This window comes from Melopsittacus undulatus, chromosome 1 (genome assembly GCF_012275295.1).
Source record: "Melopsittacus undulatus isolate bMelUnd1 chromosome 1, bMelUnd1.mat.Z, whole genome shotgun sequence".
Taxonomy (NCBI): Eukaryota; Metazoa; Chordata; class Aves; order Psittaciformes; family Psittaculidae; genus Melopsittacus; species Melopsittacus undulatus.
In genome coordinates, this window is record NC_047527.1 from 141,074,979 (window position 1) to 141,208,868 (window position 133,890).

The 133,890-nt window shown below is 40.6% G+C and overlaps 4 protein-coding genes across 7 annotated transcripts; 1 reads left to right on the top strand and 3 right to left on the bottom strand.

Moving 5' to 3' along the window:
• Positions 1-9,291: 9,291 nt before the first annotated feature.
• On the bottom strand, positions 9,292-42,796 carry STK31 (serine/threonine kinase 31). The gene is given in 24 exon segments (XM_034060656.1): positions 9,292-9,513; positions 14,026-14,094; positions 16,054-16,179; positions 17,880-18,029; positions 18,915-19,001; positions 19,241-19,366; positions 20,174-20,299; positions 20,622-20,702; positions 21,546-21,647; positions 22,629-22,760; positions 23,215-23,334; positions 24,373-24,489; positions 27,144-27,320; positions 30,694-30,816; positions 32,050-32,209; positions 32,913-33,028; positions 34,671-34,851; positions 36,773-37,128; positions 38,008-38,166; positions 38,785-38,859; positions 40,459-40,557; positions 41,947-42,002; positions 42,097-42,135; positions 42,364-42,796. Coding segments are annotated over 24 exon segments (3,432 nt in total).
• Positions 42,797-46,447: 3,651 nt separating this feature from the next.
• On the bottom strand, positions 46,448-56,295 carry FAM221A (family with sequence similarity 221 member A). Its single transcript, XM_034066368.1, has 7 exons — positions 56,240-56,295; positions 53,195-53,368; positions 52,520-52,710; positions 49,880-50,086; positions 48,953-49,063; positions 48,198-48,286; positions 46,448-46,510 (listed from the first exon to the last, which is right to left on the bottom strand). The coding sequence occupies exons 1-7, from the start codon at positions 56,293-56,295 to the stop codon at positions 46,448-46,450; spliced, it is 891 nt and encodes a 296-aa protein (XP_033922259.1).
• Positions 56,296-62,828: 6,533 nt separating this feature from the next.
• On the bottom strand, positions 62,829-83,736 carry CCDC126 (coiled-coil domain containing 126). 2 transcript variants are annotated; one of them, XM_005154154.3, is made up of 4 exons: positions 83,671-83,736; positions 74,093-74,231; positions 66,761-67,165; positions 62,829-64,389 (listed from the first exon to the last, which is right to left on the bottom strand). In XM_005154154.3, exons 3-4 carry the CDS (start codon positions 66,996-66,998, stop codon positions 64,208-64,210), a joined length of 420 nt encoding a protein of 139 aa, XP_005154211.1. In that variant the 5' UTR covers positions 66,999-67,165; positions 74,093-74,231; positions 83,671-83,736; the 3' UTR covers positions 62,829-64,207. The 2 variants fall into 2 exon arrangements, with proteins under 2 accessions (XP_005154211.1, XP_030909400.1); XM_031053540.2 differs by having other exon boundaries at positions 74,093-74,226; positions 83,671-83,709.
• A 2,982-nt stretch (positions 83,737-86,718) lies between these two features.
• TRA2A (transformer 2 alpha homolog) lies at positions 86,719-113,743 on the top strand. Of its 3 annotated transcripts, none has more exons than XM_031053525.2 (8): positions 86,719-86,946; positions 96,414-96,547; positions 98,862-99,033; positions 102,606-102,794; positions 111,041-111,156; positions 111,666-111,788; positions 112,507-112,574; positions 112,740-113,743. In XM_031053525.2, exons 1-8 carry the CDS (start codon positions 86,911-86,913, stop codon positions 112,748-112,750), a joined length of 849 nt encoding a protein of 282 aa, XP_030909385.1. In that variant the 5' UTR covers positions 86,719-86,910; the 3' UTR covers positions 112,751-113,743. The 3 variants fall into 3 exon arrangements, with proteins under 3 accessions (XP_030909385.1, XP_005154212.1, XP_030909387.1); XM_005154155.3 differs by having other exon boundaries at positions 111,681-111,788; XM_031053527.2 differs by having other exon boundaries at positions 98,934-99,033.
• The last annotated feature ends 20,147 nt before the right edge of the window (positions 113,744-133,890 follow it).

A 133,890-nucleotide genomic window follows, 5' to 3' on the forward strand; every position in this document is an offset into this window, starting at 1 on the left:
TTTATGCTTGGGATTGCCCCAACCCAGGTGTAGAAACTTACACTTCAAACCCCTGGTCATACTCAAAACCCGGCTGGGCATTGTTCTGAGCAACCTGCTTCAGCTGATCCTGCTTTCTGCAGGAGGCAGGACTAGACAATCTCCAGCTGCCCCTTCCAACCTCATCCACTCTGTGATTCTGCAATATGTTGGTTCTAAGTGCCTGTTGTTAGCCTAATATTCAAACAAGCCAGCAGCACTCAAGTGAAGGAGAATAAGCATAAAGGAATATGCAAGCTTAATCCATTTATCACAAACTTTTTTTCTTCATTTTTTCTTTTCATAGCATGTGTACATCACAGCTCTGTCTACCCACGCACTTGTGACAGTTGTGAGTTCTGCTTTGGCATGCCCCGAGTTGCTCACATCATCTTGGGGATTATTAAATTAAAATGTCAGCTTTCAGATTAGATACATTTGAGTGCCTTTCTGTATCATTGTCAGCAACAGAATCAGGAGACAAAGATCTTTGATGCAAACAAGGCTCTGCCGTAACATTAACTGACTCCTGGAGAAGACTGAGTTGAGTCACAGCGCAAAGAAGTGGATGCAAGCGTATATGCATACACACATACACACACACACACAGTTTTTAATCATCACCCCCAGAAGGCTGCACTGATTTCACACAGCAACACTTTGAGAACGTATGAGGATGTAAACCCCTTCTCCTGCACAAAAATACAATTTCCAACAGGCATTTTACACACTTGTGATACTAGAAAAAAGAATTTTAAAGGCTTCAGCATCTGGAGAAATTGAATCACTAACTATGGTTTGATCTCTGCCAAATGATGCAGATAGATCGAGGTGGGAGGTAAAGGCCTGATGTTGTGATGAGAATGGTCTACATCCTTTAGTGACCTGCTAAAGAAAGTAAAGTTTAAGTAGACACGCGAACAGGGATGTCTCCTGTGCCACTAGCCAGCATACGAAGTTATATAGCCCTGTAAGGTCACACTCAAAGGAAAAATACCCAAAGACATGCAATGGAGGAAGACACAGACGAAGATGCACAAATTGCAGACTAAAAATGAGATTGGAGATAAATCATTACATTAATGGAAGTGGAACAACTCCTTTTCCACCCTAGTCCTGCAGAGGGCAGAATGTCCCTTAGCACGGAAGAAACTGCACGCTGATGTGATCTGATCCATTGACTTCATCTGAAGAAGACACTGAAAGTCATCCAAAATTTGTCCATGCCAACACCACCTCCTTTTGCAGACATAGGTGGTCATGGGACACACATCAAATCAAAGTAGTGTTAATGAACTAAACCTAATCCGTAGATAAAGCTGACACATATCTCTAGATGATCATCTTCTATGGCATTACAGAAAGACAAGCTTCAAAACGATAAAGGTGTCAGTAATAGAAAGGAAACTCACTCCAAACAAACCAATTCCAACATATTTGGATGTTTTTTCATGGTACTAAGGTATTAAACTTAATATCTTGCTCTGGAATTCAGACAAATTCTTTCTGCACTTCCACATCTAAATGAGCCCAGAAAAAGAATATGGTAAGTGTTCAAAAACCAAAACATCATCATTAACAACAAAAACACGCAAAAAAAAAAGGAAAATGAACAAACAAACCCATACCAAAGCCAACCCACTGTTAAAACATCAGCAGCTTGCAACTTTTTACAGCATTTTAAGTGATTAAAAATGAGATATTTTTTAACTGTTTCTTTCTTTTTCCTCAGAATTATCTGGAACATGAGATGTAAACCTCAAGGTGAGATCTCACCCCAGTGCTGGAGAACGCCATAAGGAATATATGGTTGATACAGAAATTATTTAACAGAACACTGAATTTTTTACTAATCTGTAGCTGTAAGAGAGCTTTTCAAATATGTTTTTAGTTGACAGATTTTCATCAGATCTTTTAATAACAATTTCACAAGTCAACATTCCTATTTTCTTATCTTTCCTTAGCCACATAAAGCGATGAATATTAAACGTTTCAAAGTAGTTTCAGCTGATCAGATTAACAATGAACTTTAGAAAATAAACTCCAAAACCCACAAGTATTACCTTGCTTCTTTAAAGAAAGTCTGCATTTAAGTAAGTCTATCATGAAGTTTTCACAACTCTAAATGAAAACAAAACAATAAACTGAATCTCTTCTGGAACTTTCGGCACATTGTTCTCTTTGAGAAAACAAGCCTGCTTGCATCACACCCCATGTATTATTACTTATTATTAGCCCTACCAGGGACAGGTGAACAAAAACAGGAGGTGCATTTCTCAGAAGTTCACTTCATTCTGCTGCTTATTTTCTCTGCCTGAAGGCAACTGTGACTAGATCATTATAACTACCTCTGCAGCAGGTATGCCAGACAGGCACAGCAGATGGGGAATCAACTTCAGATGATCACCTGTGTAAGAAGCAAGCCTGTTTTCATCATCAGGTACCATCTGTAAAAAAAAGAAGAGATATAAAAACAGTGGGTAGGATTTTGGTAACCTCTCTCAAGGGACAAAGTCCTCTTTGAAGTAGGTATCTGGGAGGCATTGGGGTCCATGTGAATACTGATGTGCATGCAGTTTCATACCCAGCCCAATGACAATTTACTGGCAGGCAGTGTGTTATCCAGTAATTCTTCCCCCCATGGCACATTAGACATATATGGAGCATACTCTAAATAGAATGTTTCCCAACAGGATGAGACTTCCAAACAAAGCTCAGTATCTTATACTGATGACATTCTGGCCACAGAAGACATTATTGCTCACAGCAATACATTTGACAACAAGCTAAGGACAACAGGCCTTTGGATAAAATAAATCCAAATGCTTTAAAACTGAATTAGAGATGTACTGAACAATATTTCACAATTGATAAAGCCTTTGCTGAAGTCATCCTTATGGGCAGAGCCCTGCTTTGAGTGCTGCAGGTCTCTGGAAGTGTCAAGTTGCCTTTGGTACAAAGTCATGCGTGCAGCTTCCAATAAAGAGAAAAGGCCAGCCACTTTTTGAGCTTCCTAGGGCCGGAACTGCAGACCCTGCATGCAGTTTAACTAGGTATCCTTTCCCTACTACCTGCAAAAGAAAGATTCTGACCCAGGTTTCTACCTTTTAATTTACCCAATTCACGGTACTCCAAGTTAACACTTTTTTCTTCTTGATGAAACCAACCTATCTAATGGTGGTGGCTTAAGGCAAAGTAATACATAAAAAAAAAATAAGTTATAAAAGGCAGAGACAACTGGAAGTGAGAAATAGTTATCTAGCCCAGTTTCCACTCCATAGAAGTTATACAAACCTATGTCATTCCTGACAGACAGTTGCTTTATCTCACTACTGCACAGAAGGGTTCAAGCCTCCCTAAGACATACATTCCAGTGCTCAACTATGCTGAACTCAAGTTTCTTTTCCTAACATTTACCCTTAACTTTCTGTGCCTTAAAAATCAACCCATTAATCCCCAAAGGGCAGAAGTAGTAATAACTCCATTTTGCTCATCTCTGTTCTAAGCTTTTACCTCGTTGAAGACTTAAAATCCACCCTCTCTTTACCCAAATCTTTTCCTTTTCTAGCTCATTGAACCGGGTTTCTAGACCTTTGACTTTCTCATATTCTTCCCTGATGAAGTTTTTATTCTTCCTTGAAGTATGAAGTCCAAGTTGCAAAAAGTATCCTGGCCAAGAAAAAGGGTATTTTACTGAAAAAATGGATAGTAGCATCAAGATCACTGTAGATTTAAGTCTCAAAAATCCTGTCTTCTCCAATTGATTTACTCTGAAGTTGCCTGGTATTCAACTTGCTAAAACTAATTTAACCTGGTTTTGAGATTACTAGGATAATAAGTGTATGGTCAAAAGAGGTGATTCTGCATATTCATTATAAGTGACCCAATCTTGCTCAGCAACTTACACAAATGAAAGTGAGTTACTGGTTCCTGAAAAAGCAATAAACATTACTCGAGCAAATTCATTCTCCTGAATAATGTAAGTTCTGATTTAGTACTGTATTTCTACCTACCCATCTATCTAAAGGTTGATCATTCCTGCAGAGATTTTCAAATTTCAAAATGAAGTTGCCAAGTGGCAGGTACTGTTGCTGGCACAGCACCTAAAAAGAGGAGACATTCCAAACCAAATCACACCACTTCAGCATTTTAACCTGAAAGTGAACCCACAGGCAGTAATAAGTATATTACATCTCTCTAATCACAGAATCCCAAGAGTTGGAAGGGACCTCAAAAGATCATCTAGTTCAACCCCCCTGCAAGAGCAGGGTAACCTAGAGTACATCACACAGGAACTTGTCCAGGCAGGCCTTGAATATCTCCAACGTAGGAGACTCCACAACCCCTCTGGGCAACCTGTTCCAGTGCTCTGTCACTCTCACAGTAAAGAAGTTCTTCCTGATGTTAACGTGGAACCTCCTATGCTCTAATTTGAGACATCAACCATTCAGTGGCCTGACAGTACTCCTTTAGTAGCACTGACTTAACATTAAGCAAATGCCAAATGACTCCTCCTTAAGCCAGCCCAGGATCATTCTGTAAGTGCCTGTGCACTGATCTATGGTGTAGCCCACCTTCAGCAAATGAATAAATGCACTGCAAAACAATTTTAACAAAGTACAGATTTTAGGTTGAGGTCATTGGATAATCTGAATGACTTAATCAGCAAGTGCTCCACTGAAGATGGGAAGTTGTTTTGCAGATTGAAGAGGTCAGAGGGACAGATTTACTACATATATGTAGGAACAGTCAAAAATCATTCTCTGCTATGACTGCACTAATACAGGACAATTCTGCCACCTTATATTGAGCTATTTATCTGGTGACACACTAAAAAGAGAAACTAATAGGCTTATGAATCATAAAATGATATTAACTGCAGAAGATGATAAAATTCATGACTCAAGCTACTAAGATTATCACGTTCCAAATTACGATACTTGCATTTCTTTTATTTATTGCTTTGCAGCTACTGTAATTTGTAGTTACCATCAATTAAATGACAGTCACAAATGGGACTTCTAAAAGATAAAATATGAATCGTGATGCTGAGCCGAAAAGCAAATGAAAATGTCAAAAGATTAACTTTATAAATGCCATGAGGCCTAGTATTAAGACTAGCACAAAATGTTGGTCTATCAGTATGCTCAGACTAGAAAACGTTTATGTTTTTAGTAAACCAAGTTCAGCATTTTGGTCCATCTAACAGCACTAACAGGTTGCTTCCTACCACTGTAGTCTTGCAATGGACTAAAGTAGTAACTTCTTGTGGAATCAGAACCAACAGGAAATAATACTGCTACCTGTGCTTTGAAATTGTGTATGGGTACTAAGAACAAGTTACAGAGCACACTTAAGCTTCCTATCAAAACCTGTCCTTTTTTAGAGAGATTTTCACTGAAACAGAAATACTCAGCAACTAAAAAGTAGTGTTCAAAAACTAAGTCACTGGTATCCAGTTATCTCCCCAGTTTCCCCACACCATTTTTGTCTCCAGCAGTGGGAGCAGATTAAGTAAGAGTGAGGGGTTTGATCCTATCTTTAATGACTAACTGCTTCCCTAATAAAATAGTGAGACAAGATGCAGCACACATCCAGACACGGCTGGAAGTCTATTATTAAGTCAGAGGAAAAAAGGCTGCTCCATAACAAATCACTACAGCATACCCAAATGATCTGCCTCAGTTCGTTCATACACACTAGCAGTCACATTAGTGAAAACAGGAACGCGAAGTAAGTGTCATCTCCAAGAGAACATCAGCACCAAATCATTCTACAGTACCAGTGTTTGTAGAGATAATGTAAGGGATTAAGTAGTGAAATGGAAACTAGATGTAAAGACATCTTTTTATAATGAGGATGGTGACACACTGGAACAGGTTGCCCCATGTCTACCTGAAGATAGCTCGGCTCATTGCAGAAGAGCTGGACTAGATGACTTTCAAAGGTTCTTTCCAACCCAAATCATTATATTATAACTTGAAGTGTACCCAGATGCTACAAAATTCAATATGGAAGAATTAACCATTTAAAAAAAATTGACACAAATGTGCAGAGAAAACAAGTAGCCACAGCAGCCAATCTGAGTCAATGGAGAGAGTTAAACCAGACAAACAAAAGGTTCCAACTAGGTTAAAAAAATAAAAAAGGAAAATAACTTTATAGGAGAAAGGTGACATCGGGAAGAACAAATGAACAACAGCTCCATCTCCTGTTGGCAAGGACAGAGGATAAAAATTTACAGGTAGATCAATGAGTACAACTGCACACTTGCAACACACGAACACGGCCAACAACCAGCCTTCAAAAGAGGTTTGCATTGTTTTTGTGGAATCATCATTCTGACATTTATCTTAAGTTAGGACACAAAAGAAAAGTTGCTATGGAACAGATCTGAATTCCCCAATAGGAGACTTCAACTTAAAACTAAGTCCTTTGTGTGGAGGGGGAGCAGAGGGGTGGAAATGTGTTTCAAATAAAACCACTTCTAATTCCAGCAGCCTCCACCTGCACCTCCTGATACTGAGGTCAGCAGGCTTTACTTTGGAGTATGCACTCAGCTTTCATCACAGTAGCTGGACTGTAAGGAGAAAATTCTTTACTGTGAGGGTGCTGAGGCGCTGGCACAGGGTGCCCAGAGAAGCTGTGGCTGCCCCATCCCTGGCAGTGTTCAAGGCCAGGTTGGACAGGGCTTGGAGCAACCTGCTCTAGTGGAAGGTGTCCCAACCCGTGACAGGGGATTGGAACTGGATGAGCTTTAAGGTGCCTTCCAACCCAAGCCATTCAATGACTATAATGACCAATGCATCTTCAATCTATTGGCTCCAAAGGAATCCTCCTGGTTATTCCCCTGGTTTTTCTCCTGAGGCAGACAGTCAAACTTGTAAAGTGAATGTGAGATACATGCAACAAAAGAAATCCTCCGAGTTGCAGTGGCTATACACATTTGCACTGTATGTGACTTACACTGCATATGGCTTCTCACATATTTGTTCAGTGTTTCAGCTTGTAGGACTTCCACAGCTTGCAATTTATCGCAGTTGATGCAAACACAGCATAAAAATTTGAAGTGTGCTAATTACTACTTAAAATCCTTCCACTGAACCTCAACACACTCAAAAGACCATCTACTGGGTACATAACTCTTATACTCTCCTTCAAGTCTTGCCCCTGTGTCTGCTCTTCTCCTGCCTTGGCAGGGCAAGGCAAAAGAGCAGGCAGCAACTTAACCCACCACAGGGTACATAAGGCAACACTATTAAGAACTTGCGTTTCACAGATTTTCATATGCCAGTAATACTCTCAAGAGCAGCCTGTGGTGGTAACAGAGAAACCTTATAACCAGTGAGGATTTGGAACAGAAGAAAACCTCTCAAGAAGCTAGTTAGAAAGAGAAGCTGCAGCAATGCATAGAGGACTTAGAATTCAGCTTTGGCTGATAACTCTGCAACACGACTCTGAACCAACCTATTTTCTTAAGGCCTCTGGCAAGCAGCAAACAAAAACAAAGCCAGAGCTACCATAGAAAAGGTCAAAGTACAAACAGAACTGGTTACACTAAGACTGCAATCAACATTTAATTCAAATGGAAAAGCTGTCTTGTACCCTGACACTCATATGTACCAAAAGTTTTCAAAAGTCTCATTGCTGGGTTCCACATGTAAAATTGTATTCCTTAAGGCTGAAGAGACGGCAGTTTTTTTAAAATCAAGCACACAGACTTCTGGTTTCAGAAAACCAAGAATGTTACCAATTTGGGGATTTAAGAAGTACACTTTAGGTTGCAGGAAAACTGGGTGAAAATTTATTCCAATACATATGACACAGCACAACACAAACCATCATGTTAGTCTTCTAACCTCTACTCGGTGTTTAACATTCATTAAAACCAAAGCTAGCCTTTTATTAACAGTGAAAGACTGCAATCAGTTAGCTAGAAAGCATCACAAAACTGCTAAACTGTTTCTTTTCATTGACAAAATCCAAGGTACTACTCTTCTGTGATTTCTGTAATGAAAATATTTATCATGCTAACCAGAAATTCTACATAAAAGAATACTTTTAACAAAGGTTATGCTAGCATTGGTTATTACAGAAATTAAAAAATCATTATAATTTAATGAAAAAAAGATTAAGTATCTCACATGCTATCACATATAAAAAACCTAACTGACTTAAGGGTAGAAAACCTAGTCTAATATCAGAGATGGACTCGGCAAGGTGTTATCTTCTATCCACAGTGGTTTGTATTATCATACCTGAGGGCTCCTCAATTCCCCTGGTGCTGCTTCCTGCTCATTACATACTGCATTTTTGCAGTCTTCAGCTGACAAAATGCAGCTTCAAACATTCCTCTGCAAAATACTATGTCTGCAAATAGTGTTGTCCAAGAGCAACACCCAGAGGCTAAGAAGACTGCTACAGCAACTCTGCAAGTTTTGACCTGCTTGTTTCTGAGAAGAAATTAAAACCTTCACAAAGATAAGAAACAATTTCCTGTAAAAATAAAGAGATGACAAAACTATTCCAATGGTAACATTAACAGCAAAGTGTTGCAGGCAAACAAACACCCTCATGACAATCACACCTTTACAGCTATTGCAAACAACATTTAAGTACAGATAACATATACACCCAATTATGTAGAGCAAATAAGCAGTAGTTCTTGCAAAGGTATGCGTATAGTATTTTGGTTGGCAGCAGCATTGCAAAGGAACAACTGGAATGATGCCTGCTCTCTAGAAAGTCAGCTGCATTTTTCAAATACAGAAAGATCAAAAAGAGGCAGGCTGCTCACCATTTCCTCTACCAGTTGTCAGAGCAGTACTTTTTTTTTTCCTTAAATATTGATGGCAGTTGCTGCAGGAACAACTTGTCCATGCAGTACTAAAAAAACTTGCAACAAACAGATAGTTCTCTAGAGCACGTTTAAGAGGAACAGGTTATCTGGAATCACAGCAGGAAGAGTCACTAAAGCTTCATCTTAAAGACCTCTGGCATCTAACAAGACTATTCTCTGTAAACTTAAAGCCTAACCTAACAAAGAAAAAGGCTGAATATTAAGAATACAATCAATAACACCATACTTATACTCCTGAACACTTATTTAGAATAAAACACACTTAAAGAAAATACAGTGAAGATTGTGTAATCACAAAACATGACTGCATCCACCAAGCCTTTTGTCTTTTCAGATTACAGATGAAGACAATGATTTCAAAACTAAACAAAGCCAGAAGTCTCAATCAAACACCTGATGGAAAAGATCCTCATCTATTCAGTAGGGTTTGCTCCATTCTCCTCAGTTAATCAATGCTTTTTTTTTTAATGTGTCTTCTCAGAACCATGTTCTTCATGTGGTTCATGCTCTTCATGTGCTTGTGGTGAAACCGGAATCTCATCAACTACAAGGAAGCAATCATTCCTCAGCACCTGTTCAGCTGTCAGTCTGTTACAGCAGAACAAATTCAGGAGCAGAGATTTAACCTTATCATCCTACAAACAGAGAGAAGGATGCAATCAGTAAGCAAATCAAACTTGATTACAAATAACAACCAATTATTTGATGAACACATCTTTTTAGTTCTTGGGGCCAAAAGCCCGCACAAAATGTCCATTCCAAATGGTCAGCAACACTTGACATTCATAGTGTTAACTAAATAACAACAAAAAAAAAGCAAGTGTTCAGCACCAGGTCTGTCAGCCTGGTGCCAAAAGATTTCATGGAAGAGCATGAGTTACTGTTTTAAAATACCGATGGACTGAAACAATATACATTAGAAAAATACTGAAGTTTGTCTTGCAACTGAGAAGGAACAAAACAGGTACCACTTGCCTTCTACAACTTAATTTTTTAACTTTTGTCATATTGCTTTCTCTCTCTACAAGCGCACAGCAGGGGGAAGTAAACTAAACTATGTGAACTAAAGTAATGGGCTCTAAGTCAACAGTAGCTATTTTGCTATTAACCCATCACTAACATAAAGGCTCTCTGGATTTATCAGAAGGGATTATGTGCCTGCATGCTTAGCACATTAACAGTGCTTGACTCCATACACAAAACATAACACAGCTGCTACACATATACATAAACATCAGCTGCTGAGGAAAGAAGAGTGCACTCTGGATTTGGACAAGGGGACTACAAGAAAGACAATCTCCAATGCTGCTCTAGAGATTTAGATTACCAAACTCCTGGGTACAGAAGCTTCCCATAAGAAAGCTTTCCTGTCCACAGTCTCCAAACCAGTAACACTTCTGACCAGGGTCAATAAAGCACAAGATGCATGTACACCTCTCATCTATCCAAGTTTCACCCAGATGGAAGATTCACTGTGATGCAAACGAATGTACCCAAGTAGTCAAAAACTTGAAGAAACATGCTGACTATTTCCAACTCTTCCGTTAATTATCAGTGACTCTGGAGAATTAGCCACTTCCCAAATAATGTTAAGTCTGGGTAAAAAGGTAAGGTTTCAAAACTGTTGATCTTACAGGCATAAGGATTGGTAAATACTTATAAAATATTTTAAATGCTTGAAAAAAAAAAAATCTCTAGTTAAGAAGACCCAAACATGTGTGATGAAATACAGGAGTAAACCATGGCTATACCCTTCCTCTACAAAATTTAAACTGAAGAAAAGTCTGGGCATGTGGAAAGCTTGAAAAATCTTTGCCTTTCACGATACTATCAAATGCCTGTCAGCAACAAATATCCCCTTCATGGCATTTTCTCTCACAAAGGAAACCAAAATGAGATTCCACAAGGAACACTGCTGCCAGACAACATTTCATACTGTTTATTCCATTTCATTGTGTTTGCTCTTCATTTACTTTATTTTTTTCCCCTAAATACACAAAACTGGATGCTGAAAAACACCGAACACTGAAGCTTGGCACAGCTGCACAAGCAGCTACAAGATCTTATCTCTAAACTCTGCTGTCTTAACAGTTACCTTACATTAACATCCCTTTCTCCAAGCTTACTGTTATTTTCCTATGGTAATTTTACATTTGCTGGAAACGACAAAAATTTTACTAGTTGCAATTGTGCTGTTCCTCTGGGCAGGAGACTGATATGGAAGGGAAATTACCAGCCTGTCAAGAGCCTGCAGATGGGCATGGAGATTAAGTCTGAATAAGCTGATTATAGATAAAGCACTTAAAAGCAAAATAGATTTTCCCCAAGAAGTGGGACAAGGATTAACAGCCAGGGGTCTAAAGCATTTCTCAAGAAACAGCTGAAAGATATTTACTAGTATCACATTTCTTAGTAAGACTCTCATGTGTGTTCCTGTGCACAGCAGGCAGCAGATTGCTTTCCAGTAGACTTTGGTGGTTGGTGTACATGCAAATACATGCGCCAGAATGAATCCTTAAAAACTGCCAACAATGATATATTGATTATGATTGTATCACCTGACAAGGTCAAAATCAAATGCTGCTTCTTTTCATCAGGGGAAAAAAGTCAAAGTAACTTGCTCTTATTAAAAGCTGTAAAATTAATTAATCTCTGCAAAGAACAATTATGGCTAAATTCATTAATTGTCCTTGGGATAAAGTAGCTCTTTGAACTTCAAAAGATACCTACTACAGGAGAACACAGAAGCACAATACCCTGAAACTGGCCATTTAAGCTTTGATTTGCATATTTCAGACCTTATTTGTAGAACATTATCATAGCAGAAATTTCATGGAAATGGAAGTTAACCAACTCCTAGTTTTAACATCCCAACACATCTTTTCAACTTCCTTGAATAATTAAGTTTTCCTTATGCTTGAGAGAAAGTTAGGGGTTTCAGTATCTAATGATTACTGTGCATTATCCAGATTGATGCACTGAACAGACAATTCTGTACAAATTTTGTGGAATACATTTAAAACCCCCTAGTTAACCCTAATGGTGAATGACAAAGTACTGGATCCTCTTTCCTACAGTATTATGTGCTTCATGAGATTCATTTAATTTCTAACGAGAAACCAACCAACTATAATGAGCAATAAAAAACACTATTCAGAGGATCACCTCCCTGCTCAAAATGTGTTTTATTTTCCACGGCAGTGTCACATTGGAAATAATTTTGCAGAGGGATTTGGTAGACAGTCCTGTGCTTTATCAGTAATGTTTTCATCTCTGGATAACACTGCTGAAAAGAAGTTATTACAACACATACTGTAGAGGATAAGAGTAATCTAATAAAACAACATATTTACAGTACTGTATTACGTAGTAATACACAAGCTACCCTGCCTGGACACTGGAACCCCTACAAGTTGTGTTAGTCCAGCCCTGTATCATCGCAGTTTCTTACCCAAAATACAGTTAAGCAGGATACATTATGCTTATAATGAACACAAATAGAGTAATTTAGCCCCATGCTTCAATAGTTATCCCTGCAAAGCAGGCAAGTAATTAATACAGAAGTATAAGCAATAAAGGAGGATTTATTATTTGGGTTTCCTTTTCCCTTGACACAACTCAAACTTATCTGATCAACAGCAACTCCACTGTTTTGTTTTCTACTTTTCCATTTAAAGTATTTTTCTACTTTTCTGGAAAACATGGGATTAACCTCTAACTCTTCTCTATGTTCCTTAGAAAATTCTAACCATAACTTAAGGCTTCACTTAAAAGCTGAACAGTCACCTGCTTGCAGGTTACCTAGTAAAAGAATAAAGCTTAATTTAAGGAGTTTCATGGCCTTCTCAAATCTAGATAAAGCAGCGCCCATTTAAAGTAAGATCAGAGTAAGTATGATATGAGAAGCAGTCCATACAGATTAAAGGAAAAAAACCCCAAGGGCAATCTTCTCAAAGGAGATGGGAGATAAAGAAAAAAAACAAAGTGGTCAATAACTAGACAGCAGAAGTACAGCAAAAAGTATGAAGTGGAAACTAGTCTAGGAAGCTAATGATCTGGAAGAGGTCCATAAATCTCCCAGTAAATGTCTTTAAACTAGATATGGTGGCATGTCTTTTGTTATTCCAACTTTTTATGAAGAGGAAAAGGAATCATTTGTAGCAAAGACAGAAGAGGTTGAAAGCAGGCAAGAAGAAAGGTTTTAACTCCTGGCCAGAAGGCTGAAAACTTATGGGAAAGAGAGTTACACAAGAAAATAAACCCAAGGAGAAATGAGCGCTTAGGTAACTAAGACACACAGAGGGAAAGCCATTAAATTATCTGCTTAACATCCATGAGATAGGCAAGTGAAGAATCTACTTCAAAGTTGGAGACCCAAGTTGGGAAGCATGAAGGCACACAAGCTCTCCTCATTCTTGAGGACTAAATGAGACAGTGGGCAAGGATAACCTTCAAAAAAGGGACTGAAAATAGTGTTCAAGGTGACAACAGCAGCTAGCATACAGTAGACAGAAAACAACAGTTGAGAGTAGAGGAATGAATGAACCAACACAAATTCGTTATCATGCAGAGTCCGCTTACACCTGTGCATTTGTTTCAGGGGCACAGGAAAGTTTGTTTCACAGGAAAAAAAAAAAAAACAAACAAAAACCCCAACAACACAAAACCAAAACCAAACTAAGAATTGGGATAATACACTTTCACAATTGCATTTATGTGATCTAAAGTGAAATGTGGCTGGTTTATTAATGCTCAAGCATTGCACAACCATTATGACAAAGGCAGGTGAACAAAGACAACTTCCCTAACTTCAGAAAAGACAGGTTCCTAACTGAAATACCTCATTTGAGACTGACTCATAATCACTTATTCCCCAAGTCTGTAACTTGGTGTCATTCATTTAATAGTTATCTGTGAAGAAGTTGCTCCTCCTGAGTTCAGAGCCCAGTATTGAGAAAACTCTGGGGTTTTCTATCTTCCCAAACACCTTTTTATTTTTGCATGCTATTTAGAATTATCCAGACAGTCCATTAACAACATTTGCTCAACCCAGCACTTACAATGAAATGTTTGATGTTTTAAAAATTATCGATTAACCACCTCTGAACAAGAGCAGCCTAATCTTCCTTATCTAACAATTAACATACCATGACAACCACTTCCACCTCAGGTGTTCCATCTTCTTTTACCCCAAACTCCTGGTTTTGAATGCAGAGCTGTAAATGAAAAGATACATACAGCTTAATACCAGTGGGATTTTTCTCCCAGGTAATTTAACAAAATCAAATATCACTCAAGGAGATTCCAGGTTTCAAGTGACAATGTACTGTTATGGGGAAATGGCAGGAAAAGGCTTTTTTCCTAATTTCACAGTAGGGTAAAACATGAAAGGATATTAAGTTTGCCTTACACAGAAACAAGTGGAAAACAAATTTGTTTCAGAAGAAACTTTTAGAGCTCAAAAGAAATAGACTTTTAAATGCATGACTCAAAAGTCCATGCTCAAGTTGGATTAATTATATAATCCTCTTTAAGAAATGCTATGGGGTAAGTGCACTCCAACAGACAAATGTGAACCCTGTACCTATCAACAAAGCAAGATTTCCCCAGTCTTTACTATTGCTAAGAACCATGCCAGAGTACAGCACTTTTCAAAACCCTGCCTCCAGGTTAAGCTGAAAATTCCTCTATTCTGAACAATTACAAAGGCAGCAAAAGGAAGCACATATTTGGTCAGTGCTGGGATCTTGTGACACAGATCAGCAGAGAACTCTGAAAACCACCATCTCCATTTTAGAAGCAGCACTTCTGTTTAATGAGAATACAATTTCAGACACCCAACATGACACTGGCAACTGCTGAACTAACTAATACTAACTAATACTAACACTTGAGCTAGAACCTTCCATCAAATAATCAATACAATGACAAGTCTGAGCTGAAAATTAGTTACATGTGGACTAATTGAAGTTCAGCTGGCAAACTTGGATGAGGTTTCAAAAGAATGACAATTGTGCAGCACCCCAGATATTCTCTTCAAAAAGAACCAGACATTTGTAAAATTTTGGTTTTTCTTTTTATTATTCACTTCTACTTGTAAAAACCTTTTTTTTGACCAGATGAAAATCTGAATAGTACTGAAATTGTCCAACTAAACCATACCACATAAATAAATTATAAATATCTATGATATTAAGCTACATTTTAGTTTATTCATTTCAGTACAAAAATACTCAATTATAAGCAACTGCTTTGTAAATCAGGAATAAAACAATGAAGAGTGACTTTTATATGAACCAGCTTTGTCTTGTTGGCTCAGGTATATGACAGTGCCTGCCTACCAACTTGCAGTTTACACCTCTGTCAGGAAGTGTTTTTAAGATGCTAGGACACAGAAGGGATTACTAAAGCCATCACTGTGGAGCTAATGGAACTGCCAATGTTTCCCAGGAAGACCCCTATCTACCTGGAGCTCCAACTCACTCAGTGAGCCAGTTCCAACATATCAAGTGCTCATGCAAAAATCACTGCCTGGGAACATCAGCACTTGCTGGGCAACTTACGGCTTTTCAAGTCCAGGAGACTGGAAGTTTTCCTATTCAGAACAGATGGTACTGACACCCTGAGTTGGGGAGGTAGCAATACAGCACCAGAAGACAAAAAGATATGGAGGAGATACTGTTCCACATGCCAGCTAACACAGGAAAGTAGATTGCTTTCTCCTCCCTGGCATAACATGCACTAAGAAACAAAGCAGCTATCTAAGCACTGTTGCTAGCAACAAAACATACAGCAGCCCATCCTTACCTTCATCTTCTGTCTCTTTTGATTTGGGTAATTCCTCAGGAGCAAGGTCACAAAAAAAAAGAAAAGGCTCACAAGGAATAGACAGGAAGCGCAGTAAGAACTAGCAATCCACAGCATAAGGTACAAAACCATAATTTTGGTTCTTATTTATACTGCTATATAAATTACATTTATATTTACAGAAAACACACTTCTTCTGCCCATTATCATAACTCCCATTCATTCCACACTTACTACTCAGTTGAAAACTTGAATGCTTATTTCGCCAAAATAGTTCCAAGCTGAAGTTGGAGACAACATTTACTGTTCTTTATAAGCCCACTATGGTTTCACAATATTACTAGAAACTCCCAAAAGCTATCACATACCCAGAACAGAAGGCAACCATAAGCATACATGTCAGAGGCTGGAGAAGCTGGCTGTCCCATTTTCAGTTCAGGAGAAATTAAGCTCAAGGTACTGACAATCATAGTGTTTGCAGCAGCACGCTGTTCCTATGGGGAAAATAACTGTAGCTGTAATTTCAAGCAAGACTGACAGCACATTGAAGATGTATAACCCTCTCCTTTTTCATGTGTCAGATAACTTTACCATAGTTCTATGCTAACCCAGACTGAACTGATAAAAAGCGGTACATAAAGATAATGTCAATTTATAGTATCTATAAATCTGTAATAGAACAGGCATGGCAGATTTTACTCCGTACTAGAACTATTAAAGCTCATAAGGTGGTAAGGAACACAAATTAGAAAACTTCTTAAATGAGGAAAAAACCACCAATGAGTATTAAAAAGCATTCAGTTCTGAAGTTCAATTCTGCCAGCTTTCCTACTTTTTCTTCTCTGGCCTTCTGGTCTTTACCTGAGACTAACTGCTTCCTTCCTCCTGGTTTTTAGCACATTTTAGAACTATCTACTGTTAAAATAAAAAGCTAGACACTGAGTTTCTATCCCCTCTGTGACAGCAGCAGCACCAGCTGCAACCAGACTGGAGAAGACTAGTCTCAGATTGCCAAGAGTACTTGTGACACATCAGCTACCAGCTCCACTCCTGCATTTGTGATCATGCAGGAAGTACCAGCACTAAGCAATACTGACATCCCTATAGAGAAGGGACAAACTGGATCCAGGTTGTGAACCATAGGTCCTTGTTCTATCACACTTGAACTGCTCTTTTCAGCACAGCCCATTCCTGCAGGGAAGAGTAAAGAGAGGGAGTCTTCCTCAGCTCCTGCAATATTCACAGTGACACCATCTGTACTGAGTATGACCTTGCAGAAAACTCAGCTGTCAAATAATTTTTAAGCACCTCTCTTTAGCATGTTGAAAACTGAAATTCATTTCCACAGGAAGCACACCCTCCTGTCCAAACATTTGACACTTCATGGGTTTAACAGATAATACATCTCCAAAGCAGAGATAAGGGTTCTCAATGAAACTGTTATTTATAATAATATGTCATATTAACATAATAAGTATATTATATATTACCATTTAAAGAATTAAATAAGCATGAAGCATACCCCAGCAGAAAAATGTCTTAGCTCAACCAACTCCAGTTTAGAAAGTCAAAAGGTGACTACAGAACAGATACCATTCTTGGAGACTTTGTTATGTAAACACAATGAATAGTAAGAAAACAGCTTGTATTCTTAGAGAATATTAGATTTTCCCTAAGAACTGCTACGAAACTCTTTACTACAGAAACTGAGGACTAAACCACAAGTACATATAAATACAGGTACACGTAGGCAATATGTAAAATCCTGTTCATTACTAAATACTGCAACAGATTAAAACACACACTAGAACCTCATTACCTACCAAACACAAAAGCAAACATTTCACTTGAGCTTGACTAGCCCTTCTCAAGAGAAGAGTTCTTACTCTCACCTCTGGTAATAACGATTATGATTAAATAAACAAGACAGCAACAAACAGCTACTGCAACTTCTTTTTATTCCACTGTTTTATTTAACCAGTGCCCACTCAGTAATTCTTTTTCCCCCTCCAAGATTAGATTGTGTTTACAAAAAATTTCAACAAGAGTCCAACTGCACAACCTTATTAAGATTATGAAACAGGACTCTCACTGCAAAGCACAAAGTTTATCAAGAAATTTTTCAAATTGCAGACACAGTTATCTGGTTTTATACATAATTCTGATTAAAAGTCACTAAAGGATTTTTTTTTACCTCTGATTTTGTGAAATCAAAGTCTCCAACAATTCCTTGTTTTCGATCCACAGCAAAAACATTATTTCCATTCAGAGATCCATGTACTATATTAGCTCCATGCAATGTCTGTAGACCTTTGGCCACTCCTTTCATCACTTTTAATGACTCCTAATGATTTGAGTGTTTATTGCAAAGAGAGAGAGATAGTTAGATAGAAAAAAACAAAGTACAGTAATAAGTAAGTTTCTATCCAGAATTAAACTTTTCTTTTTTTAAAAAAAAGGTTTGTACACAGAGTTCATTCCAATTCCATCTTATGAAGTATGGATTAATTCCCTGTAAGACTATTATGACTTGCAGAGCCAAGCAGGGTGCAAACATGACACCACTAAAAAAAACTATGCAACTTGGATCTTTGCAAGTAGGTTCAAGTCAGCAAACAGAACTAGCAAAAAGACTGTACTGGCTTCTAGCTACTGCTTCCTTGAGAAGTGATGACTATCAAACTACCTAAAGGCTGTGTAGGGAGGAGGTAAAGGAAAGGAAGGGGAATGAAGGCAGGGGGATGATTTACACACACAGGAGTCCTCTAAAGCTTCCATATAGAAATGCCTGCCCCTGAACACAGAATCACAAATTATCTCAAGTTGGAAGGGACCCACAAGTATCACCAAGCCCAACTTCCTGCTCCTCACAGGACCACCTAACACAATGACTACGACTGTCATCCAGATGCTCCTTGAACTCTGACAAGCTTGGTGCTGTAGGGAGCCTGTTCAATTTTGGTACTTGTAAAATGTACTAGTAACACAGCTAAGGCAGTCAGTTAAATAAAACAAAAAAGCATATCCAAGCAAAATCTCTTTGAGAAAGTTATAAATTACTGCCTGACCAGATGCTAAGAATGCCAGTCAAGCTATCCTGTACAACTTTCAGCTACCAAAAAATGCCCTAGTAAAACATCATCAGTATCATAAGATAAAGCACAGCAAGAAGAGATCAGTTCAAAAACATACAAAATAAAACACTGATAGCTTAAGCAGTTATACTTACTTCTAAAGTTAAAGGTGTATCAGCCTGTACAGCTCCCAGACTTGCTCCTGGGTAATACGGGACCATTAAATACATCAAAGGATCAGACTTTAACAACAAAAAAGAAAAAGAAAAATAAATTGCTTCAAATTATCAGGTATATTGGGAAGTTTCACGTCCACTAGATGTGTGGTAAATCAATTCATTATGTTTACAAAGTAAACAGTTTATCTATACTCAGAAAGGAAATACTTTTCTGATTCCATGCCCAAACAATAAAGTTTTAAGGTTCAACTGCAAGTCTTCCAGCTTAAATCAGAAATCAAGATCACTGATTTGAATCTTGCCTTGCTGGAAAGAAGGAATAACAGTTGTAATAATCCAGATTTTTCTTTCTGTTGATTCCAAGCTCTGTGATACTTGGCAACATTTTCTATGACTTTGGCTTCCGAGCTTACATCTACAGAGTAGCCCTTAAAAGCAAAAGAAGATACCAAACTGTTACTTTTAATGCCCATGACATTATTACATTTATCCCTTTTTTAGTTAAAGACATGCATGTTGTTAGGTGCCATCAAATAACTTCCTCTTCTACTTGACACAAAACTCAATTCTGACTGTCACAAGCTATTCCTGTATTTTCTTGTTAATTTCTTAGAAATTCTGTACCCACAAAACAGGGATCATGTCTTTAAGATTTAAATAAGTCAAAATGAAGAATATTTACAATTATGCCTCTTGCATCCCCTGGTTTCCCAATTGCTAGCACACTAGCAAAAAGGTAGAGCAAATGAAAAGTAGCAGTGACTGAAATTTCTCAGTGAAATCATCAGAAAGACAAACCAGCATCTGCCAAAAGGGACAGAAGTAATGAAGAGGATAAAAGGTCCAGATACTGGAAAGACAGTAGAGGGGACACTACAGCAGTCCTGAAAAGAAGGCAAGTGGGGAAAGAATCAGTAAGCAATATGGAAGTAATCCAGAAGAAAAAACAGTTCATGTTCTACATGTCCCAGCATGAAAATACACCATCAGAAAAGGCAGACAAGGCCATGTAGATGAGGACCTCAGTGATATGGTTTAGTTGTAGTCTTGACCATACTGGGCTAACAATTGAACTTGATGATCTTAAAGGTCGTTTCCAGCCTAGTTGATTCTATGATTCTAAGGGCTGTTAAATAAAAGAACATGACAGGAACAGCAGAGTTCATTCAGAATCATCATGTTAATAAGACAAGGCCTCACCTACAGCACCAACTGAAAGCCCATGCCAACATTACCTTTAAAAGAACCTTCTGGCCCCAAATTTCTGAACACACTAACGGTCGCTTTTTGCTCAGTGCCTTCATGGGCTCAGCATCCAAAAGATCTCGCTCCAGGCTGCATGTCAGGAGTCCACTAGAGTTCTGAAGCACATGCACACATAGATATTCAAGGTAACAGCTGGTAAGATTCAGAGGCTTCATCTACCTCTCCTCTTCCTCAATCAAATTAACAAAACAGCTGGGATACATTAACAAGTTACAAGATCTATTACCAAAAGATTGACCATGATGAGGCAGCTAATGAAATACATTCCTTGAACATCTCCCAGAAGACAAGGAGAAGGAGGAAGACTACAACAAACAATGCTCAGGGTATTTGTCCCACAAATGGACAGAGACTATGCAGAGCCTTGATTATGCCCAAAACAGTCACTGACAGTGCATTCAAACAATTTCTGCTTACCATATAGTTTAGAATTCCTGCTTCTGGATAAAGAAGTGGTAACTCAGGGAACCATTTCTGTACCAAACATGTAAGCTTCTCCTAAATGAAGGAAACAAGGCCACAGCTCCTGGTCACTAGTTTCTGACATATATAAATATATATGTATATATACACTGACATCTGCCATGTATACCCAGCACATTCAAATGTACATTGACCATGACTATACCTCCTTCAGCAACACCAAGATATCAGATTTTTTAAATCTCTGAGGATGGATACTATTAAGGCCCCAAACAGCTCATGCACTATCACAGAAAATGTGTCCTCTTTCCTACAGGAGGTCTTAGCAGGCCTAAACAAAGGAAAACAACTTCCCTACAGGTAAGTGGAGGAAGACAGAAATAAAGTAGTAACACAAACCAGGCCAGCATCTCATGCATCGCCAGATCCCACACAGCTGTAATGCTGCAAGGTAACTATTACACATAAACATTATATCTGCAGAGGTAAGTATACTGCGACCACAGATTATGGTGCCCTTCTACTTGCTCACAAGGCAATGGTTTATGATTCTTCCCTCCATATAGAGGACTTAGAGTAAAATTGGTCTCCTTCACTTTTTCAACCTAGTCATAAGGAAACAGTTCCCTTCTTCAGCAACTGAGCTTACACATTAATCTGCTGCTCTTCTGGACTGGGAACTACTGCTCACACTTTTTTCTCAGCTTAACCCATTATGGAGGAAAGAAAGGGGAGAAGGCCTGAAAAAAAATTATATTTAAATAGAGATAAAACTTATCAGCCTCCATGCTTTCTACCATAGGTCTCACCAAAAAAGGGCCATCTTAACATTCAACACTATAAAAAATCACATGTTAAACCAACACATGCAGGTGTGTCTCATATAGCTTTTAGTTGCCTCAGTAATTCAATACTTACATATTCTTCTTGTTCCTTGGCTATTTCCTGAAGAACCCTATTTCGAAGTTCAGCAATTTCCTCTTTTATTCGTGTCATTTCACACTCACTGTAATCATCAGACTGCATTAGGAATAACAAAGTTAGTTTCATTTTGCTATTATACAAGAGCAGCCTCCTATATCAGGATTAAAAGACAGCTTCCACATCACATTTCTGGAGTGGAACGCATTGTCAAATGCGTATTTGCTCAACCTACTTCCTGGAAACAAGAGAGAATCTCTTAAAATCCAATCATTGAGAAAGGTGTTCCCTTTATTTGAAAGACCAAATGTTCTACCCTTTTGCTTACTTGTTTCCTAAGTCAAAGAGCTTATTTTTTTAAGCAACTGACCACATACAATCACAACAGCAACACCATCTACCAGGAATGTCAAGTTACAACATTCATTCATTTTTTCCTCCCGTAAGCAGGCATTTTCCTGATGTCAGCTCACTATTCAAGAATCCTTTTCCTATCCATTCTGTAGTGTGCCTTATTTTAAATCCCCCTTGGAAGCTTATTGCCCCTTTACAATGCTTATAGAGAGACACAGACAGGTTCTTTTTCTCCTTAAGTATCACCAGAATAATCAAGGTGCAATCAAACAGCACTGAAGCTGGAGTAATATTTACATTCTTTGGACTTCCCTGAGGGGTAGTGGGGAACCCTGAAAACTAGAACAGACTTTGACTTCTGTCACCAAAGAGGAGGTACACACATTATTAACAAGCAAAATTTTAAATTAATTCCCAATCAACACAAAAAGATCTGAACAAACCTCCTCATGCTGTGGGCAACAACTGTCACCAGAGGGACTTTGTTAAAAGCACAGTGCCATGATTGGAGAATGAAAGAGAAAAATGGCCATGTACTGAATGCATTTTATTTCTTTTTTAGCCATTTGGGCTTCATCTCAGGGACCTGTGAAACTTCCACAGTTAATAGCAAAATTGGGGTCAGAAAATATAAAGTGTTCTTAAAAGTTACACTTAGTTGGAATAGACAAAATTAAAGTTTCTAAACCAATCTGAAAACAGATGATAACACTGTAAGTTTCATACTTCCTCGAAGTTGTTCTTTTCAACCAGCTTCCATCTTAACTGGGCCTTTAAGGCTTTCACATTTTTCTTAATTGACAGTAAGCTGTTGATATTGGGTCTTTTATTCATCCATTCCTCTGCCTGGTTTTTGAACTAGGAGGGAAAAAAAATAGATGGGAAAGTGTTCAAGCATTTTATTTTACTATGCTTTAGTCCAATTCATTAGAGAAACTGCTTGAAGCCTATTTGAATCCAGCTTTTCACAATATTTCTCCACAGAAAAGAGGTTTTATTGTGTTTCATTGTAATTACATTAACAGATTTCTGAAAAAACAATATTCTATTTAAAGCTCAATTCCTTAAGTTACGCACTCACCAATCCACACTGAATCCAGAGATTCCAGCTTCTGCTGCTTTTTTTAAAAAGCATCTTTGTGTTTAACTGAAATTAACAACTGGCTAAGGTAATACACAGCTGCAATTATCAAGCTTTAACCCAACCAATCTCTCCTTACCAATATACTCCTAGAATTTCCTTGTATCAAAAAGAAGTTATATCAGAAAGGGTTACTACTATAAATAAGAAATAACGAAGGCATAAATTCACCTCAACACTGGCCAAGTATCTGTTCTGTATGACAGAGATCATACTTTGCTCCTGACGAACTTTATGCATAACTTCACTGTAAGCACTTATAATTATTCTCTTCTCTGCTTCATCACGCTCCTAGGATTGAATTAGAGGGAGATTAAAGATTAAGAATTGTTCTTTGTTTATACACACCGATGTTTGAGTTGCAAAACCTTTACTGAGAAATCCTACTATTAATGGGAAATTTTAAAAAAAAAATCATTTATCACATTTTTCTCTTCTTAAAGGGAAGTTCGCAAGTGGAAGAATTCATCCAGTAGTTTCAATAGAATACAACTGATTGACACTTCCATGCAGAAGACCAGTTTCATATTCCACATGCTATGAAAGCATTTGTTTAATTTTTTAGTGGTTAATTAGATACGATACAGTAAAACATGCAACTCTTCTTCTGAGTGACAGTCATTGGTTCTACCAGAGAGCAGTCACAAGCAGACTAAGCTACTGGTTTGTTGTTAATATGATGCTTCATCAAAGGGTAAGTTCAACTCTTGCTGACATGACCATTCTCTGGCACAGCGGGGACTTTCATTGCAGAAACAATGCAAGTGTCTCCAAGAGTCAGTGAAACAGAATGGAGGAAATGCTTATCAGAAAAGGTAAATAACTGGAGGAAAGGCTAAACAGAAGCATAGAAAAACATCAGTAAGGCAAGAACAACTGTCCTGTGCAAAATTAAAGTGATGGAAAACTTAAGACTGGAAAAAGTATATGTATCCATACACATCCACTCAGAGGCAATCTCTCTGATTTTAAACAGAAACTTACTTTCCTGTATTTTCAACAAGCACCAAGACTCAGTACAGCTCAAAGAGAGCTTCTCTGCACACAGAGAGGGAGGAACCAGTTTTCCCAGTATTTCTTAGTTAAGCCAGTCATATGTACAGCTAAGCTCCTGTAACCCAAAGATGTCCTCTGCCCTTGCTTGGAAAACACATTCTCTTCTCTCTGGGGAGCAATCTGAGTGACTTCTATCACATTTCCACAAAAAAAAATATTATGGCTTGCAGCAAATAAACTCATCTGATATATTAAGAAAAGCTTTAAGCTGAAATTAAAGATGCATAAAATACATAGAAGTCATCACAGTAGACATGATCAGAACTTACTTACATTTAAGTCAGCATCCAGTTCTTCACAAATAGCCAACTCAACCTTTTTCAGAATTTCATCTGCCTTGCCAACCACTTCGTCTAGCTCTGAAGATGCTTCTGACGTCAGGTCAAAACACTTCGGGGGGGGGGGGGGGGAGGGGGGGGGAAGGAAGGGGGGAAACAATCAGCCTTGCAATTGGAAGTAAGGCCTTAGCAACCATATAGGAAAACCAAGCAAGAAATACAAAGTTAGTGCTACTGGAAATCTAATCAGGATTTGTCAGATCTCACCTTTAACGGCCTCACACTTGAGTGATACAACCATTTCTAGAACTAACACAGTTAAGATTCATCAGGCAAGAAGAAAGTTGATTCTTGCCTTGACTGGGTTTTATTTTCTAATCTCATTTTGATTTTTGCCAAAATGAAACAGTAGAAGAATCCTAATCTTCTCTTACTGAGTTTCATGGCAAAAGTCAACATGTGTGCCGCTCACACAGTGATACACAAGATGCACAATACGGCAGTTTCACTCTCAAGTGCAGTTTCCATTCCCATATAGTACTACCTGAGATAAAGAAACATCCTGCAATCTATTTCACAGTTTATCAAGTGTGAAATAAGGTTTAAGATTTCACCAGGAAACCCTAACCATTTTCACAGAAGTCAGAAATAACTTAAGCTTCAAGATATGACACAGGAGGTGTCAGAGAAAAAACAGTAAGATCAGCTTATAATTACGTCAAATGTTCTTTTCAGCAGTTTTGTTACTCCTATCTGCACAAGGAAAGACACTTCACTGGCAAACAGAACTAAAATGAAAATATGCTCCTGTAGTTACCATGCAAGATACAGAGTCATGACAGGAATCTGTGAACTCCAAACCCACTTTGCTCATTTACCTATCACTAAAGACTGTAACAATATTTTGCTACCTTAACCTTAAAGGAACTTCAAATAAAAATGTTAACACTGCCAGTTCAAACAGGATGGTGCTCCCCAAAGCCCAGAGCTACTGGAAATGAGCCATCCAGTCTCTGAAAATTCCCTTGTCTGCAACTGACCCATTTCCTATTATAGATTCCAATCAATGCTACACAAGATTAATACAGATTCAGGAAGAGAGGAAAAGGAGTTAGTCTGTTTAAAAATAAAGGGAAACACTTCAAAGAAATGTCTCCTTTACACAACTGCTCACACTTTTATTAAAAAGGAGGTAGAAATTACATTGCAACAGCATAATTGCATGTCAAAAGCTGATGTGATTAAGACAGATAAAAAAAAATTGTTCCTTGTTCTACCTACAAGGGCTTTACTAACTCATGTTAAAAGTCTGTGTGCTTCCTGTGTCTCTGAACTGTTTCCAGAGTTCAGATTTGGAATCTGAATGGGAAGGTCATTACTACACTAACAAAGTTTAGTCACTTTCATACATGCAGAACAGCACTCTGAATTGCATCCAGCAATCACAGAAACCCACCTGCAGGTTTGTTTGCCCACTCTAATAACTGACATGATTATTAAAAAATATAATTACTTGCAGATGTTTATGTTCGACTGCACATGACATGCACCAGCTGATGCTGCTGCTACTGCTGCTGAACTGCATTTATCATCAGATTAAGGAACAGTGTCATTAGTAACAGCATCTGACCACAGTAAATGCTCTGAGTACAATGACATGCAAGGGCAGAAAACCTGTTCAGTATGAAAGGGCATGACCCTGGTGGATTATGTACAATTCACATGGGCAGGAAGGTTATGCTGACATAAACTGACAACATTTGCACGAGAAGCACAAGGAGATGAAGTAAGCTGGGCCTGCAGGAACAGAGAGAGAAAGAGCAGCTTACAGTCTTCCCACAGAGTCACAGACTTGTTACAGTTGGAAGGGACCTCTCAGATAATTTAGTCCAACCCCCCTGCCAAACAAAGTCAAAATATCAAAGCTTAGCCCAATCCTGGCTTTTGGCTGAGGAAAGATTTCTTTTTTTCAGTGTCACGAGTCCTAAACTGAGCAAGAACATAGATATTAAGCACAGAGGCAGGAAAGCCATGAAGCTACCTCCCTGCTTTGCACTTTCTTTACAATGAGAACTCAATGGATGGTAACCCACTTCCACCTTCCATCTCCTGTTAAGACAAACAGAATGCAGTTCCAACTTTAATGTTCCAAATCTCCTACAACTCGGAGAGACACAGAGCACCAGAATGGTATTCCAGAAAATACTGCAGGACATGCAAATAGAAGTGGACAGTTTATGTGCATAAATTCTCCACACTCTGCATTTCAACAAGGAAAAATAGATCTATTATATATTTTTCTGCAACCTGTACCTAGATCATGCCAAGTCAGACTGGCTTCTGCTTTGCACTACATCACCTCTTCCAGCAGCATTTATGAGCTTATTAATCTTTTAAAACCTTAAGTTTTTCTATCCAAAGGCCACCTGAAAGGACTAATTAAAGCATTTCAGTCACACAATGAACAGATAGAACACACCCCTACAAAAGTTATACTTGCATAGAAAACCTGATCTTGATACAGAAGATGCTCTTTCATAAGCAAGCCTAAACTCTGGCTCACCAAGAAGGTACACTAAGAATAAAGGTAAATTAATACTCCATTCCTCAACATATTCCCTTTCCCTCTGTATTAAGGCACTTCCATTTAGAGCTGCTGTTCATGGCACAATTTCCCTGCCGCAGGTAGCTGTCCCTGTTAATACCTCCATTAGTGTCATACTTCGTATTTTTCACCAACAGGAAAAATTGACTGTACATTCTTACCTTTAAGACACCACTGAACCAGTCAGCAAGAATTCGCAGAGCTGTGTCTGTATCATTTCTGACACAAATTAATTTCTCTGTTTTAATATTCTTCCATTTAAAGAACTCTTGAAATACCTTCTCAGAGTCACCTGCTTCAGAACCTTGATCATACATTTCCAGAGAAGCAGACAGTTCCTGTGCACAAAATGAATCAAAGAAAAAAACAGGTCTGCAAACAAGAAGAACTTTATGACCACACACTATCTATAAAAGGACATTTAACACAGCAAAAGTTAGCACTACCTGCTGGCATACCATTATTTCTACTACAACAGCCTCTTTCTATATCCAGTGAAGCATATTTTATTTACCCTTTCCTCTCAGTTCTAGTGCCAGTACATCAACCAAAAAATTTGATGCAGGAAAGGATCCCACAGAGATCGCAGTCTGATTTTCCCCTTTAACACACAAAAGGAAAAGACACCCCAAAGGTTTAACAGCTCTTAAGAAGTTACTTGCCTTCTAGTCATCTTACCCTATGGATTTAAAGTCATACTCATCAGGATAAAAAGAAAAATGGGGTTCACAGAATCACAGAATAGTTTGGGTTGGAAGATCACCTGGTTCCACCCCCCCTGCCGTGGGCAGGGACACCTTCCAATAGACCAGGAGGCTCAAAGCCTTGTCCAACCTGGCCTTACTTTATAATGGTCCTCATAGAACTGCTCAAATTCAGAAAACAAAGTTAACTTGTACTGAGAAACAACGCAAGCAGAAAGACACTCAAGGAGTGCTTCTGGACTGATCTCTCCCTTCAAAAGTCTCTAGGCAAACCTCTTCAGAAGTACCATCATCACACCGATTCGTAGATGGAATAGCAATTACCTAGGTGCCAGGATACCCATAGGCAGTCTGAAACTAGTTTTACAGTCTGGAAACTTCCATTTCCATATAAAAGTCAAGTATTCTACGAGTATATGAAGCACACAGGGTCCACCTTTTGAACTGAAGTGCTACACTATGCACAAGGGAACAGCACTGAGGCTAAAGTTCAGGGCAAACAGAAATCACTTTTAAACAAAGGGCAATTTGTCAAATGACATGAAGCAACAGCAGGGTCAGGGAGAAATGTACCAGTCAATTACCAGTGGAGACAACATCCTAACAGAAAGCAGCCTTCCTGGCACCTGGGTAAAAAGTCCCATGATAAAAGAAAAATTCTCAAGAGCTACATTGGTGTTTGCAGGCTATTTGCTATAATTCAAAAGAGAAAATTCTCCTGAACAGTTGGATTTGACTGGGTGAACCTGTGCATTTGTAAAGCTTTCAAAATCCATCATTTTACTTATCCACATCCCACCTGACAACATGACTAAAGAAACCCTGGGAAAGGCCGCTGGCAGTTTGCTTACATGCAGTGTTTCACTTTCTCTCCCTTTTATCACATCCTGGAACATTTGAGTTAAATGTCACAGACCTTCCCAAACAGCTGGGTCATACTGATGAAGAAAAACACCAAAAGAGCTCTCCAGCTTGACAGAGGTTTCCATCTTTGCATCTCCTCAGCCTCAATGGTCAATACAATGGAAAAAGCAGTATGGCAGATCTTAAAGTCATTTGTCAGGAGCCTTTTAGACATTTGAAATCCAATGGTCATATAAGCAACAAAACATAACTTAAACAGACTGACAGTATCACCACAGGCCTGAATGCAGCAGCAACAGCCTTCCCCTTGCTGGGGATTGCAGATACTGTTGCAGTGAGGAAGTGAGTTTGACATGATGATGCCACAACCAGGACCCAGCTCTACACACAAAAGTTTGCAGTAACAGTTCAGACTGGATACAAACGCCTAAGATTTTCTTCACATTATAACTAAATATATTGATACACACATAAAAATTCCCAAATAAAAAAACCACCACACCAGCAAACAGTGTTTTATAAGAATTATAAATGCACCTTCATTACAATAGCTGCTACAATGAACAGCATCCATTCAGTACAACGGACTGTTTAAAACAGCAATTTCCAACTGAGCCAAGTGATATGAGCTTTGAACAAATACAAGAATGAGGTTTAGTGCTAACTTTACACAGACTGTTTAAGTTACTCAGGTGCACAACATTTTTCTCACATTCTTGTTTTGAACACCTGGAATTTAATACACCAAGATACACATGGTCAGAAAATGTCATAGCAAGGTAGAACCCATGTTCAAATGGAAGAGCCCAAAGGCGGCAGAAAAAAAACATCCCATTTAACAGCAACCCTGCTGTGGCTGAAGCTGTTTGAATTTGTCTGCAGTTTAGGCCAACAACAATTGTCATCAAAAGGCATAAAACAAGCCAGAAGAGATGTGTGATGCAGAAGAGAGGTTTGCAATATGCAGCCTCAGTGAGAGGAGCATCAGTCCCCAAACTCCTGTTCTTCTGAAAGACACTGGAAAAGCACTCATTTCTCTAGGACAGCACAGCATGACTCCTCCGCCTCAGTAAAACTGCAACCAAGGTTCTCACTGACATTTGGTAAATACTTATTTCTGTTTCCTTACTTAGGAGCTAGAAGATCAAAATAGTTCCCCTGTATAAGGGACAGGATCATCAACACAGTTAAGCTGAAGACCAAAATTCACTTAACATACCTGGCAGCTTTTCAGTACCCCTTCAGGTATTTGCAAAGCACTGTTACAATTTCACTGCAGTACGATTATCTAGAAGATGCTTAATGCCTACCACCTAGTGGATTAGCATAGCATAACCTTTAAACACACACCAAAACCAACCAAAACCACCCCAAAACAGAAAAACAAACATCAGACCACAACTTTCCATGAAATGACATGAAATCCTTACCCTTTCAGTTTCTTTTGCAATTAAACACCAATTTGTATATCAGACTAGGACCAAAAAGTAAGTATTGAAACTTTTTTTCCTAAATGACATTGAAAAATAATTCCATTAGAAATTAAGTAATTCAGTGAAAATTTGAATGCTTGCATTTACTAATGCTGCTCCAACCTTACACTAACTTATGCACAGACTGTAACCTTGGTGATTTTTCAAGTTAGAAAGAAAAATTATTTCTAGCAGCAAAGACCAGTAACACCAGCTTGGTAGCATTTCAATTGGTGAAGTCCTCTGCAACTGTTCTTACTGCCTCTACAGAGTCTATTTCCCCATCTACTTCCCCACCTTCTGTTGTTGGGTTGGCTGAGAGGGCCAGAAATTCTTGGCATAAACATGTGCTTCAGTAGAGCTTAACTCTCACACTGAAAAAAAGGCTTTAAACTTTTTATACTTTGCTATGCTAGTCCAAACTACACAGACACCTTAACAAAAGGGCTAGGAAAGCATATAATCAAACCACAAAATCCACTGCCATAATTCACAGGATAACTGCATTGATTTTTCCATTGCAGGTGTCAGATGTACCACCTGGAAGTGTCATCTAATGCTTCACCTGCTGCTGTCGAGGTCTCCAGCTATAAAACTTTTAACATGTAAGAAGCACCTTCCACAGGTTCTCAGCCTTTCAGAACCAACACTGATAAGAGTAGCCTCCTTACCTGTAATGTTCCTGAGCGCTCCGAGAGAGGCAGTTGATCCACTTCCAAAATTAATTCTTTCACTGCTGAATACAAGTCCTGCTGCACCTCATCTCTCTCGCTGATCAATTCATCTCTTTCATCCTGTGCAAAAGGAAAAACACATCAGGAACTCGTATCCAAATGCCATATGCACAGTGTGGACACTGACATTATTCCTTGCAAAGTCTGAATAGCACAAGAAACACCCGACTTCAGATGGGTAAAAAGGCAAAGTTTGGTTTTAACCTCCTATGGCAGGGTAGTTGGAACTAGATGATTTTAAGGTCTTTTCCAGCCCTAACTATTCTATGATTCTATGACACAACCACATTGCATAAACACAGCATCCTTTACAGCGTAAAGATATGACATTATCAGACAACTAAAACAGTTTCTGCATGACTGTTGATCACAGTAGAAGTCCTAACAGCAACTGTAAACTTGAAATGCCCTACTTGTGCTACAGTTTTTGACTGTATCACACAAATTAGAATTTGTGTTTTCCACAAAGTCAGACTGCATAAGATTTATTGCTGGAGAAGAGTGCTTTAGAGTAATAATAATTAAAAAAAAATCCTTTTACTATTTTTTCCCTTGCCGTCCAGCAGGAAGGCCAGGTGATCTGTAAACTTCCCATTCATTATCTACAGTAAGAGCATTAACCTAAAGGTAATTTTCTACAAACAAAAAGGAAGTTTCTCTTGGGTGACTGGCAGGATTAGTTCTGCTCATGAGAGAGAAACCCCACATTCATACCAGCCAAGGTACCTAAATGACTTGCTAAAACCTTTCAAAATGAATGAAGTGCAATACAGCAATACTACTTCAGCAAACACGTTAAAAATGTTTTAGGTTATACCTGAAGATAGTCACAACACACTGCTTTAATTCTCCCAAACACACAACTACCATCCCTTCCCTGCCTTAGCACAATGCCTGCCACAGACCAGGAAACCCTCTTGTTCCTACAGCAGCATCCCCGCACATGAGAGATGCAGCACATAACCATCCTTTCCAACACATAACCATCCTTACCAACACAGCTATGCCTGCACACCCAGGCAGGCTTTCCAGATCTGTGCTTACAGAGAAGTTACACTAGGTGGCAGTTTTCCCCTGTATAAGACCATCCTTCTACACAACTGCATTTGCACACCGAGCTATCCCTCCCCATGCCAGGGAAGCCTATACTAAGGAGCTGCACGCTGCTTTAACAGAAGGTTTTGAAGACAGATACTGCAGCTGCACAGCTGTCTAGCTACACTTACAAGACTAAAATACCCTGTCAGTAGCTGTTAAATTTCAGCTCTTGAGAAAAAAATAATTCTAACCTACCATATTTGTGCATAACTGAATCCTCTCTTGAGCCAAGTCATACTCTGTCCAAATATTCTTCAGTTTTTCCAAGGAACATGGAACAGTGAGACATCCTTCTGTAACCACCTTTATGGCTTCCAAGAGCTGCTCCCCAAAATGACTGCTCTTATTTGCATGCCTAAGTTTTTAAGGAGGAAATAACATTTTGTCATGTTAATAACTCAATTTCTTTCAAAAGGTAGCAGCAGCAATTTGTCTCATTTAGCTGTTAAATCTATTTTTTTCCAGGAAGAAGAAAGGACCAAGAATGCATTCTTTACACTTCAAAATTGGCAAGGCTTTAAATGGAAATTCCCTCCTGCTCTTAATTTCCCTTTTGTCCTATTCATCTTCCATGCACACATATACCAATACATTACATTCCTTCTTAAAGGATCTGATGGTCATTTCTATTTCAAGTCTTTGTCTCACTGCCGTTTTGTCTCTTCTTTTAAATCTAGAAGGATAAGTTGTGCTACTCCGATATACACCTCTCCCATACAGACACCCAAGGAACTCTGACTACACAGTTACTTTTAACACCTAGCTGCATTTACTAATTAGCATCTTCCTTGAAGAGGTAATTGAAAGCTCTTCTTGAAACAGCTATAGTGAACCGAAGTCATCTGATAAACACTGAGAAGCAGGCAACACAAATCCAATGTGAGCTTCCAAAAAGCTCAGATTTCAGCCTTGCTTCTGGGAAATACACCCCTTTGCAGAAAACACTACATTCTTCTTAGAAAATTAAGAAATCAAATGATTTCAAGAGATTAGCAGGGCAATGAGAAATAGTACTGGGGGGGCAGGGGAAGGCAGAAAACAGAAATGAAACAATATACCTGACTTCCTTCAGTGCCTTCACCTTAGTAGCCAAACTTTTCATTTTTGTTCCTAGGTAAGTATGCAGGGTCTTCTCAAAACTTTCAGTAGTTTTCCTAGACAGCTCCTTTTCTTTCTGAATTATCATTTTCAACAGAGAGGTAAAAACAGATCAACAGTCAAAACAGTCAGTCAGAGGTACTAACATGCAGATCAAAATTTAGACTTCTGAAAAATAGAGATAAACACCTAAATGCAAGCACATACACATGCAGAATTGGCCCTCTTCAGAACACTAACAAAATGCCTAGAAGGACATGAAAACCAATAAAAATAATTTTATTTTAGAAGCTTCTTAAAAGTTAATGGTTCATTTCCTTTCATTTCAGTAGTGATGTGCTCAAGTACGTTTCCTCAATTACCCCCCATTTGCTAGCAAGTCTTCAGGTAACATGGAATTTTTTTGTCCCTTGGTGAAAAATTCCTACCCACTAGTTGGAGGAAATTAAACCCAGGACCTCGTTAATCTCCTTATTGCCATCACTACCAAGCATCAAATTGGAGCAGCAAAGTATTGCTGCTCTACAATGCTGTATGTACAACCATCCTGACCTTCCTACAAGGAATATTCTTAAAACAAAATAAGGAATATTTTTGACCCAGAAAAAGCCCACACACCACATCAGGCTATACTCCTTAAGGGGCAAAGGGTCAACCTAAAGTTAAAAGCTTTTGCTCTCATACCACAGAGATGCTTTTATAAACTCCCTTTAAAGCAATGAAACAGCCTTTACATGCTGTTAGCCTTTCGGACTCACTACATATCCTTGCATTCAAGTACTTTTTCTTAGATTTCTTTTTAAAAATCAAACATGTATTCTGTTGCTTGTTAATTTATTTTGCACAAAAGTGCACAAACATCATATCTTCAGTGGATGGAGAACCCGTGCAATGACAGGTTAGCATATTTAGAAACAGAGGTGTCCTAGGTAGAGGTAATCAAGTACCAAAGCTGGTTTTAAGTAGTTTTATTCCACAAGAAAGAAGAAGGAAACAGCTGTGTGCAAGTTCAGGTTTGGGGGGATCAAAGGGATTTACACAATGGCAGATTTCCCTTTCATCTCTGTAAGGATCAGAGTTTGTACAACATTTTTTCTGAATTCATGCAAATGTAACACCTTTTGCACAATCTCTTCTTATTACTGCTGTTAATCACATTTAAAACCATTCACAACATTTGTAAGCCTAACAGTAACTATTACCAAGGACTGTGCTTCTCAGATAGTGCTAGGAAATTCACCTGAAAAGAAATATAAACATCTTCTGTATCACAGAGCAATTAAGGAAATACTTCCAGGTCTAGGATTTCACAGCTGCTGTGATTCTGTGATGCTTAGGCATTTCCAGCCCAACACACAGAAAGCTCTTTTTCCCTTCTAGTGAAAAGCGGCAAGGATTACATCCACATGCAAACATGTTTTTAATCACAAACCTCCATGTTTAAACTGAACCCCTACATCCAAAGCAGCACTTGCATCAAGCACAGTAATAAACCAGTACATACACCAAGGGGAGCGAGGGTCCAGCCTGGACTATAAAACACACGCTAACACACACTGACAGCCTCTCCTCCCTGCACCAGGGCAAGTCTTCACTCAACAGGTTTAATCCTCTTGCATTCCAAACAAGAGTGCCCAGCTGAACTGTAGTATAATGAAACCGTAAGACAGAATCATTGTCAAGAACACTTGCAACTAGGAGAGGAGCATCCTCTTCACACTTCCACATACCTGAAGCTCACATTTCAGCTGTTGAACCTTCAGTTCTAGCTCCTTCTGCCTCCGCAAGAGATCCAGATTCTGCCTTCTCAGTACTTCATTCTCTTCAGGCAGCTTCTGATCTGGTCTTACTTGTGCCAAGCTGGTGGCTGGCACTGAGCTGAAACCTAGCACCTTTTCCCTTTTAAAAATGAATTAAGAGGAATTAAATAACTAAAAGAAAGAAAATAAAGAAACCCACAATATGCTCATTCATTCTTGCTGTTGTAATTTCAGTAACAAACACAGAACACCACATCAAAAAGACTACAGAAGCACCTATACGATCATCCTTTACTTCCTTAGAATTTGTATCCCCACAGAGTAAAAATATACATCATCTGAAGACAACTCTTCACATAATCATCACAGTCACTAACTCAAGTCTTTCCCATCCAGAAGAACCATCTTATGATACCACACAGCAGACCCAGAAAAGTCAAGGTCAATTGTAATTCAAGTCTTCTATCTACCAAATAAGCCAAAGCACTTCAACATTAGTGGTCTGGATCTGTGCCCTAAAAATATAACAAAGAGCAATGTGAAGCCATCTGTGTCCAAGCACTGTAATAGTACTGTACAGTACCAAAGCTCCACTAGACCTTCCATCAACTTCATCATCACCTGAATAGCTCTGGTGGCATCCTAGCTGCTTGCTTTCTCCATTTCCCTCACTGCCATACCAACCCAAAAATGCATGCATGTGCAAAATTTAAAGGACACCAGAATATACAAAAATGGAAATGAGAATCCAGCTACTCAGGCTGGCCAGGGCAGCCTTATACACAGAAGGATCTCAACACTGGAGGGGGGGGGGCAAAGAGGGGTGCGCAAAGGAATGCTCTCTCTTTTTAAAAATTAGATTCAGCATCTACCTGTAACTCAGAAAACAGGCCAGAGCACAGCATCAAACTCAGATTAAGGCACTTTACTATAAATTCAGACTCTTTTGAAGGGCACCTCATTTCATATTAGACTTGCCTAAATCATAGAATTAACTAGGTTAAAAAAGCCTAGGACTGCCAAGACCACCACTAAACTATATCACCGAGGATGATCTAATTGCACACCAGATTTGGATACCATTCTGGGATGTGGAAGGACATGCCCTCAGGTGGCTCATTAACATGTTCCAGAAGCTCAAATTAGGGAACGATAGCATATTCTAAACAAGTTTTTTTGGAGAACATTACTTCTTACACCCTCTCAACTTTCTGAATGCCAAGTACCATCTTTCCCACCCACAAACATTTCTCTCAGCAGCCTGTTGTCATGGCAATGCTAGCAACTGTAGGATAAGTCTCTTTAAAAAGACTTCTGACAACAACTGTAACTGCCAACTTACCACCACCTCTTGTCAATGTAATTACAAGGTACAGAGAAACCACTATCCACTAAAGCTGACTTCAAACTGTGATAGCTGGCTTTATTTCTTGTAAGCACACACTGTCACATTCCTACACAAATCACCAAAATACATCTGTCTGCTCAGTAAGTGTACTTTTGCATTCCACATTTGTTTATACACCAATATTTTAATAGAGGTAAATAAATACAGGGGAGCTACAAAAAGTCTCAAGGACAAGCATATGGAAATTACACAGATGCTAAACCAAACATCAATCCATTGCCTATCACTGCAAAAAACCTGCTAGAGGCCTCATGTCCTGCAATCTTCACTTTCAGCTAAACTTTCCAGTGTCATCTCTGCTTACTCACTGCCACCCCTTCCTTCTTTTTCAAAATCTTGCATTAAGATACATACAAATAGTCAGTCTCTGGAAAATAAATGAGGAAGAACAAGCTATCCAACCAGCAACAACACTAATGAACAGTTTCCTACAGATTTATATCCTAATTCATACCACCACAGTGTGCACACACACACACACTCACATATTGCCTTTCATTGAGTACCACTATTACCTGATGCTGGAAAGACAGAAATTGAACTTTGTATTTTAGATAGCACTCCCCCCCCCCCCCCCATGTAACCACATGCCAGCAAATAATCTGGATCAGGTCACTTATACAAAGTCTTCCATGACATTTCATTGTCTTACTTTGGGGCAAACATCCGGTTTACAGGAAAATTCCAGTTCCTGGTGCCAGTAGGTCCTTGCTCAACACGCCCTCTTTGGGAGCTGTGCATCGTGTGATCAGACCTGTTTAACCACAGTGGAACAGAAATCTTCATCTTCCGATTGTGTATTTGCATGACATCTGCTTTTTTCTCTTCTGCCTCTTTAGTGTACCCTGGAGATGTGCATCTTTGAGCAAACCCTGCCTTGGCCACCTCTTCTCCAATATCTATCTTTTCATATTCTGCCTGGGCAATGATGGTACCATCTTCGAGCTTGGCTTTGTGATGTATTTTTATTTCTTTTTCAAAAACTAGGCTGCTCAAGAACTTCTTCCCCTATAAGAAAATACAACGGAGTTGTGTACTAGACACTCTGAATATTTCCAGCTGAAGCCAGCGATTCTTAGAAAAACATGAGTTTAAGACCAAAACCCAAAAAGCTGCACAGGCAAAGCTTATGTTTAGCGCATTTACTCTGAAACAATGCTGCACCTCATCTAGTCACTGTCAATTCCAGACAGAACTTCAACACCAATAGCTCTCCCTCAATGCTCAGCTTTGAAGAATTCAGATTCACAAGTGACACAAGTCCGAAGTCCCATCAACCCTCAGCAGATGCTGTCAATCATGTTATCCAATTCTTATAGAGGATACTGGACCAACTATGGAACAGTATTACACGAATAATATGAAAATAACTGAATTACTACATTGTTTAACAGCCTTGTAATAGTCCAGAAGTTGAAATGGAATATAGCAACAAAATTATGTGTATCTGCCTTACTGAAACTACTCATTTAGAAATTAGGATACGCCACTGCATTCAAGCAGTTCACAGATGCAAGTGAATTTAGCACAAGTTCTGTGACCAATGGAAGTATTTCTGCCTCTGAAGGGAAAGGAACAGAGGTACTTTGTTTCCTCAGCACCAGAAAGAACTCAGGTCAGTCAGAAATAGACATGAGGCTCTGAAGATGGCACAAGTGTACTCTAAAAAAAATCACCTCCCAGCACAACTTGAAACATTTTTTGATTAAACCATTTTAGTTTCTAGAGTACGTTCAGGGCAACAGGTCAAGACCGTCCTTCTCAGCATGCCCTGCCTTCACAATTAAACATCCAGCTTTCAGAAGATTCCTCTGGTCACACTGTGCTGGTATTTGGCAGCATCTGTTATAGATCCATCATCGACATTCTTCAAAATCTGTTACTCACCTCATCAAACATGTTTACATTCTGATCAGCCAGTATCTGCAGTCCCTGGAGTCTGTACTTCTTGGCAATGCTCGGACACTGCAAGTCAGGCGGAATTTCCACTATGTCTGATCTATTCAGAACCTCAGAATTTCCATAGTCTATGTACAACACCTGACACTGCAACAGTAACCCAAAATACAAAGCAGCAGAGGTTACACAAATGTCCTACAGAAATATGCACTAACAACTATTGGAGCATAAGCATTTTAACTTGTGTGAATGTTGCAGAGGTCAGAATCTTTCTTGCTAAGCCTTCAGAGGAAGGAATCAAGTAAAATTATAGAACCATTATAGAAGACTTTCTCCAATGGACAGATCCAAGCCAATCAGCCTGTCCAGATATTGTAATTTTAAATAGGAACTGTTAGCCTTCTGTATCAATCACCTAATGCTGATTAACAACTCTTTCAGGTTATCAGTGCTAACATGTCACAAGAAGGCTGCCATTCTCACCACTCAGAAGTTTTGTAATTAAATTACACTGCTTAACTACCACTCATGAACCTCCTTATCAGGAGATACAAACAGCCCCTTACAAGTATATCATGTTTTGCAGTCTTTTTATCAGCATTTGTCAAAACTACAGGTCACGTGAATTTGTGTCACATGTGTATATTCACTGTTTGTATATGCATTCACGCAGCAAGTTTCAAAAAGAGAAGGTGCTGTATTTATTGCTATCATCCTGCAGGTAGAACTGATACATGACTGAAGTCTTAAAAAAAAAGTTCCTACTTTTTTATCGTTGATCACTTGCTGTACCATACACCTGTACCAACATCTGTCTTCAGAAAAACAGCCACCATAAATCTGGAAATTAGGGAAAAAAGATCATGAGTAGCATTCTGAAAATATAACCATACCTCAAAATGGTATTTGCAATACATTACGCATCTTATTTCCGCACTCTCCAGTAATTATTCCAACAGAAGTATGAAAACAAAGTAATGCATTTGATATCCTATCTCTCATAACAACCATAGAATCACAGACTGGCTCAGGTTAAAAAGGACTTTAAAGCTCATCCAGTTCCAACCCTTCTGCCATGGGCAGGGACACATTCTACTAGACAAGGCTGCTTCAAGCCTGGACCAACCTGGCCTTGAACACTGTCAGGGATGGGGCAGCCACAGCCTCTCTGGGCACCCTGTGCCAGCACCTCAGCACCCTCACAGGGAAGAACTTCTTCCTAATATCTAATCTCAACCTCCCTCTGTCAGTTTAAAACCATTCCCTGTTGTCCTGTCACTACATGCCCATGCATCATCATAGACTGGCTTGGGATGGAAGGGACCTTAAAGCTCATCCAGCTCCAACCCCCCTGCCACAGGCAGGGACACCTTCCACTAGACCAGGTTGCTCTAAGCCCCTGTGTCCAACCTGGCCTTGGAACACAGACAGGGATGGGGCAGTCACAGCTTCTCTGGGCATGCTATGCCAGCGCCTCAGCACCCTCACAGGGTGCTTCTGCCTAATGTCTAACATAAACCTACCCTCTGTAAGTTTAAAGCCATTGCCCTTTGTCCTGTCACTACATGCCCTTGTAAAAGCCCCTCTCCAGCTCTCTTGTAGGCCCCATTTAGGTATCAGAAGACTGCTCTAAGGTCTCCCCTGAGCCTTCTCCAAAAACAATAGCTCAAAGAAAATTTCACAAGTAGAAAACACCAACATTTTACACAGCAGACTCCTGGGGTTTTTCTGTTAATGTGTGGCTACATTTTATGGACACTGACAGCTTAGTAAGCCCAACAAAGGAACAGGCCAGTCACACCACAAACATGCTGCATTTACTGTTGGTGTGTTTTCTTCCTTTCCAACAGGAATGTATGTCATTTACCTGCACACACCAGACAAATCACTTTATTTAAACCTTACTTTGCAACCCTTACTTTAGCCATTAGTACTTCACACAGAAAACCAAAAGCTGCCATCACTCTTTGTATGCTTGTCATAGAACTGCTATTAAATGTCCTTCTTCTTAATAGTACATTGTCCAACACATTTAACATTACGGGTTACTGTAAGATATTCCAGAGCTTGAGATGGAGTAAAGAATCACTTCTCTGCCAAAGCACCGCTGTCTTGTTAAAGATAACCCATACATTTGACAACAAAAGAGAATTCAGCATTCTGTATATTATCTTCTTGTATTATCCCCCCAGTGTTTAAAGAAAAAAAAAAAAAAAACTATGGTCACATAATTTAACTGAAGTCTAAAGTACAAAAAGATTGAAATCACACTAATAAGCATTTTCTTTCTTTAGGAAAGCCAGCAGTTCTTAAAGAAATCTTAAGAGAATATATCCCACAGCATAATCAAAGATCAAGAAAATACCTAAGAAAGTAGTGGCACAGAATTAAAGCTCCTAGATCCAGGTGAAAAACTAGACATATACACAACCTACTTACCTTACCAACATCAGGTTTGCCAAAAACTGCATTAGCCTTGGGACAAGCATCTGCCAGCTCACAACTTAATTCCAAGAGGTCATTACATCTACTGACACTCTAAGAAGTGTGAGAGAGAGTGTTACAAGTTATTAACTGTCACTTTTAATAGATGCTTGATGGCTCATAACAGCCTAAAATTAAATCAAAACAGTTGCACTGCTGTTGAGACAAGTAATACCCCAACTTAAGCTTTCTATCTTCATGATTTAAAGTTGTGTTTGTAAGCCTGCTCTCATTTTCTTCCAAAAATTAATGGAACAGTTCAGGGCAGGTAAGGTACCTCAGAGAAACAGTTTGCAATGAGTGTTTTTAACAGTTTAATTACCAGGTTCTGCAAGCAGTACACAGATCTTACTTATCAATCCTTCCTCACAGATTTTAGTACCTATTTGGTGTTCTTCCTTCTCTCCCTTAATACAAGGAGACAACAGCTCTGGCACACCCCGCATACTCCTTACATGTATGACTTGGGTTTTGGTTTGCCTGAGAGCAAGCAGTCTCTTTCCAGGTACAACTTAGTATCTGGAACACTGTAAAACTGGGTCAATTCCAGTTACACAGCATTTACTAAACATCCTACATGTTTCAGAGCAGGAAAAAAAGCCATCAGTGCAACTGAACATTTTGTTAACACTAAAAGTACACTGCTAACTTTTGTACTTTACAAAACTAAACAAAGCCCTGTGATTGAGTCTCAGAATGCCAGGATAAGAAACTAAAGGAGAATTACCTATGGCTACACCACCTAAAACCCCCTTTATTAGAATACAGTATTCCATTAACAGAACCAGTAAAGCTTGGCCCCCCTTCCCCAAGTTTCTGTTAGGGCTGTAACAAGCAACATTACACCTCCAGCTGGCTCAAAGGCACAGAGTGTTGACTAACAGCCTCCAATAAGCCAGCAGCCCAAATAGGAAAGGCAAACTTTGGTACTCTGAATTTCGCCCCCATCCCTGCTGCACCCCCACATTAATAAAAAACACTGGTTTGGGTTTCTTCCTTTCCCTCACTCCCCTCATCCAACATCCTCCCACCCATCCACATAAAACTTTAAAGAACCTAGCACCTCCGAGCCACCACCTCATCAGGCTCCACCGAAACCGTCGGGAATGCTCAGCTGGAACAAGGGGTTGTCTACACCCAGCACGGCTCCAGCTGCCTCCTACAGCATTCCTAATGACAGCAGATAGCTTAACCCTACACTTGTACTTTTGTCCCTAACCAACATTCATGAAAACCATTCAAATGGATGGATGGGCAATTCTTTTTGACATTTCACAAAAGAAAACTTGTTTCAGCTTAAAAGGGAACAATAACACTAAACATTCTGAAATCTAAATTAAGTGTTTTCCAACATGAAATGGTATCACTCGATTTAGAACTTCCAGGGAAAGGGAGGGGGTAATTAAACACCTCAGTTAAAATTAAACAGTTCTTTGAATTCACCTGTGCCCAAAACGTTACAGCATCTTCAACGTGGGTGCCCACAACATGTTCCACAACTGCAGGGCAGGGAAACAAAAAAACACAACAAAATAAATTATTCTCCAGTGGAAGATCATTCATGTGTTTGTCTCAAACACCACCTCGCAGTACCTTTGTCACGGTCCTTGTCTCCGTCCATAACAACGGATCCTGAAACAGGACAAGGTATTTGTAGTTAAAGAGAGAAGCTAAGGCGTTCCCCCCGAGGGCCACGGAGGGACAAGCACCCACACGGCCCCACCTCAGCACACCATGGGTCCACGGCTTCGCAAGCTCCTACCACCCCACGTTGATCCTCACCCGTTTCTTTAGCTAAAAACGCGTTTTAACTCACGGCGGCCCCGGCCCCGGCGCCCTCCCCACGCGGCCCGGTGCTACCTGAGGCGGCACCGGAGGCTCGCGCCGACAGGCCCTGCCGCCGCCGCCGCACGTGCTCCCACCAGAGCCCGCCGCCGGCTCTGCGCATGCGGCCTGCCCGCCCGCGAGGCGCCTCAGCGATGCCGCGCGGCCCGGCTCGCGGCTGCCAGGCGTGGGGCGGGCAGTGGCAGCGCTGCGAGCCCCGTCCGCGTCCGCGCATGCCTGCGGGGTGGGAGATCCACCGTGGACCGGTGGGCGCGGAGCGGCCCTTGCCGTTTGGGTTTTGTAGGCACGGGGGCTTGTCCGCCCTTCCGTAAGTGTGGGCCCGCATGCATACTTCACCACACTGTGTGCTGTTCTGACGCAGGAAGGAGGTTCTTGTGTCCTCGACACCCTCTGCTCTGGCTTCCATGTACCCTTTGCACGTGCTCAGCCTGTTCCTTTTGCTTGACATGTCCGTGCTCAGATTTTGGTCTCACATACAGCGTGAATGAAAACTGCTGAAGCACCATTGAGTTTCAGGTGCTGGTGTTCCACAGGTGATGTGTTATGGTTGAGTGCCTCAGGAGGTACCTGAAGTAGCACATGGGCTTCCTGCCCAGCTGGGGTTGACCAGCGAATGTAAAATCAGTGCTAAAACCAGTGTAAAGCAAATAATTATCAACTCCACCTGAAGACAAATGCCAAGGGCTCCAAAGCAAGAGTAGGCCTCTGGGGGAAAAAAACCAGTATCTTTTATTATGGAAAAAACCAAACAGGTACACCTGTGCAAGGCCTTTTAGACTGGTAAACTTGTGTTGAGACATTCATGCTAAGAAAAAAACACTATTGCTACCTGCAAAGTGATCTCTTCTCTCAGGCCACATGGCTACAGCAAAACCACGGCTAGAAACCCCAGGGACACACAGACATGAGACCTGCAAACCATTTAATATGCACAGCATGCATAAAGACACTGACAACTTGACAAAGTAATTCTGCATGGATGCCATTGCTGGATGTGAATTCACGCATCACATTCCCCTTCCTCCCAAACCTGAGACAGGCAGACACGTTCTGGACTGAGTATCAGAAAAGCACAGAATGGGAAGGAGCCGCTTGCCCTCCACTTGGGATCACTGACCAGTCTATGCTATCATAAATAGCCAAGGTACATCAAAGCCATTTCATAGGACAAGTAATGAAAAGATGCTGTTCCGCACTCTAGGAGTGTTACAGCAATGGCAAAATGTCAATTTGCAGGCCAGCTATTTAAAACGTGAGAAGTGCTTAGCGTTGCCTGAGACCTACACTATTAGGCTTTAACAGCTCAGAGCACTACTGTTGTATGACAATAAACCATTTCCCCTGTGCCAGATTCCTTGGATTAGGGTCAGAAACGGTTAATGTGCCTAGCTGAACGACAGATACACACCCACCAATAAATCATACAGATAAACCAGTAACTCATCTGTCCCATGATACCATGTTTAAAGTTCATGACTGATCTCAGGAAAACAAACCCAATGTTAATAGCAAGCATAAAAACATGTGGTCTCTGCTTTTACCTTTACAGAAATATTCATCTTTAGAAAACAGAGAGAGCTTTCTGAATAGAACTGAAGGTTGCAATTTTGATCCTACAAAACTGTGATTTTTATTTTTTTTAGGCTAAAAAGTAACAGTAAGTCCAGGTAAATGCAAGTTTCACTTAAGACATGACAATTTGTGTCCAGTTTTCGCAGCCAGCAACATTATGAGATAAATTGTACCTGGTTTTCATGTATATATAACAAATCTGGGAAAAAGTCTTACATGAATATGAAGAAGTCAAAAGTGTGCCTTTTAGTAAGGAAAGTGAGTTTCTTTTACTTGGACATCAACATGGGTGAAAAGTTGTCAGAACTCCTAAGCAACAGTTAATGCAGTTGATAGTTTTATGATTCCACCTGTTTTCCAACTGAAAAGAAATATAATGAAATAAATGTAGTAACTTTCTCATATCATTAAAGTGGAAATGTTAGTTAAGTTTGAGCACAGAATAATATCTTTGAAAATTTGAAAATAAAACCAAAATACAGTTTAGTATAGAAGTACTTAAGATTGAATTTGGTAGAGTGGTCATTTAAAACCATCAAGTGTGTTTAACTTAAAATGTCAATAAAAGCACAATACATTATTTCTTAAAAGAAGTTATATTATCAGTATAGAAAGAAACACAAAATACAATGTTTTTGTAACTATTAAAACCTCTGTCTATCGCAATATTTTGCTGTGAGAAACCTCATCTCTGAAATACACACATTTCTGGAACTGCATTCCCTAGTGGGTACAGCCACAGAGATAAATACTAAAGTAGAATAAACTTCTGCTATTAAGTTTGTACTAATCTCTCTGATGACTGAAATAGTTTTTCTATACATTTATTTACCATTTGTTTACCAATTGTTTTTACATTTGTTATTTCTTGTAATTCTACTGTGAAATCCCCATTTACTTATGAGATCAAGTAGAGGATCTGTAGAAATTATTGCTTATTGGGACCAGAAGAGGGAGCTCAAATTAACGTTTTTATTTATTACGGCAAAGCAGCATCGAACAGTGTAGAATGTAAAGGTGAAGGTACTTCTAAAACCTTCATTAGTCACTCTGATATATTATGCATTTAAATTGAACTAACGGATTAACCTCTCTGATCGGCATCTGGAGTAATAGCAGCATAGGTCAGAGTTACAGTAAATGGCATTTTTTCATCTATCATTTTGGGCAACTGAGTCTTCCATTCCCTCTTCACTGGAACTCCAGCCATCTCCATCAGTCACTTTGTGACCTGCATGCACTCCTAAAAACTCTCTTTCCCTACCACAGGTGGTGTCTGAACAAAAAGCAAGCTGCCCTGCACCACATGCCTCCCATCTCACCTCTTTTCTACTGCCCATCAAGCACATACAGGCATCAGGCACACAGAAACATTCTCTCTGATAGGTATCAGAGCTTTGTAAAGCTGCTCCCAGCTCCAGCTATAATGTCTCAGTACACACATACTGCCTGTAAAGTCTTCAGTCCAAGAGACATCTTGAAGTATTTTTAATGACAAACTGACTTACAGCTCTCTTTTCAAAGGAGACTAGCAAAGTGATTTCAAGCTCTGCTTTTACCTCCTAAAGTGCAGCCTCTTCAGTTACTCTGTACCAAGTTCTTGCTGTACTGCTTCAGATTTAAACCACCAATGTTACCAAATATTATATTGTCCTCTGCACTACCTTTAATACAACATATGCTGCCACAGCTGAGAATATAGACCAAAAGAAAAAACCCAACAAAACAAGCTGATCTCCCTTCTTGGTATCTTTTATCTGTTGGATAAATGTGTGTATCGAACACTATATAATTATTTGTTTACAGGCAATAAATAGCATATCCATTTCCATTTAATATTTTCAGAAGTTTAGTGTAATAGAATCATTGTTAGGGACGGCATGCTCCAGAAATCTGGGATAAAGTATACAAGCAGGATCCCTTCAAGTAGCTACTAAGCACATGTGTGGAAATGGGTTTACAAGCATACAGAACTTCACATGTAAAAAAAATATATATATTGGCAAGAAAAGAGCCTAGAGAAGCCTGAGAAAAGAAGGCTATGTTTGAATTTTATGTGAAGGCAATGGAACCAATAGGAAAAAAAGTATTTAAATAAAATTAAAATATCAACAGAACAAATTCCACCAAATAAAAATTCATGAATGAGATGAGTTCTAAGGACTCTACAAATAAAGTGTGTCATAGAAGTTTAAGAATAAGATATATTTTCTTCGCCCTACTACAACATTATACTTAAATACACAATTACTCTCTCAGATCTTCAATAACAGTTCTGTAAATCACTAAATATGATTTTCCATTCTCAAAGGAATATCTATGTAATAATTCTTGAGATTAGAAGGGTATTGATTAAAGTACCGATTTTACTGCAACATGATAATTAAAAATTCATTTCAGCAAACAGAACAAACCAACAGAATAAAGAAATTAAGAAATACAAGTATGCAGGTAGGCAATAGTAAAAAAATAATCTTCAATGCAATGATTAATACTGTGGTATATAATAAATAGTTCTTTATTAAACTTATGGCTTCTTTGATGGCACTGCGCTTCTCTCTTTCTGTTTAGCAGCCCTCTCCTTTTTCAGCTGTAACAAAGAAAGAAACCAACATTGGTTCAAGTACTAATTTGCAAGTCAGCTAGTAATGCAATATTAAATCTCTACCTCCAGTCACAACTTTAAGAGTGATATATGCAGTGGAGAGAGCTACAGATTCTTGTTAGCCCAGCCTAGCATTGCTTACTTTTGTACTGTAGGACAATGCAGCACTGCCAATAGTTACACATCTCCTCCCCTATTCAAAACAAGACTGCCTTTATCTCTGATAATGGCAATCTAGGCATTTATGTATCCCTCAAGGCCAATGTGCCTCATAAATGCTCATGGGTTTATCTTTATGTCAATGAAAGGTAAAGAAGCTTTATTACAGGTGTGCAACAGACACATTTAGACCAATCAGCATGCACAAAATCACAGGGGAAGTCCTCACTGACCCAAAAGGTCATGTCTTCCTCTCATAAGGTTTTTCCTATACAGTAGGCTCTTAACACATGGTCTGATTTACATATACATTTATTTAATCTGCCATTTTGTAGTAAGACTATTAATACAAATATTTCTGTTGGTTTTAGAAGCAACAGTTCCCAAGTTTTGTTAGATTAGTGAATGACATCCTATTTAGAAGAATTATGTAAAATGCATGCATGGACTTTTTCATCTCATGTAAGATACCTTGTTGCTATAAAAAATGAAAGAAAATACAAAATAGTATTTTTTAAATGCCTTTTTTTTTTCTGATACAATAGTGTCTAGAGGAAGAAAGCCCCAGTCGTGATTTTGATGTCTACAGATGAGCTCATTGCTAAGCAATTCTTTTGTTGGTCTACACAGGAACTCATTTTAAAACATTTTTCCATATTTGGAGGCTTGAGCTTGGTTCTGAAATTCCTACTACCTTTTGCAAAGAAAGTAAAATCTTGGGGGTCAAAGAAACATAGCAATCTGAATTTGTAATAACTTGTTTTCTCCTATAAACTGATAGTGCATTTTTAACATCCTACCATATTTTGTGATGATCTCCAAAATAAAGTATTTAAAACTTCACAGAGCTAGATCAGCTTTTTCATTAACAAATGTCATGTTGCAAGCAGCAAGTATAACAGCAGTCAAGGTTTTAGAAGTTAACTATGCAATATTGCCTTACAAAAAAAAATCATAAACAGTCAAGACACACTTTCAGCTGGGATGGGGTAGCTACGGAGACAATGCAGGGAAAGAACAGATATTCAAGCATCTAAGTAACCAACACTGCAGAGCATTTAAATTTAAGATAGTGGGGTGGAGGAGGCACCTCTAAGGGGTGATTCTGATCATCTATGAAAGACACACCAGATTTAGCCCAAATACACAGATATTCTTAAGGAAAAGAACATCATAAAGTTTAATAAATGAAGCAGCAAACATGCATTCCTAAATGTCACAGGGGATTTTCTGTGAGTCTGCTTTCCTGTTTCTTTTTGTCACATAATAATGGGGAGCTACCTGAACAAACACCTGTCCAGTTAAGGTAAATGCCATCCCAGACATGACTGACATCTGAAATCCTGCAGCCACTCATAATTGTATTTAAAACTTTAAGTGGCTAGTGTTTTCTCAAGAAGAGAACAAATGATAGAATGCATTTATATGCCACTTAAATCATGCATTGATCTTTTTTTTTAGATATCCTCTTGTGCAAACATGCTTGAATTAAGCAATAAATGTAGTAACTTGCCCGTTCTTGATAACGCTTCTCAAAGTAAGCCATGTCATCTTGTTCTGAATACTTTCCAGGAGAAACTTGCCTTGTGCCACTAGAACCACCTGAAAAACAAAACCCCACCTTTTTTCATTAATTATACTTGCTATTCCATTAGTCATGTTTTACATTTGGCAAAACAGATTTAAAATGAGAACTCACCTCTATAGGCAAATAAAAAACCCCTGCAATTGGGACCACAGAGTAATCTCTTTAGTCTAGGCTAGCAGCTATTATAAATGGTCTTGGAGAAGTTCAGCAGTTTTAGTGCTAAATTCTTAAGCTAAATAAAATAAGCATAACCAATCTGTAATTCCATGCAGAAAAGACTTTCTGGCAGAAGGCAATTTCAGAGGATTGTGCTGAATATGGACAATCCATTCAGATCTGATGAACTTCTAGCAAGAATGAAAAATTTAAGAAAACTGATCAATGAATAAGTGACACCATTAACGGGGAAGATACCAAATTCCAAGGGAAAAAAAATCATTAAAGGTTAAAAAATTAATCATGGGCAAAAATAGCAAGCAGTAACAGAAGTTATTCTAAGCAATTCATGAATGTTCATTACATGTACATTACATGAATGTTCTACAACTTTTCACATAACAAGGCATCAATACTCAATTTCAACTTTGATTTTACCCCTAAGCATCCTTCAACTCTTAAATAAAACCAATTAATTCTATATTAAATACTTTTTGTAAAACAGTATTATCCTAATATAGCACCTGCTATCTGTGGGATGGTTTGAGCAGAACTAGAAGGTCCCTGAAATGCTCTGAGAAATGGATGATCCGTGCTGGTAACAGGGGATTCTAAAAGTTCAGCAGAAGGAGCCCCTGTCAGAAAACAAGTTGAATGAAAGCAACAATGAAATTCACAAGAACATGACAGGCCAAAACAAGACTACAGATTCAGATCTACAACACTCAGTGCACAACCCATAAGCTTCAGTTAACAAAAGCATAACAGAGGATGGCTTCAGAAGAAATGAAAACGCCTGTTTCTTTAATTACTACTGCTACACTGCTTTAGTTTCTAAACTTCAGGCAAACCTAGGAAAACAGACCAGAATTTAAAAAAGAAATAATCAGTACATGTCAATAATTAGTAAAACGGCATTTTCGGACAAAATGTGAGATGACACAAAATCACAGAGCAGCACACATACTGAGGCCAACTAATATGCCTGTCAAAAAGTTCTATCTTTTCTATGTGAACAACTATTAACCTTTGAGTTTGTGAGAAAAAAAATCCTGTAACTGTATAATCAAGGGCACAAACTGTATAACTGTATAACCAAGAGCACAACTGTATAACTGATACCTGGGCAGTATCAAGCTAAAGGACTAACATAACATGGAAGTATTAACAGAAAAACAGAAGTGGCAGAGATCTTTCTAAAAGATATGTCTCATCTTAACCAGAAACTATTGGGCTGGATGCCAGGCTTGTTGATAAAGAGTTTTTTTATCAAATCCCTCCAGGAAGTTGGACAAGATGGCCACAGTGATCTCTTCACACTTAAGGACTGTTAGGGAAGAATTAAAATGTCTCTTAAGTCCTACTCCTATTGATGCAGTTTGCTTCTGAACTTTGAAAAACTATGTTGAATTACTACTTTTCAAACAATTTAGCTGGTCAATTGCACTTACCTATACCACTGTCGTCAAGTCTCATGTAGCCTTCTGCTAGTGAACTAAAACCCGTCAGTCCTCCCATGGCAGCATAAGGAACATCCTGGCCCACCGGCCTTCCTTGGGCTAAGCGCTCTTCTTTAGTTTCCACAACTGTTTCATGAGCATATGTTGGCTGACCACATGCACAGGTAAAGCAACTATGAAAGCCCGAACACTTGGAACCTGATTAACAAAAATACAACTCTAATGAGATAATAATGCAATTTATACCTCACTGCAGACAAAATAATGTTTCCCTAAACCGATCTTGTAAAAAAATAGAATTCTTTCACTGCAAAAGCCTCCAGCTATAGGAAAATGCTGTATAAAACAGAAGAAAGGATGAATGTGGGGATTACATCATAGGGTTTGCCCAGTCTCAGGGTCTCATTCAGTCAAGTTTTCAGTATCTCTGAGGATGCAGATTCCACCTCTCAGAGCAGCTTGAATCAACACTGTTTTTCTCTTGAAGCAGCCATTTATTTCCTAATATCTAATTGGCTTTCCCATGCTCTGACTTATGTCCATTGCCATCAGTAACACCCTTCTCTGTCCCTCCCCTGACAAAAGATGAAAAGAACAAAATTTCTGTCACTGAGTGAAGCAGCCAACCTGCCAGCGTTCTGACAGTCTAATTTCCAAAGGTGTATGGCACGTGTCAATGTTGCATGGCCAGAGAACTTCAAATCACAATTTCTGATACAAATCACAGTTTAAATGCCTTTTACAATTAGCAAAATCATCTTGGTAGTAAACAGAGGCTGAGGCAGCAGCAAAATGCTTTCTAAGGAAGAGTATCATTAGACTGACTTTCAGGGTCTTTTTAAGCCACAGGATGTAACTAAAATAGCTGTACAAGTCACATGTGTCATTCAGAAACATAGAGTGAAGTGAGGTATCTACCCTAGCTACAGCTAAGACTGTGATAAAAGGCCTGCTGAAGCAATGATGTGAACAAGAAATTGATGAACTGATCTTTGCACGTTTCATTATACAAATTACCCTGCTTCCAGCTCCAAGTTACAGCTCATTTTGCAGAGCACCAACTACGATTTTTTAAGTCTTGTGTAGTATGTTCAAGGATCACATTTTGGAATGTTGAAAAGCTTTTTCACATAATTTTGGGCACTCCTCAGTAAGAGAGCTCTTACTCTGTGTTTAGATACATAATAAAATATATGAAGGGCAACAGCAGTAATTTTCGTTTCATGTTAGATTTATACAACACTGAGCTAGACTAATACCAGTACATTAAATCAACACAAGTCCAAAATGGAAGTTTTGACACTTCTCTGTGAAGGGCTCAGTGAAGCCCCTAGAAGTACGCAGTATTTTTGAGAAACAGTAGGAAAAGTGCATAATGTCAATCACAGAAATCACAGAATTACTGAGGTTGGAAGGAAAAACCAAGGGTCATCTAGTCCAGCCCTCCTGCTCCAGCAGGGTCACCTACAGCACAGTGCTCAGGATCGTGTCCAAATGGCTCTTGACTATCTACAGAGAAGGAGACTCCAGAGCCTCTCTGGGTAACCCATTCCAATGCTTAGTCACCCTCACAGGAAAGAAGTTCTTCCTCATGCAGTGATTTAATTATTATTAGAAACACTGTGTTTACGGATTCAGTCTGAATCATCCAACTGCGCATTTAAGACTTTCACATTACTTAGAGCAAATTTCTGAAAGGCTGTCATATAAATATTTAATGTTTTAATTCTGTGGGATGTGATTCTCATCCAGCAGAAGCTGTTTACAATCTTTCCTGTACAAATTAGACACACTTCATGAAATAAATTTACTACTAGTATGGAAGGCTAAGCTGAACGGGGCTTTGAGCAACCTGGCCTAGTGGAAGGTGTCCCTACCCATGGCAGGGGGTGGAACTGGATGAGCTTTAGGGTGTCTTCCAACCCAAACTATTCTTAGATTCTATGAATTATAGCAAAAAATCATCCATTTACATAATTTGAGGTTTCAAACTAAAACATCTTTATGCATTATTTTCTACAGTTAATAATTACTGCTGTTTCATTATAACAGCTTGAACAACTGAGGCAAAAAGTTTCCTCTTAATGCCTTCTCAAACCTTTTTCTTGAAACTCCATTCCAATTTACATTTCTAGACACAAATTATGCTCAGAAACTGCTTTGTTAGAGTGCTAACAATAGTACCATTTGAGAACAGAGCACTGCTTCCTATTGGGTTGAGAAAAGGCATAAAAATACATTAACATTATATTCAACCAGGCAACAGAGGAATGGGAATCAACACTTCCCTCTCTCAAACTACCAAGTTCAAGTAAAAAAACGTCATGTGTGTGCAGCAGTGGAAGTGATAAACTGCAAATGGGGTGCTTTCATACTGCCTAATTTTAGGTGGCTGTCTCCATCTGTACCTAACTGAATCATTCAGACACACTCCTTCACAGGACTTAGGAGAGCTAAGGATGTTGTTCTAAACCCTCCTGTACAAAAGGTGATGTCTTCCTTCCCACCTCACATCCTTTCATCACTGACAAGTGCAATGCATACTTAATACTCTGAGCAGAACACAGATCCCTCATGCTGTTCCTGTTAAGCTTCCTCACAAAGAACACTGCGAGCACATCAGTAACTTACAAGAGTTACATGAATGTCCAGGTGCTGCGCTGTGCTGGTCAGCAAAGTGTTTGCATCTGCAACGGATGGGCTGTGTGCCATTTAGAGGGACATAGTGATAGGACTGGCATGGACAGCGGCTCACTCTACAAGGCACACAAATAGGACGGTCTTTGGGAATCACTTCATAGTCCGTTTTGTGTTGTTTATACCTGAAACAGGTAAAAATAACATGTATAATTGTGTTAGTATTTAGCAGAAAACTAACTGACAGGCTTATAATTTGTCTTGTGAGTTCTGTTTTGAAGTATCTTGATTTTTACTAATTACTGTTAGTTGTTACTTTTCATTTAAAGGTATAATATCAGGTGATTTTAATCCATTCATTATATAAATAGCACAGATCCTTATGTTTCATTTTGATAGATCAGAATTCTGCTATTGATCAGAATCAATCTGATCTATAAAAACTCATGCCTTAAAGTTGAATTTATTGAAGAGTAAACCAATCATTTTGGTCTCAAAAAACTGTAGCGAGATTTATATTTAAGAACAGTTCTTATGATTTAAAACCTAATTTTCTCAACCCTTAGAGCTTAAATTAGCTTCCCTATACAGCATTGCAGTGCACCTGGACATTTACATTTTCCTGATTTTTAAAACTACAACAATGCAAAAAGCAGAAGAGATACACACCGGTGAGTACAAAAGCACAGTGTCTCTGGCCCCACAAGCTTACAGTCCATGCCAGTTGGTGATCTCCAGCTCACGTACAGCCTGTTCCGTAACCGAATCGGCACTACTTTTCTTTTGTACTCCTCATATTCCTCAGGAGTAAAGAGCTTTCCTCCATCATCATCACCTACAATTCTTTAAGCATGCATTAAAACACATAACAAAATTAAGACAATGAAAGTAGCTTTCTGAAGTTACTTTTTCAATAATACATAAAAACACATTGGCTGTAAATGCAAAAAAGCCTCATATTCCTTAATACCATTCTAGTGATATACATTTTAACAGAATTATAGCTGATCTTCAGAGAAATTTTGTGAATAGTGTTTTTTTTAATAAATTTGCTTTGACAGACTGAAAATCAGCATTGTAAGTTAAAAAAATATAAAGCAAACTATGAAGCTGCATTTCATATGGCGGAAAAAGCAATGGGCATCAAGGGTTGTGTAAGCTGCCAGCTCTGCCTCAGGCATTTTAAATGATTTATTGCAAGTCATTTCACCCTTCTATACTTAACCTTACTGCAGATTTTTATCAGGTTGTCTAACCTTAGTCTAGTCCTTAGTCTAGTCTGAGTAGGATTATTCAACTGCAAGTAGGTAGCCACACTGCCATGAGAGTAACAAACAGTACATTCAAGTGGGCTGCTTGCTGATTTGCAAGAAGAACATGCTGTTTCTGCGCATAAAGTTTGTAGCAGATGTATCCTACACCTCATACATGCCTATTTGTTTAAACTATCAGTGCAGTCAAATTCCAGGTCACTGAATAGCTGGAATGCCAGAGCAGCACTCAAACTCTTGGTTTATGGACACAACTGAAGACAATGTCCATTTGGAGACTGGTAATGAGTGGTGTCCCTCAAGGATCGGTGTTGCGACTGGTCTTGCTCAACACCTTTGTCACTGACATGGACAGTGGGATTGAGTGCGCCCTCAACAAGTTTGCTGATGACACCAAGCTGTGTGGTTCGATTGATCCACTGGAGGGAAAGAATGCCATCCAGAGGGACCTTGACGTGCTTATGAGGTGGGCTGATGCCAACCTCATGAAGTTTAACCATGCCAAGTGCAATGTCCTGCACCTGCGTCGGAGCAATCCCAGGCACAGCTACCGGTTGGGCAGAGAAGAGATTCAGAGCAACCCTGCGGAGAAGGACTTGGGGGTGTTGGTTGTTGAGAAAATGAACATGAGCTGGCTGCAGTGTGCACTTGCAGTCCAGAAAGCCAACCGTGTGCTGGGCTGCATCAAAAGGAGCATGACCAGCAAGTCAAAGGAGGTGATCCTGCCCCTCTACTCTGCTCTTGTGAGACCTCACTTGGAGTATTGTGTGCAGTTCTGGTGTCCTCAACATAAAAAGGACATGGAACTGTTGGAACAAGTCCAGAGGAGGCCATGAAGATGATCAGGGGACTGGAGCACCTCCCATATGAAGATAGGCTGAGAAAGCTGGGGCTGTTCAGGCTGGAGAAGAGACGGCTGCGTGGAGACCTCATAGCAGCCTTCCAATATCTGGAGGGGGGCTATAGGAACACTGAGGAGAGACCATTCATTATGGACTGTAGTGATAGGACAAGGGGTAACGGGCTAAAACTTAAACAGGGGAGGTTTAGACTGGATATAAGGAAGGAGTTCTTTACTGTAAGGGTGGTAAGGCCCTGGAATGGGTTGTCCAGGGAAGTCGTGAATGTTCCATCCCTGGTGGTGTTCAAGACTGGGTTAGATAGAGCCTTGGGTGACATGGTTTAGTGTGAAGTGTCCCTGCCCATGGCAGGGGGGTTGGAACTAGATGATCTTAAGGTCCTTTCCAACCCTAACTATTCTATGATTCTATGAGAATTGTCAAATTGAAGACAAACGTAAAATACAATTTAGAATTAATTGCAGCACTTAACTGTACTGAAGTTTAGTTTTTTAATGCATGTAAATATTTCAGTTAGTATTTGTTGGGTGTGCTAAAACATGTGGAGTGATTCTTTGTTAAGTATCTCTGTGGGTTTGTACATTACCAGTACTGTGCAGCACCAGAATGATGTGCCAACACATCACTGTCATTTGCTTGTCAATCCAGCTGACACACACTGATTCAGTGTGTTAACTACTTACGTAAGAAATACCACTCCAGTGTTTTACTCAAGATTTTCGTAAGCTAAATTAAGACTACATTTCACTAGAATCACAGAATGGTTTGGGTTGGAAGAGACCCTGAAGCTCATTCAGTTCCAGCCCCCTGCCAAGGGACACCTTCCAATAGCACAGGATGCTTCAAGCCCCGTCCAACCTGGACTTGAACACTGTCAGGGATGGGGCAGCCACAGCTTCTCTGGGCACCCTGTGCCAGCGCCTCAGCACCCTCATAGTGAATAACTGCTTCCTGGTATCCAACCTAAACCTCCCCTGTTTAAGACTGAACCCATTGCCCCTTGTCTTCCACTTTGCTCAGCTCTTCAAGAGGAACAAGATGAGCAAAGACGCACACAGGAGTGCACCAGCATGTGTTTATACACTGCAAAACTTAATTCAGGTGCATGGAGTCCCTGTTTCCCGAAGGAGAGGCACAGCTGGCAGGCAGCCCCTTTCTCCACACCTCACAGCACACTTTCAGGCCCGCAGGTACGTAGGCCTGGACAGGGGACACGATGCGTTCTTGCGCTCGCAGACAGCCACATTCAGAGCACGTCTTCACACTAGCGAGGTGTACGGTGCTAGTGTCTGAGGCCTCTCCAGCGCAGCTGCTGCAGCCCAGGCGGGGATACCCCCTCCCCGCGGGCAGTGGCTCTCGCCACCTTCACGGAGCCAGTCATGGCACTCCCGATTTCGACAGTACATGGTGAAACATGGAGGAAGGGACACAACGAGGCCGGCAGGAACGCCTCAGGAGAAACACGGCCCGCGGGCGAGCTGCGGCCGTCTCCTGCCCCACGGCCGAGGTGGAAGCGCCCGGCCGCCTCCCCAGCGACCCCCGCCGCTCCGCCCATGTCCCCTCCGGCCCGGCCCTTCCCTCACCGCCGGTACTCCGCGTACTCGTCCAGGGCCGCCGCGTCCACCCGCAGCCGCTCCATGGGGCCGCCAGCGGCCAGAGGCCGGGGCGAGAGTGGCGGCGGCCGCGGCCCGCGGCAGGTGAGTGCGCGCCCCGCGTCAGCAGGGCGGGCCGGCGGCTGAGGAGCGGCCGTGTCGCCGGAGGCTGGTGCCAGCAGCGGACAGCGGCACAACCGCCCGGGTGGATGGCGGTCACCGCCCGCGGCCCTCCTGCACCGCAGAGCCGGGGCGCGGACACCGGTTTGTTCGTAGCTCAGCGCAGAGGGAGGAGGACTTTGGGCAGCTTCTTAGACTGGCAGCCTGCAATTCCCAGTTCCGGTCCGTATGCCGCAAACAATGCCACCTTGGTAAAATAACTCCAATGTGTTTGAAGGCTGTCGTAAATAGACCACAGGCTGCCTTTCTGGTGCTGCGCCGTCTGTGTAAATCGACTGCTTCTTGATACAAACATGTTAGTCACGTAGTGACTGAACATGGGAACAGAAGTAATATGTTGTTCTTAACTGAGCTTTAGGAAATTGACATTTAAACTGTGCTTTGCATGTTGGCATAAGCCGCAAGCTTTATGAGCTCCAAGAAGGTAGGCAAGCTTTTCACATACAATAAAATGACAGGTGCCTGTCAAAAAGGCACAGCAGTCAAGGAAGGCTCCAGATTGTTTTGCACCGGGCAAGCCACCAGCAATGAAGCAGAAGGTGCAAAGAGCACAAGGACTCAGGCAATGTTTTGCCAAAACATCCCTCAGAGAGAGATGAACCAACAAGGAGACTCTCGGGTTCCCAGCAGCATCAAAATAAGGATAGGGCATATGGTCTGGCCATTTGTCCTGTGGCTGTGCCACATGTATGAAATGTCAGCAGGGGGATGCAGGATGTACATTCTGTCACACTGAGATATGAGCACAAACAGGTACCTGTACAGGCAGAAAAGATGTGGGAGCAAGTCATTGCTGCAGTCAATGTGTCTGCAAGTAAGCAAGCTGAGGAAAATAAAACCACACAAAAAGTCAGGATTGTTTCTCCAGGGAAAACTACTCCTGTGGCTTCACATTCCCCCAAAGCTTCAAAAAAGAAACAGATGGGGAAAGGGGGGCTTGAAAGCAGCAGCAGCTCTGCAGACAAGGAAGTCAAACATACTGAGGAACACACTGCTGCACAGGAGCTGCACAAAACTGAAGAGCTTCCAGACACCCTATCTGTATGCACATCACACTGGTGCCAGAGATCCCAGTACTGCCAATAAGGTGTGGGGGGAGAGCTCTGGCATGCCTGGTTCACAGACAATGAGCAGAGCTCCTATGTCATGCGTTGATGTACCTCATCTGTGCAAGATTTCTGTTAAAAACAGTGCTCTGAAACACAGTTCTGTTTTGGAGAGCAGAGCCAGGTTTCTGAATAAAGCAGCGTTTGATGAGAGCTACCAATGTTAGTCTGTATTGTACTTTAGTATCAAAAAACCTGTGAACAGCCAGTGAGAAGGCAGTAACAGTGGGAAAATGAAAGTGACTTTCTGACAGGCACCTGTCCTAGGAACCACCTCCCATCTTAAAAATAGAGGCTTTATTCCTGGACTTGATCACAGCAAGTTGTTTTCTGCAATAAAGAGACTGTGTTCAGCTTATTAGCACCCCATCATCTGCTTGGATCTGAATTTGTGCTCATAGGCTTACTTGGGAGCAGATATAAGACTTTATAATTAAGAAATAGAGTTCTTAGCTAATAAAGGTATTTCAAGCACCTGCAGGGTTTGCTGTCATAGCATGGGTATTGGAAAACATGTTGGACTCAGGAAGCCCTTTCCTGTCTCTCATCCCTTCTAAGAGATAGCTAATGGACACCTGAGAGAAAATTCATTAAAGAATGAATCAAACCAGGCTTTTTATGGTAAACTGTCAAATCATTTTGAATAGAAAAAGATGCATTCTGCTACTGTGAAGAGACCATGGCACAAGGTAAGTAGAAGGAACAGAAACCCAGATGGCATCTTTTACCTCCTATGGCTGTGATGTAGCATACGGATGCTGCTGGCCCAAGATCTCTGAACACATCAAAATGGGTTGAACATATGGACCTCCACTTACAGTACAGCTCTCTGAGACCTAAGGTGCTGCCTACACATCAAAGGCAACAGCTTAATGCCGTGTAGGGTGTTGACAGTCTCTCTCAACACCCTCTGTTAACAATAAAATGTGTGACCCTTTACATTTTTTAAAATCCTTACAAGTTTGACAAGTGCTTTAAAATTCATGTCGGTGAAATACCTATGTAAATGGAAGAGAGCTGCTTTATTAATGCAAGAATAAATAATTCAGAAATAACTGCTTTAATATTTTAGACCTCAAGTCATCATTCTGAAGTAGCAGTTATTCTGGAGTAGCAGTTAGTAATTCTATTTCTATGCATCTGGTCTCTCATTAGCTATTCTGAGAATGAAAAGAAGTGGCATAAAGAATAATGGAGACAGTTTCCATCAAATTGTTTCCTTCTCCTCTGTTTGCTACCAGTCAATATTCTGATATCCTTAAAGGCAAATGCAAGCAGTACTCACAAACTTCTAGCCATGACCATACATTGTGCTACAATAAAAATCAGGTTTCGTATTGTTAACTCTAGTTTATAGGCAGTTCAGAATGTCAGCGTGCTTCTCTTCAGTTTTCCTATCAGAGAGACAGAACATGATTAGACACCTACCAGAGTAAGTTGATGAATGCCACAGGGAATATGTAAGCTCATATGCAAGCAAAGGTCAATTAATCGCTGGAGGTACTGACAAACATCGCTGGGAAATTTGTAGTAATTAAGATCACTTACTGATAAGACAATACAGTAGGATATGATGCTGCTGGTGTTTAGGATTTCATGTGTGCATGTGATGTGAAATTTTTTCTTTAACTTGGGCTTCATTTTCATAACCTAAATGATATTTTTAAACAGATACAAATGCACAAATGCATTATCCCAGACAAACTGAGATGTAGTGAAATATCATAAATGGTTCGTTCTCCTCAATCAACAGCTTGTAAAACTGTTCATCAAACAGCAAGTTACTCTAATAGTATGCTGCCTCTAGTTTCCCATGAAACCAGCATTATCAGGGATTGATACAGCAATATGTATGTGTCCATGATACATCTTGCCCCAACATTTGTGGCCAGTTTTTCTGTGCTGTATAGCCTTTGACTTGTGTTCTTTCACCAGCTGCTCAAGCAGTGCAGAGGGTGGAAGTTCAGCTTCACCCATTCTGCGAAGATGACAGCACTTTTCAGAAAGGCAAAATTAGACTTCAGGTGTGCAGGGTAAAGAAAAAGGACAAGGAAGGATTAAGGAGAGGGTCTCAGCTGCCTTTTCTATCAACAGCAGTAGCAAGAAAACATCTGCATGTTCTACCTTGTTGCCTTTTTTATAGGGGTATTTTGAGAGGTATGGGAGCTGTGCAGTTGCAGGAGGTTGTGTGAAGTACCCAAGGGCTTGCCAAAAAAAGAAGAGAACCCTACAACTCACCTCACATCCAAAATGCTTGACAGTATCACAGCATTTGGTTGCATTACCAAACATTATTTTATTTTTTTAAAAAGAATATTTAAACTGTATTTGTGCTTACAGTTCCTATGCTGCACCTACGTATTTCCCATTTCAGATGATAGCACAAATCCCCCCAAAGTGACCTGCTTCAAGTTTTATGAAATACAGATCTCCTTAGGGTTGGTTGGTTCTTAGGCTAGACTGGGGATAGTTGGTTTTGGGTTTATTTCCTTTTTCTTTTGAGGGCAAGGGAACATACAACCTCCCTAATATAAAGGACTCTTGTTTTGACGGTTGTGGGAGGTATTTGTTTCAGTTTTGTTCTTGATATCTTACAGTAAATTGTGAGATTTGAATTTTCCCAGCTGTAATTTGCCTCATTGCACTCATGAGCACTTACCAGCTATTTCACTAGGTAACAGGTAATACTTCTGTGCCTGGGAATGGATTTTAATGTAGGTAGCAAAAACATTTTCAAGATCCATTCCCTAAAATTCTAATGAGCAAAAATAGCAAGAAAAGAGTGTACCAATCATTATATGAACAGCTTTAGCACAACAGTTCTCAATACAGCTCTCCAGTTCCACAACCAAATAATCAGCAGGCAAACATCTCAGGGAAGATCGTTTTGATTCTTTAGCTTTTTTTACTTGTTTTCCTCATCTAAGCCACTTTTGAGTCTTACCAGAGTAACCTTAATGTAGTTAAGATAGCTAAGCATTATCTCACAGTTGTGTGTGAAGAAGCGCTGAGTAGTTCCACGTTAACCTTTGGGACGGATGGACAGATAGACAGGTATCTTAACAAGCTGCTTGTCCACTGCTGGGTCACAGAAGTTTGCTGATATATTTAAGGAAATAATTTAAAAAACACAGAAATACAGCACAAGGTTGTAGAGGTTCTTGTCGTCAGTGTGGTGAAACATCAGTAGCATTGGCATCCAGCAATATGTCCAACATATTGCAGAGTTCTCTGTTCTTCCAAGTAACTGCCAAATACTTGTTTTTCATTAGCACAGCCATTTAAAGAAGCTGGCTAGATAGATCTAAATTCTAATTAAGAATATTTGCTAATGCAGGCTGCACAATCTCTGATGTGTGGAAGTTGCCTAAGTGACCAAGTGCCTCCTGTACAAATTTGTATTCTGAGAGTAATTGCTGCTGTTGCAGCCTTTCTTTGTGGGAATGCAGAAGCAGATTAAATTTGGGAACCTCTGCAAGTTTATTTAGAAAAATAATTACATTTAAGATTCCAGTTTATTAGGTTTTCTTAAAAACCTTTTAATTTCTAACAATATTCAAAATAACAGAATGAAATAAATGTCTAAAACATTTTTAACTGGTGTGGTATTTTTTAAAGGTGATGAAGAGTGTCAATTGACACCTTTAACAGTTAATCCAGATAGGACCCTCCTCACCTAATGACTTTGTCCTGTCATTATTTTGTGCTTTACAAAGCAATGCAGTCTGCTGTCTGTGGGGTTCAATTTAATATATTTGATACTGTGCCTTCCTCAAAAGCAAGAGCAAAATGGGAGAGGTTTTTTTTATAGCAGCTAAAAAAATGATTTAGACTTTTGCAATGTTTTTCATGTGCAATGGACTGTTACTTTCTTAATACTGGTGTCAGCTGATAAAAAGCTCAACATGAGCTGGCCATGGTCATTTACAGCCCAGAAAGCCAACCAAATCCTGGCCTGCATCAAAAGAAATGTGACATGGAGATCAAAAGGGTCGATTTTCTCCCTCTATGCTGCTCCGAGGCCCCACCTGCAGTACTGCCTTCAGCTTTGGGGCCCACAACACAAGAAAGATGTGCACATATTGGAGTGAGACCAGAAGAGGTCATGAAGATGATCAGAGGGTATGAAGACAGGCTAAGAGAGTTTGGCTTGTTCAACCTGGAAATGGCCCCCAGAGACTTTAGAGCAGCTTCCAGTGCCTGAAGGGGGCCTGCAGGAAAGCTGGAAAGGGACTTTTTACAAGGACATTTAAGGATATGGCAAGGAGTAATGGTTCTAAACTGAAAGAAGATTTAGACGAGACATTAGAAAGAAATTTTTTACTGTGAGGTGGTGAGGTGCTGGCACAGGGTGCCCAGAGAAGCTGTGGCTGCCCCATCCCTGGCAGCATTCAAGGCTTTGAACGGGACTTTGAGCAACCTGCTCTAGAGTGGAAGGTGTCCCTGCCCATGGCAGTGGGTTGGAGCTGGATGAGCTTAAAGGTCCCTTCCAACCTAAACGTTTCTATGACTCAGTGAACCATATTCATTAATGGTATTTACAGGTAGTTCACAGTTCTCCCTATATATTTGTCAAATACAAGCTAATTCTAATGAGTCATTGTACTGCTGAAACCTGAGAGAAGCAACTATTTGCTAATGGCACCATGAATTACTATGTACATTGCTACACATAAGCTAGTATAGCAGCCTCCAAACCTCCTGAATAGAACCTCTGTGTGCACACAGGGACAAATACTCACCTTGCAACTTTTGTTATGCTTAATAATCCTTAATAACTAGGATTTCACATACCCTTACAAGAAAAGTCACACACAGAGAACTACTCATATTACTGTTTACAGCGCAAAGGGACACTATGCATTAAGGTTTTGGGTGGTACCTATCAAGTACCCAGGGAATGAAAAGCACAGATAGATAAGATATAAAAACCTGTCTTCACATTGTCAGTAGAGACTTGCAGATTCAGAAGTTAAGCACCAGTCTTCTTCAATTTTCAGAAGTGAATCTTTACCATTAACAATCTAAATTTTTCATTCATTTCTCCCCTCACCTCTAACCTGAGGAAAGTCCCAGAGCCTGAGGATCTCAAGAACAAAAGAATTCAGTGATTGAACAGGAATAATAAAGAATACCAGAAAGACTGCTACTACTAAACTTGAGGGACATAAGATTTTTCCAGTCCAGAAACACCTAAACCACATGTAACAAGAGTGACAAGGCTTTGTCCAAAAAACAACAACAAAAAACCAAACAGGAGCTTTTACAAGTACAATTAAAAATTTATTCTTCTCTTTCTGCATTTAAGTGAGTACACGTTTACACACAATGTAACAGGGCAAAAAAAATAATCACCTGGATTCACTAAGGTTGTAAGTATATTTTCCTTTATAACAGTCCAGAGCGTCAGCAGGGAAATGAAGAAAAACCCAAACCAAAAACTTCACTTCAGATGGTATACCTGAAGCATCTCCGTTTTTACCCACCCCCAAAAACCCCACTCAGAGCACACTTTCAGCAGAAATCCCTGAACATACCCTCCCTCCCCCAAGAAAACAATCAGTACATATTAAAAAACAGGCTCAGTGGCACTTTCTCTTGAGTATCACTTCAGTAACATTTCGAAGTACAGTGCAAATGCACTTTGCTGTAAGGCTAGCATAGACATAAGGCAAACATAACCTTAGCTCTCAAGTGCTCCACGCTAAGATACCCTTAGTACATGTAGTGTACTAAGTATAGAGATGCCTTGCTTCCTTTCATTGCTTTTACTCCCAGTGAAAAAGCAATTTAGGGAGATGGTGTGCTATACTCATCATGAATTGCAAGGTACTAAAAGGTTCAAGAGAAACAGCAGTGAATAAAAATAAACAGTATTCACATATCCAAAACTCATTTCCATCACTTAAATAATTTTATCTGCAATTACAAAATACATACACTTAAATATCTTTGTAAGAAATTACCATCTAAAGTGTCACAGATTATGGTTTGCTTTTGATATTCTAACTGCCCTAACTCTGGCATAAAGATATACCTAGACAGTGTTACTACCTAGGGTGCTTTCCTATTATAATTAATTTTCTTAAATATACAGTAAATTCTCTCTAGCTATTCTGACAAATAGTGCAAATAAAGACATTCTTTGGGTCACAATTTTTATATATAACTGCCAATGCTATCCTCAACTTAATATTGTTTTAGTAAATGAGTAACAAAATATTGTAAGTATACACATTTTCTAACATCTGTTTAGCAATGTCTTCCTCAGTTACCTCAGCTTAATGCAGATCACAAAACATGAATAAGCTACAATACTGCTCACCTATCCAAAAGATATGTTCTATTTATACTTAAATAAATATATTTAGAAACCTACCTTTAAGTTCCCCATTGCTTTCCATTTATTGTTATTATCCAATGGCATACTACATCAAATCGTGATATCAAAATATCTTTAAAGACAACAATCACTTTGGAAGTATTGCTCAAAGGCGATGACATAATGCTTTGAGAACCTATGCACATAAATTAGACGTATATAGAGCCAGCACATTGTATAATAGTTTATGCTTCTTTTAGAGTCAACTACTGCATTGCCCTAGTCAGAGATAAAATGCTTATCTTAAAGATTACCCATCATAGATGTAGCAACACAAAGTGGCCCTGTGTGCTATCTAATGTTGCTTGCCGGTTTTGCACGTCTATTTGAAGTTACTGGCATCTGATTGCTAGTTCCATTAGTGGTATTTGTTGCCGAGCCATTCACAACGATGTAATCAACTTTGTTTTCCAATTTCACAAGGCGTTGCAAGATGTCCTCCAGAAGAACAGCAATTGTTCTTTTAAGATCAGCTGAAGATAATGGAAAAAAACAACCAAATTAGATGCTGTTATTTGCTCTGTGTGAAAAAGAACTGTTATTTCAACACACATCTTAAGACTTGCTATCCTTCCCACTTTTGGGAAAGAGTGCAGATTAGTATACAAGTATAGAATTAAAGAGCTGCTGGATTTTCCTTATTTTAAACAAGGAAGATACCACCATAATAGTGAACTGTGAAGGAAGACAGAGTGCAAGAACAAAACCGCTAGTTGGAATACTGGACTAGTAACTTTTCAAAGACAATATTTCAAAGTTAATTTGACAACAGCACTAGATACTCAGCTACATCACCTTTTGGCCTTGGACAGCAACAGAATATACTTACTTTCCAACATAAAAAAGATAGCTCTAAATAATAGCTCTGTATCACAGAAAAACAGCTACAAGAAAGTATCTTACAAATTTTTACATAAGCTATAAAGAAGGAAAGTAAAAACATCCATATATTTAGACCTATATTGACTGAAAAAATAAGAGAAAGGACAGTAAAAAGAATTTCCATGTTCTGGAACACAAAACCAGTAACAGACCTTTCAACAAAAGCTAATTATGCTGTTGTCAATGTTATCTTCTCTCAGACTCGGAAAAAATGAACAAACTTGCCAGGTTTTACAAGGTGTTAAGATTGCTCCAGAACACACACAGACACACTCTTTCCCTCTGATTTAGTTCACTGGTTCTTAACTAACCAGAAATTGGAGAGTAAAAATTCAGGTATGAAGAAAAAAAGGTATTAACCCAGATAAAATTAAAATACTAGTAGTAAAATAAAAGAAAGTCTCAGATCAGTTTCTCTCTCTAAAACTAACTAGTTCTGGTTTAGCAATGTTACCTTAGGGGCTGGAAAGTGAGTTACAATTTGAACCAGAGCAGGGTCTGCAGTGAGTGACACAGTAGGCCATGTAGTCTGCAGTACCATAGTGAGGAAAGGAACTGCCTATTCAAGTTGCAAATCTGATGTTCAGCATGTAGATCAAGAGTTGACTTCATTGTTTTTATTAAACTTCAGACAAAACCTCAGAAGGCAAACCTCATTTGGAAATACACTGCAAGACTTATGCAGCAGTAGAAAGCTGCAGTACACAAGGGTTTTTAAAAGAAATTACACAGAAAAGTAATTACATGGTAAAGGCAGGAAATCCTTGAAGACAAAAAAAGAGGGGGGAAGGAAAAGGGGGAGGAAAGGAAAAAGAAGTGTCTGTCTGGCAAAAATGTTAACTTGATAAATTATTTCAGACTAGGACATTTTAATACTGCTGTCCTCGTCTTCAGTTGCTTCCTGCTCATCTTGTCATCAGACTCGCCTCCCTGTTCCTGAGCAGCAGCCAAAAGCGTTCAGATCTACTTTTGCTCTTTGCATTCCTATCAGAGTGCCTTTTAAGGGCATCCTACAACTGGTACAGCCCACTCCTTCAAGGATTCCTTAAAAAGGGGATCAAACTACATTAACATAATCTTTACATATATACTTTTTAAAGCATATTTCTTTTTAAACTTCATCCTTCCCTTATTTTCAGATACATTTCTTAAATTTGACAGAACAGATAGTTTCTTCAGACCTAATAGCTAAGAGACTAACTAGAACTCACTGCAGCCTTCCCTCAAAAGAAGCTATGAGGGACCAGAGAGTTCTAATTAAGGCATTTTTATAGCTTTGCTGAGAAGATCTCAAAACTATAGTCCCAAAGCTATCTTTTCTGTATTTCAGAAAGCAGTGAATAGTGGCCACATACTCATCAAGTTAACACATAAATCAGAGAGAAATGATGCAGCAACTATCAAAGCCATAGAGACAAGGGACCTTACCTCTAATGGCTACTTCTAAAGCAAGAAGAGATTCTCCTAAACTAATAATTGCCTTGCAGTCTCAGGACTGCAAACTTAACCAGTATGTTGGTTTCTGCTGCTTTTTTACTACTTGAAGAGAATAAAATCACAGAAATAAAAGCAGAAAGTTAGCAGTGAGGCATAAAAAGAATCTGGAATGTTGAAGTGACTTAATCTAAAACTGTCCCTTTCACAAGCATGTGCTTACTCCTCAGTAGCTTAAGATTCAGAAAAAGCACAATGCTTCTGTTAATCCTGTAAGTAACAGTTGCCATATACCTGAAGATATCTAAAACATTCCTGGAAAACAGAAATCTCATGTCTCAAACTTGATTTTGTATCACATCTTAATCTTCACTTTCAGTGAATAAACTAAAATCAACTTCATTAATACAGAGAGGTTTTCCTCTTACATAGCAGTATATATTACTTTTAAAAAGTAGAAAACTATAACTTTACAGTTTGCAGAGAAAAGGGGTATTTGAATAAGTAATGTTTGGTTTTTTCTCTTACCATATCCAGCCATAGAGGCTCCACCACCACCATTCATTAAGTTTTTATTTTCTTCTGCCAGTGCTTTGACATATCTTTTGCTTAGATCTAAAATCTGTCCACGCAACTCAGCACTGCTTTGGCGTCTTGGATACTGAAAAGTGTAGCGTAGCAACATCAAACCCCAGATGATGCCAAAAACTAGTAAAAACATGCTCAGTTTCTGGGACATATTTTTTCTTGAAAATGCTAGAAACATTTCTGATGAAGGTCACAGGCGTGTCTTAATTTCCAGATAAATAATTGAACGTGGCTCTGTCAAATTATATTACATTATAAACAAAAATAAGATTCTATGAAGTGAAAAAAATCTTCTGGCTCAATCATCTTGAATACATCTTCTCATGTTGTAGTTGGTCTGGACTCCTGAAATTTGTAAAAGATGACCTGGTTATTCAAAACTGCTACAGTTGTGGAGTTCAAGGACAAATACCAGTTTCCAGTGTTACTGCAGTCTAGTAAACAGTTGTGAATTTGTACTGGCTTAGAGATACAGTCATCTTCCCATCTCACCTGTTATTTACAAGTTTTCCTCTGATTTTACCAAATTTTATTCCCCAAACCCCACACTTTTACGCTTCTAAGAATCACCTGAAGTACTTTAAATACCATAATTTGAACTGACATTAAACCCAAATGCACTTCACACTAAATGCAGTATCTAGAAAAGACTTGTAAGGGACTTACACAGAACACTTTGATAAATGTTATATAATTTGCATACACACACAAAAAAAAGATCTTGTGAAATTCTTTACTTGATACTTATTTCTCACTTAGAAGCATAGGCCAAATATAAACAGGTAAAATGCAGAACAAAGTTTCTTGGTTCATTAGTTAGTTCAAAATTGGGCACCATCTGTGGAGACAGTGTTCTCACAGGAGAATAGATATTTGGTACATGAGCTCTGAATAACTCTGAAAGATACAGCAAGGCCCTGAGAGGCCCGAGGAAGCCTAAGCAAGCAAGATAAGAAGAAGCTGGAATTCACTGAGTTATGAGAACTGTGTACTGTTGGCAAGTGTTCGAGGTCAAGTTCTCACACCTGTGCTTAACCAATTATATGTTAGTCACTAAGGGTCTTCAGGACAAGTATCCAATCATGATATGCCAAATTGCTGTAGGTGTGTGTAAGCAATAGTGTATAAGGAGTTAACGCTTTGCAATAAATGGCTTTTTGTCTGATCACACTGATCTCTGACTGAGTCCATTCCACGGCAAATGGCGCCCGCACAGGGACCCTCTACAAGGTCATACTGAAACGGAAGAGAGTGTGAATCGCGGTGCCGCGGGCAGGAAAGAAAAAAATTGGCTGGAATCGATTTGGCTGGACCAAGATCGGGAAGCAGAAGCCTCGGAGGTGAAATCCTCGGATCGTAGCCTTGTGAGCCCGGAAGACACTGCGCAGTGCAAATAAGGTAAGCAGCCGGACAGTTGGAAGGGAGCTTAAGGATGGGAAACCAGTTAAGTAAAGAAGATGAAGCAATGCTTAAGCTCTTCCAACATCTCCTCTCTGAGAGAGGAAGAAAGTATGATGCTGAAACTCTGAAGAGGCTTTTACTCTGGTGTAAAGAGAAAAAGCTAATTGTGGGGGTCGGTGAAGCTTTTAATATTGAGACTTGGGAGAAAGTTGGGGCATGTTTGTGGGATGATATTTCCCAAGGGTCAAAGGAGGCAAGGCCCCTTGCCACACTGTGGCGACTGTTAAAAGAGACATTAACTGCTATGAAAGCTGAGAAGCAAGTAGCCATGTCTGCCTTTGCGGTGTTTTCAGACTCGCCTGAGCAACAGCCGGCTGCTACTGGCGGGCCAGTAGCAGCCAGAGTGTTGGTTTCGGGCAAGGCAGCATCAGCTCAAAAGCCCGTGCGTCACAAGGTACGGATGTTTGAGGACCCAGTGCCCCCCTCCTACCCCGCAATATGCAACAAAGGGGCTTGGGAGAGGGAGGGTGCACGACCACGATCACCTATGGTTAATCCTTTTCGTGATGCTACTGCCCCAGAGGCAGACCTTAATATCTCTCTCCCGGCCTCCCACCCCCCACCCCCTACGGAAGGGGACAGAGAACCTTTTGAGGAGGATAATAAAACTCCCAATTTAAAAAAAAACCCTTCGCCTTTGACACCAGCACTCGCATCGCTCCCACCGGAGCTGCAAAATAGCCAGGAATGGCATCGCTGGTCAAAGCTGTTAGATCAAAAGCTACAAGATTTACGAGACCGCCTGGAGGAGCTGGGGCCTAAGGAAAGGGAGCGAGCTCCCGAGCAATTGACAGAAGTTAACCCTTGTGAGGTGCCGCTACTGCCAACTCCAACACTCTCTCAGCAAGCTGCTCCCAGTGCCCTGAGATGGCGTGGTCTTATTCAAGATGCGATTATAGATGGCACTATTTTACCGATTGATGTCCCCTCTGCATTTCCAGTTATTGTGAATGCCCAAGGGCAACCTCTCTGGACTCCTATGGATTGGAAGGCTATGAAAGAACTAAAAGGAGCAATTGCTCAATATGGGTTGTCTTCCTCATATACTCAACAGATGCTAACTGCCTTATTTTCTAGTATGGTGTTGACTCCTAGTGATTGTTCTCGAATAGCTACAATTTTGTTAACCCCCTCCCAGATCTTACACTTTAAGAGTGGGTTTGAAGAGTTAGCTGCAAGAGCTGCTGATGACAACTTAGCTCGCAATCCCACTGACCCTTTATATGGTATCACATCTGACATGCTACTAGGGAGGGGACAATTTCATCCTGATGCAGTACAGGCTCATATGAGGGTTGAGGTTTTACAGCAAGCGCAGCAATTGGCATTAGCTGCCTTAAAAGCTGTGCCGGAGGCAGGAAAACCTAATCCCTCTTATACATCGGTAAAGCAGGGAGCTACTGAGCCTTACATGCAATTTATCGATAAATTAACAGAAGCTATTGAAAAGAATATTGATTTGGCACCTAATGCTAAAGAGTCTGTGCTTATGTCCTTAGCTATGGAAAATGCTAACCCAATTTGTAAGTGTATTTTACAGGCTTTGCCAAAATCTGCTGGATTACAAGAAATGATGGATGCATGTTCTAAGGTGGGCACAACAGAGGAAAAGGCGGAATATATGGCAAATGCCTTTGCCACTGCTGTCAAACCTCTTCTACAACAAGGTCAGGTTGATCGAGGGGGCATGAAGGGTGTAAGATGTTATAATTGTGGATGGCTGGGACATGTTAAAAAACAATGCACTGTAAAGAAATGCCGCCCCCCCCAGGGCAGCGGTTCAAGCGTTTGTGCTAGATGCAACAAACATGCTTTTTATACCAGCAAGCCTGTTTCAGGTATAACTGTGTTTACAGATGCTAGCAAAATCAATCACATAGCTGCATATGTTTGGCAAGCGAAAGATGGTTGGAAGGAGCAGAAAATACTGGGCCAATCCACAGATTCACTACAAACTCTGGAACTAAGTGCCGTCATTGCGGTGTTTCAACGATGGCCTGATACACCACTTAACATCGTCTGTGACTCCTTGTATGTTGTAGGAATTGTTCAGCATCTAGAAAGGGCAATTTTACAAGAGGTTACTAACCGCAGATTGTGGACTCTGTTGAAAACTCTGTTACATCTTGTAAATAGTCGTAAATGTAAATATTTTGTTATGCATATTCGCAGCCACTCAGGCCTTTCCGGAAGCCTTTGCGACGGGAATGATAAGGCAGATAAATTAGTTGCTCCGGCATGGGCAGAGCCACCAGTAGATATTTTTCAACAAGCCCGGACATCTCATGCCTTCTTCCACCAATCGGCAAAAATGTTGGTTCGACAGTTCGGCTTGTCCTTGACAGATGCCCGAGGTATTGTACAGTCTTGTCCCGACTGTCAGGGCCAAGCAGTGGGCATAGGCCTTGGAGTTAATCCTCAAGGCCTTCAACCTCTTCAGCTTTGGCAGATGGATGTGACCCATGTGACTTCTTTTGGAAAATTGAAGTATGTCCATGTTACGATTGACACCTTTTCTCACTTTGTGTGGGCCACTCCCCTGGCTGGCGAAACAGCACGCCATGTAATTGTGCATCTACGTGGCTGCTTTGCAGCTATGGGAGTACCTTTACAGCTCAAAACAGGCAATGCACCTAGCTATTCCTCTTCAGCAGTTTCTAAATTTTTGAGCAATTGGGGTGTTTCTCATATTACTGGCATTCCTCATTCTCCTACAGGACAAGCTATCATTGAACGAACACATCAAACTCTGAAACAGTTATTGGAAAAACAAAAAAAGGGGGAAGAAGGGCTTACGCCGGTAGCAAGAATACAGAAAGCTGTATATGTTATGAATTTCTTGCGACTAACAGGAGACTTTAACGACCCTCCTGCTGTAATACACAGCCAGGCTTTAGGCTCAGATTATATGAATAAGACTCAGGGTATCCTGGTCCAATACAAGGACATGGAAACTGGCATCTGGAAGGGTCCTGTGGAAGTAAAATTAACTGGTCGAGGATATATGTGTGTAATTACAGACTTCGGCCTGCGGTGGGTGCCAGCTCGGTGGGTGAAGCCCTGGAAAGAACCAGCAGCACCAAAGGAAAACTGGGATACCCCCTTGTCAGAAACTGAATGAACTCTGAACTTTACTGTGAGAGTGACAGAGCACTGGAACAGGTTGCGCAGGGGGGTTGTGGAGTCTTCTACGTTGGAGATATTCAAGGCCCGCCTGGACAAGTTCCTGTGTGATGTACTCTAGGTTTTCCTGCTCTTGCAGGGGGGTTGGACTAGATGATCTTTCGAGATCCAACCCTTGGGATTCTGTGATTCTGTAATTTATCCAATACATGGGTCTTGTGAACCATGGGTCTCTCGTGAGTGTTTAAAATATAAACAACAATTACGGGTTAGGTTACCCTTTTGCACAAAGTCAGTCTGTGATACTCATGAACCAGAAGTTAGTAAATGTAAGTATATCCATGTTTCCAGCAACCTTTGGAGACCTCTATAGATATGGCTGGCCACTTCTTCCGACATAGGCTGGCCACCTGTGTCAGAATGAGTGTGCATTTCAGTCAATATAAAAGCCCAAGCCTCATGTGATGTGAGGGAGGCAGAGCCTCTGCAGGGATGCCTGCTAAGGTTTAGCCTGCCACCTCGCACTGCAATGATGCTTTCCGGAGCTGGTTTCCTGATAGTCTTCACAAGGTCCTTGTGCCATGCAACATGTAGTTGGGAGCAATGATTGTCTGGATTTTGTGTTTCAAATATTGTAGTTTGGTGAAGTGTGCTTGTGGGATCCCAAGCATGTGTGTATGTGTGTGATGAGGGCAGATGGTGTTCTGTATATCTTTTGTTATCGGGTTCATGTAGAAGTTTTAATGAGTAGCAGTTTAACATTTCGGGCAAGAAAGGGTTAATGCAAAAGTGCGGTTGTAGCTGTGTAAAGCAGGGTAAGCAACTTTGAGAAAAAAAAAAGGGGGGTGTGTGTAATGATGGAGCAAACTCCTTGCCTGTTAACATTGTGCAGTTTACTTCTGCAGCTGCTTCACATTCCGTTTGCATCAGAATGCTTCTGCCTTAAGTAATCACTTTAACCTGTCTACTTCTCAAGAACTGATAACCCGGAGGAAGGGGTATATTTCTGTCCTCCTACCTAGAGGTCCACAGCAGCTGCCTGCAAAGTTTGTCAAGCCTTGCCATGAGCTGGACAGATGAGTGGAAGAACTCGATGCATCAGCTACAGGAGCTGACCATGAAAACCCCAAGCAGAATGAGATAGAGAGAAATGAATGATTGCAAAACATCACATGGGGACAACTGAAAAGTAACACCTTGAATATGCGTGCCTGTAAAGTAGCTATTATTAGAGGTTGTGATTTTGTGTATAAAACCACCTGTATTTACTAGCCAGTTGCTAATAAGAAACTATACCTTGTATTGTATGGATTTGTCACTTGTAAAAGAGATGTTAGAGCATGCAAATTTGCAGTAGCTGCTAGAAAATGCTAAGGCAAAAGCTAGAAAGATTCTAATATGATGGTAGTGTTATAAAGCAAGTAATGGAACAAATTAAGAGGGTGGGAGAACTCCACTGGTAAGAAGTTTCTTTGGTTAGTCCCTTGCTGCCATTAGCATCTTCAACATGCTGCTGTACTCTGTGATAGTTACTCTGCTAATGTAAATCTGTGTGTGCTTTGCTGTAGTAGTGACTTGTTACTGGGTTAAGCAGGTGAAACTCAGCATTGACAACAAGGTTCAAGGACTGAGATTGACCAGATGCCTGCTACCACAGTCAAGGGCAAGACTGGGTTGGCCTCTGTGTCTGCCACCAAGAAGAACCTTTAGCTCCGCTGTTGGCTGCAACCCAGCAGGCGTAGAGCGGTGGAGACACATGCCATGCCAGACCTTGATGTGAGGGATGGCCTCTGCTGTTATCAGAGAGCCATCCAGGAGAAAAAGGGCAGGCCCAGCTGTGTACAGCTATCAACAGGACCATACTGGCTGCCAGCGAAAAGTACAAAGCCCCAGAACTCAACAACGTAAAGAAACGGCAATGACAGAAATCTTTGTAATACCTGTTCTATTATGTGTGACCATGGGTAACGGACAAGTACACTGGACACATATGTTAAATCCCAAATATTCCAACCTGTTACATGGTGTGTAGGATTCACTGGTATGCCACATGTTATAAAGGTTCAAGTGACTTCAAATCAGACCAGTCTTACTGAAATAATGCTGCCTAGAGTAGTGGGTTGTTATGTTACACAAGTCAAGCAGTGATGGAGCAGACACACCAAATTGTAAAAAACTTTTAGTAAAACTAAAAAGGGGGAGATGTAGAGACAGTGTTCTCACAAGAGAATGAGCTCTGAATAACTCTGAAAGATACAGCAAGGCCGTGGGAGGCCTGAGGAAGCTTAAGCAAGTAAGATAAGAAGAAGCTGGAATTTACTGAGTTATGAGAACTGTGGACTGTTGGCAAGCGTTCGAGGTCAAGTTCTCACACCTGTGCTTAACCAATTATATGTTAGTCACTAAGGGTCTTCAGGACAAGTACCCAATCATGATATGCCAAATTGCTGTAGGTATGTGTAAGCAATAGTATATAAGGAGTTAATGCTTTGCAATAAATGGCTTTTTGTCTGATCATATTGATCTCTGACTGAGTCCATTCACAGCAACCATCCTTTTCTGGTTTTGTACAGCATTAAGATTCTTTCAGATTTTGTATCTTGCTAATAAATGAAGAAATAAAACCAAAGTTCACTGACACATCACACCCATTTTTAGCACTTTACTACCACTTTAAAAATGTCTTACCATAGCAGCCAATTCTGATCCCTTAACAGATTAAGGCTTCAGGAGAAAAATAGATGGTAGAAAAGCTTCAGCAGTTAAACAGCAAATGTCCAAGACAGTTTGAAGCAATATGAGCCAGACATCTTCAGGGAGCTCTGCACTGGGGGAGGAAAAAAAAAAAAATACAAATTAAAGTGCAGGACTAAACAAACCTTCATTTTCATGTGGAGTGGCCAAAGTTTAGGGCTTCAAATCACATGCTTTTAAACCAGAAATTCTTATCTTAACTTGAAGGGAAGAAAATAGAATCTATTTCCATGTTATTATAAATGCATACAATTAAATGCCCAATATCCAATTTCAACATACTTAAAAAATGGTAAGAATCTCACAAAAACATGTTCCTGTTCTCGTGTTACCAGGCAGTGATGGCAGATGTTCCAGATTCATCATAAATGATACATATGTATATATATGCTTATATACATTCTGTCACTCATTTTTCTCCCCCAGATGACTCTGATCTCTTCCATCTCTTTACATGTGCCTACCTCATATTTCTCAGTTTCAGCCACCTCTGAAACTTCTCCAGTTATTCAATACTTTTGACAGGGAATTTTCTTCCTCACATACTGCCTGACATGAGTGCTTTTCAGACAGAAATTACACATTTAACAGTGTTCCCCACCAGACTTTCTATAGTGGTACTTCAGTGTCTGGTTTTATTGGACTACTGAGACAGAATTTTTTATCCTGCTAAGCACTCATTTAAACCTAACTCTGCCTCCATGGCATTTTTCATTGCCTCTGCTGACCAGTACAACTGGCCTAACGCCGACACACCATAGTTTGTTGCAAACACAAGTGTCATTCCAGCAGGGTTCCAAGCTGTGCTTGTCACCCTTCACCTTCACTCCTCAGATAATGCTCTCAATAGGCAGGCTCAAATGGCTGATTCAAGTAGCAAATTTTCAAAGTGCTCTACAATCAACATGCATTAAATTATTCTGAATATTATCAGCCCAAGGTAGGGGCAATATTAGCACCTGGATGCCAAAGCTGCTGTAAAATAAGTTATTGTGTGTAAAATGCCCTATAGTAACTGCCAATACATAAAATCTTACTGTTGCTACTGCAAGTGGCAATCACAAGTAATTTAATGAGGAACAGCTTACTTCACCTTAATGGTGAGATATGACCGCACACACTGACAGATAGCCAACATGCAATAATCTGAAATCCCGCTGTAAATTCAGTATGGTATACTTTGGTCGAAAACTGTGCTTATCCCCCAAAAAAATACTTAAGACATAAATTTGTCTTAAGTACATAAGAGAAAAAACAATAAAAGCTTATCTTCTACAGTATCAGCATGATTATTTGGAATTGTGTGGTTAAAGATTTCCTGAAACAGATCCTCCCTAAACATGAGCTAACCAAAACTTCTTTTCCCTAGCTCTTTGCTAAATCCATGGCTCTGCACTCAGACTTTAAAGCATAAACTGTACCTACATCATTATGCACCAAACACAGTTCCCGAATAGTATGAAATATGATGGAACACATTTACATATAAGGTCCAGGGGTAGGGTATTCACATCATGGCTCAGAAGACCAAACAGTATCTCTCTAGGAGAGACCACAAGTTTCAACCCTTATTCCCAAGTCTACATTCTGCATTATTAAAAAAAAAAAAAACAAACAACGGATACATTTGCAGAATTTAAATCAAATTCAGCTCTCCACAGATCTCCAGCCATATCTTCTCCTAAAGCATTCAGACAATCTCACTACAGAGCTTTGGAATGGAAGTAACTCAGCATCACACGGTAAGACCACAAGCCAGGACAAGAAGCCAAGCCAAAAGGAACAGACTGCATAAACTCCAGCCAAGGAGCAGCAGGAATTGCAGACTGAGTCTCTGCCACGTATATTTGATTCACAATGCACATGCTGACTACTGAAAGTAACGGAAATCAAGGATTTAACCTGCTGAGCAAATGGCATAACATCCAAATACTGACACAGGGCAAAGGAACTGGAAGTAAGGTGTACCAAAATGAAGGGAACTATTTGTACTTGTCACTTTTCCGATGCATTTTCAGAGGCCATTCCCCCTAGCTGAATTTTAGTGTAGTTTTAAAGTTCTGCAGATTGAGCACTAAAGCATGCCCTTCTAGTGACCCATAACACACTTCTTGCAAGAGCCTTCCAAGATTACACAGTGTGGAGCAGCAATAAAAATAAAAGCAAGCCTATACCCATGTGTTCTGCAAGTAGGAAAACAGGGTATTGGAGCAGCAGGTGTACATATTAGGAAGAAAATAGCACAATAAGTAAGATGGATAGACTGGAATATTCTTTTGCCTCTTGTTGCCCTGAAGGGTCAGCGCTTCTCTACATGAACAATATAGTTTAAACAAAACTTGTCCTCAGAATGGACCTTTGATTTTTGTATTTCAGAGGTAATATCCCATGAGATAAGAGCATACAGGTGAAAAGGGAACTACAAGTCTTGTGATCTTTCCACCCCCTCATTCTCCATATTTCTGTTACCCAACACTCCCTAAGCAAGGAAAAAGGAAGCTGAGACTTCCTTCTTCACACCAATTTATCCTGGGTGAGAACCCAACCTCATCACTCTCTGCAGAGACCAACCGGAAAAAAGGGCACAACAGAGCTACACCTTGTTGGAATTCCTACCATCTATAATCATAAAGACTGAGACAAAAGGAAGTCGACCAAGAAGATGAAGGAGTAGAACCGTAACAAAATTTGAAAATCTGAGAAATGAAAAAACAAGAACAAAACCAAAGAAGACTGAAAACAACAAACAAAAACCAGCCAACTAAAACAAACAGAACAAACACATACCAAATGACACTGCTGACCTGACTACGCAGGCAAAAGGTCAATCCAAAAAATCCATAAAGAGGAGAATATCTTCCAGATAATCCTTTCAATAGGCAGCCTGAAGTGACTGACTCAAGTGGCAATTTCTCAAAGTTCTTTAAAATCAACATGCATATGTATTATTCTGAAAATCTACAATTTGGAACTACAAGCAATTCCTGAACAAAGTATCTGAGAGTAGGTCTGCCTTTCACAGACATAAAGTTTGGTTTTCTTCACTGTTGCCACTGCTGGTTGTCTAAAAAACGTATTGCCAAAGCTTGCCAATGTGGATTTAACATTGTCCAGCAGTACCACAACAAACACTGACGTACAGCTGGCAATGAAACCAATGAACTAAGGCACTCAGCAACTCCAAAATAAAGTCTTGTCTCTATCCTCAGAGCTGCATTCCAACATCAGTCATGTATAAATTATATTACTGAGTGCCTGAAACAAAAAGAACAAGGGCCAAAGAAAAAGCAACAGAAAATCCATTCTATGTTCTGTAATAAAGCAAAGTTCTAGTATCTCTGATGCTACTTTACTGAACAGCAGCAGATTTCAGTTTGAACTGATTCTTCACCATGGAAACCAATCCATACTAACAAAACATCATAGCTGAAATTTGTTGGAGTCTTCCTCAGTTTCTCCTTTACTTATTCCCAGCAAAACCCAGAGATTATATTCAAGTACAACACAAAAAATCCAAGTCTGTAAGGCAAAGGAATGCCTCATATGTCCTCAGAAACATCTCAGGGTATCATGAAAACTAGGCATACCCAAATCCTTAAAAGGTTACAACGCACCTTACAGCACCATCAGTTTTGCTAGTCAGCTTATGAAAGACCAGTACATGTTTACCAGCATTTTTCTACAGCTATATGAGACATTTCTATTAAATTAATTACAGCAAACATCTGTCAATACAGTGAGATTGCTGTATTAATATACAATAAGCTATGTTGTAAAGAGGCCCAATGATACCTCACTGCAATAGCCTACCAAGGTTTCAGAAAAACAAAATTCACATGGAATTACAGATACCACAAAATATTCTCACTGTTCAACCAGCTCTATTCTATGAGTTTCCTTTATTGCATCTATTTAGGGTGAGGTCTTCCCCCAGCCCATTTACCTCTGTGACCTCCAAAATCTTTTATTTTGCAACATAAAACTTTGAGCATCACAGTCATTCAGCTGCCAGACATTGTGCTGACCATTCTGAGTGCAGACAGGCTAGTTCTGTGTTATTTGGAAACCTGTCAGCGCAGTTGCTGTGCAGCAATGAAAATGGGAATTCTGAAGAATGACTGATGCACACAAAAAAAAAGCACAGAACATAAGTTACTAACCAATTAATCTTAGAAGACAGGGGCAATGAAATAAGCATGCAGAAGCTCAGGAGCTACATGCTGAGACTTTTTGGAATGCCAAAAATGATGTTTGCAGTCTTAGATGGCTATTGATTTGGCAGTAGGAGAAAAATCTGCATGAGGTGCAGCTGACAAAGAAGTTAAGTATGTCCTGTTTCGGAAAACCACAAGTCCTGGCAATACACAGAAGCTTCAGTTCCCCGTTCCTATAACACATAACACAAATTCCCTCTAACAAATCATCTTACCCACATAATGTATTATCTAAAACTGATGCCCAAGGAAGAATCACCTTCCTCATATTTTTAAAAGTACATGAGTTCTTAAAAAGATGCCATTTTCCTGTACTGGCACATCTGTACTGGTGACTTACAGACCCTTTGGTTCCCAGGTTCATTAATCAGGTTCAGACAACTGCACAGCACCATGAAAGCCCAGAATATTCTACTTGGAAGCAAACAATTAACAGAAACACGTGACCCCAAAGACGTGAGCCCATGTTTGAGCTGTCTTGATGACATCAGCTCTCAGCATGTGAAGCATTCCTATTATTGTTACTGCAAAACTTGGTCAACAGAAAAATGTCACCAGCAGGGAGGTAAAGAGATGGATACCCTACTGACAAAACCTCACCAATGCCTGACACACCAAATCCCATCAAAATGTTGTACCCACGTGTTGATGAGACTTGAGGGTCTTTGGAGACTGCATCATAGACTAAGCAATAGAAGACAGAATTTATATTAATAGCTGCTAGGCTCAAGTAAAAAAAAAAAAAACAGCCCTATACAATACACTGCCATCTTCAGAACAGGTAACAAGGCATATTTCTGGGAATAAAAAAAGGCTGCCTTATCAAAATGACAGCTGCAGGACTGCAGATTTTAACAGTTCTGTACCACTTTTGGAATGCACTGACAAGGGAGTCTGCCTAGTGCTCGGTGTCTTCCAGGACATCTATCTTTATACCTTCTCCCACAGCATATGTTCCTTCACTCCCTGACTGCATGCCCCAGTCTTGAATCACCAGGAAATGCTAAAAGAAAAAAAAAAAAACAAACCCTTGCCTTATTGCTACCCATATTTCGAGGAATAACTTTAATAGATATTCCAAGTGATATCATAGAAAGACAAGAGGTTTAAGGCAATAGCAAAACTGGGTAACTACCAAGAAAACCTTTTCTTTTAATGCTGCAACAAAGCGAAGAAAACTTCCTTGTGTGCTACCGCCAGTCTCCTCCCTAGTCTCTCAATGAGGTGCTGATGAGCTGCTGGGACAACCTCAAACATATCTTAAATAAGGAAGTTTTACTTCCTACGGGCTTCTAAGAACAGCACACAACCAATTTGTTTTGTAGCTGGACTTTGAGTTGAAAGGAAAACCATACTGCTTTAGACTTGAAAACCCACACATCAAGTCTACAGTGGCTCTGGTATAAAATTATCTGAGTGCCCACACACTAAATTACCTTTTGTGCTGACTTGTTTCTAATTGGAAGGCATGTACTCCTATTTGCATTGGTTTTATTTTATACTTTCTGCGAACAACTGGTGGGGGGTTTTTTTGCATGTCTAAGGAGTCTGTTCAAGTACTTTTTGGTACCTTAAAGTATCCTAGCTTTTTTTCCAGCACCTCTCTCCTTTATTTTGCTTACTACTCTCAGTGAATGCTTTTAAAACAAATCAACTATTTAAGAACAGAAATTCTTTGTTCCTTGCCTATGGGCAGTCAGCCAAGATTCAAGATTTTGAGAGGGGAAGTGACTTGGCAAGGGTTGTGAAGAAAATTAAAGAAAGCAGATATCAATGGGGACAGTATGTTATACTTGCTGAACTCCCCCTCCTCCCACTGGATCCATCTGGGTCTCAAAATGTTTCTACATCTCTGTATCAGCTTCTTTTAAAAAATAAATAAATAGAAATCTCAGCTTCATTCCATCTCGGACACTTCATTACTTCTTTATGCTTTATCGCTGCTGTTCAGGTCACAGCAGTAGAACCCTTGCTCAGAAGAGCCACATGACAGAGCATGTGGTACCTTCTTAAGCTCCTATTTCCTGATAAGACTGCCACAATTTTTTTCACAGCAGTTGAACATTAGGCTATGATAAGTACTCCCTTTCAAAGCCTTAACTGGTACCTCTACTCCCTGAAATTTCACAGCTGTGTTTGCATCACTCTTTCCAAAACCCCTGGCACCCCAAAACTTCCTTCTGAGATGATAACGTCCAGCTAACTGTAGTTAGTTTTAGAGAGCCATACCTGCAATTATGAATGTAGGCTACTGAGAAGAGAGATTTTTACTGAACATTTTAAAGAGAATTAAGAGGAAGGGGGTGTCACTAAAGCAAACTGAAATGGGAGGGAAGAGGCGAGTCAACTAACAAAGTGACAGCTGCAGTGGTGGAGACTTTGCTACTGCAGAGCTGGTCATATATGTACACATGGTGCAACACCTACACAAACACAATTCCCATAGTATAGTAACAAAAAAAAGAGAGAGGAAGAATTTAACTTGTCTTTTATTTCAAGAAACCTGCAGAATTCAGCTGAGTATGGATGCATGCAAGGTTTGTTTCAGTGGTAAAACTACAATACAGACCTGGCCTCAGAGTCACACTCTTTCCCAGGAGCCTGATCCATTTGAAGATTTTAGTAGACTTACACTGGGCAAAGCATTAAAGACAGACAGGTTCTTTTATTCTACATCTTTTATTATTTCTAGATTGATTTGTCAGTTTATCTTAGCATAGTGAGGCCACAGCAGTGTGCACTGCAAAATATTTCATTGTTAAAATTAAGTAAAAGATACACAGAAATTTAATTGGACTATTTATAGAATGGTAGCCTCTTACTTCTTCAATATTATGGAAGAGACCAATTTCAGTGGAATAAGTTTTAAGTCCTCTTTTCTTGGTTCTGTTTCCCACAAGCAAAGCAGCCATTAAGTTCTAAGCGACCCAAAATTAATCCTTTAAATTACATAGGGAAATGGCTATATAAATTCTTCATAAAGTTGACAATCACAAATTTAGGAGACCATTAATAATGCTTATATGAGGAAAACCAGCTCATGTAATGGTACAAGTTTTCAATCACAGGTGAAAAAGCTCATCAAATAAAAAAAAACATATAAAGTACATTTTAGCAGTAAACTTGTACTAGCACAAACCACATCCATTTGAATGACTGAGCCCCACAGATTTTTGACAGCTACTGAAAACAATATAATGGCTATTTCTGACACTTACTAGTCTTCAGATATACTGACAATTCAAGCTGACAGCATGCATTTATCCTACTTACAGCGTGGGCAAGATGCAAGAACTAGTGCTTTTAACTGCTCTTGGAAAACGTGCAAGTGATCACGAACTCCAGGAGAAACATCTTACTTTTAGCAGTTAAATGACATCCAATCCCCAAGCCAAATCAGAAGCTTGTGAAGCTAGTACCAGTGTCTCTTTCAAGAAGCTAAAAGCCAAAAGAAATCTCTAAAAGCAGAGGCTACAAAAGCTTTAAAAAAATAAAATAAAAAACGTGGCTTTATTTCCAGCTGTAAAAGCTTTAGGAAAAAGGCCTTTAGGAAAAAGACCAAAGGATTTCCAGCCTAATTGCTTAAACCTCTGGAGTGCTCAAGTACCTGAAATAAATTATTAAACAATTATATATTGTAACACATAAAATGACAAAAAGAGGCCAGAATAATTTAGTCTTTATACACAGGGGTACCTCCATCAGTCACGGAAACAAAGGCAGCAATAAATTTCCACATTTGACCTAAAACTGAAATCACTCCACTTCGGACACTTGAACTTAGAATGTATCATCATCTTTTTCACATTGTCTCCATTCTTTGACATTCTCACAAGAGCAAAACAGTAATTCAAACCATTTGGTCCAAAATAAACATTACAGTTAGAACGACTTGCATGCTTAGCTATTATGTTCAACACGTTCATATTCTGGAGGTCTTGTTAAAATAAAGCCATAATTCCTACAAAGCTCACCTTTCACAGTGAAAAACTGCCCACCCCTCTCCAAATTCACTGAGTGGGCAAAATAACAAAACCCCAACACAACAAGACCCTAGTTAACGTATGTAAAGTGCACTAAGGGAACTCCCCATAATGTCATAGCACAGAACAAAAAATTCTCCCGCTTTGCTTTAGGGCATACAGACACAAAAATTACACCCTATTCTAGGTGGCAGCATTTTTTAGATGACAAAACACATCAAAGAGAATTCACAGGATGCTACCATGTTAGATTAGGAAATTAAAGATAAGAAAGTTTATTAATAATGAATTATTAATGAAGATGCAGGAATAAGGCAGACTGAATAATACATTATAAATATTTACAGAAATAAACTTAATGGAAAATTAAAAGCATAGTTAAAATATCAGGTATTACAGTTCTATTATATTGTAAGAAGAAAACATCCCACACTCCTGCTGTCATGAAGCTGCATATATTGTACTCTCTTAAAATTAGGTATTTCACCCGTTATTTTTTAATGCAGACTTCTTAGTGCCAGATTAGTTAACCTAACATGACTAAGGATCCCACCTTTGCTTGAATAGAAATTAGAAAAGAATTTTCTTCTGTCCAAGTTCTATCACATCACTGTAAACATGCTTTTGAAAGTTATGTCCTGACAGTACAAGGCAGACATCAATCCTGCAGAGTCACTGCAGTCACAGTTTATGACAGATGAGGAAGGAAACCACAAAACCCTTATTTCCTTCACTGCTTCCTCAGCACCCAAGGACACTGCACCACAGCCCTGGCTCACGGCCGTCCAGCGGAGCGCACCGTCCCCGCGCACCTGTGAGAGGGGAACACAGCCACCGATAGCCCGAGCCGGGGGGAGCCCGACCTGCCCTGCCGGCAGCACGACCCGCAGCGGACCCACGAAGGGAGGGAAGGAAGGAGGAGAGAAAGCTGACGGCTGCACAAAGGCCAACGGGGGAAGCAGAAGCACAACCAAAGCCAGGAGGTACACAAACCTGTGCCGAAGCAGCGGACGAGCCTCAGAAGGAAAGCAAAGCGGGACGCTCAAGCAGGTGAAAACCTGGGCTTACCCGGCAGCTGCTGCCAGGCTGCGGCCGCTCTGCTCCCCACCCAGACCAGCAGGGGCCACCCAGATCCCCACACGGACTGATGGGCCTCCACCACCCTCACGCCACCCGACTAAGCTGAAGGCCCTTCCTTCCTCAGGCAGGGGCACAGCTCTCTCGCACCCCACTCGTATCAGCCACTCAGCACGGCACCTCAGGAAGAACAGGACCGCCCCTGAACGAGCACCCCACCGTAACAGCCCCACGCTACCTTAACTCCACTGCCGGCCCGCAACCCTCTACCAGACGCCCCGGCTCAGCTCCGCTCCGCCCGCCCCACAACGCACCACCTCAGGCCCCGCCCAACCCGGTCAAGGGGTTGCCGCACTCTGTGGGGCGCATGCGCGGCTTGGTGCCTGCCCCCTTCCCGCCTTTACCGCCGCTGGGGAGGAAGTGTGAGGTTGTCTCCCGCTGGTTCGGGGCGAGGCTGTTGTTCGGTTTGGTGTAGGGCTTTCGTGTGCAACAGAGCGGCAGGGAGAGCCGCAGCACGCTGTGCGGGGACCGGGAGGGCCATACATAACTGTAGGGATAGTCCTTCCTAGAAGCATTCATCCCCTGGGCAGCGGGAAAGCTGTCCGCTCCCTTTTGATGCCCGTGAGTAGTTCGCTTGCGGGTGTTTAAACCAGGGAAGGCATCGCGTTCTGCCCTCTAACGGTGTAAGTGAACGTTGGCAGTGGCCTCAGAAACAGCTCTGTCTCTCCTCAGGTCCGGTGCAGGAACAGTTTGCCCTCATCATATTCTGGTTCTTGTAGCCCGCAGCTACACAAGCTAGGCTGTTGGCGGCTGGGGCAGTAGGTGAGCTCCCACCCCTATAGTGTAAATAATACTCATTGTGGGTGTAGGACTGTGCCTGCAAGTTACCTCAAGCTCTTCCTGCAAGGTGGGATTTAAAGGAGGCTTAACCAGTTTAAAGATGCCAGTTAACTAAGGTGTTCAGGAGTATGTTGTTCATTCTAGTTCAACCCCTTCGGGGTTGTCTCTACCTAGACAAACTAAGGTACCTGTTACTAGTTAGGTGCTGCAGGTGGGTGTCAAGGGAAAGGCTCTGCTTGCAACACCGCACCCTGTGTAAAATAAACAGTTACAGCAAGTGTTGTCCTGGCAACTAGCTCCTCAGCTTCCCAACAGTATCTCCACACCTGCACCGTACTGCAGCTTTTCCTGCTTCCCTCCTTTCCAGCATGCATCAGTCTGCCTGGGTCCTCTCTGGTCATCAACCTTTCTTTTTGGCATGGATTAGATGCGGGAAAAATCAGTATTTAAATCCATTGCTCTAATAGAAAAAAAGATATTGATGGATCTGTGGGGTTAGTGGCCTAGCCCTAAGTAGATAGACAACACTATTGGCAGGTGTTATTATGTCAGCTGATGAATCAGTCGCATATAAAACTTTTCTAATGTCAACTACCTCACAGTACCTTATTTCAGAGTCCCGTGAAACATATTTTGGAAAAGTTGGTGTTTGGTTGTTTGGGTTTTTTTCATGTTTATCTGGAAAATATTAGTATTCACCTAAGAGTTAATTTAAATTTGACAAAATTAGGCAAGTGTAGAACCGGATAGAAAAAATACTCAGAAGAAGCTGCATTAAGGAAATTATGTATTTATTTGATTATGTAATCCATCCCATGGGCAAAAGTCTGTTGTTAAGTTATACAATGTTGAATGATAGGCAAAATACCAAACAAACAACCCAACCTGAAATACTTGGTAAGCTTTTGAGTGAACAGATTGACTGTATGTTGTGCAGCACCAATAAAATTGTTGCTAGAAGTATTTTCAAAAGTGGAATCACCTCATCAGTTTCTGTGGGTATTTCCTCACAAAGATTACCTCTTGACAAGATCAAAACCAGGTAGTCTGAAATGGACTTCCCAGAACAAACGCACTACAGCTATTTACTGCCATAGTACTGCTGTACTATTTTCTCAGTGATTAATCCTTTATTTTCACAGACGTGCAGTGAGCAGCTGTAATGTCTTTGCAAATGTGATTTACATTGTGTTTAGAGCTTACTGGGGAGAGAAAGGGAAATCTGTCAGTGGTGTAATAACAGGAAGATTTGCTTGTGGAGGTCACAAAATCATATTGAGAAATCTGTCTCCCTTATAAATGTATCCTCTGTTGACAGGAATTCTCAGCTGTTAATAACATACCTAATTCCTATTGCCTGAAGGCCTCATGTATTTGGTCATCTTTCATGAACATGCATTTCACAATATTACATGGTAGGCTTTCTCTTATCCAAGATGTGTGGTAAAAACTGTATCAAAAATAATATCCAGCACCCTGTTTCTCCTCAGTGACATATGACTATCATACCTTAACAGTGTTTGCATGTTCCTCATATTTGTGTGCAAGAATCAGCATAATTTCCCAAAGGACAGATAAAATCCCAGGATTTTGGGGGTAAAACCTTGCTGTACTGCTGTGTTCTATATTAGCCTTTTTAATCCAAAACCACAAAAATAGGTTGCTGCTGTGATGTTATCTTTGTGCCTTTCCGTACCTGTACACTGTCCTTCCCTATTAATTTGCATATCTATTGCTCTGTCCTTTGCAACCCATTTGGGCTCGGTGCTGAGCCTCTGCTGCCTGCAAGATAAGGGCTGCTGTAGGTACTGGCTTGTGCTGGAGGAACAAGTGCCAAAACCGCGTAGGATACAAAGGAGGATCTTCTCTGTTCGGCCACAACTCAGCCCTTGAGCTGTGGCCAAGCAGAGAAGCCTTTCGGTAAAACCCCACTTGAAAGGCAATTCTCCGGATTGCAAGCGGAAATTCAGGCCTTTGTTTCCTGGAAGTATTCAGTCTGAATCACGCTCCTTCGTTTTCAATTTAGTACAAGGAAAGGATCCTTCCAGCTTTGCGTGTTAAATAACCGCTTGCCCTAACAAAGGACCACCGACAGCGGGGACCCGAACACGAACTTTAAACACCCTTCCCCACGGCGGGTTTGGACGCAAGGCCGATGTGCACGTCAAGCAGGAGCACCCGTGATTCGGACAAGACTGGAGCAAAGGAGTTACAGTTATCCAGGGAGCGACGGGAGCTGCCCCCGACACCTGGCCCCCGAAACAGGCTGGACGGGCAGTGCGTTCGCTTCCGCGGCAGCTCTCCTCCGACAGCGGGAGGGGAGAGGGGTAGGGAGGGGAGAAGCGTCTGCGCATGCTCGCCGGACCCTCGCGAGGCTCGTCACAGCCCGCTCGTTGTCCCGCCGGCGGCGTCTCCTCCTTTGTGGCAGGCAGGCTCCGCCTCCCGCGCGGTGTCGGGCGCACACGGAACGGAGGCGCCATTTTGCGGTGCTGCGGGAGACGGCTTAGGAGGCTTTGGGGGGAGGGAGGTGGTGGTGCGCGGTAGTCATAACAATAACAGCGGTAGTGGCCGTGGGTACGGTTGCTGCTTGGGACTAGCGTCCCCGTTTGCCCAGTCCCGTCTCCAGGACTTCGCCGACATGAGCGACGTGGAGGAAAACAACTTCGAGGGGAGGGTGAGTAGCCGTCCCGGCTCGACCCGGGCCGTATGGGAGGGGGGTGACTTGCCCCGGGGAAGGGGGGAGGGCGCTCTTCCTCCTCCGGCCCGCTAGGGGTGGGGGCAACGCAGGCTGTCTCTAAAATGGCTTCTTCAGGTGCCCGAGTCTGGACTGGGCCTGGGCCGCTCGCATCTCCCTCCTCTCCCTGCTTCCTTTTATGTTTGCTTGGTTGGTTTTTCGGACCTGGCGCTGAGGAACTGGCCTAGCGCGGGGCTGAGCTCCGCTGCCTGAATCTTCGCACGCTTCTTTCTCCCATCACCCCCGTCCCTCCCCACCCCCCGCTGGGGTGCGGGCCCTGCGCTCGGGCGGTGCGGGTTCGCCCCCACCGTGTTAGTGCTTGCTTTTTATCAAAGACAGGGCTGGGAGCTCTGCTGCAGCCTGGTGTTTCTCCCCGCTTTTGTCTCCCTTTTCTTTCTTTCCCGTGATTTTGAGCCGCCCTGTTGTCCGGCCTTCTGTTGTGTGCCGGTATTAGGCTTCGGGGTCGCTGCCGTTCCCCGTCCGTCACCGCGGTGCCCGCGGGCAGTACCGGTCCCCTGGTCGTGGCATGGAGAGCGCGGTCCCGCGCGGTGTAGCCGAGGCCTCCGCCCGCCTAAGAGAGGAGAGACCTGGTCCTTTTGTGAGAGGTGCGCTGCCTTTCCTGGCTGCTGGCCCGCAGGCAGGATCTTCTTTGGGCCACGCTTCCCGAAGCCGTCAGGGAGGTATGGCCTTCGTTGTCAAACCGTTGAAACGCATTGATCACGCAGCTGGAGGCTTTCTCTCAACAAGCTGCTGTGGCTTTGTAACCTTGTTAAGCCTGTTCATTCTCTCTCCCCTCCGATTGCTGCGGTTTTTCATGTACACGTATGATTGGTCCCGTATATTTTCCATGGCTTTCTTCCTTAGTGATGATCAGGGCAAGCAGGAATTGCTTTGTCCTCACTCCACCGCTGTTTACTCTTTTAACTTTGCAGAGATTTGTTGTTGTTGCTTACTCTTTTAAGCGATCCTTTAGGGGAACAGCTCAGCAAACTTTCGGTCGCTTTCTCTGATGAACCAGTGACAGCAACTTTGCAGTTATTTATATAGGGTTACTATTTGGAGAAACAAGCAATGAAATTATTGAAGAGTAGTGTCACATTCCATTAATATTTTGTTTTACACAAATACTGTTACCTTTTGTGATGTTAGTAAAAAGACCAAACAAACAAAATGAAAACACCCCAAAACCAACACTCCTTAGGCTGAGTGCTGCACTTGACAGTGTATTGACCGCTGCTGCTTCCTCAGGTGAGGTAAAGAAAATCTATTCTGTGATGGCTGCTTGGACAAAGATGGCAGTATAGCTAAGATCTTTTCAGCTAGTTAAACTAATATCTGAAGGGAAAACTAATTGAATCTGAGAAATTTGAGTGATAAGTATGTTTTGTTATTAAACTTTTGAAATTTTTACTTCAATTTCCCATCGTACAGTCGGATTTATGGTTTTTTTTATTATTTTCTTGCCTGTATTTCCACTGCCATTTATTGTTAGGAAATATTTATATTGGGTTCATTGACTTAACATTTTCATTAGGTTCCTTAATGGATCTGTTCGCATTATGAAGCTGATATAGCTGTGCAGGTTCAGTATTTCTGCACACTGCCCTCTGCCAAATGTAGAAGCAAGTAATGTTTTGAGAGCATGTGGAGTCTTAAAAGTCCTATGTAACAGTTTCTGGGACTGCTGCTTCTTAGCTGGCTTGTTCTTTCTTTGGTGGTGGAAAATGCACCTGTTGGAAAGGGCTTCTGATCATCTTGAATCTCTATTTGGAAAACTTTAATACTTTTTTTTCTGTAACACTGGACTTTCTCAGTCACTCTGGCATTTGGCAGTGTTTTTATCTACCAGTGGGTTTTGTTTTGTTTTTGTAACTGAACGTAATGGTAGGTAATTAATTCATTTACAGGTTAAAGTGGGTTTTAGGTGCTATTAATACTTTTTTCTTTTTCTTCAGTAATGCTTTTTTGGTTGTTGACGCTATTAAAATACTTAAAATACAAAATTATATTTCAAGCTGCAACATTTTGTATTTAATTTCCTCTGAAAGTGCTTGCTGGCATAAAATTAAGCATGCACAACTTTGGGTCTTTAGTTTGCTGTTCCCAGTTGGATAGAACTCTGCTATGTGGTGGTGAATGCCGTGGTGCTTCAGTTTGCTATATGCAGACATGTGGAACTGAGAGAGTGTGGGATAAGTTTTCAATGGAAGAAAGAACTGCAGAAACTAGAAACAAGTTTGAAAAGAAATTGCCACAAATAAGACTTGAGTACCCTTTCAGTTCTCTCCCCCTCAGTTTAAATACTAAATAGTGTGACATGTTTTTAAAAAACTAAATGCCAAAAGAGTAAGGGAGCTCAAGCTTAGTTTAAGTCTTTTTGTATTCTATCCATGCAGAGTGCATGTTGTCCTAAAAGTACATCCATACTACTCTTGCAAGTAGTGAAGTCTGATACTAAGATGAAGGTGTTTATTGATACGTAATAAGCTTTGCTTTAGGGAGATTAATTAGAAATGGTTTTCCTGGTTTGCTACTTTGTGAAAGAAAAAAATGTTCACAAATAATGATAATTCAGTTAAATTCACATTTTTTTCTATAATATGATCAGGGAATTTACTTTTTTTAAAAAAAAGTTTATTTTTAGCAGCTTTAAGGTACTATCTATGTATATGTTTTGCCTCTAGTAAGATCGTAGTATTAATTAACCTGAATAGGAAATGTAAAAACATCATGGAAATAACTTTCCAATGATACTGCACCATTTAAAAAATCACACTTCTAAAATGTTGGATAAAATCATTGTAGAGATAGGTTTGGTGTTTTTTTCATTCTTGAGCTTTTTTTTTTAATTGATTTTTTTAAGGCAAATGTTAATAAATATGCTCAGACTAATTAGCATCTGCTCTGGTTTTGTATCATTTTCTTTCAGCTTAAACAAATTATGTATTAAGAGTGTGGCTGGTTGAACAAAAAAAACCACTCAAGCATGATGATTTAGTGAAAAAAATTGCAGAAGAAGGAGAAATATAGTGGATTTGCTAGATAGAGCTATGTTTATGGAGATTAAGAAGAAAAAAAAACATTCTAAGTCATGCTTCTTATCCAGTAACTTGACTTTTGGGGAAGTCATAGAATTTTATCACCATAGAATGTTTTTTCTGGGCAGGTTAGACAATTGAGTATTGTTTGGGGTTTTTATGTATATTATTGCTGTCAGATGACAGGCAACTCTTATTTCTTTTCAGATTTCTTGTTATTTTTTAATAGCACCTCATTCATTTGGGGTACATTCTGTGATGCAGCTTTATTAAAATGTTCCCAAGAGCAGTGGACAAATTAGAGTGTAAACAAATGTCACTGCAGGAGCTCCACTTGAAACTAATCAATTGGTTTAGCTTCTGATGTTTGATTAAAATCAATAATCGTAAAAGTTTATTAGTTTTCTAGAAATACTAATGTCCTTTTTGTCTAAATAGGCAAAATTCTTTATCAGAACAAAGATAGAATTCCATTTTAGAACTCTACATGGTTTGTCTTCCTTCATCCTAATGAGATGCCTCTTCCCACCCTGGAGAATCTCACAGTGATCTCACTCTAATAGAGTACTTGAAGAAATATGATTTTTGCATGTGAGCCATCTTGTTAAAGCTCATATATTTGCAAGCAACTTTTGGCTTAGCTTAACTGTGAATATTTCTTCTATTTGCTTCATGCAGTTTGTATGCAAAATACTTAATTTCATAGGTGTTCTAATGTTAGTTGCCTAAATCTGATCAGTTTTTAAATTATTTCTTGGGTGAAGGGTGTATGGTAGGGGAGAAGGCTATTTAGCTATTGTATTCAGTCTCTCCTGTAGTAGCAATCTGCCACTTCTGTGGAAATACAGGGGTGCTGCATTCCATACCTTTTGAAATACAGGCATGAGGGTCTGCTTATGCTCAGGAGTTCTGCTTGGGGAGTGCTGTGGTTTCTAATGGCCAGTGTGGGAAAGGAGACTGTTTGGAAGTTAAATTCTTCTTTTTTTTTTTTCCCTTTTTTCTTTTTTTTCTCAAGCTTAATGAATTCTATATTGTTCTGGTTCCTATCATCTGGGAAGGCTGTTCTTTTTGAAAACAAATTCCATTTCCTATCTTCCATATGTGATAAAGGAGTGAGTAGTACAGAACCCTCCCTGAAGAGGCATACTTTCAAGCCTCAGTGAGATTAACTTGCAGCTGCATAAAGTTTTTTGCTGAAGCTTCCTCCTCTTTTTTTTTTTTTCCCTTTTAATCAGAGCAGTATCACTGAGAAGTGCATAAAGTTTGCTGATGTTGGTAACTTTTAAAATATGAATGTCTTCAAGATAGCATAATACGAGTTGCCTTTTATACAGAAGCATGTTACGTATATTATTGAAATATTTATAGAAGAATAGCTAATTAAAGGGATGAGTTATATTTTTAGTAATGAGTGACAGAATAGAGTATGAAGCAAAAATTACTTGTGAGTTACAGGGAAGGTTGGTAGATTCCTGACAAAACAGTGGTTAAAATGTGAACTGTAAGGGTGGTGAGGCACTGGAATGGGTTGCCCAGGAAGCTGTGAATGCTCCATCCCTGTCGGTGTTCAAGGCCAGGTTGAACAGAGCCTTGGGTGGCATGGTTTAGTGTGAGGTGTCGCTGCCCATGGCAGGGGAGTTGGAACTAGATGATCTCAAGGTCCTTTCCAACCCTAACTGTTCTATGATTCTATGAAAATGTAATTTTGTCCTTTCTGATTGATGTGAAGTCATTATATTGACAGTTTTACCCAGGGAATATAGGCTGTTCTAAATTCCTTTTTTTCTTTTTTAGAATGTTTACATTTTTCTGTCCAATTACGAAGTTGGGCTTAATTTCTTTTTTGAGTTTGGGCTGGATTTGTGTAAGGTTTAACTATTGTTTTGCTGGCTTAAGGATACTATTAGACTACTTGTTGTCCTGCCCTTTTTTTCACCCCAAGTGAGTAAGTGTATTTCTTAACAGGGTCAAATGAATTTAAACTGAAATTTCTGTGACTTAATGATTTTTATCTTCCCATTGAACTTGCCATGCTTTGCTATAGACAGCCTAATTTAAACTTACTTTAAATTTTTATATTCTTTCTGTTGTACTCTGAAAGGGTAAGGTAAGAAGTGACAAAAGTTAGAGGATAGAAAAGTGGTATAAAAGAAAGAATACTGCTGTTTGTTTTGGTGAGGTTGTTTTTCTCATGTTCTTCTATCCTTTTATGAAAAGTAGAAAACTGAAAGGATACTTATTAATGACTTCTGCAATTCTACTTTGCATTGAAATGTTTCAGTTGCTTTTGAAATAATAATTATATTGGAAAGTAGCATGTCTTTTGTAGGATGTGAGGGAGATAAATGGTAGATATAACTTGCTTTGGTTATGTGATTTAGACAGTTGCACCAGCACAGATGAAATACATTTATGTGACTGACATTTTGCTCAATTGGATCATCTGGAGTTGATAGTTGTTCAGTAGCTGGGTTTATGTGATCATGAGGTGAGGAGGGACAGTGGAATAGCCTTTCCATACCATTTTATTTCACATTGCTCTTTCTGGGAAGAGGGAAGGTAGAAAGGATGAAAAACAGTCTTCAGTGCTATCTTTAAATGCTTCTATCTGTGCATCATCTTAATCAGAAAATCAGTAACTGAAGCTGAAGTCTTTAGATTTGGTGTTTACCTGCAGTATTGTCTTTGGCTGCAAGTTTCATTTCTTGGTGGATCATCAATCCCATTTCCTCCTTGAGGAAACCACCGCATCATATTCTGAGAAAGCAAGCCCTTACAACTGAGCTTTTTAAAGTGTTTGGGTTTGGTGGGATTTTTGGCGGGGGTTTTTTTGTTTGTTGTTTTGGTTTGCCCTGGAAAAAGTGTTACTTGTTTAATATTTGTTCTGAAAGGAAAGTCAGAGCTGAAGAATGTTAAGGAGTTAGCTGTCTCTCTTTTTCTACAGGCTTTAGTGACAGCAAAATCTAGATAGTTTGACATGGTCACAATCAGTATCTGCCTATAAGTTTGTAAGGGTGAAACCAGTGACTAGACATTTGCATGATAAAGCCGAAGGCATTGAAATATGTACTGTTCTATAAGAGAACTGTGGGATGAGAAACTGGGTTTAAGAAATGTAGCCTTATCTGTGGCCACTAAATAGCTGAGGATCTTGAGAACAGAGAGATAGAAAATGTTGAGGCTCCAGAGAAAAAGTTTAATCCTTTTTGCTCTTAAACAGTATTTAAATTAATTCGTGTGATAATTATGGAGTTAAGATCAGCATGTATATATTGTTTAAAGACTAGTACAGAATCGAGATTGTCTCGGAAATTTTGGGTAATAGAGCTGTTTATTTTCTCTTATTAAAGATGATGTACTAAGAAAGAATGTTAACTATATAATTTTCTTGTTCATATTGCAGAGTGGGTGCAGATTGTTTATGCAGAACAGTTGTGTCAGTCTATGATACAAACTGAGACACAGTTGGTAATTATTTCCTTATAGCAAGAAGTAGAGGAGGGAGATTCATTAAAGTATCTTTTTGTGACTACTTGAAGCTCTGAATCTCTTTGCCTGTAGAATTGCTGTTATAAATCTTATTAGGTACTTCTTCAGCGTCATCCTTAAGTCCTTAAACTCCAACAGATTATTGTGATTCCATTAGTCTCTCCTTTTGAAGCACTGTAGGAGATATAACTAGGCTATCTATGTTGCATCAGGAGATGAAATGCAATTGCCTGCCAGTGACAGACACAGTATGCAACTACTAACAGGTAGTTTCTCTTTAGCTGCAGCTTACATCTACAGCTAAGTTGTTTGAGGAAGTTTAAAATGTGTAAGAACTTAGCTGTCACCTCTGACATACCAATTGTAAAGTTATGTGTTTGTGAATGCAGCCCTTATGCAGGTCTAATCAGATAGTTTTGAAAGGACTTGACCTGCATGAAATGATGTGACATTTGGTTTTGGCAATTTAATACAGATTCGTTGTTTTAACTAATACTATTAGAAACTGTATGGGTGGTGTGGCAAGATTTAGTTGAATAGCTAAGGACACTAATTAACTTTTACATGGTATGGGAGTGATTTGATCCTTGGTATTTTTGGCACCTCCCAGCACTTCTAGATTGTGCACTGGTTTGAAGGATTGGTTTTGTTAAAGTTTCCAAAGCTCTTGTTGAAGAGTTGATCTTTCAATTGTAGAAAGTATGGACAAAGCAGAAAGCAGTATTCTCATGAAAGAGTAACTGATGTGAATTCTTTGTCTTTTTATTGAAGGAGGTTTTCTAAATCAGAATTATCTATGTTGCTGATCACTTTGGGAGGGAGGGAAGTGGAAACAATTCTGAAATTGGTAATAGTTATGCAGGGGATAAAGTGAAAGGGAAAAATTGAGGAGACTCAAACAATGAAGAGTACAAAAATAGAGGCAAAGTGATTAAAAAGCAAGTTAGTGGTTATAAAAGGAAATATATTTTTACAGTGATCAGTGGATTTCAAATATAAAAATAAATATGTAATAGTTAAGTGCGCAAAAAAATCCTTTTATTTCAGTGAAAGTCATGTAGCTAGATCAGTAGATAGTTTATAATGGTATCCTGTAATGTAGACCTGATTATATGATCCACGTGTCACAGCCAAGCTTCAAATTTGGTCTTCATTGCTAAGTTAGGTCAGTTATCCCAGCAGGTGACATTCTGCATGTGTCCCATGTCCTTTTTATTGCGGTAAAGGGGAAAGGTAACGTAGCTGTAATACTTAATACCCAAGTCTCTCAGGTTCCATTTCTGGTGGATGTCTTGTCTTGAAATGCGAGGACAGTATCCTTTGAAAAGAATTTCAGCCCAGAGTAGTACAGAATTTAACTGCAGAAGAAAATCCAAGTCTGGACATAGAAAGACTAAGAAATAAATTAAGAAAAATACAGTGAAGACAGGCAGGAGGAGAAATGATGCAAATAAATGTGAAATTAAATACTTGTGGGAGGGGGGACTTGCTATACATTTTTTAATTAAGAATTTTGCACTTCTGTAGTTACAGGTTTATATAGCATACTATTCTGTAGAGGATTTTATAGCTGAGCTCCCTAGAAATGCTGTAAACTAAAACATGAGGAAATCCTAACCAGCCCTTTGTTTGCTTGTTTTCCTAGTTTTTCTCTTGTGTGCATTACCATGCAAGAAAAAAACCCTCCTGTCTTTACTTCCATTGGATTGCTTTGAACCGTACTATTACACATCTTGTTTTATATGGATTAAGTTGTATGCAAGGAAAACAGGATAACAATGAGGAAGATAAAGTAGGAAGAAAAATGCATTGTTGCATATATCTGTGTGCATGTATTATGCGAGTAAGTATGTGCATAGATAGGTTTTGACTAGAAATCTTTGGCCATTCTGCTGAACTGAGTGTCTTAAGTAATAATGTGTAGGAGTAGAATTGGGGATATTTGATACTGAGAATTACATAGCTATTTAGGGGGGAATCACAGTTACTGGTATCAATATTTTATTTGTGCTAATTAGTTTTTAGTGTATCTGTGTATCTTACAAAAAAATTTGAAAGGGGAGGAGGGTAGCTTTGAAAATAGAGTAAAGAACTGAGAACTCAGTAAGCTTATTGTTAGACCGTAGACACTTATACATTTTTAAAGAGTATTTTTTTAAGTTGTTTTATAAAATAGTTTCTTGCACTTTACCTGCTGGCTTTTCAATTTGGTAGATAACATCTGAACTCCAGCAGAGTTTTATAATCCCCACGTGCTTAAATATACTAAATGTTCTTTTTCCATTAAGGTTAATGTTCGTGAAGAAATTGAAGAGTTTTTTCCAAGAATGTGGAAGATAAATCAAGATAAAAGAAGGCTAATGAAAAGTATTAAAGATCAGAAAATTAAAATTGAATGGGGGAAAAAATTGAACAGAAGATTGGTCAGATAGAAGCACTTGAATATTTTTTTTAAGGCTATAATGAATTGTTTGAATTGGGGAAGAATACACGAAGTATGAAAAATGAAAAACTCAATGAAGAATGAAGAAAAGTAGAAAGCAAGAGTGAAGTAGAATTAAAAGAATCTGGAAGAATGAATGGGTCCTAGGTTAAGTAAATGTATGGTTTATGTTCCAGTGTCTGTATGATCAAGTTGTAGATGAATTTGCATGATTACTTAGTTAATAGAGAATTGGTGATCTGGTTCAAGCAGGGACCTATTTGAGGAAAGCATACAATATTAACAGTGGGTTAGCAAAATGAAATTTGTTTTGGAGGGTATTGCCTAACCATTTGTTTTTCAGGAGCAATCAGTATAATAGAATTACTGTACTTTAAATGTTAGGAGTTAGGCATTTATACAACCAATACCATTTTTAATACTGTCTTTTTTGTTAGGAGTCTCGCTCCCAGTCAAAATCTCCAGCTGGGAGTCCTGCTCGTGTAAAATCGGAGAGCAGGTCAGGATCTCGCAGTCCATCGCGGGCCTCCAAACATTCTGAATCGCACTCTAGGTCAAGATCAAAATCAAGGTAGGTCCATGAAGTTACTCATGTTAATTTAGTGTTCCTGCTTATACCTGGTTTTGGGTACATTGGTAAGATTTCTTTTTCCCTGTTGGAAAAAGTTATAAACCTTGTGAGGTGTACTAACCAGGGCTATGTTAGTTTCCATGTTAGTGGTCATATAGGTTGACAGAGTTGAGATTAGAGTTGATGAGTAATAAAGCATGGGTGTGAATAGGGAAAGTAACATAAATAAAAGAAGTAATGTAGAAATAACAAATAAAATGTGTAGGTTTATCTCTTCCAGAAGAGAGGGAGAAGGGATTACATCTCAGTTTTGTAAAAGCTCCTGCCTCCTTCACCCAGATCTTTTTTTTGGGGAGATGGACTTTTGTGTGGAACTCTCCTTCTTGGGGAAAAATAAGTCAAGTGAGAACTGCAGCAAAGATAATCTGACTTAGATAGAAGGATTAAGCTCTCTAACTGTTGAAAGATGCTACTTGGGGAAGTTCTTGATATTCCTTCATTGGAAGCTTTATAAACAAAATCTGAGAACTGTGATTTAAAATGGGCATGGGGAGCGTCTTGATTTGTGGAAGCTTTAAGATTTAAATGATTTTTTAATGCTGCACATGTCCTTCTTCATCCTTTTTTTTCCCAAGTGTATGTTTGCAGAGTCTGAGTTTTGTAGTTCTGAGAGAGTTTGCTCAGAACAGAGGAGGGATGTCATATTTTTCTCCCCCCTCTAAGTATGTGTCATGATTTAAGCCCAGCTGATAACTCAGCACCACACAGCTGCTTGCTCACTCCCTTCCTCTCTTTCTCCTGGCAGGATGGGGAGGAGAATCAAAAGAATGTAAACCCCACGGGTTAAGAGTTGTCCAGTAACTAAAGTATAATATAAAACTACTAGTAATAATAATGATAAGGGAAATAACAAAGGGAAAGAATATAAAACTAAAAAGGAACGGGAAAAAAAAAAAAACAATAAAACCAAGTGATGCCCAATACAGTTGTTCGCCACCTGCTGACCGATACCCAGCCTGACCCAAGCAGGTATTTGGTCCTTTGTGTGATTTTCCCCTAGTATATATATATATATTGGGCATGACATGCTGTGTTATGGAATACCTCTGTGGCTAGTTTGGGTCAGGTGTCCTGTCTCTGCTTCCTCCCGGCTTCTTGTGCCCCTCCTCCCTGCCAAAGCATGAGACTGAAAAGCCCTTGGTCAGGGTAAGTGCTACTGAGCAGCAACTAAAACATTGATGTATTATCAGCATTGTTCTCAGACTAAAGCTTAAACACAGCACTGCACCAGCTACTAGAAAGGAGAAAAATAACTGTTACAGCTGAATCCAGGACAGTATGTCATAAACGTTACCTGGCTTATACCACCTGTCTTCTCTCTTTTCTTGTACCATTTTACTGGTGAAAATTGGGGTAGCTACCAAATCCTTCTTTTGTCAATGGAGAGAGAAGACAAAACAGCATTTGTAGCTCCAGAGGGAAAAGAGGCATTGCACAGTATTATGTTGTTATTGTCATCCCCTCCCGCAGTTCTTGGGAGAGAGCAGTATTCTATCTTCCCTATTTCCTGTATCCCTATATATGCTTTTTACTAGGGCAGCTGAAAAAGAGTTACTGTGCTCTGAATTCCCAAAGTTCAGCTTCTCGCAGTGTTTAGACAGATTACTAACATAATGCCTGTATTAAATCATGCAGCTTTAAGATGATGCTGGACAGGATGCTGGGCCATCTAGTCTGGGTCATGCCTTGCCTAGAAAGGTTGGACCAAGTGATCCTTGAGGAGGTCCCTTCCAACCTGGTGTTCTATGGTTCTGTAACAAAATAGAGCTAATCATTGCCAGATATCTGTAAAAGAATGCTTCAGGAGTTAAGTAGGTTTTTTTTTTGTCTAGAGTATTTTTAAACTCTAGGTGGAAGTTCATTTGTAGATACTGCTTCACTGTTGTGCTGCTAGATCTTTCCATTTTTACAGTTAAGACAGTATTTTATAGTGTGGCATATCTACGTTCTCTATCATTGTGCAAGTGTTAGTTACATGTGCAGCCAAGCTGATAAAAATTTAAACTTTGAACTTCCTGAAGACTGTCATGAACGTAATCCTCATTGTACACCAGAAGCACTCCCACAAAGTTAAGAATGATGCTACCAGGCAGGTTATTAGAGATCCACACGATCTTCAGATGTGCAAAGTGGGAGAAACTTAGCTATTTTAATTGTATCTTAAAATAAATAGATTTTTCTTTAGGAAATGTAAGGCTTACGATTCAATACATAATCTGCATATGCCTAACTAGAAGTTTTCTTTTTGTTGAAGATCCAGGTCCAGAAGACACTCGCACAGACGTTATACTCGTTCCAGATCCCATTCCCATTCTCATTCCCATAGGAGACGTTCTCGAAGCAGATCGTACACACCAGAATACCGTCGCCGAAGGAGCCGTAGTCATTCTCCAATGTCCAACAGGAGAAGGCACACTGGCAGCAGAGTATGTCATGTTCATCAAGGCTGAGTATCAAAAATCAGTTGCTGCTTACACCAGTGTAGTCCAAAAGCATGCACCTTTTCTGTGCATGCTTGCAACTGGACAGTATTGGTAAGATTGACTAGAGAAGATAAAGAAGAAAATTCTGAAGTGTTTATTTGCTTAATAACAGTATATTGTGTTGAAGGTTGCTTGTGATTTTATACCTGTGAGTAATTAAATTGGTTTTAACTTGACAAAATAACATATGTATTATTAGTTAACATGTAATAGGAAAATTTACAGTTAAGGGATCAGTAAGTCTCTCAAAATGTAAATGAGAAGTATCTCTGTATGGGCAGGAGGAATTTTAGGTACACCAGCCAAGATCTAACATCTTGGGTCATTCTGAGAGTATTCTCCCAATGGCCTTTATGATCCGTTTCAGTGCCTTAGCTCCTGGTTCCACATCACTTCAACCTGATCTAAATGAGAGCTGTTAAACACGGGTCTGCCTGCTTCTTCATGAGGGGTGTGGTACTTCCTGATCCTTCTAGGTTTATTCTGGTTTAGTTTGTTACTAATCCTGTGGAAAAGAGTATAGTTTTTTTTGCAGGCTCACCTTGTTAAAACAGCTCACCAAGACCAGATAATACCAATGTGAGGGAGAAGACAAAAGTGTGTGAAAAAGGGAAGGACTAAAACAGTGCCAATGTACAGTGGCTTAAGCTGTTGGGAAGCAATGTTCATAGTTACACGTCTTGTGGATTGTTGCCAGTGTGTAATCATGATGTAGTAAATATGACTCTAATGTGAAAATTGGCAGGAATAACTGAACTTCAAAAGGGTTAGCAGATTTCCCGGTAAGAGATGAACGAATCCACTTTACTACTTTAGGAAATATTAGAATATATTGCTGTGCAAAGAAGCCTTTTTGCCTTGGAAGTGGCTGTGAAACAGTTTTGTTTTCACAGTGAGTTTCACATTAATTCTAAGGAGTAGTTCTAGTAGTGTCAAAACTGAAGTCTGCCATAGTTGAGTCCCCTAAATAACAAGGTCCTAAAGACACCAGAAGATTGCTAGCAATTTAGCCACCTCTGATCTTGTAGAGAGAACTTGCATACTGTGTTGATGGGAGGCAGTACAAAAAAAACCTACTATAAAAGCTTTTAGTCCGCTGCAGTCAGTTTAGTGCTTCCAGTGGTGATGTAACTGTCACTTGCTGCTTAGGGTATGGAGACTGATTCTTAGTATTTCTCTTGCCTAGAAAACATAGTTGGATTGAAGTGTATGGGGGATGTATAAAAAGGACAGTACTGGTATACACTGTGTGGAGGAATGTGTCCAAACAAGGATTTAAAAGACTGAGGGATTTCATTAGAATCACAAGAGTTTGAGCAATAAAAAAAGACTATTAGTGCCACTGAATTATCAGGTAGATTGAAATATTTATTATTAAAGAAGCTTAAACCTCTATAACTAAAACTTTCAAATGACAGACTGCTAGGTTGTGTTCTGCTTTTCAGCTATTACAATGAATTGTAAAAGATTCATGTCTTAAAACAAAGTTTGAACTTTGGCAAAGGGAAAGAAAGAAACTTCAAATATATGAATAGTTTGGGCATCTTATTTTCACAATGGATTCCTGAACAAAAGCACTGAAAAGAACATGACAGAAGATATAAATATGTTTGTTCTTTGAATCAGGCTGAAATGTAAGCTCTGAGGCATAAATTACTGTGCATCAGGGGCTTTGAAAATCTGAAGCTGAAAACACGTTTTGACTGTCTCAACTTCCAGGTATTATTTTAACAGAAACATTAAATCCCTGTGACTGTTGCTGCTGTTTTAAACAGCTGAATTTAGAATAACATGTGCCAGAAATTTAACTGAAAGAATGATAATTAATAATTCATAGAGTGGAACTGGAATTAGATAAACTCTGTAGCATGTAGAGAAACCTTAAACCTAATAGAGAAATTATACAATTTCACAGAATCACAGAATGGTTTGTTGGAAGCAACCTTAAATGTCATCCAGTTCCAACCCCCCTGCCACTGGCTGGGACACCTCCTGCTAGACCAGGTTGCTCCAAGCCCCATCCAACCTGGCTTTGAACACTGCCAGGGATGGGACAGCCACAGCTTCTCTGTGCAACCTGTGCCAGCACCTCACCACCCTCACAGTGAACCACTACTTCTAATATCTAATCTAAATCTCCCCTCTGTCAGTTTGAAGTCATTCCCCCTTGTCTTGTCATCATCTGCTCTTATAAGGAGTCCCTCTACATCTTTCCTGTAGGCCTCCTTTAAGCACTGGAAGCTGCTCTAAGGTCTCCTTGGAACCTTCTCTTCAGGCTGAACAAGCCCAGTTCCCTCAGCCTGTCTCCATAAGAGAGGTGCTTCAGCCCTCTGATCATCTTTGTGGCCTCCTCTGGACTCTAGCACAGTAGAGGGGGAGAATCACCTCCCTTGATCTGGTCACACTTCTTCTGATGCAACCCAGGATACAGTTGGCTTTCTGGGTGCAAACGCATACTGCTGGGTCATGTTGAGCTTCTCATCAGCCAGTACCCCCAGATCTCTCCTGAGGGCTCTTCTCAATGCAGTCTCTGCCCAGCCTGTATTTGTGCCTGGGATTGCCCCAACCCAGGTGCAAGGCTTTGTACTTGGTCTTGCTGACCTTGATGAGGTTGGCATTGGCCCACCTCTTGAGCCTGTCAAGGTCCCTCTGTATGGCATCCCTTCCCTCAGGTATATTGATTGCATCACACAGATTGGTACCAATAGTAAACTTGCTGAAGGTGCACTCTTTCCTACTGTCATGTCACTGAGAATGAAGTTGAACAGCATCAGGCCCAACACTGACAACTAAGGAACGCCACTGGTCTCCACTTGGGCATCAAGCAGTTGGCAGAAAAATTTGTATTTGACTTCCTTCAGTTGAAGTGACATGTATGAAGTAGATTCATATCCCACATCATGTTAAAGAATCATGAGTCTTGTTGAGTTTCACACAACTGGCCTTCAATACTTGTTACGCTCTAAATGAAAGAAGCAGGTGGCTTTCATCCAGGTCCCAAATGGAAAGAGAAACTTTCAAATGTGAATACTGACTTTCAGTGAAGTTGTATATGAAATGTTGAAGAGGGAGGAAGCTTTGGTAGAAACTGAATTATAGTTCAGTTGCTGGTGCTGAAGAGCCCAAATGTGTTTAGTGTGTACGACTGGAGGCAGTGTGCACAGTATTGGTGGTGATGGTGAGGAAGGGCTGATGGTGGTGGGAGTGAAGGCTGGCTGACCTGTTCCTAGCACATATTAATGTCATCTGTGTAGCTTGTTGGTCACTCAAGTTTTATCAACTGATATTTTTACCAACACAGGTTCCTCTTTGTCTTTTTTTCTATAATGCCATGAAACCAGTTCTTTCTTTTTAAAATTGGAATATTGAAATGACAACAGCTCAAGTTAAGTTTTGTAATAAAATGTGTGTAGTTTTCTTCAGATTTAAATTGTTAATAACTGAGAGATTTTGGTATGTGAATGTTTAACTTGTTCTGTATAAATTTAATTGGAGTTGAACATTTGTTTTACCAGGCTAATCCAGATCCTAATACCTGCCTTGGAGTGTTTGGTCTCAGTTTGTATACCACTGAGAGAGATTTGCGTGAAGTCTTTTCCCGTTATGGACCTCTGACTGGTGTCAATGTGGTTTATGATCAACGGACTGGACGATCAAGAGGATTTGCTTTCGTCTATTTTGAGAGAATTGATGATTCTAAAGAGGTAAATTCATGCTTTGCGACTTGTAACAGGCGTGTTCTTTGTGCATTGTTTTCATCACTATCTCTGAAAAAAAAGCCCGTGGTTTTTGATGCATATTTCACTAGCAGGTTTTCACAGTGAGATTAGTTTAAAATACTTTGTTCAAACAACATAGTGCTTTTAAACACGTTAGCATTTTAGTTCAGTGTCCTGATGCTTGAGTAAATATTGAGCATGAGCTGCATTGAATCGCTAATGCGCATTGTGTATTGATTTTAGTCTGTTACTTCAGAATGAAAGTAAGTCTTCAGACATAGAAGCCTCTTAGTATTTTTGAAATATTTTGGAAGTTAAGTTTTCAGAGTAGTTTATCTACCAAAGTTCTGAAGTTTCTCTTTGCTTTACATTTTCTTCTTTAAAAGCACATCATCATGCATTTGAAAAATAATGTGGTTTGTCTCAATTTGTGCCTTGGTCAGTGTCTGCTGGTTATATGGATAGCTATTTACAGTTGCACTGAGTTGTTAGTATAATAGATCTGTAAGGAAATAATCGAAAGATATGAACAGCAGCTTGTGTTATAGTTTATCACAGTAAGCAGTACTTTACCTGTGAGAGGAAGGATACTGTGAGCTTTACTACATTTACTGAAATTTGTAGATGAAATTGTTATTAAAACTAAAGTAATTTTCTGGAAAAAAAAATTTTCAAAAGTTGGGCTTTTTTCTTTAGGCTTTTTTTATTTTGGGCAAACTGAGTCACAGACTTCAAGCATCTTGTTTATGGATTAGTATTCCTGGGCACATGTTTCAGATTATCTGTGATTCTGTTTACATTTGTCAAGTGTATTCATAATGTTTGAATGTGATTTCTCACTTAGCATTGAAGGGAGGGAGGGTAACAGCTGTGGAACCTACTGTCAGTAGCTGAAAAATGAAAACTGATGGTAGCTGATGATATTTTAATGAAAAAAGCTTTGTGGATGAATTGGTTGAACTAGATTCAGTTCTCATCTTTGATTGATTTATAGTATGATCCACAGAGAATCAGTTTATGGGAAGAGTAGGGTTTGTTTATATGTGGTTGCTGCAGGTTATTAGGAGTAAGCAAAAGAACCCAAAACTTGCTTTAGTGTCCCTTCTGTATTTTCCCTGCTATCACTTGCACAGATAGAGAGGGGACTTAATAGGATGGATAGCTGTATATTCTATCTTTTGTGGCCTTCTGTCTTCTGACTTTCAGCCCTGTGTTTCTTTGCACTCTGAGCTCAGTGGGATTTTGAAACTGTGACTGTTTGTAGAACATTTAATGTACAAAATACTTGCATGGTATTTCTTGTCACATCTGTGTGCCAGTCTTGTCTGTTTTACAGCTTCATATGTCTTCAGAAGTAGGTTTTTTTCCTTGTTGCCATGGGCAATGGTCATGCATGACACCATGTGTTTCTTTAAATGTGCCATGTAAATAGCGTGAAGTAATTTGTTTTAGTATAAAGCTGTTTTGGCAGATACTGCAAAACTGAAATGCAGAGAGAAAAAATGGGATATTACATACAGTCAAAAATACGGAAATAAAGATGAGCATCTTAAACAGAAACTGAAATAATTGAGAATGTAATTAAACCCTTTTGGTTTTCCTCTCCAATGGGCTAGTGCATGAAGAGGGGGAAAGGGTGCAGAACTTCCCAACACTTGGAATATATGTAACTGAAGTACTTTGGCAAAAACAATGAGAGGAAAAACTTGTTTGTTTGACTTACTTCATGGACCTTGAAGATGAATTTAATGATGGCACTGAATGGCAACTAGTGTAGAAAAAGGGAATATAGCTACAGACAGGAAACTCTGTGACAGGTCCTGTAGGAGGAGACTTGAAGGACATGTAGTTTTCTGTGTGGAAGATAGATCAAATCTGAAAAGTTGAGTATGCATAAAAGCAATGATGTTTGAATTACTGTTGTTCTGAGTAAATACCTTTTCTCTTAAAAAAGCCCTAGACCAAAACCCCAAACCTCCAACACCCTGGGCATCTGAACAAAGAGAATATAAAACTGGAGATGTTAGAAGCATGTTTCAGCCTTTGTAAAGCAGTCATGGATGAATTATATATATGAGGAACTCTACAGAGAAATAAGTATTTCCTATTATCTCTAGTATTGTCCTTCCAGGAGAGGTAAAATGGGAACACCTCTAAGTTGACATGCTCTCAAACACTTCATATGAAAATTCAACACCAAATAAGTTCTGAGTAGTTACATTTAAACTTTAATAACTTGGTTTAAGATTGGTCAGTATCAGTACTGAGTGATTTCTATCATGACTGAAGTCCCCCGGGACCATGGAAGATAGCATTTCTTAAAGGTGATACTTTGCTGTATCCTTAAAGTAACAAAGGGTCAATAGTGAAGTTTATTTTGACTTAAGTTGTTTTAGACTTTCAGAACTTCAGTTTGGTTAACAGCCTAGTTGTTAACTGTTTATGATCATCGTAGTTATAGAGGAGCAGAGATTTACTACTTTTTGAGAGCTACTGGGTTGAGCAGCTGTCAGAGCATCACAGTAGCCTCAGTGATTCCACCTTAACAGGAGTGGGAAAGAAACATTGGATGCATGTGTCCATTGCAAAGGAGATTTCTTGTGGAATCTCTTCTACTCTGAAACTACTACTGAGATGAAACTTCATGGCCTGACTGAAGGTTTCTTTTCTGTCAAATGTCTTACTGCAATGGTCTGGTTTTTGCAATATAGTACTTGGCTGGGTTGTTTATTTTCTGACCCATACTGAAGATACTCACAGATGTTGAGGATTGATAGATGATTGTCTGGAAAACCTGAGGATGTGCTATGGTAATGTTCATTTTGGTATGCTAGTTCAAAAGCTATTTAAAAAGCTTATGTTGTCACCTACCCTTTTCTAGAAGAAAGGCTATTCTTTCTTATGTGTGTAGTGCCCTTTTTTTTTTTTTGTAAAGTTACGTTGTTTTACTTTAAAACAAACCCCCCCCAAAACCCTAAACCTTTTCTAAGTAATAGTTGGTATTGCTTTATTGTCTTGTGTGTTGCAGTGTCTTTATGTTGGCCATCCTTCTGCTAAGTCTTTAGAACCACGTGTGCAATATTATGTGAAGGTCAAAATCTGTAAACATCTGTTCAAGACCTGTTTCTCAAGACTGTTATTCTTTCTTACATAGTTCTAAGTATTGTCAGTGCTGGCACTGAGCCAGTATTGTAATATTGTCATTTTGCAATATTTACACTAAATTATAGAGGATATTCACCTGATCATCATATTAGGATTTTCTTTCTGTGACTAGAGGAACCTAAACTTTTTATGTACTAGGAGAAGGGGTGGGGAGGTTGGTGGAGGGGGATTGATCATCTTGGGTTAACCATAAATTGAGAGAATGATGAGTAAAAAGTACTGGCTGTTCCAGGGGGGTGATTCTTAATTACAGTTACTAGGGATTAAATACACCACTATTCAGCTTTTTAGTAACTCAGAAAATTAAGTACTGTTTTTTGGGAATACTGAGAATGTACTGTATATCTGTAGCAAGAACTCGTCTGACAAGCACTAGCTATAGCAGCTGTTGGCAACATGGTATTTTCTGATTTCTGATGCTAGTTACACGGTCTTTACAGTTCTGACCATCTTTCAGAACCATTTTCTGAAGTACTGTTCATTAGCAATCAGTACAAACTTTAGAGAAACTGAACTATTAACATAATGCATTTACCAAAGACCGGAATAACAGGGTTTATCATTTTAATTTGTAAGACATTTAATCTGTGGTGCCAGCAGACCATATTAGAAGCACCATTATTGACCAAAACTTCTGCCATAGCTTGTTGAAGAAATGCTTTAAGTACTGTTTGTGGTATCAAAAGGGACCTTAATATACCAGAAAAAAACACAAGAATGTCTCAAATGTTTGGAATTACAAGTTGCAGACTTGTGGAGACTCTGAAATACCATGAAATCACTAATGCTTGCAGAAACATATCCAGTTACTCATTCTGGTTCTCTAAAATCCTGTATTTCTTGACTCTGCAACTCTTTAAAGTACACTTTAAAGAGAATATATTCACTCAATAGATGTTTAAGCTCAGAAAGTTATATTTTAAAACATTATCATTGTCAATATTCTAATAATACTTTAAAAACCCCCAAGCCTTGTAGCAGAGAATATGAATTGACTCTTGTTCAGAAGTGACATGGACACTGGAAATCAGCCTAGCAGACCACAGGAAGTGTGGAGGAAAAAAATGGGTTCAAGTTTGTTTTTTCATCCCATCAGTTTGGGGTTTTTTTTTTCCATAGGGTCCTTTCAAATGTCCTCATTAAATCCAGACTTGAACTGGTGATACCAGTATACTGGGAGGGAGAAGGGCTAATCTGTTGTGCCTGTGTGTCCTATGCTGCACCCATGATACAGTGGAGATGATGTTTTCATGGGTGGCATTAAATTCAATATATGAAGGACTTGAAGTAGAAGACAAGTAAGAACCCTCTCCAAAATCAGCAAAGAGAATAAGGCAGTATCTTATATCTTTTAAATCATTAAAATGCATTTTCACAGTAATCCCAACATAAATTGCTTGTGCTTGACTGTTTGGGTGTATTGTCTGTGCATCACTAATGTTGTGATGATGCCACGCTATTGAAGTAACTCAGAGCAGTTAGTTACTCAGTTGAAATATAGACTCTATGATCTCTTGTATGATACCAGTGGTATCTTGAACTCCATAGCAGAAATGTCAAGTGACCGTGACATCCGCTCTGCCAAGTCTTTCTTCTCCCCTGTTCCTCCCCACACTCTTTCCCCCAGTGATCGCGGTGCAGGTTGCAGAAATTTCCCACATTATTTCCCTGTCCAAGCTGTTCTTTCTGGCATAATCCAGGCTGAAAGATTATTTAATCTTTTTCAGTGAACTCTTGATTGCTTAAGTACCAGTCACCTCTGTAAATTTGTGCATATATGAAAAGTTCTATGTTTCCAAGCTTGCTTTGCGCTACCTAATTGCTAATACATGTAGAAAGCACCACATGTAATAAATATAAAATGAAATACAAATCTGTTAAATGTAATGCTTCCTTTCTTTCTAACTGTTATAACGACTGAACGTTGTGATCGTGTAGTTTGGGAACTGCTCATTTTGTCAAACTAGCACTTTACACTATCATTTGAAGGAGTTTTGTTATTATAGATAGTCTGCTGAAGTTTTAAAACTGTACTCTAAGGCTGAATTACTACCTCTGCCATTCCCAATCCCATTCTCTTGTTTTCTGACTGCAAGCATATATTGATGTGTATTCTGGCCTACAAAGTAATTTTCTCCTTGGACTTTACAACCAAACCTAGCAGTACATGTTTATAGAAATCCTTTTTGCTTGCTTACCATCACCTTGCAGAAGCTGTGCAAGCCTTCTAACAACATTTGGATATCTGGAAGAAAATCCAGGTTGAAATAAAACTGGTCTGTTGACAGTTGAAGGCTTCTAAGAGGGTATTGTGTGGTTTAAACCCCTTTGAACTTTTGATTTTTCTCTTTAAAATATTTCATGTGATGGTCTGGAAAATACACTTCATCTCTTAAGCAGTATTTGAGAATGTCTTCTGCACTGTTAGAGCAACCTTGCAGTTTTTTTTTCCCTTTGACATTTAGATGTTCTTAACACAGCATTCGTGCATAGCTAAAACTAGTAAGAAAAGTAAACTGAAATTTGTTTTGACTATTGCATGCTAATCTAATGAAATTTTAAATCTCGAATTTGATTACGAACTGTTCTAACTTTAACAGAAAACACAAAAGTTTCAGTCATTAGAAGCACAAATGGTTTTACAGCCTTTGTACAAAATACCTGTTGATGTATCACTTCGCTGAAACAAGGTTTTCAAATAGGGGTTTTGGTCCTATTGCAGCAGTCTTTAGCCAACAATGTAAGTACTTTGTTTCAAAAACCTGTGGTGTGCGCTTTAAGAGTAATGAAGAGAATTTGAAAACATCTTTAGGAGGAATTTCCAGTTACTGGGATACATACTGTCAGTTGTTGTTGGATTCATAATGTCTTCACCTGGCTTTTGGCTTTTCTGCACTTTGGGGAATACAGTCAAAACTGTAAAAGGCTTTGCTATGTCTGTATGTTTAATAAATACTTTGATTATTTTTATTTATATTTTTGTTGGCAGCTGTTGCTGGCAGCTGTTGAAAGCTAAGAAAAGTTTTAATACTGAGTAGGTAATTAGGTTTTGTGACCAGGGTGTCTGGGTTTCATGTGGACTGGTAACTGAACTGATCTTTATCCACTGAAATGTTACACATGCTTGGTACTTTCAAAACAAAGAAGTCTCAAAACCAGCTCTTCATCTGTCTTGCTGTTATGATGTCTCTTCTCTGTATCATCCTGATGTCGAATAACTCTTCCTCTTAAAAAGGTGTTTATTCTTTTAACTAAATGGCATGGGCCAGATGTTCTGGATTTGAGGTAGCTTCCTGTTAGTTAAGCTTATTACTCTGCAAGTTGCTGACGAGATGAAAATGCCATGAAGCAGAAATGTCCTTAGCTTTCATGATAACTTGCATATTTCTTAATTTCCAGAAAGATGCTTTTCATCATGAAGCTAATTTTTCAACCAGCTATTTGCAGCTTTCATTTTTAGGTTTGTGCGCACATAGATTCCTAGGTTCTGTGCACAAATTTAGTTTAATTTAGATCATCCTCCTGGAACAGGACTTAAAAAAGTCGCAAGGCTGCGAAACTAAAGTTAATGTTCCTGTTCTGTTCGCCTAACATACTTCAGTGTGTGCTGAAAGACTTGAAATCCTCTTTGGCTCTGCCTTGCAGTTAGCCAAATGTAGTTGGTTTAATTTTTGTACGGGAACAGAACTCACTAGGTGGCGATATAGTACAGATATAAACAGCACTACTAGCACCAAACTAAGTGTAGTTAAATAGGTTAGTGATAATTCAGTCAATTCTAGTTTGGGGGCATCGCAGTTAAATCATGTGGGGCTCAGGTTTTTGTTTCCTCCTCTGACTTGTGTGTTAATTCAGTAAGTCCTTGTTAGCAGCAAAAAGGTAAATTTCCAAATAGTTGTTTGCTTCATTATTTAATTTTTTAAAAAAGCAAAGCTTAAGTAAAAAAGGCACCCTCTCATTTTGAGGCTGTGTGTGGCTCCTCACAGTTAAATAGTAGCAAAGTGCTTGTGTTCCTTCACTCAAGATTGTAACACTCCATACATGGAAAATACGAATAGTGTATGTTGGGCAGAGTGTGGGGCTTAGTGACATGAAGAGGTGTGTGCTGGTATTTCAGAGATCCCAGAGCAGCACATGAAAGGATTAAAAAAAATAAATAAATTGCTTTGCAAATTTTATATATATATATTTTTTTTTTTTAAGTCCAGCATTAACTCTTTGTTAAATTCTTACAGCTGTGGGCTTGGTCTGGGTTTTTTTGTGAAGTTGTTGTTGCGTCAATATAATCTGCAAAAGTACATTGCACTCCCTTGAAAAAACTATGTTCAGGATTTTGAGTTTGTGAAAGGCCATTGTATTGATTCTCAAAGAGTAGAAGCGGGGGCTAGAACACCCAGTGAGTATGTGCAGGGGCTGCGGGCGGCTCTGAAGGCACAGGCTTCTCAAGCGCAGCCCCTTCTGTGTATCGCTTTAGCGAGCTGCTATTGTCAGACTGAGTGGGGAGGAAGGTTGTAATTAGGTATCCATGTAGGCTGAACCCGCCATTTTACTAAGCTCTGCTGGAGTAGGTCCTTGTAAGGGAGATGGCAGGAGGCTGGGAGAGCATGAAATGGCAGCCGACTAGCAGTAATCCGGCCATATGCACCCTACAGGAAGCCACTGTTTTACACAGCTTTTGAATCCTCCCGTCCCCTCTGGGTCAGAGACAGCGGGAGGAGAGATGCAGTTTTCAGAAAAAAAAGATGTTTTGATTTTCAGTTTACTTTTCTGATGGGTGCAAGACAAAGTCTAGGGAAAGTGACTGCATTAGTGGTTAGTACCGTGCTCTCTTAAGAAGGGATTGTGTATCACGTTAGTCCGTCCACCCCAGTGTGGTCCTGTAGCACGGCAAACAGGCCAGGGGACAGAGATGAGCCATTCGCCACAGTGGGGCACTAGTAACCAGTCTAAATAAAACACGTGCAGGACTTGCTTTTCTGATGGAAAATAATGTGTTCTGTACATAGCCTTCCACAGTTACCAGTAGGTTGCAGGTTTCATGTCCCTGTTCCTTGTGTCTCCTACAGGCAATGGAGCATGCAAACGGTATGGAGCTGGATGGCAGGAGGATTCGTGTGGATTACTCAATCACCAAAAGAGCACATACGCCCACCCCAGGCATCTACATGGGCAGGCCAACACAGTAAGGATTCACTCATTTCCTGTAATGGGACTAAAATGGATTTAAATTGAACGCTTGGAGTCTGGTTGAAGAAACAGAATTATAGATACTTTTTGAAATTTTTAGAGTTGTGCCAGTTGTATCTTATCACAAAGTTATTAATAGAAAGAACTCATTACTGTGGTTCAGGTATACTATTAAATTCTACTGTAATTTATTGCCCCTATTTATAAAAAATAAGGAGTTATTTTTAAATAAGACATATGCAGCACAGTCAGTTAATGTGGCCTTAGTTTACTGAAACTGGTTATTCTGGGAATTAGGCTCAAATCCCTGGTGGGGTTTCTGTTTGGTATTTTTGTTTGGCTTTTTTATTTTTGAAGGTGTTTTTCTGTCAATGTTTCATTCTGAGATCATTGGCATGGCATAGTCTTAAGTGTCTGACCTACAAGAACAATTTAAAAAAGCTTTTAAATCATTTAAATCAAGCTGAAGAGTAGATGTATAAAGTGATGATTTTGTGTTTTTTGGTTTTTCCTGAATAGTAGTGGAGGAGGTGGTGGCGGTGGAGCCGGTCGTCGCCGTGACTCGTATTATGATAGGGGGTATGACAGAGGATATGACAGATATGAGGAATATGACTACAGATACAGGTACCCAGCCTTTATTTGATTTCTGTACAAACAGTGGATTTGTTGGAAAACCTGAGAAGTTAGGTGACAAAACTGTCACTCCATTCATAACAGGATTCTGTATGTGTGCTTGCTGTGTGTCAGAGCTTCATTGCATTAGGTTTTGTTTGATTAAAAAGTGACTGTAATCTCCAGTTTCTATGTTAATTCAGTTGTATAGTGAACAGTTGTGCGAGGGGTTAATTTTGCTACCTGAAGGAGGTAGAGCATGTGCCCTGTAAATCTAGTGGACAGATAGAAAGGAAAGTCATTTTTCCATGCTGTATATAGAACTAGGGACAGCTGATACACAGTGCTGTTTCAAAAGGGGTTATTTGTAGATGGGACTTTTAATGCTTGACATTTCATAACCATCTTGCTGGTTTGAAAGTTATCTAGTTTCAGAGAATGTTGTTCAACAAGAATTGAAGGCATCTGGAGAAGCACTTCATGTGTTCGCAGGGCTAGTGAGAGTTTAATAAATTCTTTGTCTGGGAGTATCTTACAGTTTAAAACACATCAAATAGAGAAATATAAAAGCATTTGTTAAATAACTAAGCCACAGCCAAATAAAACTGAAATCATTCATTCAGGCCAAGTATTTCAGTGCTGAGGAAATGGTTGTGTTCTGTAGAAGTGATGTGAATAAGGCTTCTTTCATAATGGATGTTGTTGGGTTTCTTTTTAATTTCCTTTAAAGGAGACGATCACCATCGCCTTATTATAGCCGATACCGATCACGATCAAGGTCCCGTTCCTATAGTCCAAGTAAGTAAATACATGTGCATAAATACAATCTGGCTGGCTTGAACCTTGTTGTTACTAGTATTAATTGATCAGTGGGAATTCTGAATGTGAAAGCAAGAAAGCTGAGATGATGGGGGTTCAGTTCATGTGTAGTAACTGGTGTTGTCTTTTGGTTTGTTCTTGCAGGGCGCTACTGATGATCAGAAGAGTTACAGTTGAGGACGTGATTTTTAAATACAAAGTTCACATCTTGGCTTCCCTACTGCTTTCCTTCCCATTTTCCCTTCCTTGTCCTCCATCCAGCTCTTTTACAAATCTTTGGTTCATTTAGAATATACATATTTCAGTTGAAGTATTCCTGTTTTCCATCCCTTCTTATTGTAATACTCTTAAATATTGTAATTGTTGTAGTTTTTGTGTAGTAAAGCATCTTAAGGAAAATTAAATAGAGACCCCAAAGTGCTCATACATTTTGGAAGTCATTCCTATTTTGTTTTTAAAACAATTGGACTCCTGACTAATCAGAAGAGAGCATTGGTATTTTTAAAGCTTGCATGTCATATGTAGTATACACACTCAGATACTTTAATAGAAACCTGCATTTCCAAGTAACTCGTTAATGTTTCTGTTAAAATGTTTACCTATTACTTTGATAAACAAGTAACAACTTTGAGCCTTTTCTGTAATGACAAATTTACTTAGATAGTCATGAACCAGAGGACTTGGTTTTGTTTTGTGTTGTTTCATTGTTCTTTATTTGTCAGGTAGTTGCTTTGAGTGTAGATTATTTGAACTAGAGTAAAATTTGGTATTTGACTGACTGGGAAAAATAGAACCTTGTACACTTGAAATTGAGTCTGTGTTTTATAGACAAAGTTTCTGAATTGCTGCACAGTGGATAACGTTTGAAGTTAAAACCCAAAATCGTGGGGGGTTTATTGTACTGGGTTGAATATTTCCCCTTAATTGGTACAGGAGAGAAAATATTTATTGAACATGGCAATTAGTTATATAATTTGCTGTTCATTTAAAAGGGCAACAATAAAACCCACCAACATTTTGGTATTACAGTAAAGATTAAGCAAGTTTTGTTTCCAGTCCTTTTTGGAGTTTTGAAAGTATGGATGGAAGAACCTACAACTGCACATAAACCTTTTTTCCCTCTTCAATAAAAGTTAATTCCACTGAGATATGGTTCCTTGTCTTCTGTTCTGCATTTTGTGTCACCTTAGGATACAGATTACACAAGACTTGATAATGCTCTGTGGATAATAAAGTCAGCATTTGCCTGTCTTCTTGGGAGCCTTGTCTTCCCTGAGAATTTGCCCGTGGTTGCAAAGGGTGGCAAAGCAGAGTGGGTCTTCCAGCTTCCGCTTGTGCCAGCTTTGGCGCTCACTGGGGTCATGGTGAGATGGTTTAAGGAGAGAAACACTATTGACTTTGTTTAGATTTCTGGCAGGTTTTGCCTCTAAAATAATGTGCCATGTGGCTGGTTGTATGTCAATGTTGGCACAGCAAATGGAGTAGGACTACAAAGCTCTTGCAGCAAAAATCATTTCATCCTGATTGTCAGGGAGTGTCACCAAAAATTTGTCAGTGTTTTAAGAGGGTAAGCATATGAAATGTCATTTTGTTAACTATTTCTCAATGTCAGTGCCAGGAGCTATTATCAAGTAATTAAAAGAAATACACACATCCAGCTATTTTAAGAGCTTGGTACAATAAATGAGGAGAAATGGGTGACAAAACAAATTCTTGGTGGTTATTGCTCAATACTTCTTATCCATTGTTTTATTCACAAATTACAGTTGAAAACTCTCAGTAAAATGGAAGCAGAGAATCTAAAACACTGAAGTTAACATTCCAGTTCTGATGATACTGGGATTTGTGGGTGATCCAGACTGACTGGGGAATGTTAAGAAAATTGTTCTCTGTAAACCAAAATGCCAAAGTCTCAACATGGAGAACTCTTGGTATTCTTAATTTTGGTTTTGTTCTTTCAAAATCAATGAGTTTTGTGCAGAAATAGGCAACTGGATGCAAAACCATGGGAAATGGCCACAGGGCTGGTTGCAGAGGCATTCAGGCTCAGGGAGTTACAATAATGGGAAGGGAAAGGGAAGAGGTGGCTACTTCTTGCCAGGTTATGGGATTTGTGGCCAGTAATTGCCACGGGTCAGGAAGTTAGCAAAGCAGCTGGGGAGCAGTTCAACAAACACGTTGCCTGCAAGCTGGAAAGAAGCATCTTAATCTGTACCTTGGAGACTGGTTTTTTGAGCAGTCAGACCTAACAACCTGACAGTCCTGTTTGTCACGAGCCCATGTAAAGCTCTAAGTGGCAACAGTGAGGTATTGTGTGGTGTGTTTTATGCTTTATGCTGACTGATGTGATTCAGTCTGAAGAACAGGTGACAGCAGTAATTCTTGCTGTGTTGGACATACCAGTACAGGTATGTAATGGGTGAATAGTCATAGTAAGGTTTGGGTTGGGAGGGACCCTAAAGCTCACCCAGTTCCAACCTCCTGCCATGGGCAGGGACACCTTCCACTAGAGCAGGTTGCTCCAAGCCCCTGTGTCCAACCTGGCCTTGAACACTGCCAGGGATGAGGCAGCCACAGCTTCTCTGGGCACCCTGTGCCAGCGCCTCAGCACCCTCACAGGGAAGAATTTTATTGCCCTGAATTGGAGCAGATAATTTGTGTTTCTTTCATCCTTTGTGTATTTTCTATAGTATTCCTATTTTTTAACAGACCTGTTGGCCAGAGATCTCTATGTTAGCAGTTTTTTGAAACTTCATGGCTTGTGTTGGGCTCAAGGATGGAAGCCCTGTCTGCTTTGTTGTGAAGGGATTCAGGAACACCATTTTTATAAGCTCCTGATTCTTTTTATGAACTGAAATAGCCTGTGTAATTCATACTGTGTCTCTAAACACAGCTAGTTAAGTAGATCTATGCTTTCTATAGTCATTTTTCTTATTTTCTCTAGTTCGAGATCAGGGATCACACACATAGTGACAGCACTGGTCAAATACTAAAGTTTTGCAACAAAGTAAAAATAAGCCAACCTAAGTAACAAAGCTCAGTGTTACTTTATGTTGGTCTACAGAATGATACAAGGAGTTCAGGTTGTAGTGAGGGGAATATTTAAATGATGAGTTTAGCCAAACCTGCCAGCTCATCTGTGGTTTTGTATAGCCTCAATCCCAGGCATATATGGAATGCAAGATAACACTTGCTCTTAAATGTACTGTGTTCCCAAATGCTTTGAAGAAGTGGTCACAAGAAGCTCACTGGAGTTGCTACACAGGCTAACCTGAGACTGCGTGTAATGGAAAACGTGCACCAGATGACAACAGCCAGAGGCATACTAGTTTACGTGTTGGGTCAAAATAACTTCTGAGTGAGGGTAAGAGTGTATATGTAAAGATGGTGGCCATGAGGTGAGGTTTATTATGGCAATACCATTTTGTCATTTGGCCTGTATGGCTCTACCTCAAACCTGTAATGACATTAAGGCTTTGGTCTCACTGTACTTGCCAAGTGTTTGGCTGTGGTGCTGCTTGGTACAGCAGAGGTGTGACCCAGCCAGCTGATGAATGCTTCTTGGGAAAGCACAGGATGAACAGCAAGGTGTGCTTACACCATTGCTGCAGCTTACTCTCAGGCTGCTGTGCTTAGCTGCTGCAGTCCTCTAGAACTGAGGTGAATTCTCTGGACCAGAGAAGGAAAACAACCTGGGATAAACACTTCCTATTGCTTTCCTTCTATTGCTTTACATGCACAAAATGAAACACCCATTTAAAAACCTGTCAGATACACCAGTGGCCTCGAAAAGGCCAGGAGCCACTTCAGCAGGTCTGTTGGGTTCCACGAGGAAGTGAGAGACCACCTTACGCCAAAAGAGTTCTTACCCCTTGTGCTAGCAGCTGAGGTTACATCTGGTATCTAACAGCAGATCTCTTTCACATTCAAATTAACAACCAAATTTATTTGACAAAACATGAATTAAGATCTTCCTTAACCAAGATCTGCAAACCTTTCTTTAAACCAGTTCTTGTACAAGTTGGAACTTGATGATCTTAAGGTCCTTTCCAACCCCAACTGTTCTATGATTCCAAGTGGCTGCAGTACAGAAGGCTAGTGCTGCTTCCTGCATAAAATACTTTTTAAGCTTAAAGAGCAGTTATTTTCCTCCTTTCCAATATTTGATTTTTTTTCAGTTTCTTTTGGTTTTGGTGGGGCTCTCCAACCACAGAGGTGTCTGATGCTTTGGGGATCAAGAGGAGAGAACTGTGGTCACCAAGAGCCAGACTGAATGACTGTTCTGCCATCCCCATCTGCGATTCCACCCTTATCCTCCTCCCAGTACCTCACTAGAAACAGGGCACATATTCTCTACACAGCACCTCAGATACAGTAATTATAATCTGCCATATTTTCCAGGCTGAATTTTCTCATGCCAACCCAGTCCCTAACACATGAAATAGAGCATCAGCAGCAAGGCAGCGCAGGCATAAGTGATAACCCTCCAAAATATTTCTGTATCTGTCTTTCAAGATTTATCCCAAAAGAAAATACTGACAAATAACTCCTTAAGTTGCATAGATATAGCATAGAAACTTGCATAGGACTTTCTATTAGCTTTAAATGAAAAACAAAAACCCACATATAAACTCATTGGGGTAGAACGATGGATCAGGGCTGTGCAGAGAGCAGTCTTACAGATCTCTAGATGAAGAAACCACAGGCTGCTTGGACCCCTCTCTTTCACTGTTCCATTTTTGCTCCTGTCCTCAGCATGATGATAACTAGCCATGCTTTTACTGGTTTGGTATGTGGATCCAAGGTTATTTACAGCACTTCTTCAATGACTGTAAGCTGGCCCTCTCTGTATCACAGTAGAAACCTTTCAAACTCATGCAGATGGAAAGAACCTGAAGCATGGGTAAAGGTAACTGGTGGTCATGCCCTACCTGACACTAGACTTTAATAATTCACAGTGGCTCCGTATCTTATACAAGCTCTGAAAGCAGACACCCAACTCCCACAGCAGTGCAGGAAAGAAGAGCCACTGAATGCTGATTACTAAATCACTGTTGATGTGTGATTCTGCTACACTGGCAACACAGATCTTTACAGATGTTGTGTAGTATCAAACCTCCCAACAAACACACAGAATGCCTTCATTAGGGAACATACAAGTAGTTGATGGCTTCATGTGCTCTGCTGGGATATTTTGGAATGACCTGGGTTGATGGCCACAGAATGGATGGCTTGGGCAGTAGCTGCTGTCTCTTGCTTTCACAGTCCAGCATGTTTTCCTAATGCTCCTATTTCTCCTCTGCTCCTTGCTCTAGAGGTCAGTTTTTCCTTTTCCCCAGGCTACAGGTTTCAGTGCAGGACTGGGCAGAAAGGAGCAACACTGTGGGAACAGGAGGTGATTGGTTTCACACTGAAAAATCCTACATGCCAAATCCCATGGTTACTTTACAGCTGAATTCCTCCTGGTTGAGGATCCTCTCTTCCATAAGGAGCTGCCAATTTGGATCCCTAGGTTCTGACTTTAACAATATTGTGTAGTAAATGCTTAGAAATTGGTCTCTTAAAAGAAACAGAAAAAAAGACCCCCAACAACAACAAAACAACCCCAAAGCCCCAAGATTTTAACAGTGCTTCAAATACAACTCCAGTATGACTGAATTATTTCAATAGTTCCACGGGGCATGAACACTTCTCACAGTTTTACACCTTCCTTCAGAGCAATTAATGCACTTTAGAGGAAAGTTAATTACAGGTAGCCAGTTTCCCATTAGCAGAACACTGACTGCCCCACGGTTGCCCCTAGCCAGGTAGAGGGATGCTGCTCAGCACCCCTTGTTCTCACTGGCTTTCTTTTCCCGTCTTGCATGGGGTGATGCACGTGATAGTGCACTGAATGCTCTGTTCTCCTTGGCCAGAAGAGAAGGGGGAAAAGCAGAGATAATAGGTCCTAACCTAAATTTCATGTTCTAAAGCCTTTCCTCCTCATGTGTCTGCACATCTGACCAGTAAAGATGCCAGCTCTTCCCAGTGGACCATGAAAAGGGAACATATAGCAGACCTGCTGTGTCTTTAGAGCAGGTAAGGAAGAGTTATTTGCCAAGCTGAAGACTATGAAGGTGTATCAAGGTGTGCTTCACAGGTTTACAACAACATAAGTCATAATTACAAGTGGCTAATGCCAAATCTGATTGAGCTATGGCAGCAGAGGTAACTGCAGCTGCTGCTGCACAGCCAGGGTAGCTCTGGCCCTCTGCAATGCAGTTGGCTCTCGCAGTGGTGTTTGATACCAGCACATTAGCTGCTAGCACTTCAAGGGAAAAGGTAGCAAAAATTAAGCTTCACTAAACCCCAGAATTCTAGTGCTGGGCTCACACTGTGGAACATAAAGTGCAGGGATCTTTTCTTGTTTCAAAATGAGACATCCTTTCAAAGTCCAGATTTCCAGGTAGTCTTGCACATAGTGTGTTGAATTTCCATCTGCTAGAGGCTAGAAAGGAACCCATGCAGCAACCCACCTGAGGATTTCACAGAAAGGAAACAAGAACAATAGGTCTTCGAAATGTAGAGAGACAAAACCTCATGGAAGTTAACACCAGACTAGATATTGATATAGCTGAGAACATTCCCTGCAAAGGGAAGTTCATGCTGGGAGAGAACTACCGGATGTGGTGGGGATGTAGGAGGTCTGGATTCAGTTTCTACCTCAGCCTATGTGGGTACCCTTCAATAGAACAGTTAATCTCAGTTTCCCATGTATGAAGATGAGGTTAATAAATGCCCTTCTTGCATCATTTTTTCATCTGGTCTGTTCCAGCGTTGGAGGACAGTGGGCGATTCAAGAGAGGATCTGTGAGAGATGATTAAACAACTTATATAAATCTATAAATAAGTTTATAAAGTCTATAAGAGCACTGACAGATGCAGAACAGACAAGAGCAGCCACGCACGCACAGGCCAGGTCTGCCCAGTCCCAAGCAGATGTTGTAGGAAAGGATGAGTTTTGAGAGAGTCCAGTTCTGGAACTACAGCACCAAGAGGTTCCTGCCTTTAGTGTATGCTGATGATGAAGGGACAGACAGCTTGCTTCAGGCTGGGGAAGGGGCTGAGCCCCAGTCCTCACCCCATGCTTATCCCACCCCGTGCCAGCACTGATGGGACAGGCCCCTCCTTGCTGCTCACCCATGTGGTGCCTGCAGGCTGCACATGGCAGAGCAGAGGGAAACACATGCTCAAAAACCAACACTTCTTAAAGACATGACAGAAGCCATGTTTTAATATTCCCTGAACTCCTGGGTGTTAGTGCATCCTGGACGGTATCACACAGCCAGTTCAGCTCTCCAAAGCCAGAGAATCCTGGACTCATTGCTGCAGAATTCAGGGCCACTTGAGCCAGTGATTATCCTTGCGTTAATCAAAAGCAGCTGTACAGCCCAGTCCGGAGGCTGACCATACAGCCTAACCTACCAACAGCACCCAAGCTGGCTTAGGCACCTGGGGACCATCCCCCCACTTCCTCTGACTCTGCCTTGCTGCTCACAGAGGAAGGGGGAGTGAAAGCTGCAGCCGTGGACCTATAGGGACCCAGCAGCTCCTTCCCCTGCTTTGCTACAGAGCAAAACCCACTGACCTGACCTTACCTGAGCCAGCCATGCTGCAAGCCCAGCTGTGAGCTCCAGCGGCTGCATGGCAGGTAGGACTGGCAGTAACTGGCATTGTGCTTGGGTTGTAGGGAGGAGAAGTGTTCGGAAAGCTGGAACTGTGGTCACTGTAGTCCATTTGAGTCCTGCGGGAAGAAGATGCTACTTGTTCTCCTGACTCTGGTTGTGCTCCTGACTCTGGTTGTGCTCCTGACTCTGGTTCCTTTTAAACGGCTGGAGGAGTCCAGAGGTGAGTGAATAATTAAAGAAACGATTTGCTCTTTGTGAGATTCCAGGTGCCCACCTCTGACAGGGGAACACACAGGAAGAGCCACCCCAGCAACGGTGTCTGCTTCTGCCTCCCACCAGCCAGCCCCCATCCCTCTGTGCTTAACCCCTGCCTTGCCAAATACAACTGCCCATGCCTTCCAGACTGCTGCCTTTCTCTTTTTCTGTCTTTTCCTTTTCCTTCTTTTTTTCCTTTTTCTTATCTTATTCCTTCCCTTTCCTTTATGTTTCTCTTCCCTTTATCCTACCCTTCCTTTCCCTTTATCCTTCCCTTTCCCTTTATTCTTCCTTTCCCTTCCCTTTCCTCTTTCCGTTTTCCTTTGCCTTCTCCTTGCCCCTCCTTTTCCTTTCTCTTCCTATTTTACTTTCTATAAAGATTTCCTGCATTGCACCCATGAGGAAGACTCAGCGGAGCCTTCATCCAAGGAACAGCCATGCTGCAGCACAGCTCTTCCCCCACCCCAGCCGGCACAGATGGTGAGCTCGGGGATCTCAGGTCCTACACCTGGCTGCTCCCCAGGCTTTGCTGCCAGCCCCTCTGGGCTGTGCCCAGGTAAAACACCGGATGATGGTTTGGCATCTGCTGTGTGTGCCTCCCGAGGAGTAAGGGATAACACAGTATCCCTGGGTCCCTGTGTGCATCTCAGCTGTCTTCAAAGGCAGAAAAGCAGAGATCAGGCTGTGTTCAGAGAGGACACATGAAATCCTGAGCCCTGGCTGGGGAGGAGATGGGAGCAGTGAATCCAGGAGGCTGATTCCCAGCTGGGATGTGTTAAACTTAAAACTGGGGAAACTCGGGATGAAATCATTCTACCTGAGCTCCCAAACTGCAAAAAGAAGTGGTGTCTCCAGGAAACAGTACATTCTAGCTACTCACAGAGAGGAAATCTTCTTCACCTGTTGGAACAGTGCAACAGGGATGCAAAGACTAGCAACCGCCTGCTCCTTCATGATCTTCCCTGTGACTGTTCCAAGGCTTCTTTGGCTAAGGATAGCATTAGTCAATTTAATTAACTAATGGAGGCAGGTAACTGGGAAATTGCTAGACCCATGAAGGACATGCCTGGCTTTCAAATGAACTCCCCACAGTGGGCAGATCCCTGTTTCGTTATTTCCTCCTTCAGCTTCTTCAAAATGGTTTTTTCCTGTGAGTATTGTACAGTTCTCCCTGGCTGTGGTCCTTGCCACAGCCACTAGAGTCTCACTTTCTGCGGTATTGCCAGCAGTGTGGGAAATGGATAAAATGGACAAAGCATCTCTAATGCATAGAAGGAGAGAGTAAGCAAAAATAATAAGAATTAAATAGATAACAGGGCTGGAGTATCCAGGGTGGGGGAAGTGTGGAGGAACAAGCTAAATGAAGAGTTAGCTGTAAAATGGGCAGGTCAAAACTTATCTAAAAGCAAAAGCTTTGTTTTCTAACCATGGACCCATCCCCCTGCATGGGATCCTGAGCCCAGACCCCATTGAGGAATGAGCAAAATTGCTGAAGGTTTTGCACTAACTTGCCTGAGAAAAGGGGGTCCTCATGCCAAAATGCATCTTTGAGGAGGTGGAGAGCATTAACTTCAGCTTTGGACCTTATCAGAGAAGGAAAGCCAATGCAGAAGAAGGTTTTTTAATGAGATGAGCACCCAGAGATCTGGATGAGGCACATCTTCAGGCATCCTTCAGGCATTGTCACAGAGAAGACTCCTGCAAGCAAGGCTGGAGAGGAGGGGTAGGTTAGTGGCAGACCTAAAACAGGAAACCAAACAGGAGCTCTCATGTCCTGCCCTTAGTGACATGTCATTGAAACACATTTCTCTTTCCTCCTCTGAGGAGCATTTCTTCTTGCTCCATGAGGAAGAAAACAATGTCTCCTTTCCCCTACCCTGTGCTCAGAAACCCGCTGACAGTCCACAGGGACTCATCCTTGCAGGCAGAAGTCATCGACTGGGGGAGCATGGCTGTGATTTGAGTGGCTGCTGGCACTCCATGCATCACTGGGGGCAACACCCTGGCTTTTGCCTGTCCGAGTAGGACCAAACTCTGCTCCAACTTGGATTATCTCATCTTTTAGAATGTGTCTGTGTCTTGTTCTTGAGCAGGACATCCCACGATACCCATTTTTTAAGGAAATGGTGGTGGTGACTTCCTTCCTCCAGGAAGAGGTGCAGTTTCTGTAAATCCCTAGCACAGATGTTGGTCTGCTGGAATGGAGTTGCTGTGAAGAGAAAGGAGGAGGAGGAGGGTAGGAGCAGGAAGGTATCCCACCACTCTTCCTGGAGGCAAACTGCAGGTTCTTCTGGTTCTCTAGAGCAATGAACTGCGAAGTGCAGCAAAACAGTGCAGTATGTATTTATGTTCTTGTTTTTAAACAAAACTGGTGAGGTTCAGCCACCCTCAGCAGAGGGGTTTTGTTTGTATACAGTAACCCTCCAAGTGACAATGTGTGGTTTCGAGTCCACATTGACTGGAGCAATCACTCTCAGAAAGTCGCTTCACCTCTGCCTCTCCCTCCCCTGCACTGGCAAAAGGCACTGAACAGTACTGTTAAATAGCAAGCTTCCAAGGTGTTGTAGGTGTTGCCCTCTTTAAAACAGCAGTCCAAACTACCAGACATCCCCTATGAGACAGTGTCACCCTGTGTGACCCTGAGGAAGAGCTGGACTGGGTTAGTAGAGGATGAGCAGAATACACCTGTGCTTCTGTCTCCTGAATTGAGACACTGGGCTTTTTTCCTGTGGCTTCAGCATCCCCTGCAGCCACTGCATTCTGTGATGTTCAGCAAAACTGCTGACCTCCAAGCTTGTAAGTTATCCCCTCTGTAAGGTAGGTGTTGTTATGTGAATAAACCCCATTCCCTATGCTAAATTATCTGTAGGCAGAAGGATGAAGCAGTGGAGAAGCATCTCAGGAGTGCTCTACATGTCGTCTGAGTACTGTGAAGTTGTCACTGCTACCTTTACAAGTTTGGAAACATACTTGTTACTTGCAGGCGATTTGAATACAGAAGCTACCCTTCAGTAACATCGTGGCAAAGTCTTCTCTCTCTCATAAGAACAGCATGGGGTCCAGAGGTGTAATGGGGATGGCTTATGAGCACAGAGCTACTCAGGTGTTTAATGGGCAGGAGAATTATACACACATCACAAAGATGCTATAAAAAACCTCTCCAGCTTCTCTAAGAGCTTGCTCCCTTTTAGGGATTGGTCTGGGTGACTTTTCCTGCCACAACCACTGTGTTCTACCCCTTCTCCTGGAAAGCACACAGAGGGAGGGAGCACTGCAGGTAGATCATGCCTCATGCCCTGAGGGGCTTCCTGTTCACATTGGACAGACCTACAGCCACAACCCTCCAACACCTGTTGTGTATGTCCCACCAATCCCCATCCCACTCAGGAGGAGCATCTGGCATCCTGCCCCAGCCCTCCCAGCCCATCCAGCCACGCAGTGACAAGGGATTTGCTTCATTCTCCACCAGTGCAAGCTTCTGAACCACCTCAGTGTGTCACCCCATGGGCTGAAGGTGATAACTCGATGGCTGCCTCTGGCAAACTCTGTGTCCCAGAGATGAAACCCACTCTCTTCTACAGCTTCTGGAAGAAGAAGTAACTGGTGGCTGCTGCTTCTGTCACAGCGCAGCGCACAGGGAAGCTTAACAAAGCCAAGGGAGAGGGCTGCTGGCATCTCTGGGTGAACTGGGAGCAGCTGTCGATGGATCCAGCTCTGAGCTTCACCACTCACTTACCCCACCACGGCTTGTGAAATGGATATGGGGAGGGGAACAGGGTCTCAGAGCAGCGTCTCTGCTCATCTCTTGCTGAGCCCGGCAAGCGGCAGAGAGGATTTCCACTCGAATACCTACCCGAATAGCTAAAATCATCCTCTGCGGCATGTGGAAATAGAAGCCTTCATTTTCCCGCCTGCTAAAGCCACCTGCTGTTGTCTCCTCCTGTTTTCTACTTTTAGCTCATTAGTTCCACCACAACTACACTGTGCAGACTTGCTGCCTTTTACCAAAGGCACGTCAGAGGCAACTAAATGCATCCGAGCAGCTGTGTGACCCATTTGCTGCTGAAAAGCAGCATGGACCAGCATCGAGTCCCTGCTGAATGACAGTCCCAGGGAAGATGCAGCCCCCAAACTTTGACAGCTCCAAATACTACCAAGGCCTTTCTGTCACCATCTCCTCCCTAACTCCTTCTGGGTGAGAAAGATGAGCCTCCATAGCTATAGTGATAATTTTATGAGTTGGCTTCTTAAATATCAAGCACAACAACTGCTCATGGAAGGGTGCTGCCAGCTTACTTTCTTGATGGTGATATCCATGCAAAAAGTTCCCATAATCTTCTACTAATCACAAGGAACGTGAGTGCAGCTCTGAAGAACTACACAACAATTCCCCACATGTCACCAGGTGCACTAGGTCAGGCTTAACCAGAGAAGGCTCTGCTTCAATCCCCTTCCTTTGCTGGGAAGGTGTTCTTACTCTCGAACAACAGAGAGCATTAACTGCATCAGCATCACCTTTACACTCAAAATACAGTTCCTCCTTGGCAAAGATGGAAGAAGAAAAGTGTCATGCAGCTGAGATAGGCAGGCAGGATTTGCTGGTTGTCTGGGTGTGTGGCAAATGCTGAACAGCATTCATGAGCTTCAGAGATGGGAAGAATAGCAAATGCACCGTAAGGGAAGAGAGAAGAGAGGTATAAGGAAGGAATTTCTCATTGCTTTGCTAAACCATACTAGAACATGGGAGAGGAGAGGGGAAAACAAGTTCAAGGCTGAAGACAGCAATGCAAACTGCTAAGATCAGAAGTAGCTTGAGAAGTTACTGAAGAAGCAGAAGGAAAATGCGAAAAAAAAGGTGTGTGAATGAGGGGACATGGGGAACAGGAGAATCTGGTGGAGAGAGGAGATTCTGGGACTCACCACAGGACAATCACACTGTGGTGAGAGCAGGTGGCTGTGTAAGTTCTGTGACCCCTGCCTATGGAGGAGAGCGGGAATGAGCAGGACGAAGATGTAGGAGGCATCGTGCTTGTCTAGGAAGTCACCTCTGGCAGTGGATGACTCTAACCTGATGCTTTCTGCTTGATCCACTTTCCACAGCCAGTGTTTTCCCTTCCTGCCAAGCCCTCCTCTCTCAGCAGCACTGAGAACTAAGCCACCTCCTTGCCTCCAGCTACAGCGAAGTTCCTAATTACAGAAAGTTGTTTTGAGATGAATCCATTTCTGTGGTGTTTTGCTGAGCACAAGCTATTAACATTTGAATCAATAATCATGGAACTCTTACAATTCCAAATCAGCGGAGAGGTCTGCAGAGAGAAGGTGATGTTTACAGTCCTAACCAGTTACCATTAATAAAGAAGCAAAACTTCAGTTTCAGAGAGCACCACAGAAATAGTCTTATTTTTCTTCTTGCAGCTAATATGTTGTTTTTCATCTGGGGTCAGACAACTCTTCAGTTACTGAGTGAACAGTATGGATTTTTCACCACTGCCCTCCTCCCTTTTCTTCTTTCCCTTATGCTGGCATGAATTTGTTCTTCCTGTCAGGCATCAGTTACTGCAAACCCACAACGATCTCATCTGCTTTTAACTTCCTCCTCTCGGCTCAGGGTCTGCGCTGCTGCTTCTCCAGCACAGTGCCAGCTCCTTGCCAGAAACCAGCTCCAGCACAGCCTGAGCTCAGGACCACGCTGACCCCAGCCCTCCATCAGTGGCACTCCCTGCACCCACAGCCGCTCCACTTGAATCTCTGGTGGGACAGTACTACCGTTGGAGCCTTCCTTGCAGGAGATCAGTCATTGCAGCACAACACCCGTGTGCTGGTTCTGAGGAGCAATCCCCTGGAGGGAATGCTTGAACACGCTCCATTGAACCCGTCTCTCGACGTCCCTCACTGCTGCTGCTTCTCCATCCTCTCCAAACCCCATTTGAACACACAGGGTTTCTCCAGAGCAGCAGCAGGATTCCAGCAAACCCTGAGCTTCACCAAGGCTGTTCTCAGAGGCAATGGGAGCCCTTCAAATGGTGGAGCCTACAGGGCATGAGGCGTGCTTTCCCCTGTAGTTCGTTGCCTAAAGCACATCCATTTGTGCAAATGGGAGCAAGTGTTGCACCGGCTCCTGTGTCTGCAAGTCTACAAGTGGGGTACAGCAAAAGGCAGTGCCCTGCACAGGGGTCCCCAGTCATGAACTGTCCATAGAATGAATCCTGCCAGGAAGACTTCACTTGCTAACTTCAGCCTTCTGGCATGGGTAAGGGTGGTGACTTAAGGAACAGAGGGATGGAGGTGCAACATACTGCTCAGTCAGGAGGAGAGGGGCAGGTATAGAGACTGGGAGACAGATAACAACCGGGGAAGGGAAATTGGGTGGGAACTTAAGGTCAGCATTTGAAAAGGGAAGCAGGGTGGAAAAAAACCCGGGTGAAACAGGAAAGACATGGCTAAGAGCTGGGCAAAGAAGAATAGAGACTGACTACAAAGATTAACGGCACCAGAGCTTTGTCAGGCTTTCTCTGTGTAAATACACATCAAACTTCATGGCAAGATGTCCATGTTGAAGAGCAAGGATCCTGCTGCCCTGGAAACATGAATGTGAAGGCAACAGGGAGGATAGGACTATACCTTATGACAAAAAAGGGGTGCTGACCAGGTCGGCATTGACAGTGCCAGTACTGCGGATGTGTTGAACCCAGCCTGTTTGTGGGGTACAGCTCCCACAAGACTGACTTCAGTCAGTCTGTTTCAAGCACTCTGTTTCAGTGCTTGCTGCCCTTTTCACTTTAGCTTCTGCCAGAGGAAAAGGGAACACTGAGTGTCATTGCCTGGCACGCGAGTCTTTCTAGACCAGATTTACCTGTGGCACCTGGGAAGGACAGTGTGTTTTATCTAAGAAGGGATGTAAAATGCACTTCCTTGGGAACCACACCGTGTTCACACTCTTCCTCTGGCTCTGCTATCTTCTCATCAAGACCCCAGCCAAAGAAAATAAGAGGAGCCAGCACCCCTGCTAGGGGCATATGTCTGAATAGGCACAGGCTTAATAATGTCCTTATTTAAATATGTATAGAGCCAATTGTGAATTGTTAATGTAAAGCACGAACATGCTAAAGCATTTTGGTGTGGCTCGGCTTTCCCTCGGCCGCCAGGTTAGGGCACCGTCCCCGAGGTCAATGCAAAGGGAAATACTGGTGTCTTCCCTTCTCCCGTTGCTTTGAAACCGGGATCTCTGCCGGTTTTACTCCCTGTCTTTTGTGGCTACTGCAAAGGAGCATCGTCCGGAAGGCACCGTGTGCTCGCTCTCCGGTGGCTGCTGCCCTCCCGGCCCTTTTCCAGCCGGGGCCCCCCGCCGCGATCCGGCGGCCCGGGGCTGCGGGCGGGGGGAAGGGACTGGGGAAGCCTTTCGGTGGGGTGTGAAGGGACACGAGGGGGGATGGGAGAGCAGCGGGCAGCTGGGGAAGGAGGGGCGGCGGGGAGACGGGAGGGCGCGTCCCGGGGGCCTCCCGGTGCCTGCGCTCCCGGCGCTGCCCCTCGGGCAGAGCCCCCCCGGGCCGCCCGCCGCCCCCCCGGCCCTTTTCCGAAGGGAAGGCTCCTTCGGCTTTGTCTGAGCGGGCGGCGGGAGGGCGGCGCAACCCGCGCTCCTCGGCCATGTGGAGCTGGAGGCTGCGAGTGAGGCAGCGCTATGGGGGGCCTGGGTCCCCCCCACCTCCTCGGGGGTTTCGGCACGTCCATGCCTGCCGCCTGAGCCGCACACGCGATTCCAGCGCATGAACCCCACCCTAAGGAAGCATCCGGGTAAAGCAGCTGTCGAAGGGGAAGGGAGCACGGAGGTGACCGTGCAGCGCCCGACTGCCCCGACGCCATCAGGCCACCGCTGCCCCCCGCAGCCCCGCTCCCGCTCCCCCGCCGCTCCCGCCTTCCGAGGAATCTGGGACAACGTCGACCCTCAGCATCTGCTGGTGCAGCTCTGCCTCACCCAGCCCTCCCTTCCCTTCCCAGACGGAAAGATGTCTTCCCTGCTCACCTTCCCCAGGAAGCCAATCCCCCAACCCTTTGGCAGGCTTCTTAATTAATCATTAGGCGGCAACAGTTGCTCTCGAAGGGGGAAAAGAGAGAGGAAAAGAGAGGGGAAAGCATCACCTATTAATTTTAAAAGCCTCCCCAACCATTTTATGGGCACATTTGTAGGTTCCTTGCAGTCAACACCCCACCTACTCAACTGGACATGGACTGAACTCACTTCACCCCAAAGAGTTTTCTGGTCAGACGCCCAGCTGCAGAGGGATAGTGCCTACATAAAGCCAAGTTCCTCTGCTGCTGCTGCCCTTAAATTATCTGTTAGATTGGGCATGTGTCTGTGGAACCTGTTTTATGGGCTTGTAAATGCCGTTAAATCTGTTGGGTTTTAGCAGGTAGTGCAAGTTCCTATCCAGCCTCTGCTCAGGGACCTCCAGGGTAAACCAGGAATATAGATAATTCACATTTTGGACTATGTGGAGCCACCAAGCACCGGTGCAGATCTGACTCCATCGGTGGGGCATGCCTGCTCGTTTGGAAGAAATGCTACAGGATGAGTGGGAAAAGGGTAATTTCCCCCCTTCCCAAAGGGCTGTTCTCTGTGCTCACAGGCAGGTGTTTCGGGATGTGTCAAAGGAAAGTCAGCATTTCATCTGTGATGCTAATGAGCTGCACTGGCCACTATTGCTCCCTCTTTCCTCTAGGACTTGGTGGCTCCAGTCAAAGGCAGCCCCACCACGTCTATCCCGGATATCTCTTAACAACATTACACTGTTGAGCTGTTTTCCTGAGGAGTTTTGAACTTCTCCAGAACAAGAGCTTTGCTATCAAGGATCACATCCTTGTTTTAGAACAACTCATTGCTGTGAGGGGAGAACCTTGGCCACAGCTGAGAGGGGCTTAGGTTTTGTGTTAATATATCCCCTCCTGGTGCTCTTTGCTGTTTAGTTTAGTTACCATATAGGCTGGAGTTTAAAATTGCAGCTAACCATAATGCAGGTTCTCACTCCAAGGCAGGGAAAAGTTTTCATCTGTCACTTGATTAGTAATTGAGGAGGATTTCTAATGCAGTCAGGAGCACAGTGTTCTCCCATATCTAAAACTTCCTCCCGGTTTGTTTCAGGGATCGTGTAAAAACAGTTATGGAAAAGAATGGATTTCCTGGAAATACTAAACACTGTATTTGGTATTTAACTGCAAGAAATTGTTCACACCTTGACAAAACGACAAACCACCACTTTTGTTTTAACTCCCTGGTTACTAATTCTAGATTTTTTTAGATCATTTCTACTTTTAGATGTTCTCGCTCAGGATTTAAGAATATTTGTGTCTTTCAAGTGTAGAAAAAGAAGAACAATGATGTTAATAAAGATACAAGTGATGAAGTTGGTTCTGAGATTATAAAATTTAAAAAAGCTTATCAGAAAATGTGTTAGACAAAAATATGAGTAAATGAACTTTATCAACAAAATAACAATAGAGGAAGAAAAACATACATTTTGGAAATATAGTGCAGATACAGAAGAAAATAATGGCTTTATTAATTCAGAAATACCTGGATTTCACATATTTTCTTCAATTCTGAGCATGGGTTCTACACACACAACGTTTACAACCAGAAACAGGCATTTGATAACCAGATCTCAGGGGTGTTCAGAGCTTTCCACTGCTTGACCTACAACTTCAGAACTGCAAAGCAGGTCCTGGCTTGTTCTGCCTTTCCACCAGGCTCTGCAGAAGTTTTGGGATGAGGCTGTTTGTGCTCTGATAAAGAAGGTTTGCAACGAGATGCCCAACATCTCAATAAAAGAGAGAAAAAAAAGACCCCCCCCCCCCCATCATTTTGTACAAGAACAAAACTAATCAATGGCAACTTTATTTGCAGCAGATGGAAAAAGTGTGCCTCTGCACAATAGGGTTCTTGTGGGGATTTTGGGTATGAAACTGCCTATCTTTTTCACTCATAAGTTAGAGAGAGAACAAAATCTTCCCTTAGGCTACAGTTTTTCCAGGTTTTTAATTCCTGCTCAAAGAGTTTTGAAGCTGTCCGGAAGCATGCATGGGGCAAAATTTATTTTTCTGATTGGAAAAGAAAGGGTTGTTCCCTCTTTCCCAATTAATTGGGACAACTGACCTTTGAAACCAGACATTTCACTGCTTCCCATTGGAATACTCCCATGAACCACTTCGAAGGTGGTTTTGAACCTCTGCAAGCTCCTTACAGGACATGGGGAAAACCATAAAATAAGTTGACAGCGTTTGCATCCAGAAAGCTGATCTGGTTTGTTCTGTTCCTTCACCAGCCACTATTTGAAAACCCCATTAGCAGCTTGTGAGCACAACCTTTTAGCCAGGCCAGGGAGTGATCTCCTTAAAGAATGGAGCAGACACCTGTTGGCCTTTGACTTGGGGGAGCCAGGAAACACAATTGTCTTGCCCTTCCTACTGCTTATTTCTCTCTGTCCACACTGTACTCAAAGAAAATAACCACAACTTGCTGAAAACAGACACACATTCAAAACTAACAGCATCAGGGCTAGTTTGAGCTTCCTCAAGCCTAAGGCAGTGTTAAAAGTGGACAATTAAAATGAAAAGGTGAGGATATAAAAAAGTTATATTCAATCAAATAATTAGAGTGTACTATTGTTATGAAACATCCCCATTTATTCTTATCACCCTAGAAATGAGGATTTAATTTTATTTAATTTATTGTTTTTATTTTAAGGGAGAAAGCTCTATTTTTATTAACTTGCCAGTGCTGCAGGGAAATTAACCAGAATTTCCTGGATTTCAGGGTTTAATTAAGCAAGATGGACACTGAGCTCAATGAGCTTACACTACAGCTCTGTTGCATTGTCATCAGAACTGCTCTTTGGATTTTTTTGTTTTGAAAACAATTATTTCAGTTCAAAATGAGGATTTCAGCATCAAGTACTAAGATTAGAAACCTGCACAGAGCTAAAACAAAGGGGTATGAAACACTTGTGAATTTTCCTTCCCTTTTTTCTTACATCATTGGATATAAGGAAGAAGACTGAAGTGTGCAATTAACATTTCTTTTTTTTTCACCCAAAGAACGAAAATAAACAAATTCTGTAATTTCTTTGCTAACACAGCCTTGAATATATTTTTACATTGCTAACTTATAGCAAATAAGGTGAGCATTAGCCTTGCCTCTAGCTGTTGCCTATGAGAATGTTTCACTGACTGTTTGCATATAGGCTGGGGCTTTATCACAGGTCTGATGCAAGAAAGCTGAATTTTTTCTCTGACCTCTGTGACCCCATTATGGTACTTTGTTAGTGTGCAATCTGTGAGCTCAGCCTCACTCCTACAGCACGACCAGACCTTCAAACAATGGGCTCAAACCAGACTTGCAAAAATTAGCTTCAAACTAGACTTGCAGGCTTAAGTTTGCCTAAATATATACTTTGTTTCAGGTTTTCCTACTTGTTTTTCTAACTTTGGTTTAAGTAGCACTTTAAAGGCATTTAAAGGCTCAGATAAAGTGTTTACTGTTGCAAAACTTTACAGAAACCCAAAACATTTCTGGAAGAAAAACCTGAATGTGAAATTTGTAGAAACTGCTACTTAGTCTAAGATATATTTGTGTGCCTCCAGTTGTATCAAGGATTGCTCAATTGAGATGTAAATTGAGCTTTAAAACAGGAATTAATTAGCATGAAAGTAAGGCTATATGTATGCACTTTAATTTTGCCAGACCAAGGATTGTATTTATTTTCACAGGCTATACCTTATGGGGGTGCAGGGGATTTTTGGTTTAGATCTCTCTTCACCTACTTAAATATTTAACTTTTGTAGAAGTTTTAGTCCCTTGACTTAGCTCCCTTTGGCAACAGCCAGGCTGTACATAAAATGTTTTGGAAAAAAAATAGAAGGTCAAACTCCATCGAGCAATTAACTGTCAGAGAAGCAGAACTTGGGGGAGAAAAATATAGGTATTTCCTTACATAAAAAGCTTGTGCCAGCCATTTTATACTGACAATACCTACTCAAATCGATTACTTGTAATCAAAATTTCCTACCATTTTATACTTAAAAATATGTAAAGTATCCTAAGGTAATCCGTTGCAAAGGAAACAGTTATATGTTATGGCTTTCAGGAGAAACATAAAAGATTAAGCCTGATTTATTTTAAACCAGATAAAGAATAACTGAAATGACCTAATGAAATTATTCAGATATAAGCACTAATGTCTGCAGGAGGAGCCAACAATCCTGCAGCTCTGCCTTCAGCCTCACAGGTAGTTTAAAATTGCCATATAGTCCATAATTCTCCTGACTCAACTATTCAGCCTCCTTAAGAAATAGAGCAGAAACAAAAACTTGACCATGTTTAACATTAGGTTGCTTTCTGATCTTGAGAAAAACTAATCAGTAACAAACGATAAAATACATATTGTGATGGGGAAACACATTTTAAATACAAACATTCCTGACCACGTTCTTCAAAGGATTCATGAATAAATGGCCAATTCAAACAGCTATTTTCATGAACGTTACATCAGAATCGGAGCACTTACTCCACATTAAATTTGTAAGAGACAGAACCAAAATCTAAACCAAACTATTGCCTGCACTGGAAGGCAATGATTTCTTATCAGCCTCAGGCAACGGAATAAATATATTTAGAGATATGCAATGAAATTAAATCAATCAAACAAATAAAAAACTATGAAATTTCAGCAGCTAGCATCTCAAATTTTGCTTTACTATAACAAAGCCACTAATTTTTATCCAAAATAAGATTTCTTAGAAATATATTAAACCAAAAACGTTTCAGAGTTTTTCCAAAGGCCAGCATCACACCAGGATTTTTAGCAAAAAAGAGAAAGATTTTTCTTTCCTTATTAATAAATAATTGCTACTTGTAAGAAACTCTGGACATCAAAATCTGACCAGTACCAGGTATTAAAAAGCAAATTTAAGCCTCCTTGCATGTGACTTTAAGATGTGAAAGGTCCTGGGGCTGAATTCACCATAGACCTATGATACTGCTTGCTGCAGACACCACTATCATACCAGTAAGGCAAAAGAGATTCTGGAGAGGAGGGTCTCATTGTTCTCGCCAAAGGGATTTCATGCTTGGGTTCCTGCCCCATTTTACTCCCTTACTTGATTTTTTTTCCCCTCCCTTGGCAAAAGATTTCCTTGATCAAAGGAGGAGCAAACAAGAAATATATTCTAATTTCTCTAAAATGTAAGAAAACAAAACCAGAGCAAAAAAACATCTGAGCAGAGTCAAAATGCACTTAACTAATGAGAAACACTTTGCCTTTTGAAATAACGCCTTCGTTTTCAGTTCTCCTCTCCTTGTAAAAGCCCCACAAAATATTTTG

Bases quoted from the DNA above. Each gene is read 5' to 3' on its own strand.
- TRA2A (XM_031053525.2), top strand. From the start codon at position 86,911: ATGAGCGACGTGGAGGAAAACAACTTCGAGGGGAGG. The intron at 86,947-96,413 runs GTGAGTAGCCGT...CTTTTTTGTTAG, and splicing joins AAAACAACTTCGAGGGGAGG to GAGTCTCGCTCCCAGTCAAA. The intron at 102,795-111,040 runs GTAAATTCATGC...TGTCTCCTACAG, and splicing joins GAATTGATGATTCTAAAGAG to GCAATGGAGCATGCAAACGG.
- FAM221A (XM_034066368.1), bottom strand. From the start codon at position 56,295: ATGGAGCGGCTGCGGGTGGACGCGGCGGCCCTGGACGAGTACGCGGAG. The intron at 50,087-52,519 runs GTAAGTTACTGA...TTTGTTAATCAG, and splicing joins TGGACATTCATGTAACTCTT to GTTCCAAGTGTTCGGGCTTT. The intron at 49,064-49,879 runs GTAAGTGCAATT...GTTTTCTGACAG, and splicing joins ACTTGACGACAGTGGTATAG to GGGCTCCTTCTGCTGAACTT.
- CCDC126 (XM_005154154.3), bottom strand. From the start codon at position 66,998: ATGTTTCTAGCATTTTCAAGAAAAAATATGTCCCAGAAACTGAGCATG. The intron at 64,390-66,760 runs GTAAGAGAAAAA...CATTATCTTCAG, and splicing joins AGCCTCTATGGCTGGATATG to CTGATCTTAAAAGAACAATT.